This window comes from Mus caroli, unplaced genomic scaffold (genome assembly GCF_978045245.1).
Source record: "Mus caroli unplaced genomic scaffold, Mus_caroli_1 scaffold_18, whole genome shotgun sequence".
Classification (NCBI taxonomy): domain Eukaryota; kingdom Metazoa; phylum Chordata; class Mammalia; order Rodentia; family Muridae; genus Mus; species Mus caroli.
Window position 1 is genome coordinate 7,944,673 of NW_028227273.1, and position 144,179 is coordinate 8,088,851.

A 144,179-nucleotide genomic window follows, 5' to 3' on the forward strand; every position below is an offset into this window, starting at 1 on the left:
CTAAAAGGTGACACTATATTTAATTGTCCTCTGGTTGTCCTTAATAGAGACCATGTTCAACGGATCAGTTCTGGGAGAGGCTGGCACTTTGAAGAACAGGGGTGAGCTTCGTCTGAAGAATTTTCCTCCTTTGAAATTTTCTTGAGGTCCCTCCCATAATTCGATCCAGTAGAGACCTTTGACAGAGAAGCCATTGAGGTATGTTTTCATTTGTGTCACAGATCCACCCCTGAATTTAGACCACATGCCCTGAGAGTGATGGTAAGGGAGAGATGTGACGAATCAGACTTCTCCCAGGGACTCTGTCACCTGTCCATCTTCAGTTGGCATTGGGCTGTGCCACGTGGGGCTGTGCTAAAGGTGTATCTCTCTGTATGTTATCTCTTGTTGTAAGAGAAACATTGCATCAAGTGCTTGTCCCAGGGAACGAATATGCTGCCCCCAGAGGAGAGACCGACTAGGTGTGAGGTGGATCTCCTCAGGGCTCTCTCTCAGGGTCATTTAGACTTGTGGGACTTGTGGCCTTAGTCACTGGCTTTTGGTGGAATTCCACAGTATCTCCAAGAATCACACAGTCCAAATCAATAGCAACAAAGGAAACCGTTTAAAACTCTCTAGTGAACATAATTTTCACAGTTTCTTCTGCCTCCACTTCAGGGGCAAGACCACTCTCTTCTCTTCATTCCCAGTCGCCGGGTCCAGCCATCTCTGAGGCCCCGAATGGCCTGCACAAAGAGCCTCCTATGGATTTGAAAAGGCCATTTTTAACCTCCTCACAGCCCTGCAGGGCCTCATGTTCTTCCATCTCTCCTATGCTTTCTTTGCCATACGGAGAAAACACAAACAGCAAGCTGAGGAGAGAGGCAGCTCTGGATCTTAATTTCACTGGAAACACTTCCTCATGTACTTTAATTCAATTTGGTGCCATTTTGGTCATCTTTCTTTGAATCGATTTTTGTTGATTTATATCTCTGTTAAAGTATGGTGCCCAGGGAGGGACATAATATGTAGGGGTAGCTACCCAGCTATCCATAATACTGTAGGGTTACCAATTCCTTTCACTCAGCCTATTTTTTTGTTAGTGGAGTGCAGGGGCACGCTATTGTTATCTTATTAAATAAATGAGCCCCACTCTCTTGATAGTGTTGGACTTCCCCCTCGTTAGATAGAAAGAGCCCATAACTACCCCAATACCCAATCCCTGTCCACAGTGGCTTCCTTCAGAATGACTGACCCTCAGACGGAAGCCAACCTGACAGATGCAGTCAGCACTCTGGGATTTAAGCATCGGGAATGAACACATATATATTTTGCATTCCCAACCCCCCTCCTGCCAGCTTACCCCAATCTGAGGCATCCCTACCACCCAGAGTTGAATGTTGGAGCCATGCCTTGGCCCTTCATGAAGCTCCCCAACTATTGTTAGTGTTCACGCTCAGCTTCCCTCGCCTCACCCAGGCTAATGAGGGTTGGGAAGCATCCTTTGTTTGGAGCCAACTGGGTCTCCTAGCTGCAACTGTCTCCTTCTTCTCTTTGTCCAATACTGGGCCCCCTCGTATGGGTTAAAAACCCAGATTGGACCAAAAGGGAGGGAGCTGCCCTGGCAACTCTTATACTTGCTTCTGGAAAGCAAAGTTAAACACATACAAACCCATGTGTTCAGAGTGTATGTGGATGGCTTGTGGGGAGTTCTCATAGATACTGAGGAACTGTCAGAAGTGCTCTCTCTCTCTCTCTCTCTCTCTCTCTCTCTCTCTCTCTCTCTCTCTCTCTCTCTCTCTCTCTCTCTCTCTCTCTCTCTCTCTCTCTGCCATGCTCCAGGAGAGGTCTGCCCCAGACTTGAGCTTCTGAGACGATCCAAAAAACGATCCTTGATGCTCCTCAAGTCTCTTTATCTCGGAAGTCAGGATAGACCAAGCCTGCCAGGCCACCAATCAGCACTCGGCCCTTGGACCCATGACCTGCACATCTGCTATCCCCTGCCGCTCCTCCCCACTCTCCAGATCTTTGCAGAGCATCCTTAGGGATCTCCACTGCTTCTGAATCAGGTCTCCTCCCCCTCCCCACTGATGGCCAGAGCTGCCAGCCCTGGCCTCCTGTCATGATCTGTATCTTCCCTGGTTCTTCTCTCTCTGAATAAGCTTCCTCCAGACCTTCTCCGTTTATTTCAATCACTTCTGAAACTTCAGATCTTGCTCTATCTTAAAGTTTACACCTTGTAAAAATCCCCCTCCTATCGTGGTGGTGGTGTTGTATGTACGCTTGTAAATTCTCACAATCATCATAGAGTATATGGAATAATTTCAGTTTTTCAAAGAGCTCTCGCATAGTGTCCCTTCCTATCCAAAGTGTCCCTTACCCTTATGCTCTGACAAAGATCTGTTCTCCACTTACGTTTTTGCCTTTTCAGAGTGTGATAGACATAGAACGAGGGAGGATGGGCTCTTCTGAGCCTGACTTCTGTGATCCCCATCCTGTTGCTTGGGTCCAGCATGCTCCTCTGGGTGCTCAGTGTGTCCATTCCATTGGACAGCTATACCAGAGCCACAGCGACCTGTGCTTCTGTGAAAGCCAGGTTGTTTTCATTTCTTGGTTACTATGAAAAATGGTGCTTAGACACTTGTGTGTACGTAGTACATACACTTGTGTGTAGAGCTCGTGTGGATGTAGTGCTTGTACTGCTTTAGAATACCTAGGCAATCTTATCACTGGCCCCGTGGTTAACCTGTGAGGTCCTCTTTCCTCTGACAACAGCGCTCTCTCTCTCTCTCTCTCTCTCTCTCTCTCTCTCTCTCTCTCTCTCTCTCTCTCCTCTTGGTTTTCTCTCTCTGATCATTAAGTGACTCAAGAATCATACAATTTCCTACCCCCACCCTTTGCTTTCATTGATGATCATCTCTTCATTATTTTTCTTTGCTCATTATACAACTTAGATTTCACAGTCCGTTGTAATGGATGCTCTTTCTGTTTTGTTTGAGGGCTTTTGATTTGGTTTGGTTTCCTTTGGTTTTGAGACAGAGTTTACTTATGTAGCCCTGGCTGTCCTGGAATTCACTCCATAGGCCAGACTGGCCTCAAGCACCCAGAAATCTGTCTGCCTCTGCCTCCCAAGTGCTGGGATTAAAGGCATTTGCCACCACGCCCGGCATAATGGACTTTTTTTATTGGAACATTCACTTTAAGGGTTATTTTTTTAATTGTTGTTGTTGTTGTTTTGTTTTTGTTTTTGTTTTTCTAGATAGGGTTTCTCTGTGTAGCCCTGGCTGTCCTGGAACTTACTCTGTAGACCAGGCTGGCCTCGAACTCAGAAATCCGCTTGCCTCTGCCTCCCAAGTGCTGGGATTAAAGGCGTGTGCCACCACCGCCTTGCTAAAGGTTATTTATTTGCTGGGTGTTGGAAAGACAGGGACGTGCATGCTGTGGTGCACGTGTGGAGGTCAGAGGACAACTTGCAGGACCTATTTTTCTCCCTTTACCACATGGGTCCCAAGGACAGGACTGGATCTCTAGGATAGGACTCAGGTTGTCAGGCTTGGCAAAATGTGCTTTCACCTGCTGAGGCCTCCCACAGACCCTGTTTGCAGCATTCACTGAAAATACAATGACTGTGATAACGGCCCATATAGGACTGTACCTCTCCATCACTCCTGACACTGATCCTCGACTCACACTTCCAGTATGACTGTGTCACACGGTGTGCCCTTAACTTCCCACAGCCCTACTCTCAGGCCAGGGTTTGCTCCCTGGGGATAGAAGCAGTCCAACTGGAGCTAGCTCAATACCTTCCCATCACTCATTCTCCCTGACTATGTCCCTGTTCCATCCTCTGCTGTCCCTGTCAGAATGTACAGCCGCCCTAGCCTCTATCCAGAGCTCCCCGCCCAATCCCATGGCTTCTCTCAGGACCCAGCCACCTTTCCTTCATCTTTGCTCTTGCAAATATTTCTTCTTCTTCTTCTTCTTCTTCTTCTTCTTCTTCTTCTTCTTCTTCTTCTTCTTCTTCTTCTTCTTCTTCTTCTTCTTCTTCTTTTTTTTGGTTTTTCGAGACAGGGTTTCTCTGTGTAGTCCTGGCTGTCCTGGAACTCAACTCTGTAGACCAGGCTGGCCTTGAATTCAGAAATCCACCTGCATCTGCCTCCCAGGTGCTGGGATTAAAGGCGTGCGCCACCACTGCCGGCTAAATATTTCTTCTCTCTTACACCTTTATCATGGGCTCCCTCCATCACCACTGTGTAAACACTTCCTAATACGTGACACCCCCTTGAAAAACCAGCACGTTTACAGTAGGGAGAGCTGACAAACATAAGCTCAGCCAAGGGACCAAGGTTCTCATCAGCCACGATAAGTTGTGATCATGTGTACTCTTGATATAAGGTGGTAAAAATGGCAGCTGGCCTTCAAGGTCTCCTGTCTGCTCCCATCACCTCTGCCTAGTCAGAAGACCAAGTGAGAGGTCTGAATTAAAGGATGTCCTCAGAGCATGTGTCCCAAAACTCAAGGTGAGCAAGACAAAGCAAATGATGTGCACTTGGGACTCAGGGGCAGGAGGATCTCTTTGAGTTCAAGGCCAACCTGTTCTACAGTGTGAGTTCCAGGACAGCCAGAGCTACACAGAGAAACCCTGTCTCAAAAAACCAAAACCATTCAAACAACCAAAACAAAAACAAAAAAGCAAACCCCCCACCCCACCCCCCAAAAGCCACACATACACACACACACACACACACACACACTAAAGTTTAAGACAGGCTTAAGGGCATAGTCTGGCTCAATGGGATGTGCTTTGGATAGATTGGATAAATTTTTTTTTTTTAAAGTGAAGGGCAAGAAAAAAATCAGGTTAAAAACTACAAATTTTACAGCCAATATTTTAAAAATTGTATTTACTTTATGTATATGGTGTTTTGCCTACATGTATGTAGATGTACCATATGCAAGCCTGGTCCCCATGGAGGCCAGAAGACATCAGGTCATCTGTGTCTGGAGTTATAGAGTTATGAGCCCATGTGGATGCTGGGAATTGAACCTAAACCCGCTGGAAGAGCAGGCAATGCTTATAACTACTTAGTCATCTCATGCTTTCTCCTACAGTACAAACTTTAAATAATGTACTGATGTTGACTCATTCACCCGGACATCTATACCATAGTAATGTTAACAAAGAGGGAGAGAGGCACGAGAAATTATCATTCTTGACTTCTCTATAGTGGAACCTGATTGTTTCTTGCCCTTCACTTTTTTTTTTTAAAATCTATCCAAAGTACATCATTCCATTGAGCAGAACTGTGTTCTTAAGCCTGTCTTAAACTTTCCTGTGTGGAGGTGAAGAAGCTGTAGGGGTTGGCTGAGAATTGGAAAGTACCCTTTATAGAGAACAGGAAGAGGTTGGAGACCTATAAGGCCATGCTGAGGAACAGTCAATGTGTGGGAGGTCCTGTCTCCTGGCCAAGAAATTGGTCCCTGTCACTATGATGCTGGCCTGGGTTCTGCTCCTAGCCATGCCTCTCCATCGCTGTCTGATAGGCAGGTCACTTAAAGACTTTGTTTCCCTGAGATTTGGTCTCCTTTGCTAAAATATCTAGAAGTTGAAAACTTAGAGTGGAGTAGGGTTCAACTTTCTCTCAGTATCTCCAGAGTTGACTTTGCTGATCTGGGAATATCCCTGCTTCAGGAGAAAAAGATCGGGTTAATCTCGTCATTCCATTATAGAGTATACATTCTTTTTCACAAAAGCAGAGGAGGAGCAGGCAAAGGGAAAAAAGGCAGGAGATGGTTGAAGCTTAGATGTCATAGAGGAGACACGGGTCTGCATCATATCTTCAGGTAAACCACAGCTCAGCATTTGACCAATCTGTCCTGCTTTGAGGGGATGGGGTTGGCCAAGCTCCATGGGGTGAGGAGCCCCTGGTGCTCCAACCTTGGTGTCTGAGTTCCCCTCCCAGAAAGCGTACTGACTTGGAGGCTACCATGTAACACTGAAGCTGAGATAGCATGCCCCACTGAGAGGAGACACCTACAGCCAGGAGAAGCTCAAGAGGCTCAACGGCTCTCACTTTCATGCGGGGAACTGATCCTGCTGCTGTGTGCACCACGTGCTGGAACATACCTGCTCCTAAACCACAATGTAAAATCAGGAGGAGATGAGCCAGTCTTTCCTGAACACCTTGATACAATAGTGAAGCAGCAGTGGCTGACGTGAGCACTGCGTCTTATGCTCACATACCCCAAAGAAGAGCAAATTCCTACCAACCCATCAGGAACAGTGGCATCTTATTTTTCCCCTTTGCTTGCTTGCTGAACTTTGAAGTCAGAGGCACTGACTACTGTGCCCACTCCACCAGGGCCTGGAGGGTCAACCAGAGCTTTAGGTATGGGGTTAAAGCCAAAGAACAGCATTAGAGGCCCCTCTGAAGTCACTGGGGACAAGGAGAGTGCTCCTCCAGGAGAAGTGTGCCATTCTCAGGGGAGCCGAGGAAGAGGAGAGCCCGGATGAAGGTGAGGGGGAGTTTGGCCGGGCCCAGACACTCCAACTCAAGGTCCAGAGATCAAGTCAGGAGGAAAAGAATAGAAGCAAGATACCCACAATGCCTAGAGTTAAACTAAGACTGACTGGAGTGTTCCTTTTAGATTTGTTATTTTATGTGGTATGTTTTGCTCACGTGCACATATGTATACAATGTGCAGACCTGGTGCCCATGAAGGCACTGAAAGTAGACATCAGAGCCACTGGGACTGGGTTATAGACAGTTGTGAGCCATTGTGTGGGCGTTAGAAATGAAACCCTGGTCTTGTACAAGGGCAAGTGCTCTTACTCGCTGAGCCGGCGGCTCTGCGCTCAGACAGGAATTTTCTATTTGAAAATGTAAACAGGCCCTAGCATAAGCCATAGCTCACAGCTAGCTCTGGGGCTTGAGCCATGTGACTGTGTGACATGTGGAAGTAAGTCACTGTGGGTCCTAGTCTCATCTACAAAATTATACGCATGGCATTGCTTAGGCCGATGGAGCTAACGAGGTCATTGTGAACCCAAGACATCAGGAGCACAAGGAATACTGGGACAGCTGATTATATGGAGGGCTGACTGACTGTAAGAGATGCTGCTGGCCTTCACCCTCCCCCTTGATCACCAGAAGAGTGGCTTCCACAGAAGCCACATCTGGAATAGGGACCCATCAGGTCCATGCCTAACAGTATGCTTCTGTTGTGTTCGGTCTCTGGCTGAAGACTTTTTCTTTTCTACCTACTATACTACCTAGGAAGACCTTGAGTCTACAGTGATGCCCTTGGCCCAAGGTGCCCTTCTCCTTGGACCGCAGTGCCTCGTGTGGGTCTCTGAAGCGAGAGCCCATGGTTTCTTCCCTTCTCTCCCAGCATGCAAGGAAAGGGCCTTGGCTAGACACACAGTCGCTACAAAAATGCTTAAGATAGCGACCAGCTCCTGGGCTCGGGCAACTGTCAGGCACAAACGCCTTCCTTCATCAGACTTCCTGTGGGGTGGTCTCAGGCTGGTCTACTTCAGCTCCAAAGTCCATTTCTGTGTGCTCTTGAGTAAGAACCTTATTTTTCCATCGGCACGGAAAACAAGAGGCATGGGCAGGATAGGATCAGAATACTTTAATAAGATATCAGTGTCAAAATACATTTCCTTATAAAGTTAAGCTCCCGTACAGTTATAATGTCGTCAGTAGGAATTTGACAATGCAGTAATGGTCATGAAGTTGTTACATGGACAGGAAAGGTTAATATGAAACTCGGAATATTTCTCAGAGTGTCTTTAGTAAAACTGCAAAAAACGGAAATGCCCTTAACGCTGAGGCAACAACACAGGAAATCAAACACCAGCATTTGCATGTCAATAACCCTTCAAGTTCCGTCGCCCCGCCTGCTTGTGTGTCAGGCCACACTGTGCACCAATGCGCAGCTTGGACAACACCATGCCTAGGTAATGTCAGGTAGACTGACCTTCAGAGTTAATTTTTGGTTTGAGCAGCAAGTCCCCTTAGGCTTACTGTACTCTTGCCTGATGGGCTTTGTGTGTGTTGAGAGTTTTATTGTACCCGAGTCAACAACACCTTATGTTGATTGGTATCACAAACCCAAAAGGTGCTTCCCCTCCCCCTCAGTGAGTTACAAAGTGCTCTTGGAACACGATTTTCAGTGCTTTCTACCTGTTCAGTGTCACACTTCATGTGACTGAGACCTCAGCTAGAGGCTGTCCTTGGAGGTCTGCCCGCTGCTCGCCAGCAGGGGGCGCTGCACCATGGCTTCGCAGGGCCATTTGCCCTGCTGTGATCTGTGGCAGGGTGTAGGGCTGGTCAGACCTGCTACCCTCCACCTGGCACCCTCTCCCAGTTTAGCTCCAAGGACTTGGGTCACTACATTTGTGAATCCTAACTTGCTTTATGAATTCCCATTAAAACCACTTCATGGTAGCTGTGGAAACACCCAAATGTGCCGCAGGAGAGAGATTGGCAGTCACGTAGCTCAGTGCGCTAGAAGGGCTAGCAACATCGCCTGAAAAAGAGTGAGAGCGCTTCCTTCCTCCTTCCAGCTCACCTGCAACCTGCCCTCGGTTCCTGCGAGCCCCGAGCCCTCATAGCGGCAACAGCACACACATACATAATACACTGAGAACACGAAAAGATAGCTTGCAATGTTCCCCCTTAATGACTTCACTCCTGGGACTGTTTGTCACACCGCTGCCATATCACAAAAGCAAAAAGTCACCAGAGAGAAAGAAAGAGAGATCCGTGGCGGTTAGTCAGGCCTGTGGGAGTACTGCACAGGTCTACAGTGTCCAGAACACTGAGAAAATAAAATTAACAGCCCTAAAAGATCTTAAAAGTGATTCTTGTGAGCAGGATCCCATTTCTAAGCTTTTAGATATTACAGAGTACCCATATATATGATAAACACTAAACCTGGATATAAATTCTTCTTAAAAAACAAAACAAAACAAAACTCAGTTTTGCTTTTGAATAATAGTTAAAAAAAAAATCCACTGGACCCGGGGAGAGATGGGGGCATCACCAAACAGCTTAGAACACCACCGCGTGGCTTCACAGGTAACCCTAGAGTTGATTCTTCACATTGCTTTTTTGCCCCATACTAAGTCGTATGAAAAAATCGGAGCAAAGAGTTGGCTTTAAAAACACAAAATTTTACAATATGGTGATTAGATATGTGTGTGTGTATATGTGTGTGTGTATATGTGTGTGTGTGTGTGTGTGTGTGTGTGCATACGTGCATGTGTGTATATGTGTGTAGGTGTGTGTGTGTATGTGTGTGTATATGGGGTGGGGGGAGAGGGAGAATCCACAGTGGGGCAAAATCCTTTTCTCTTTGGCAACAAGAACAAGAACACTTGAGTTGAATGACGCCAAAGCTTTCCTAGGGAGAGGCACCAGCCACCATGCTTGTTAGTATGGATATGAATGAGAGAGAGAAACCTTTGGGGAATATAAATTAGAAGTAATTCAAGGGAGGGAAGGAGGCAGGGAGGGAGGGGTAAATCTTATAAAATTTCAGAACACTTTCATCAACGGTAAAACATAGCAGGTACAACAACTATGTATTTTTAAAACATGGATAATAAAGTGAGCATGTCAGATAAAGGCCACTGCTTGGTGACCTGGCCAGTAGGCCAGGTTGAGTACATCTCGTAAGAAGTGTGCTGGTGTTAGAGATACCTAATTGCAACACAGATGGAAGTGAAGCTGGCAGGCCAAGACGGCGGGGCAGGCAGGGCCATGCCCGGCCAGAGGCCCTGGCTCAGGTGGCCTGGTCCAGAGCTCTGAGAAGGTCTCTCCCCTGCAGGAGTGTGGAGCTTCCAGGCACGGGCACGTTCACCTCACAGTCATATCTGGTCAGTTCCGGCAACAGGTAAGGCTCAAACGATGGCCCCAGCAGTCGACTGGCCACGCCTGAGAGGAGGGAGAGGAGGGAGAGGAGGGTGTTTCAGAGGACTGGCACACACCTGCTCCGCTGGCTGTAGATGACCAGGGGAAAGGGCATGCATGCAAACAACTGTATCTCCAGCTTCCGGCAACTTCCGATGCAGCAGCCCTCTGGCCCTGGGGCTCCATCCCCTGTTCAGAGGATGGAGCCAGAAGAGGACATGCCACAGCAGTGCTGAGATCCAAAGATGGCTGGAGCAACAACAGAGGTCTCTCAGTTTAGAGACAGAGCTGGATCCCAGTGTGCTCTCCCTTCCGGGGTCCACACTTCCCATTGCCTGCACTCCTACCAACAGATGCCCTGCCCTTCTTAAATTCACCTCTGCTTTCAGTCTATGGGCAGAAACGATCTATGTTGAAATTAGTTTTGCTTCGCTTTCAACAGCTGGGGAAACCTGTCGTTTGCTGACTACAGCTGCCCAGATGTGTATACCGGGGGTGAGTGATGTATGGTTCTCTCTTTAAACTTTAAACTTTCTCTTTTAAGTCTTCTGGCTTGCCAGCCCGCCTGCTGGTAAACAACAGAACTGAAATATCAGCCCAGGGCTTTTGGGGTTCTTCAGATGGAATTCTAAGAACACAACTATAAATTTTCCCCAACTCTGCTCCTGTAGACAAGGCTCTGGAATTTTCTTTCTCAAACCACAAATTGTTTGTGCCAAGCAAAGGCGTCTATGGGAACACTTGTGTGTTTCAGTGGCAATAGCTGAACTTACAGTGAGTCCCCTGTGCAACCTTTCAGAGAAAGCTTGTGGTATGTGTGTACACTTCAGGCAATGAGCAGCTGAGGAAAGACATAGACTCTTGGTCTTGTGGGGTGCCAACAGCCCGCGTGTGACCTGACTGATTACTGGAGGATCCCTTCCAGAGCCCATGCACAGTCTTCCAGCCCACCTTTCCAGGGCAGCAAGCTTGTCTTGCTCAGAAGTCCACCACAGCCCCAGGGCCCTTGCCATACCAAGCCGCTTCCTTCTACCGAAGCTTCCCTAGCCTGAGCTGGTGTTAGAGCTTTAGACCCACTTTCTGGGGAGCCTGCTTGGCCAGAAGTAACCGTGGCTCTGCCCTTTCTCAGGGACAACAGCCAAAGAGGCCTTTCTCACTTTCTCACACAATCTCAGCTCATCAATGAGGAGCCTGCACCCTCCTGGGCCTTCCTTGTTCTTTGAACAAGTCATTATCAAATCCTTTCTGGGCCTGGTACCATGCAGGCTCTGGAATAAAGAGGAGACTTGGTCCTGGCTAAACCATCTCATGCAGCTTGGCTGAGGAAGAGCCCTATGGACTGTAAGCAGTCGCATCAGACCTGAGCAGAGGCTCTGAAGGCAGTCTTGTCCAAATGTAGAGTTGCTTCCTGCAAGCGGTTGCCTCTCAGCTCTCTGGCCAGCCAGGCCACCTGTTTGCATCAGACCCTGGCTATGGTGGGAGTTCCAAAGCACTCACCTGACACCTTTTGAGCTCCTGGAGGACCGTAGTCCTGGAACTGGGAGGCATAGCACTGTGGCGGGAACCCAGTCTTGGCGTTCTCCCCTGAGCTCCTGGTAGATGGTGGCTGGGGAGGTGGCAGGTGTCTCAGTGGCTGGCCCAGGCCTCTCATAGATTTTTGGGTGAATTCATCTGGAGGATCCAAGCCAGAGAGTGAACTGTGGTGCTGTCATTAGGGCAGACAATAGTGCTCTCAGCCTGCTTTCTTTCTCAGAAGTCACGTAGAGACCTCTGAGCCGGGATCCTGCTCATGGCATGGATATAACCCATTCTAACAAGGCTCAGGGAATGTGCTCTGAGCCTTCAACCCTCCACCAGACCCCTGGGCCAGGCCTGCTTACCGGGGGCCATGTTCGCACTGATGGTCTTGTCAGGCATCAAAGGACAGGTCCCGCCCATGAGGCTCTTCATACGTTTCCACATCAAGTGTGAACTGCTGGTGCCTGGAGGGTCCCCCTGCAGAGATGACGTGTAGTTGGAGGAAGTGGGCCAGGGTGGAGTGGGGTGGGTACCGCACAGACCCAGCAGGCGCAGGTGCTCACTACCAGATCTAGCTGTCTGCATCTCTACCCTAGCCTCATCTCCTTCCTGTCCAGCAGGCTGTTCGTTCACAGGCATGGCTTACCCCGCTTGTGTCTTGGAAGGCTTGCTCCTCATACTCCAGCTGCCGCTTTAGCTTCAGCTTGTTGGACAGGGCGATCATGGCTGGGCTCATCATGTATGGACCTCGGGCCCCGAAGTCCTTTGCAGACCTGCCAATGCCAAGAGAAGACAGTGGTGGGTGTGAGGCATCTACAGCCTCCCGCTGCCTGGTGTCTTCATCAGAATCCATGACTCAGACGATCTATGGAGGGCAGAGTGCCAAAGGGCTTGAGTGGCGGCAGCTCAGCTCTTCCCTCTGTAAGATGCTCAAGAGTTCTGTCACCTGCGCCTCTCTCCACACACCTGTCCACCTCAGTCCTGCCCAGCTAGATGACAACAGTCTCTACGAGGATTTCTGCTGAATGCCTCCCTTCCAGAGGACCATCTGGGGTGCTCTATAAAGGGTACAGACTATAGACAAGACACATCAGCTTATGGGACTGCAGCCTACTGGGAAGACAGGAAAATGCTGGTGCCTGTGTGCACCCCACAGAGGCTCCGGACAGACAGACAGCACAGGACTATGGAGGAAATACAATAATACCTATCTGTGTCCAAAGGTAGGCAGACATCACTTAAAAAAGCCCCTTCTTCTATCTGCTGGGGTCTGGCTCTCACTTGTCAGAGGAGGACTAGGAAAAGTGCCAGCTGCCTACACATACAGTGAGGGGATACGGTCAGCGGGAAGCTGATGTGAACCTCTAGAGCCTCCATTAGTGGGTGTGTACATGTACTCGCCCTGCCCAGTATGTCCCCTCCAGCCAGACATCTATCACTGACCTCATCTTGAACATGGAGACGTGAGGCGGGGCGCTCGGAGGTTCCAACTGCGATGACCCCACCGGCAGGGCTCCTAGGGGTTCAGCACCCTGATCACCCACAGGCCACTTAGTAGGGCCGAAATGTAATGGTGGATCCGGGGGCCACTGCGTGTTGGATCTGCCCCCCATAGAAGAGAGAGGGGTGCTGGCCTGGCCACAGCATGGAGACAGGGACCCTTTGCTCCCAGCATCAAAGAAGATGGAAGACATGGGCCAGTGCTCCGACTCTGTCTTCCTGCTTTCCAACTGCTGCGGGTACTTATCGAGGAAGAAGGGGCCGTGGGTGGCCCCCGGGGTGAGCGGCTGGAAGATGCTGGTCATGGTACTGAAGCAGTGCTGGGGGGTGGGCTGGGGGCTCTCTGGCATGAGCGGCTCCTCTGGGCAGATGGGACTCAGCTGGAAGTCCTCGCCGTCCATAGGGATGTAGGGTGCCAAGGTCTCCAAGTCCAGTTCACTGAAGTCCGTCTGAGGAGACACAGAGCAAAGGGTGGATAGCGGCTGGCCCGGCCCTACCCTGCCTAGGCCTTTTGAAACTGTCAGTCCTCCATTCAAACACCTCTGCTGGAAATGCTCAGATTTGCCATTGAACGTACAAGGATTGCTGTTGGGATATAACCTTTTCCTTGCATCTCTCCCTTCGTCCTGTACAGGTTCAGTGAGCTTCCTCCACTTTTGACCTGCAGCCTTCTCTTTCTCTTTCAGCCAGGCCAACTTCTGGCCTCTGCTGCACGGGCTGCCCCTTTATCCTATTTGTAACAGCTAATCTTCATCTCCCCCACAGGGACTGCTGTTCTCACCAGTAGATACTCAGAGACACCCATGGTCACAACAGAACACTCATAAGCAAAGACACAAGCTTCAGCCGCGGTCAGACAATGACCCCCTCACTACGGATAGATCTCTGTACCCAAGACTGGTACTGAAGGAAGTGTGCCTGCTTGTGCTAAGAAGTGTCACAGGCACACACACACACACACACACACACACACACACACACAGGAAAAAGACATGCACAGAAACAACGAGAGGTTCTGCAGGATAGGATAAGGCCACCCACTAAAGAACAATGTGGAAGCTGGGGTGGAGAACTCAGTCTGAGACAATCAAAGGGAGGTGTGAGGATAGCCTCTGGAGATGCTCATCACCACCCTCGCCCACCTCCACCACCACCACTTACGCCATTTGTGCAAGACAGAGATGGGGTCAACAGTTAGACAGAAGTGTGGGGCTGAGCAGGGACACAGTAGGAAGGGAGCGGGCCACTCACAAGCTCCCTGACCTCGAAGCTTTGCGCAGCACACCGGGGGTCTCTGCAAAGGAGCCCTCATCACCCACGCGTGGGGCCCACCTGGGTACTGCACGGGTCCCTCGACTCCGTGTCCATGGCGAAAAGCTTCTCAATCACTTCGATCTTCAAGGGATTCTCCAGAGATGAATAGTAATCCTCAGGGCTGCTGGGCTGGAAACCAGGAAGGAGGAGACCACGTAAGAACACGGGGCCTGTCTCGCCAGGAGTCCAGTGAGAACAGACAAGCATGTTTCTGCACTCTGCCCCGGTCTACCAAGCATCTGTGAAGGGGACTACTATTTACAAGCGGTGTGAAGCAGCTCAGTTCATCAACCTCTCTGAACCTTAGTCTCCCTCTAAGGAGAGGCTTGGATCACTTCCTAGGTCAGTGGTCCTTGACTTCCCTTCAGTTCCTCATGCTGTGCTAACCCCCCAACCTCACTACTCCAAACAGTAATTTGGCTACAGTTATGAATTATAAAGTAAATTTCTGTGTTTTCTGATGATCTAGGTGACCCTGTGAAAGGCTTGTTCAATTTCTCCCGTCAAAGAGAGGGATTTGTATAACACGGGGTTGTGAACTACTGGTCCTGTGTGTCTTGATGTGCAAATGGATAGAGGCTGTGGCCAACAGGGCTCTGTGGTTGAAGCCTTTGGTTTGCAGAGACCAGCCTAGGTTCTTGCTGTGATTCCAGGTGTCGCTACATGGATAAGGGTGGAAGACAGATGCTAAGAGCCAGGGGCACTATAATACCCAAGGGAGGCAGTACTTCTCAGGGGGTCTGTCCAGTCATCTGGCAGTGGAGCTTGAGGGGCCCACGAGCCCTGTATGCTCTCCTGGAGGGTGGGGGCTCACCGTGGAGCAGCTACTGCTGCTTGAAGCGCTGGGTGTGGTGTTCCCTGGGGTGCCTGCCTGGGGCACAGTGAAGGCTGGCAGGCTCCCGGACTCACTCTGGGCACTGTGGCTCCTCAGCCCCGTGGCCCATGGCTGGCCTGGGGGAAGGATGGCTTTGCCATAGGCTGAGGGTTCATCGAAGTTCTGGCTTCCTGTAAAGACAAGGCTTGCTTGAGGAGCATTCGTGAGGTCTGGGCTCACCCCAGGGTGGATACGCCCAGAAAGTTCACAAAAGGTCCTAAAAGAGGGCCTGAGGTTGACACCCTCAGTACTGTGGAGCCTAGATAGGAGCAGAACTATGATTCAATCTGGGGACTTCCTATAAAGAGAACAATCTCCAGCAGTGTTTGGCTTTCAGAGACTGAGCTTACTAGAGAGAAGCAGTTGTTTCCTGCAGAGCCTTCCAGAACAGAGTTGAGGAAGTTATCAGAGGAGAATTGGGCCATTTGCCTTAGTACCATCATGGAGCTGGGGGGTTACAAGGTTATCTCGTGCAAGAGGGCTCATTGCCCTCTCTGGTTCTCTGAGGTGTCCATTTTCCTGTGGCCTCTCAAATACACATTATCAAAAGGGGATTGCAAAGGGGAGCAGTCAGAGCTGGGCTGGAGAGGGTGCAGACTAGAAGAGGCCTTTCCCTGGACAGTTCCGGGTGTCAGATGAGAGCTCAGTACTCTGGACCAAAAGGACTTCTCTTCCAGGAAGATGGGCAGACATTCTAACGCAAGCAGCCACCGAGGGCTTCATCCTCGCCCTCAGTCTCCTCTTGGCTACTGGTTCTGGCACTGTTCTGACTCAGCCTTTCACCTAAGTTAGAGGGCACTCCCTGAGACACATGACTCAACTCAGACTCTCAAGCCAGGTAGAGGATGGACCCCTCAAGAGGGAGCCCTCTCCTTGCCTACCTCTTTAGCCTTCATGAGGACATATAACTCAGTGGCCATAACTTTGTGCTTCTTCTCTACCTAGCAGAGCCTGACCACGTACAGTGATCAGCAAGGCCCGAGTGTGTCTGTGGTTTAGGGAAGCTGTGGCCAGGGAGACTTGTCATAGCAAGAACTGTCCGCGAGCCCATGAGGGTTCTGTGGGTTCAACCAGGGCTAGGAAGTACGCACCGAAATCGAGAGAAATAATGGCATCTCCCGGGGTGGGGGCCAACTGGGCCAGTTCCTCGGGCTCCTCCTTCAGTTTGGTGAACAGGTAGTTGCTCTTCTCAGTTACGGCCACATCATCACTGCTGTCAAAGATGCTGTTCATGGACATCAGGTGCGGCTTGAACAGGGATTCGGTCTGGTCCATGGAGAACACCACGTCGTTCTTCTCGATCTCACTGATGGGAAGAGAGAGCTGCTTAGAGTCTCTGCATCTTTTAGCAAAAGCCTTTGGCTCTCCCACCGCAGACACGTCAGAAGCCTGATAGATAAACCTCTCAGAGAAGTGTTAGGCGGAAGCACAAACAATCCAATTCTGTGAGCCACAGAAGCAGAGACGTTGAGGTTAGCCTCAACCTGTGGGCTGTTCGCTCGCTACCTGTGCTCAAGCTGTAGGCACACAAGAGTCCTGGATTCCTATGTTCGTTTCCTTCATATTATCAATGGCAGCCGCTCATAGTCTTTCCAGGGGTGGAGGGGAGAGGGTATAACATCCACATCTTCCCAAAACAGCTTACCCAGGAGAGCACTGTCTCCCATTCACACAACATCAAGCATTACTCTATGCCATCTTCTCCCCCTTAGCACAAGTCAGAGACATGATACCATAGCTGACAAATGGAAAAGAAACGCTCTAGAGCTCTGTTCCTAAGATCTCAATATAGAACCCTCCCAGTCAGAAGGATCCACACCACAGCCAGCATGTGGAGGTACTGCCCACGGCCCTGAGAGGCTGGCTGCTCCCTCCTCGACTCACCTCAGCACATAGTTGACACACATGATGCACTGAGGCTGCAGGTTGCGGGGGTTGTAGATGACCGTCCCCTGGGTCTCCAGCCACACATATCCTCCGTGTTTGGCTAGCATCCGGTACTGGCCAGATACCACCTGCCCCTTGGTGCACACTAGTGAAGAAAGGAGCCAGAGGTAAGAGAGGTGCAGGAGTGGTGTGCAGCACACACTCTAACCCCACAGGATGTGTCACCTGCCGGGGGAGGGGGATGGACAGAGCTGCCAGATGGACGCCAAGGCCAGGAAGAGTTGAGAGGGTTGGGGTATAGGGGGGAGATCATTTCAGCCAACTCTTCGTTTCAAAAAATAGGAATAGGAGTTCTGAAGGAAAGCAGATGTTTGCCTGCCCAGTGCAGGAGTGACTCCCAGTCAACCAAGGAGCAGCACACTACTGACTTCACCTCCTGAAGGTGGCAGACCACATCTGGAAGGTGGACCACAGGGCTGCAGCCCTGTCCCATTCCCTGACTGTGGAGGACAGAACAGGGCTGGGCAAGTGCTCTTCCACGGAGCTCCAGCCCCAGTCCTTTCTGCTATTTCTAGGCCGGCCTTAAACCATTCTTCTGCCTTAGCCTCCTGAATAACTGGGACTCAACTCAAGAGCTGTGTCACAAGACCCAGCTGAAGTTTGTTTTTTAAACTTTGTGTCCCTTGAACTTTCTGCTACCTTAGGAGCCAGAGACCATTTGAGAGAAACTACTGCTCTAATTTATCTGGAGTAGGGAGAGACCTGTACTGTTAATTCAGGACCTCAGCCACTGGAAGGTCTTTAAACTTGCCAACTACCCCGTGAGACTGCCAGCTTAGAGTTTCTTTCCTCTCCTAGGCTGTTCTAAGTAGTCAATTTCAGTCTAAAAAAAAACACCAAGGGGTGTCCCATACACTAGTTTGTCTTCTTCCCCATTTCCAAATGCATTTTTCATTTTTGTGAAAGAGCTCTCAAGAGCTCCTTTTCAGTCATGTCTGCTGACTTTAGAAATGTCTGCTAATGACTGTCCACTGACTTTCACCCCACCCTCCTCCTCACCCACCAAATGATTGTTCAGAGCTCCAGAGCTCCAGCCCAGAAGTGCCCAGGTCACAGAGAACTGGAGAGGGATGATGGGAGGCTCAGGAAGTCTTGCTGGCTTGGGGACTTTGGGGAAGCGACAATCCTGGTGTGGTTTCCTCTCATGTCCATCACTGTCATTTCTAACTGTCCAGAAGGGTACTGCTGTTTGTGCTGCAGATCAAATGGACTTGCCTGCCTCATCGGCTACACAAACACTGTTTAGGAATTTCTTCTTCCACAAGCTATCAATGCCTAGTGCTTAGGTACTGTACCAGTTATGTTACTGGGAATTGTTTAGGGCAATTGTCCTGGAGTTCTAGGAGAGAAGAGCTATGTTCCCTGTGGACAGTCTCTTCGGGTCTACCAGTCAGCTCGTGGGCCACCTCATCAGTCCTGCATGGTCGAGGGATGGCCTTGTTCATAGTCACGCCAGTCACAGTCCTTTTGCCTTGGCACATCTTACCCTCTTGGATATCTTAACACGCAGCAGCGAGGAGCAGGAATGATGGAGAATTACATGTGCGCATTGCTCAGCAGAGCCACCGCTGCCTTGTGAGATAAATTCAAGTCCCTGTGACTGTCATTACATCGTGCACCTGTGGAGTTCAGTGTCATGGCTGCCTTGCTTGGTGTGGGTTACCAGTGTGTGAAACTCCTGTTTCCCATCGACAGCGACTGCAGCCCTTGAAAGAGTCCTTTGGCTAAACATGCTTGCCAGCTTGCACAGTCTCAGGCTTGAGAGTCTAGATTAGACACTATTTTCCTCTCCACAACAAGCTTTATTGTATTTTAATTTACCTCCCATGGAAAGGTAACTATTTCACTCATACAGTGCAATGAGTTTTGACAAACGTCAACACCTAAGTAGCCATCACCACAGCAAAGGGACCAAAAACTTCATCTGAGCCTGCCCCACGGCCCATGTGCCTAACTACTCCTAGTTTTGACTTCTGATTCCAGATGATCACTGATCTTTCCCCAGCACCGTCTCCTGTCCCTTCTAGACGTCTATGGGAGTAGACTTTCTTGAGTTTGGCTTCATTATCCTTGAGCATCGTGTTCCTGAGGTTGTGGGTGTTTCTGTGGTTTGTGGGAGAGAAGTGTCTCATTGGGTGTACCATGGCCAGTTTATTCCTTCACCTGGATGTTTGAGTTTCCTGTTGTGAATAAAACTGCAATAGGCATCTGTGTCCAAATCCACAACCAAAAGAATGTGGCTTTCTTTTTCATGGGGGTGTAACAAGGTAAGAAACTTCTAGATTATCTGCTGAAGACCATGCTTTTATTATCAGCAGTAGTCAGATTGTTTTGCCACTTTGATTGTCTTACCTTCATCTAATCTTTTAAATGGACTCCTGTGCAGGAGGGAGGAGAGACAGCAAGCACCCTTTAACACAAGGAAACGCAGCCTAGGAAGGCTGTGTTTGCTTCACTTTGCACAGAATAACAGTAATAGTGTTTAGATCATCGGTCTTTTGATTCCAGGGGCCATGGATCCTCTCTAACTACATTATGTTGAGCCAGAAAGAAGTGAGAAGAAAAAAAATGGGCTAAGGCCACTTTGTTAACCATCATGGACTCCTTGGCCAGAGAAGGAACCTTTATCTTTTCTGCTGTCCCTTTCTGGGTGACATGGAGGCCACCTGGCTGTAGTGACGCAATTCTTGCATGGCATCAAGCCTGGAATTAGCTCATTTACATAGTTCTTATTGCTTGCCACATTCAGTGTTCTTAGTCTTTTTCACAAAGAAGTTCGCTGAGCAGAGGTTTGAACTGCACTTCTGTTAAGTGCAGGCGAGGGCCTGCTGTATCAATCACCTCTAAGTCACCCCACTCCCATTCCTCTCATTAATGCCAGCCTTGGTGAAGGGCCTGCCACTCCAGGAGAGAGAAAGGCTTTTTATGGCCTTTAATCTTGTTTTCCTAAGAGCACAACAAAGAGAAACCAGCCCAACCCTTCCCCTCTGAGAGTGACAGTGTATAGATTATTAGCCCATTTGGAAATATGACTTTCAATTATCTAAATCTGGCTGAGGACTGAGCTTCTCCAAGCGGTTTGATGGGAAACACACACAAGCTGTGACACACATGGTGGATCAGAGACCCCCCACACACCTTGGCAGGGGATCTAGAATGGAACTGTACTTGTAGGGGAATAGGGTGGAAAGACTTCTCTCACAGCTGATGGCTTTGTTTCCAGCCCGTGTAGATTTGACTTTGCTTGATGCAGGCCTCTTGGTTAAATATAGGCCTCTGTGCTCAGGGCAGCTTTTCCTAACTCTACTGGGGGAAAAAAAACAAAAACAAAACCCAGAAAAACAAGAGTCTGTACTTTCAATTTGGACTGTGAGTTATCCTTAGGTGTGCTAGGGGGTTAAATATATGGATTAAGTAAAAACAATATCCAACCAAAAAGCTTTTCCAACGTATTTCCCCCCAGGAGTCAACTGCAAACCAGTAGGACCAGCGTCCTTGCTATCCTATCCCTCTTTATAGATGAGGGAGCTCTAAACAGGGAGCGGGCTTCTTTCCACATGTCCACTGAGTTCTAACAGCCCTCCCCAGGAGACAAAGTATATATAACGCTGCCCTCCAAGAATTCCCAGGTACTTAAAATGAAGATATTTTCCCGGATGTGTTGACAGACCCCATTGGCTTAGAAGGCCAAGAAAAAAAAGGAAGCCAGACCCAGAGACACTAGCTGGTGAGCTAGGCCAGAGCTGAGCAGAATAAAGTTGTGCGTCTCTACCAATCGGCCTTGGGGATGGGGAACCCCTAGGGAGCACAAAAGCATTGGGGGCCCTCTAAGAGAAGGCTGACACAACACCTTGGAGTCTCTGGCTGGGTCAGAGAGAGCATCAGGGAGTATCCTGCCACCCCTGGGGTAGTCTATTTGGGTATTTTTGTTTTTATGCCAGAGAACACAGTAAGAGACTTGTCTGAGATGCCATGATGGTCCCTGCTGTGTTACTAGATCAGATGAAACCCAAAGCTCCCAGGGAGGAAACAGAGGGGTGACTTTGAATTCATTCATATATTCATATTCTCTCTCTCTCTCTCTCTCTCCCCCCCCCCCATGCTGTGCACAGCTTGTGGAGTTGCTGCACAGCTAGTGAAGCTGAGCTCGAGCTGTCCCGACTGTAGACAGAGGAGTGTCAGGCCGAATCAGACTAGGGACAGAAAGCTACACTTCTGTTTCCTACGTTGCCAGTATGGCTGCTAGGCGGCTTCTCAGGGTTTCCTATTTGAAGGCTCCTAGCCTATCCCCTCAGCAGCCCTGTCTGTACCAGCGTCCTGCTTGGACGATCTCTTTCCCAAATATAGTCTGTTTACGAGATTCTCATTCACCTGCTGTTTGTATTACCACGATGCTATGAGAGATGCTAAGGTTAAAGGTCACCCAGTTTCTGGGAGCTGGGCTCCTTTTTCTTCCAAAACAAAGACTCCTTAGGGTAGAGATCAAGTCTACCAATCCCTAGTCCTCAGAGGACCAAGTCCAGTTTCTTACATGTTGATGGGTTTTACGTATTCAAAATTACCCTGGAGCATCCACAAATGGAAAGACCGAACTGGAAACGTGGCCAAGGGAACACCACAGAGCCACTCGGTCCAATAAGGTAGCCATGTGCCACGAAAAGCTACTTAAATCACTTAACACTTAAAGACATTTCTCAATGCAGCAGACGCACTGCAAGCACTATCTAGGTCTTGTGTGGCCTAGGAAGGCACAGGATGTTTCTGTGATAGAGGCTCTACTGGACAGCTCTGTTCCCGAATTCCTTCGCTGGGCAGGCTGCTCTCCCGCATGCGTACAGTGTGCTGCTGCACAGGCAGCCCCCTCTCTTAACACCTCTTCCTCTGGTTAGCCCCGTCCTCTCTACCATGGAAACTGATTCAGTGCGAGCCAACTCTTGTTGGGACCTTCCCAGACCCTCTTCTATGCCGAGGTGCTTGCTGATCTAGTGCAGACCCAAGCTGGTTACACACCCACTTTTAGCTGCTCTTCAAGACTGCCCCTGAGGGTTGTGTAGCATGTTAACCATCTGCGAGGACTCAAGAGTCTTTTTAATTTGCATAAACGCCATTTAGGGGCTGGTGGCATGGGTGGGTCTCTGACCATCTTGAAGGTATCTACCTTATCTGCTACCCAAGGTGGTAACTCTGGGAGGAAGTAACCAAGGCCGTGTCTTGTCAATCATACCCTCAAGGGCAGATGGCAAGGACACAGGGTATCTAGGAACTCACAGTTCTGGTGACTTTTGGTCATGTTCTCCGAATCCAGGGCATGGTAGAACTCATAGGCAGAGCGGCCAAGTAGCTCCTCGGGGTGGTAACCAATCAGTTCCAAGATTCTGAATTAAAAAGGAAGCAGCAGGTGAGGACAAAAGACCAAACAGCCTTGGCACAGCACACGATCAGAGACTTCAGGATCTAAGGTGAATGGATCAAGTATCTACCCTCGTCACACCATTCCTTTACTCAAGAAAAACCCCATCAGGAGGGCATCGTCCTGAGTGAGGTAACACAATCACAAAAGAACTCACACAATATGTACTCACTGATAAGTGGATATTAGCCCAGAAATTTAGAATACCCAAGATATAAGATACAATTTGCTAAACACATGAAACTCAAGAAGAATGAAGACCAAATTGTGGACACTTTGCCCCTTCTTAGAATTGGGAACAAAACACCTATGGAAGGAGTTACAGAGACAAAGTTTGGAGCTGAGACAAAAGGATGGACCATCTAGAGACTGCCATATCTGAGGATCCATCCCATAATCAGCTTCCAAACACTGACACCATTGCATACACTAACAAGATTTTGCTGAAAGGACCCAGATATAGCTGTCTCTTGTGAGACTATGCTGGGGCCTAACAAACACAGAAGTGGATGCTCACAGTCAGCTATTGGATGGATCACAGGGCCCCCAATGGAGGAGCTAGAGAAAGTACCCAAGGAGTTAAAGGGAACTGCAACCCCATAGGTGGAACAACATGATGAACTAACCAGTACCCCCCAGAGCTCGTGTCTCTAGCTGCATATGAATCAGAAGATGGCCTAGTTGGCCATCAGTGGAAAGAGAGGCCCATTGGTCGTACAAACTTTATATGCCTCAGTATAGGGGAACTCTAGGGCCAAGAAGTGGGAGTGGGTGGGTTGGGGAGCGTGTGGGGGACTTTTGGGATAGCATTGGAAATGTAAATGAAATAAATACCTAATTAAAAAAAAAACCCACCAGACTCAGCTGCAACTGTGGATCTGCCCCCATCCCCCACTCTCCTGCCCTTCCTGAAGTTCTATCTCAGAGGACTCGACTGCCTAATATCTAAGAGGCCCTGGGGTCAGGCAGGGTCACATGGCTCCACCTCCCAGTTCATCTGCATAAGTGGAGATCTGAGAGAGGACAGAATTGGCTTGATGGCCACACAAGTGCCCAGATCAGACAGGAACAAGGGCTGAGGCTTCCTGGCTAGCATCTCAAGCTCATTCTAGTTGAAGCTGAGGAATGTTTAGATGGAAATCCTGTGTCCCAGAAGGGAAGGCGAGGAAGAGCCAGGGAGGGAGCTTTCTCTCCAGTGTCACCCCTGGATGCTGCTCAGCTGCCATCTATGACCCTAGATGTGTCTCCAGCAGCTTGTCCCTTCCCATCTCCATGAGGGAGAAGGACAGAGGCTGCTAAGGGGAAGCAACATAAAAATCAGTCCTCGCAGGTAAACAAGCAGCGAAGCCAGAAAATGGCGTGAGTGCACCGCATGTAGATGTGTTGCCTCTGGATGATCTAGTTTTGGTTGAGAACTGGACAGGAAAAAGCCAATATGGAGAGAGCCACGAAGACACATGGAAGCTTTCTGTGTGGAGACATTTAAGTGAACAAAAGCCTGCCCTAGAATCACTGCACCGGCCACCTTGTGAGTCACATGTCATTCTGCTGTGTGTCCCACGAGTCCTCCATCTTAGATGCTTCCCACTTTGCTCATCACAAGCCAGAGCTGACGGGAGCAGCTCGGTACGACCACCCTCCTTGAAGCACACTGCCTTGGGGCACAGCTGTGTTCTGTGCCCTCTGGACAGAGGCTAAGGACAAGGAGAATCAAAAGGCTCCACTTGCTCCAGTGACTGTCTCAGTATTCATTCCATCCAATTGTAATGGCATGTGCCTGTTAGACCCAGTCCTTCTCAAGCCAGCTACTCGTCTTAGGCCAGCTACTCTCTTGGCTGGGGCAAACTGCCCAGGTTCTAGATCTCCCCAGAATCCAGTCTTTGCTTGTAAGAAATCTGATTTTCAGCTAACTTGCAGGATGTCATATACTCTCCCCACCAGCCATCTGCCACCAGTTCCAGAGTCACCGCAGGCCTCTCCTTCTCCACCGAACCCCCTCCAATTCCTTCGTCCCTTGCCTAGGCCCTAGGCCCTAGGCCCTAGGAAGGATGCACTGGACTCTTACACCGTGGGCCTTCTCCTCCTGCCTCCCCACAGTGAGGGAAGTCATGCTGACAATCCAGCCCCACTTAGGAACCCGGGTCACGATCTACTTTCCTTAAGCATGATTAACCATCTCAGTGCACACGTGTTCACACGTGTTTACATGTATGTGCACATGTGTGTACCCACAGGAGCACCTCTAGCAGTTCATCGCAGTCTTCAGTCTGCCATTCCATTCTGTCTACTACCTGCTCTTACGTGAGCAGAGAAAAGGCAAGTTTTCTGACCAGACGCAATGCTGGAGGCTCAAGTCTTTGCCGAGCAAAGGTTAGGCCCACTGACAAAACCTCTAAGTATGGCTGATTCAGCCCTGTGAGGCTGGCAGAATACTAGTGCCAGCTGGCCATCTTTACCACAAGAGGATTTGTCCCCACTTGGTTTCTAGGTTTACTGGCCTCGCGCATGCCGTGGGTCGCCAGGACCCTGGAGCTGGTACCCAAAGGCACTTCCGCTGATATAAAGCTGGGGGAATGAGGAGTGGAGCAATGTCTGTACCTAGCCATACAGCATTCCCGAGACTGCACTTCAAACTCTGCCTGGGAACCAGAACCAGAACCAGGGACAGCAGAGCCACTCACAGGGTTGTTCACTTGCCAGCCAGACTGAGCCGATGCAAAATTTTCTACAAACTTTCCCCACTGAGCCCACGGGCCTTCTAGGAAGGATGTGATCGTCTTTCCTGAAGAAATCCCATTTCCTTTCACGATTAGGATCTTGCCATCAAAAGTCTTCGAGTAAATATTATAATCAACCTCATAATAAGATGCTTTTGCCTAATTACCGTATCATCCTTTCAAAGGCACACAATGGGCATGTTCTAGGAGACAAACAAACCCAGATTTCAGACTTGCCAGTTATCTTCCCGCTAGCAGCTTTCAGTTATCTTGTCAGCCAAAATAAATATTTAATGTTTCCCTCTTCATTCCTTTAAACAGACTACAGTAAAAACTGGGAAATGCGCACGGCCCGAACACAATCGCAGAGCATGCGGGTTCTCAAGACTTCACAAAGCCAGGAAGCCCCAAGTTAAAGCTAATGACCGTTTGCCCCCATCCGCAGGCACACCGACGCCATAGGGAGGTTAAGGAACCGAACTTGTTTATAGACTTGCTGTTATGGCCCCTGGGGCCTTCCCTGCTCATTTCCCTGGCTGCGGCAGATAAGAGTGCCGTCTGTGCTCTCCATCAGGGGAGAGGGACCACTTCGCTCTTCCTAATTAGAGATCCTTGACTCGCTGGAAGAAGAATCATTTGGGGTCACCCGTAAACTTAAAAGTCAACTCGAGACTGCACGAGAGGAGGGGGAAACGTAAAAAGATCTGTCGGATTTCAAAGCTGGGGACCGAGTGTATGCTTTAATAACAAGCAGATAAAGAAGTAGACCAAAGAGGAACGGAGCAGAGACTCCAAAGAGGATGGAGCAAGCCTATGAGGAGGCAGGAGAGGAAGAAAGAGAGGAAACAGACAATGAATGGTAGAAGGGTATCTTTGTTCTGAAGTCAGACCAGACTCTGGCTTTGGCCTTCAGAGTGAGACGTGCAGGTAAAATCTGAGGTGACTTATTCACTGTCCACAACTGCTCTTTGTTCTGAAGATAGTCTACAAGCAGGAGTGAGGAAATGGCTCAAAGTGCTCACTGTGCAAGCATGAAGATCTGAGTTCAGATCCCCAGCCTCAGTGTGAAAACCTGCTGCATGGCAAAAGATGTCTGTAAGCCCAGTGCTGGGGCCAGTGGGTGGGGCCAGTGGGTGGAGCCAGTGAATGGCAGTGGCATAACAGGCAGATCCTAAGAGCTTGCTGATCGGTTACTTTAGCCAAAACAGTAAGTTCTGGGCTCACTGCAAGAGCCTGTCTCAAAAAAGCAAAGTAAAGAATGGAAGAGGAAGACACCCAGTACTGATGTCTGACCTTCAGAAGCATGCAGGCAGACCAAGAGAGCCCATATACGCATATATATATACACACACATATACATATATACAAACACACACAGAATGAGGTGTGGCATGTTAAAAACACATGTAGGTGTGTTATATGGAATGGACCACCAGATGAAGGTCAGGAAGGAAATGGTCTTCTGCACGCTGTCCCCTCTAGAGATAGCAGAATCAGCCACATGCCATCCCTCCCAGGCTGCAGCCCCCTAGTGCCATTTCTTCTGCTGCTCCCTCCCTTCAGAGGCCAAGGGTTTGCTTAGTTAATCATGTAAACACGGTGACTAGGGAGTATCTGAACTCTGTGTGAAGATGCAAGTACTGAGTACTTCTTAGCCACCCACTTGCCTTCCCAAGAACGCTATCATTAATCAATGCGTACTCTCACTGGCTCTTTCTTTGTGTGCTTTAACGACCCCCAGACACTTGTTGTTTATTTTCTGTATATTTACAAGCACTGGCAGTGCATTTCTTTAATGATATCTAGATTCACTACTCAGATCTCAAGACCTAATCATTTTAATATATTTTTATCTGGACCATACTTGCTTCAAGCAACAGCCCTTAAGTCTTGCACACACCCCCGAATACTGCCCAATTATATGAAGTCTATACCCCAGCTCTGTGGTTAACAGTTCTCTATGGGATCTATGGTCTCTGTGAGATGTGCTGTTGGTAGGGTGAAGTTATACACCAGAAAGTAGCCTGGCCTCCATTCTGGACCAGTGCTATCCTGCATGCCACCAGCCATCTCTTCGTCGACAAAACCCCCACCAGTGAGAAGGACTGTGAGAAGTGACTAATTCATGGAAGGAACCCCGTCATGCAGTAAACTCTGATATAAACTACAGGGAGTCTGTAGAGCATTTCCAACAGACCAGGTGTCTCAGGATAACATGGGAGTAGTTGTTTTTACACATTCAAACATGGCTAGGGCTGATTCCAGAATACTGTCAGCTGAGCGGACATACGTGCAAAGTACGTTAGAGTCTAACGTCGGGATCTAAAGAAGCATTGGATAACCCCTAACGGAGATGTCTGGAGAAAGGCAATGTACAGGCCTGCTAAAGTACTTGGAATCAATTATATATGAGGCCAAAATACATTCACGGTGCTTGCAAAAGATCACCCTGAAATTAAGACGATACCACCCATTACAAAAAGCAGCAAAGTTTGTTAATCATCTCCAATGTGCAAAAGAGAACATATTATTTTACAACGAATTTGCTTAAAGCCAGTCTGCTTTACTCTTGGACTTGATACACCTCCTAGCTGTCTTCACACATGCCTGCCTCACACTTTATGGTTCTTTATAATTTCCTCTTTAAAACTGCATTTATTTGTGTGAGTGTACATGCCATAGTGTGCGTATGTGTGTGTGTTTGTGTATGTGTGTGTGTGGGGGGGGATTAGAGGACTACTTGTGAAATCAGCAAATCAGCTCTGTCCATACGGGTTCTGGGGTCAAACTCGGGGTCCCAGGCTTGGCAGCAAGTTCCTCTATTTGCTGAGCCATCTCAGCGCCCAGGTCTTCACGGACATTCTTCTCATGGCCCTCAAGCCTTCCCTCACGTAAGCTGTCTTCCTGTCCCTAAGTTCTTTGAGTGAAGCCACCATACATCTTTTCCCCCAAAGATTTAAGTATGTGTGCGTGATAACACGTGTGTGCATGCATGCATGCATATATGCGCACGTGTTTGTGCCCGTGTACGTGTGCCCTCAGAGGCCAGAGGCTCAAGTCCCTGTAAGCAGAGCTACAAGAAGCTGTAATTATGTGTATGGGGTGGGGTCTCTGCAGGAGCATTATACACAAGTCTTCCTAACTTACAAGCCTAACTCTTGGCTATGTCCTGTATTGTTTTGATGGAACATGGTGCTCTCAAATTCTTTTGGTGGTTCATTCTTTAAATGGTTTTATTCATTAGTTTTAAATGCTTACTATAATTTTCATACATCTTTCAAAGTTACAGGAAGACTCACAAAATCACATTGAGATTACATGTGCTTTTTCTAAGAAAACCTCATCTTGAGGAGTTGGCCTCCTTCACAGTTTTTCTATTTGACCACTAGATGGCATCTCACGTGAATTTAAAAACCCACCCCTTTTAAAGGATTTGAGAATGGCTTGGGTCTTCCTCCAGGATGAATGGCACGTTCTGTTCTGTACTACAAATTCCCTGTGGTTTCACTAAGCTGCTCGGATCTCAAGCTCAAACCCTCAGGCACCGGGACTTCTTTCCCCCGTGACACAACAGTTTATGACAGCTGTTCCCCAGTGACAGCTCATGGGTTAGTCCCTAAGAATGTTAGGAAACAGACACACTGCAACTTTTATGTTTGAGTGCACAGCAGAGGAGGATATTAATTATGCTGACAATAAAGACATCCTTAGCACTCAGGATGCTGGGGCAGGGGATTGCTGCAAATCATGGGCCAGCCTTGAGAGGGTGGGGGCTAGAGGAAGACGAGATTTTTCTTTTGCCTGACCAAGCAAGTGAAGACTCCTGTTGCCAGAGCCACAGCAGTCCACAGGCTGGGCACTCTTCATCTGAAAATCTGATAATCTGATGCCCAAAGTGTGCCTACATTACACTTAAAAGCTTCAGATCCTAGAGCATTTTGGATGTTGAATTTCTGGATTCACTTAAGGACAGTTCATGCAAAACTTCCCCCAAACTCGAAAATGAGAAACATGTTTAGTTCCAAGATTTTCAGATAAGCAATACTGTTTAAGCCATAACTGTGCCCTGTACATATATGAAAATGACAGACACTATTGGAGGGTTTAAAGTATTCACTGTCTCATAATTAATAATCATATATATATATATACATATACACATATACATACATATACATATATGTGATATATATATGTATATATATATATATGTATATGTATATATATATATATATAAACACATATCACACACACATATAAGCATAACCAAAGAAAGTATCAAACTCACTCAAATCTGATTGTGGATTCAAACTTCCTTTCTTCAGATTCTTTCCTGCTTTTGTTAGGGGACACAATCCCCTTTGTGTCAGATGTCCCCCTCCTATGTCAGATGTCACCAAACTAAATAATTCACTGAGTAAAATGGGGGAGCCCTGCTCTACACTGGCTCTCACATGTAGGCTCTGGGTTTAGAGCACATCTCTCAGAAGGTCATGTTAGTGTATGTATGTATACTCTCTCTCTCCCTCCCCCTCTTACACACACACACACACACACACACACACACACACACACACACACTGCTCCACATCTCAACACATGCAAACAGAATAAGCCTCTCCCCCAACCCAAAGCAATCGAGAAATAACACCAAGGGATTAAGCACTTAAAATAGCCCCTTCACTAACTGTCCTAACTGTACCCTGGTTAACTAATCTGCTAATCGGTTAAACGCTCCGTGGGGCACTCTGTGTTTGCATCCCTCTGCAGTCGGCTCCCTAGCAGAACAGAATTCACGTTGGGCCATGCAATCAGCTCCCTTGGAAGGCAAGAGTGTGCTGAAAATACTATGTGTCCTAAGCCACCCTAAGCGGCATCTCCTTGTGCACGACGAGCCACATCTCTAAATCCCAGGATCCTTCCTGTGAGTATCAAGTCCACCCACTGTACTGAGAGCCAAACTAAGGAAGTCACCGTGGTACCTCTGTGTGTGTGTACATGGCATCTTTGTCCCTTTAGGCTGCCATTTCTTGTGACTGTCCCCTTCTGCCCTTAACCCAAGGCTAGCCCTTTTACCTGAAACCCACTCAGACCACAATAATGAATGAAAATGAACAACAAATTAACCTTTCTGGGAGATAGTTCCCTCACCTGCCAGCTCCTTTCTACAATCCCTTTCCTGCTCTCTAGAGATGGCAGGTGAGGGTTTGGTTTCCCCTGCTTCAGAGCAACTCCCTCCTGTCACCCACATCCCTGACCACTCCTGGGTATCTGCACAAGCATCCCAAGTCCCACTGCACCTCAAAGCTGGTGTCATGGATCTGGCACCAGGACTTTCGAGGTCTCTCTGAAAACTGCAGAGGGCGTACCTCCGATCTATCTTCTGCTCAGAATATTCCTATAAACACCGGATTGGATGTGTTGAACACCAGTGGCCACCACCATAACAGCAACGGTAACACTAGGACGGCCATCAGTGCTGACTAATGAAGTTCAGGCTCCTCTCCCTATAAGCTTGTGGAATTTTTCCTAAGTACTTAAATACTCACTAACCCCCAGTGCCTTGCCGCCTAACTGTTGTGGTCAGAACTAGGACACAGGAATATGTCAAGGATCGTTTACATAACTTCTGAATGGGGCCATAAGTGACAGCCAACAGACCAGGTCCATCTAGACTCAGAGCGACGGGTCTAAACCTAACCTAGAAACCAGAAAGGTCTCCCTGTAAAAAATAGATGCCCCTAGATACCTAGCTGAGCAAGAGAGAAGCTGGGCCTGTAGGGGGCTGTCAGGAGCTTCTGCCTTGGGGTCTGCTATGGGGAAGACCAGGCTGTTTTGGGCTCATGTGGGTCGCAGACTTGCAGAGGCAAGCTTACTGCCTTGAGCTCAGGAGGAAGCTCTTGCGTTGGGGAAGCCAGGGATGGAAATGAGCTCAGACACAAAGCCTCCACAGGCTATGCCATTCTGCTTTTCCACGTGTGTTCACAACTGTGACCTCCTCGCAGAATGACCCTATGAAACACACCAGGAGCAAGTCACTCATTTCCGAGTGTCAGGCAGTACACGGTTGATGCGAGAGACATGGCAGAGCTGAGCTTACGCTGAGTGAAGTAGTCAGGCACAATGAGTGGTGCCATTCACTCAGGCGAGGCATGCACGCCCGGTGCGGCCTCTCACCTGGCTTCCCTCACCCTGGTGCAAGCCACTGCACATCACAACCCGTTCTCACTGTTGTCCTCCACATCTCCATCCCAGCAGCAGCAGCACAAGTGGATAGGAACTGTGGTCTATACAAACCTGCATGTAATGACAACCACACAGCATGCCTTCCTGTGCATCCTCTGTGGTCTCCCCTTTAATGAAGCTGAGAACAGCAGCCTACACTGACCACAGATGACTCTGCTAGGCTCTCTAGTCCAAGTCCACAGTCTTTATGGCTTCTGTGCCCCCCACTCCCAAGAGAACGTCCAGTTGCTTTGGAACTGAGGGTTAGAGTCTAACCTAGCTCTCTTCATTTTAAAGTCTTCACATGGAAGGAGGCTACCTTCTACAAACTTGCAGCCAGCAATCCCACACCATGTCCTAGTCCCGTCCCTTCGCTGTCACACTCTCACAGACGCACACCGGTAAGACCCGCCCTGTTCCAACACCCCACCTGTCGTCACAGTAGGTGAACTTCATGTCCATGCTGTGGCGGCTCAGGAAAGTCTTGCTGTCCAGGGGGATGTCCATGTGGGATGGGTGCTGGATTGGCTCACACATGATGATAAGGCAGGACAGCAGGGGCTCCTTGGAGCCACAGAGGCTACTGTGAGGGGGGCAGTTGTTGTAGACTCTCACTTGCCCGGTGCAGTGCAGGACCTGGGGTCAAAGCACAGAAGTAAGACAAGGCCGAGACGGCCAAGAAGAGGGAGAGGCCTCAGGCACCTCCTGCTCCTGGCTCTTTCTTGAGACTCCACGCATCCTACCTTCCAGGTGGCCGACTTGAGGTTGACAGTCCGGCCTCTGTTGGTGACCGTGCACTTCATCCTCATGAAGAAGTCACGCTCGGTGGACACGTCTTTGCTCTTCTTCCCAAAACCAGAACCTGAGTGGGGAAGGGTGTGGGAGCCAGTTAATTAATCCAAATTACAATGTTTCTGGGCAACTTGTATTTGTGTCTCCTAGTGGTTTGTAGTAGAGTGCTTGTAGCCTGCCATGGGCAGAGAGGCCCTCATGGCTTAAATACTAATGATGTCCCTTTGCTGCTGCGCCTTGAGCCTTGAGTCAAATTTGCTGGCTCAATTGTGGTCAGAACTAGAGGACAGAAATATGTCAAGGAAGGTTTTTTTACAAAACTTCTAGTGATGGCCAGTCCCACCCAGGGGCTACGAGCTAACATCAGGTCGGTGGAGACTCACAGTGGAGGGACTCCTGGGAGAGAGCTGCTCCCCTGCAAAAGTTAGATTTCTTGGAAGATGGCTGAGCTCCTATGTGACTGCATTCCCAGGAGCAGGAAGGCCTGGAAGGCAGGAGCTGTGCCATGTTTGCTACACACTGTACCTGTTTGTCACCTGAGAGCTGTGAGGCTACACCACAGTTTCAGATGTCTCTCCCCAGTCAGGCCTTGGGTCTCTAGCAGGAAACCTGAGAGTGACCATGGTTGCTCCATAAGACATAAGTCTGTCCAGTTAGAATTATCCTTGGACACTCCTCTCTGCTCTCGCTAGCCTGTCTCTCAGGAATGTGAGCAACCAATATCCTACCTGAATCCTCGAATGACTATGCTCTGGATAATGTGCCATTCATCAATTTCCTCCTAAGGTGACACACGTCAGGGAGGGGAGGGGAGGGGAATGAACACACACACACACACACACACACACACACACTCACACACTCACACATACACACACACACACCTTGTTTTTAACTGGAACTGGGTAGACAAGTCTATCTTAAAGATGTTCTTTAAACAAAGAACAATTAGATGACCTTTCATTCAGGATTAAGTAAATCACCGAGACAAGGAACATACAACTTCTTTCCTTTAGTACAAATCTCCAAAGCCTGCCCAGGTTTTCTGCTTCTTGTTATGCAGAACAGAAAACATGAGGCCAATGGTGTCTCAACTGTGGCTACACCGCTGCCATCTTCATCCTTGGCCTCCACAGGCCCAACATCACAGAGCAATTCAGAACTTTCCAACAAGTAGTCACACTGCTCTAAGAGAAGCTGCCAACCTCTGTACCCACACCTCCAAGGAACCTTGATTTGACCGACACAGTCTAAAACAGCTGTGTATCAAAAGAACTGGCATCCTTGAACTGAATTTAAACCTCTTCTGCAGAACCCATTAAGTGACAGCTTGAATGTTGTTCTGATAAACTGTCTCTCCTATAATTAGGCTTCTTATAATTTTAGTTGTTAGGTGGAGTTTGTATATGATAAGTTATAACTGTACTGAGAAAGCCCCCCCCCCCCGACTTAGGAATGAGGGAGCTCAATATTCATTTCTGATTAAGTCTGGGTTGTAATTGTGGGCTCCTAACTTGCTAATCATTGGAGTCTCCCCATTCTGACATCTGATAGTATCATCTCAGCTTAAACATCTTCAACAGTCTCTGACTGTTTGCAGGACCGAGTTTGAGGCTTTCCACTCACCATCAAAGCATTCCACAGCCCGTCTCCCAACCTTTTCTTCTTCCAGGAATCCACACGGACCCCTTGCTTTTAGACCATGAGTCTAAGCAGCCTGAAACCTTTCAGCAAGGACTTGCTGACTGGCTGAGTCTGCTTGATCTCAAATCCCCATTCATGAATCTAAAGACCTGAGTTTTCCTCAGATAAGTGGAGGACACTCAGCTGTGAGTCAGAGAAACATAAAAGCAAAAAGATCCTAGATTTGGCCTCATCTTTTGCCATCGATTTGAAAAGAAAGACTTTGAACAGCACAGGACTGAGATTCTTAGTTCAGTTCACAGATGCTCAGACAAAGGTTTTGGTCAGCAGTTGAGTTGAGACAAAGAACCCAGGGAGCAGTGTTCTCTAGAAGAGAAGCAACGAGAGACACCTATTTAGGAAGTGCTTCCGAAAGCCAAGTATGGTGGCGCAGGTCTGTGATCAATAGCCCCTTCACCACCAAGAACCAATCATTCTATATAGCCTAGGGTTTCTCGGCACCACAGGCAAGACAAATAAACTCCTGGTGGTCCCCAGCCTATGTACTCTGGAAGCCAGTTGACCAAGGTCTTTGGATAGAAAGCAGCAATGCAGATGAGAGGCTGGGGCAGCATTGGAAAGGGAGGTGGTTATAATTTTACAAAGCTTTGTAAGTCTGAGTGTGGATTACAGTACTCTGTACCAACAGGAGAGGTGAGCCAACAAAGCCTCCGCTTTTGCAGCACACATGGCAACGAGAACACCGCCTCGCAGGCGTGGCATCACTGCCTTTGCTATTCAGGTTGGATGAGCACACACCCCATTCTAGTGACAGGTGACAGATTTACAAGATGTTGATGTGGGCAGTCTGTCCAGACCGGTGATAGATTCTCAAGTTCAGAGAGGATCTCAGCAGTCATTGGAAGCCACTGCTGCCTACAGTGATGGCTCCTTTCGTATGGTTTGGAAAGATTTACTGAAGTTTGTACCTTTGTGTTTATGGGCATATTTGTGCAGATACCTGCAGAGGTTAGGGGAGGACCCTGGATCTCCCTGAAGCTGGAGTTGTGACCCACCACCAGTCAAAGAACCTGGGAGGTCAACTTAGGTCCCCAGAAGAATAACCAGTATTCTTAACCACGGAGCCGGCTCTCCAGCACCAAAGTTTTAGTTCTTCTGAAAATCTCCACATTCCCTTCATAGCTGCTCTCCAGTGGTAATTCTTACGGTCATGCCTCTTGACATGGACCTGAGACACAGGGCAAGCCTGAACCTTTCCCTCGCCAGCCGAACAGGGTTAGAAGTGGTAACATGCCTATTTCAGGACTAGGGCCTAGGATGGTCTGTGGGCTTCTGCAGCTGCACTCTACAGGGGAGAAGGAAGATACATGGCCTGAGCTGTCATCCAAGGCGGCTGCTCTGGAGTCTTCATATGAGGACGGCTACCGGGAGGCTCCATAGACTGAGAGCTGTGGTCACTGTCCCAGCAGCACACCAGGTGAGCCATTTTAATCACTTCAACCTAGTTTAGCCCCTGATGGCTGCAATCCAGCTGATGTCACATAGAGCTAGAGACCTGCCCACAGAATCCACAGAAATGTGGGAGATTGCTTAAGCCTGTGTGTGTTGGGTGGCTTGATACACGACAAAGGGCACCTGTAGCTCCCATAAATAATCAGGCATAGATGAAGCTATTGGTTTGGGTGGTGTCGCTTGGCGGAGATGATTGATCTCAGGTGATGATGAAATGGCACCCTGACCTCGTAGTGTGACATCAGGCACCATGGATGGCCATTAGGAGCTATTCTATGTGCTGGGCCTCATCTCAACAGCTGTATTCTCACCCAGGAGCTAGTCCAACTGTACCTATGGAACATAATCCATTTGGGCTATTTGTGCAGGCTTTGCGGGCAGGGGGTGGTCATGAGAAGAATGGGAACAAAGAATAACACTTTACCGGTTTTGAGAGTCAGGTTCTCACGGATTTCCTCATGGTCGCAAGGATGAGTGAAGTCAAAGATGCTATGTCCTGTTAGTTCTACCTGTTTCAAAAGCAAGGCCAGACACTGTTACTCCTAGCGACGAAGTCATTCAGACTCCAAGAGGAAGCTAGGATAATGTCTGCATTCAGAGACAGGCAGGGGGATGAACTGAGTGGTTATCAATAGTCTCCAGTCAATATTGGGTCTATGGACTTACAGACGTAACAGAGCAGTGTTGATGGCAACAAGGGCTTGATTCATACTTTTGCCAAGTTAATCTAGCTAGAAGAGACCTGTCAGGGCAGCCGCAAGGAATGTCAAGCCCCATGACATTGGGAAGTCCTAAGGACTGTCATCATCATATGGGAATGCATAAGGAAAAGTCAAGTAAGACTGTGCCTAGGACCTCCCGTTAGTGTCTATCCCCCAAATAAAGACATGTTTTTCCTACTGAACGAGGCAGAGGGTGTCACCTGGGTAAGTCCCATGAACTTGCTGATGTTTTCCGACAGAAAGATCATGTCACCATCTTGGGTCACCACCGCAATGAAACCCTCCAAGGCTTTCAGGTACAAGTTATCCATTTGCTGGTCGGCCTCCGCTTCGGATTCATTTTCAGAGCAGACTGGAGAGAGAGTGGAATGAACAAGAGGGGCACGAGTGTTAAAACAGACATGACTGAGGGGACAGGCATGGCTCCAGGGCACAGGGAAAGGCACACTGCCAACCATCTAAGCATTTGCCACATGCCTGGTGGAACACCCAAGCCACATTGACAATGACTGTGGGACAGCATGGTTTCTGTGGCAGCAGAATTTGCTGTACCAATAGGAAGGATGGGGGTAGAGTCTACAGATAGAACGCTAGACCTCACAGCAGCAGCAGCAGCAGCAGCAGCAGTTATTTTAGCTGCTAACATAAGTGGAATATTAACCACAGACAGACCCGGCATTAAACACTCTACATAGGCTTTTCAATAACTCACGAGGCATGTACCATTTGCAGTCTCATTTTATAGTGCAAGACTTCTGAGTTAAGCCATTTTTCCAAAGGCTATGATGTCTAGAATGTTTGGAAGCCCCAGGAGCTAAGTGCAGGGCCACGTTCAACCACCTCACAAGCTTTGGAGTCAAATATTGTATCTATTCCTACATCTGCTTCTCACTTGCTTATGACTTTGTTTGAACACCGGAGTCCTCCACCAGCAAACCAGGATAGCGATTCCCATCTTCATGAATTGTAAGGTTAAGTAAATTAACTGCTTAAAATGGTACCAACGTCTGCAAGCTCTACCTCATCTGCTCCCTCCTCTAAGACACCATTACTATCTCAAATCAGAGCCAAGGTGGCGAATTCGTGGCTCACAACCTCACAAAGCTAAATAAGCCCTCATGCACATTACCATGGGGTACCAAAGAAGGGGTGCAGAGAGCATAAGCTCCAGCAGTCAGAGGAGAGATGACTCTAAAAGAGAAGACGTAGGATGGAGAGGAAACATGAAATATCTCCCATGCTCATGGATTGGCAGGATTAAGATAGCGAGAATGGCCATCTTGCCGAAAGCATTCTACAGAGTCAACGCAATCCCCAGCAAAATTCCAGCTCCATTCTTCATAGAGTTAGAAAGAACAATTTGCAAATTCATCTGGAATGTGAGTTCACATGAGTATGGAAAGAGAGGTCTGTCAGGCAGCTGGACAGGATTGGGCCACCACTGCAGAACACACAGACAGGCTTCCTCCCAGGACAGAGAAGAGTCCAGCTAGAGGCAGAAGATCATGGGCCAATAAGGGAGGCCAGTGTCCCAAAGCTCCTCTTCCAGTCAAGGGGCAGAGAGGTGGCTTCTCAGAGCATGATTTTGGGGACATAAGTCTGGGGATAGATAGCACATAGAATAGTCGAAAGAGAATGGAACTTAGAGGCACAAAGCCGTGAGGGACAAGAGGCAGACACTAGGGGGCGTTGTGGGGGAAATCTACCCCCAACCATGCACTCTGTGTGTCCTGGACTACCAAGTCCACCTCTGCAATCTAAGCTCAGCTCTTGTTCCGGCTCCTGGCTGTTATCCTCAGACCACAGGCTATGCCCTCTTCTTGTTCATTATTTAATGTCAAATATGTGTGTGCTTTAGAAATCTGGATTTAACCAGGTGTGTTAGAGCAGGTCTTTAATCCCAGCTATCAGGAGGCAGAGGCAGGTGGATCTCTGTGAATTCCAGGCCATCTTGGTCTACATAGTGAGTTCAAGTCTAGCCAAGGCTACGTAATGTGTAGAAACAACGCGACCACAGTCTGTATTCATCTAGCGTAAGCAACAGTCCAAGAACGCCTGGCTTGATTTACAGAACAAGAGGCTTAGAGAATAGGTTTAGACTTAAGAGAGTTAATATCCACTGATGCAAAAAGAGCCTTTCAAATGGAGACTCCCCTGGGGAGTGTAAAATACAATTAGATAGATATCACTTAGGCTATTTAGTCAACATCAAAGGCCCTTGAAGAAGCAAGGACCATGCGTATATTTAATTCTCCTGTCTTACTGCCTGTGAACCCATAAATGTGAGAAGAACAGACCCAAATGTGTAGCTGTTCCTATAAAGTTGCTTTATTGGGACTGCTGGGGAACCTGCTACGTTTCAGGGCACAGAACCAGAGACCATGTCTGAATCCCAGATCTTGTCATTTCTGCAGAAGAAGAGAGTGAGACTATTTATTCTCCTGGTAATGTTCCTTTAGTTCCCCCGAAGGGATGGGAGGGACACAGTGAGAGCAATGCCTTCTCTCCATACCTAGTTCCAGCAGCTAAAGCTTCTACCACCTGTGCTGCACCCGATAGATACCATCCTAGGGTCCCTGTCTGATGCTCTCCGGGAGCTGAGCATCTTCCAGACGGATGAGGATGAGCACACGATAGAGGAGCAAGTGAAGCCGGGGCGAATGTGATCACTTCCAGGGAGCATCCACCTTCCCCTGGCTTGGAGGACAGAAGGCAGGCAGAGAGGGTGGGCCAGGACCTCCTGGCAGGCCCAGGACTGCTATGCAACTTAGGGGGTTTGTGCAAAGTAAAAAACGTGGAACCCTCTGCTGAAAATTTAAGCTGAGCCCAGAGCTCAAGACCTGGCTAGTATGAGGAGGCCGCACCCCACCCAGGGTGGTGCTGGAAGGTTCCACCTCCTCCCAGGCTTCCTTCCTAATTCAGGGAAGCTGAAAAAGTGCCTTTTCTTCCTTTAAAAACAACAACAACATCAACAAAAAATGTTCAGAGGGTGTCAAAGCTGTCGCTCCAGGGACCACGTGCTGAAGACTATCCCCCACGTCAGGAAAACCAGCCAGTCTGGGCAAAGGGTGCCTGACCCCGGAAATGAGCTAGAAGGTTTCAGCTGCATTTGGGTTACAGGGCGAGGTGGCTACTTTCTCCAGACAGACAGAGGCTAGCGCTGAGGCCTACTGAGAATTTATTTTCACTTCAGCTTCTTTGATCTCAGTGGCAACACTGACTTCAAAATCTGGAGTAATCCCAAGACAACCTATTTGGGTTAACTAGACCCAGAGAAAATAGTTCTGCTTAAAGTTTCCTGTTTTTAACAGGCCCGGCACAGCCAAGCGGCCTTTCTGAACTGTCCAGTACGCTTACTTCCAGGAGGTGGCGAAATTGGCTACAGTGGCAGGTGGACTGCCCTTTAGAGAGGAGGGAGAAGGGTGTCTGGGGCCACAGACATGGAACATCTTGAGACTGAAGTCACAATGGCCAATAGCACCCTCCCCCCTTCCCTGCGACCCTGGAGCAGCCCGGCTTGGGTGTGGCCCCTTCCTTCAGTGGAACTATTTGCTCTTTTAGCACCTGCTTGTCCTCCTGGGAGTCTCTGAAGGAACTTGGCCAGGTCACTCCCAGCCAAGAGGGAGGCAGACATCCCCCTGCTGCACCCAGAGCCCTGAGCCTCCTGTCACAACTCTGCTAAAAACTGCTATGCCTGGCGGCTGCGCACACCAGACCTCCCTCCCTCACTGCAGTTACTAAGGCTTTTCCTCCATGGCTTCCCTGGCTCACAGCGGCACTCATTACACACTCAGTCCTGTCTCAGGGAGAGCTGGGGATACTGCAAGGAGGGGTGAAATCCCATCCTTCAGGAACCAACAAACTGCCAGGAAGACATCTGTTGAAGAGCCTAAGCCCCTCCTGGGGATGCTTATAACGGAGAGCAAACCATTGGTACAAAATAAAGTAGGTGCTTGCTAAGGAACTGGGCTGGGTCGTCTAAATAGCTCAGGTTCTACATCCTGGCCATTTGCTTCCCAGAATCTGTCAGGGTTCGAATCTCAAAGAACTGGTATAGACGAACTGTCTCCTTTGAGAAGGACCACGAGATTCTTTAATGCTAAAAATAGCCCCAGTAAACAGGCTTTGATGGCTCCCACAGCCAGGATATGTGCCGCTGAGAAGGCTGTGGAGCACCTTTTCCGGAGCACCGCTCATTTCCTTTAGGCAGCACCGCCCATGTTGGGTGGCACACCAGTATGGCAGAGCCACTTGCCTTGCGTGAACTAGCAGGTGGCAGAGCAGGTGGCTTCTGACTGGGTCTTTGAGGCCTGACTGTGCCAGCCGTGAGGCTGCTTTCTTACTTCACCTGGATGATCCTTCTAGATGTTTCCATCTTCAGGAAACTCTAGAACTGCTACATTGTTCCTAACAAGCTCCGATACAGGTTTTCTACTTCCCTGGTGTTTGCTACTTAGTTATCTCCGCAGGGTCATTCCTTTCAAAGGTTGTGCCTATCAGTGCCTCCCCTCCCAGCGACACAGTGCACACGTCTTCCCCGCACACTGACGGCCAACATAAAGAGTGTGGGCCACTTACTGTATCTTCGGCTGTGCCTTATGCCGCACTGTGAGCCGGCTTGGGCTATCTCACACTTTCTGCAGAGTGATAGATCTCACCTGGCCTTGCTGCTGCTCTCCTGGTGTGCCCCACAAGTCCAGCATTGGAGATTTTTATTTTGTTCTTTCCACACCTGCTCCCCCACCCTTGCTTGCTGCGCTAGCCTTCATAAAATGCTATGGGGCCCTACAGTCAGTGACTATCGCTGACTGGTCAGACTCTTTGCTTTAAGAGAATGCTATAAGCAAGTTAGACTTTCTTGAAGGGACCGCTGGCTGCTCTCAGCCAGTAACATCCTGGCATGAATCATCTTACTGGCCTCCTTCCAAACAGGACAGAAAAGGCCTTGATTTTGAATATAGGTGGGGCCGGGGGAGGTGGGACAGTAAAACAATTGGGCTGAAAACCAGGGAAAACAGGTCTTACCACAAGGCATAGGAGGGCACAGAAGCCACATCTGCTGCTGTAATTCTGTCCCCTTTGTCCCACTTTTCCTGAGAAGTCATGGTGAAAACTTTAAAACCATGTCCTGGATTTTAACGTCTCAGGGATGGGAGAATCATATCCTGAGCAGACTGTGTGACTTCACTAGGCAAATGCCAGGAATAAAACATAAACACATTCAAATCAAAATAATCAAAAATAAACTTGACATTTATGTCTAGAAACCTGGCTTTGTGCTGATCTCCAACTCTGCAGTAATGAGAATTTGATTTTTTACATATGAGTCTGGGAAGCCTCAAATCAGAATTGGGGCGAATGCACATTCTATACATTTACCGAGATCTAAAGCTCTTGGGACTCAGAAGCGACTCCACTTCAGCCCCAGAGCACAGGGTTCATCTGGATTTAAGACAATCAAGTGATATTTCCACTCATGTTCCCGCCACAGTGTGTTCTGTCCTCCTGGGCCAGTGTAGAAGCAAGTATCGTAAAGCTATTGTTTCGGTTTGTTTCCTGTGATATGAATCTCAACTGTGGCCCGACTCAGCCTGGAGTTCTCAGCGCGGAGGCTTCCTCCCCAACATTCCCACACACAGCAGCCTACTGTGAAAATCAAAGGAAGTGTGTTGCTAAGTAAAGAAGAAACTGGCCCTAATGCTAAGCCTGGTATTTTTTAGGCGTTTGAACTCTGAGGTATACAGAACTCTGCTTGCCTAAGTAATGAGTCTGTAGTTTGTTTTGAGTTGGGAAAGTGTATGTTGTAACACTGTAACACATAACTGCTAAAAGGTGGGTCCAAAGACATTAGTGTTCACTCTGGCTTTTCTCTTACATCGTTTCTTTTGTTAGACTTACTTCAAAGCTATAACTTGTACAGCAGGCTAGACTTTCATATCATCCAACAATGTTTCATGGGCTCTGCGGTCCAATGAGATAAAGCTGTGTACAATGTTTCTAAGAGAGATGGCAGCCACACCAATAAGCAAAGTGCAGGAGGATATCTGGTCAAAGATCCTCTAAACTTTTTGTCACATAAAACAAACAAACAAACAAACAAACACAGCACTTGCGAGGCAGAGACAGGCAGATTTCTGAGTTCGAGGCCAGCCTGGTCTACAGAGTGAGTTCCAGGACAGCCAGGGTTATACAGAGAAACCCTGTCTCAAAAAACAAACAAACAAACAAACAAAAATAAACCACCAACCAACCAACTAACCAACAAAAACAAAACATAAAGACCTATGGTTCAGGGTTGAGAAGATGGCTTAGCAGGTAAAAAAGGCCTTCTCTTCAGGCCTGACAACATGGTTGGAACCCTATCCATGGTGGGGAGGGAGAATCAACTCCCAAAAGTTGTCCTTTCCTCCCTCCACAAACACATGCAAATAATAGGTGAAATTTTAAAACAATTAGCCACTTGGGTGGCTAAGTGCATAAGAGCCCAGGCTGCCCAGGCATGAAGATGTGAGTTTGAGTCCTCAGCATTGACAGGTTGGCTGTGTGTGCCCGGAACCCCGATGTTGACCTGCACAGTCAGGATCCTCTGAGTTTGCCAGCCAGCCAACCTAGCTAAAATCGTGAGCTTCGAGTCGAACGAGAGGTCCTGTCTAAAAGAAGGAAGGTAAAAGTCTTCAAGCAAGACCTCGACGCTCTTCCCTAACCTCTCCAGAGCACGCATGCACACACTAAAACAAAGGGTGGGTGGGGAGGAAAAGGCTTATTTTACATTCCATTTCTGGAAATAACCAGTCCCGAGAGTGCCTGGTAGGAGCCTCGAGAAATGGCAGAAAAGGAGAACTAAGCCACATCTCCTTCCGTGGCTGGACTCAGGAGCACTTCTTTAAGGTCACCAGGACCAGATGATCAAAACTTATCAATCTCTAACTTTTCTTTCTTCAGGACTGGGAACCCCATAGCTGACGTGCCAAGGGTTCTGGTCTGTCTGTGCTTGTGCTGTCTAGAGAGTAGGCAGTCCTTGTTCTCAAGGCTCAGAGCTCCTGAGCTGGGACATGTGATGTCTGCTCATGTATCTGTGGCTTTATGTAGTACGTGGAGTGTGGGAGGGGTTGCACCAGGACACATGAGGGCAGATAAGCTCGGAAGATCCAACCCTAGCCAAGCCCTCTGCAAATCAACCTCGACCCATCGAGGAAGACACACAGGCTTCTGTGTGGGCGAGCACAGACAATGTGTCCCTGCTACGGCAGCAAGACACAGCTCTCAGAACCTCCTGTCCACCCACTGCTCCTGGCTAGTCCTGGTCAGGCTCCAGCTGCTTCACTTGGACATTGGCTCCCTGCCCCTTATCTACATTTCTTTTTTTGCCTGACAGGCTTTGCAAAATCCTACAAATCACTGAACTGTCGTCCTCATTTCTCCAAGAGGACAAACCTCTGTAAAAGGAAGGCATGCATGGGGCATGGGTGAGACTCCTCCGAGTCTGCCTTTTTATTTAGCAGTCCAGGCTTTGCAAGGCCTTAGCCTGAGCGTCCCTCAACCAGTTTCACCGTCTAAATCTGAGTAATTGCTGTTGCCCTGCTGTGTGTGCAGCAGCTCCACCCTTGCTTTCTCCACTCTCTGCTCATTTCTGTAACAGCACGGTCACCTCAGCCTTGCAGCGCGGGCTTAGCCTCCAGCCTGGGGGTTAGGGGAGGACGATGGGATGAGCAGCCATTCTAACCTCCAAAGGTCTTTCCCATATATCCTTCCTGTGCACAGGGCCCAGAATAGCACAGGCTAGTCTGGCGTCCCCGCCTCATGCTGGATCCCCTCTGTGCAGGGGGCTCTTTCCCAGAATAGCCATGTTGTTACAGGATGGCAGAAAGAGTCATCTCCAGAGTGACACACTCACTTAGGAAAACTGAAAATGAGCCATGGGATCTCTTTCCCCCTTGACTGCCTGCCTCCCTTGCTCATGCCTCAGACACTGCCCTGCTGTAGTGCCAGCCTGGCAGCTATATGCTGCCCAGTTTCCTTACAGAACTGATAAATCTGACAAGACTGCACATAGGATCTGAAAGTGGAAACCCCAGGCTGCCTCTTCCTGGTGAGGTCTAACAGGAAATGATTTTTGAGGAATGGAACTCTGAGAAAGGAAAGAAAACATTTGTTATGAACTGTTGGTAAAGAGATATGAGGGAAAGAAGAACAGATCAGCTGAGCAGTGAGAGGTGCCCGAGGCTGTCCTCTATGGCGGGGGCTATCCCAGCAAGAACGAATACAGCTGAGCCGCTGTCTCCACTCATTCCTATAGTGCCCCAATATTCCCCCCGTTTTCTACCCCTGTCTTCCCAGGCAGTATGCCTGGCTAATTCCAGTTTGTAGGCAAGGAAACCAAGGTTCCGAGAGATAGATTTCTGATGTCCTAGAGATGTAGCTGGAAGACAAGAATAAAAGGCTTCCTGCAGAGTCAACACAGTGTGGAGTGGGACTCTCGCCAGAGGTCCAGAGGTACTGGAGCTGGGCTTCCAGTAGAAGCTGCTCTCGGCTCTCCAACCTCTGGGAGCACCTCACACTCTCACTTGAGCCTGTCTTTGGTCTCTTCCCTGGGTGAACTCATGAGAAGATCATTGCCAGAGGGGAGATGCTAAAATGAAGGAACAGGGCCAGCTAGAGGGTCCAGTGGCTAGAGGCATTTGCTGCTAAGCCTGAGAACCCAAGTTCAAGTCCCAGATCCCAGATCCCAGATGATGGAAGAAGAGAACAGAATGGTCTCCCAAAGGTTGTCCTCTGACCCACATGTATACACTCACACGCAAATAAATAAATATAACACTAAAGGCCATGTGTCATCTTCTGTGAGTGGATATCTGTAGATGTGTCTTGGAGCAAGGCCTAGGTAGATGCCAGCTTGGGGCAGGACCTGTCAAGCCTTACCTGAGGACAGGAGCTTATGTGTCCGAAGGAAGCTGATGGCCAGGCGCATGATGGAGGCTTTGTCTAGATGGGAGCTCACACTGTGAGGCAGGGGCAACTCATGAGCCAACTCATAGAAGACCTCCGTCTCCTTGCTGCGCCGGCACCTCGCGGCATCTCGGGATTTCTCCTTCCTCAGCTCGGAGCTGCTCCTACATAAAGAAACGAGGGGTTAGTCCTGGAATGTGGCCGTCATCCATTCACACTCGCGGTCGTGACCCACTCACCCCCACAGTCACCGTGAAGTTGATTCTCCCACTGAACCCATCTGGCTCAGCCCAGGGGAGCTATGAGCGAGCGCCGCCTTTTGGTATTGACTCTGCTTTTGCGCACTGGTGTCTTCTCAAATAGCTTTCTTCTGTATTCCTGCAGGAGCCAGAACTGGGCTTCACGTGGGTGGTGTTAGCAAAGATTTAATTAAACTAATGAACAAAGTTTGAGGACAGGGTCAAAGGGCACCAATGGAAAGAGAAGGGCGAAGAAGCTACAGTCAGACCAGCCCTGGCTTACCTAAGACCCTGTTTCTGATCTGAGAGACGGCAGGTTAGAGTCTGGAAACATCAGTAAAGGCCAAGAGAACATGAGGCAGACAACACACCTCCATTTGCAATCCAGAATCATAGACCTCCAAGGGTGGTAGCTGCAGTGGGTACCAACCTCATCACTGAGGCTGACACTCACCTAAGAGAGATGAACAACATCTAACTGTACCTGCTAAACCTCACAGCTTGCTGTAGGAGAAGATGTGTTAAGACAGAGTTAAAGCCGGGCGTGGTGGCGCACGCCTTTAATCCCAGCACTTGGGAGGCAGAGGCAGGCGGATTTTTGAGTTCGAGGCCAGCCTGGTCTACAAAGTGAGTGCCAGGACAGCCAGGGCTATACAGAGAAACCCTGTCAGAGTATCTGCCTGCTAACTCGTCAGATTCTACCATGAAGCTGCCTAAGTGTCTCATCAGTAACCAGTAACTGTGAGGACTTACTGTGACCATTTATTTATGTGAAGCCTTTAGCACCGGGCACATTCCACTATAAGCAAACGTTAGCAACAATCTGTCCATGAAAAGACAACCTATCAGCAACACAGGGCAATCATGTCCTCAAAAAACTGTACAGGTCCCACATAGCACTTCCTGTGTGCTACACAGGGAATGCAGTTAAGTAGCAAACATTTTTACAATGGTCACAGCGTCATGATGACAGGTTTTTTTTATTATAGTTCAGCTACTCTTTCAGCTTTCAGACAGTACAGTGTTAGCATCTTTAAATTTCACAACTTGCTGTGAGGGTAGCTGCTATTAGCATCTCTAATATACAGATAAGAAAACAGGCCCACGGAGGCTAAGTAACTCACCCGTGCCTGCCAGCTGGTAAGTGAACTCTGCCCCTGGCAGGGCAACCCCAGAGTCTAGGCCATTAGTAGGAGTTGCTGAGTAACGGGGTTAGTTAGAGAGCTCGCCCTCCCTGGCCTACCAAGTGATTAGCGATATTTTCCTGTGTTTTCTATAAATAACATATATTGCTTGTTTAATAAAGAAACTAACTTGGTATTTGCTTCTGTAGATGTCCAGTTGCTTTGTGGCTTTCAAGGCCTTCTTCTAGTCAGCTCCAGGCTGGCTCATGCCACCTTACCCTCTGAGGTAGCCAGACCTAGGGGTTGCTCTCCTTTCTGCCTGTCTTTGAGCATGTCGTTATCTGGACAGAACATCACTCCTTGGGGCTTCCTGGAATGCTGGCATGCCTCTCATCCCCGTGCAGATTTGAGGCAGAAGCCCTGTTTCGACGTCAGAGCACACTTCATTTGCAGGCCATCTAGGCCCCCAGATGGATTAGCCATTGGATACCAGACTGCAGGAAGAGCCACATAACATGGATGGTCAGGCAGAACCTTGTGAGAAGTTGTGAAAGAGGGAAATGGGTTTTCTTGTCCCCTCACTCCTTGGCTTTCCTTGTCTCCCTTTCTCCCCCTTCCCTGCCTTTCAGCTCTCAGAAATCCCACACCTCTCTATTTCTATCCCACCCTTCGCACCCCTCAGAACCTGACCTCTGGGAGAATTTGCATCTTCTACCAGACTTTAAGGGCCATTATTGGTCCCTGGATTTTGTATCTCAATCCTGAGCTCCTTAGGGTGGGATACCTTAAGGGCTCACAGGAGGAATGGCTGCACTGGAGTACCACAGCTCTGGCTCCTGAGGTCCAGGTAGGAGATCCTGAATTGCCCTCCTCAGTACCAGCCCTCACGCTTCCGGACAGCAGCAGGATCAGCGCCTGATCCTGTTGTTGTTAACATCCAGAGCAGCTATGCCGTGAAGCAGTCACCACAGGCCGTGTATTAACAACGATACCAAGAACAAGCTCTCCCGTCTGCGCCCTCTACCCCCGTGGCTGAGTTGTGGGGAACAGGCTAGCTAGAGTCTGGGTTCTCTTTGGCATAAGTCTGGGTTTGGCTAAGCTCCTTCAGCTACATAAACACTTACTGATACAGACATGTTCAGTCACTGCACCGACAACTACATATCACCCCATTACATCTTCTTACTGACACGGCTCGGTAGACATTGTGCAATTTACAGATAGGAAAACTGAGGCCCAGAACATACCATGCCATTTTTCCAAGGTCTTACAACCAGGAGCTACGTAGGCCCTTCCTGTCAGGGAGCAGACAGGCTGACTAATTTTATCCTTGCAACCATTGTCTCCATTTCAGAGACTTGGAAACTGAGACCCAATTTAGTTAAGTTCTGTGCTTAGAGCAATTATCTAATTAGTGGCAGAGCTGGTGATAGAACATTACCCCCCCCCCCCATAAGGGGCAGAACCTTTCCTTAGCCGGAAAGAGGCAACTTCAACATTTTAACATTTAGATGGCTGAGACCCTGAGGCAGGTCCCTGGTTTAAAAAGTTGTGCACTCCCTTTAGCTACCTTTTTTTTTTCCAGTTTCACTGTAGAACTAGCTTGATTTTAATTAGATTGCCTAGTTAATCTTGACATAGTCCAGAGATGTCTAATGTTGACTCTTGGAAAAATAGACAAAAATCTGTAACACTGAAATCATTTAATTAGCAACCCTGAAAAAGAATAATTAACATGAAGGCACAGATAACAGAAGCCCGAGCTTGTACGAAGCCACAGTGCTATCTGCCCATCTCGATCTGGAGAAGAAAACACGTTCTCTGGGCTCTGGTTCCTGCATCTGTAAAGTAGGAAGACGACTCCATGTCTTATCAGGATAAAATGGGTGCAGAATCCCTAGAAGGTTCTCTGGCAATCAGAACTATCGGGACAGATTGAAGATCCATTGTCTGGCTACCCTGGGCATCCATGCCCTGAGAATCAGCTGCATCTGGACTCTGGCATGGCACCTGTCCGTCCTCGATAAGCAGGCTGTCTGAGGGGACCAGGCTATGGCACACGGGCTGATCTTGACTGGCTCTGCATATTATATCTGGGCATCTTCCTAAGCCGACAATGTGTTTCATTTCCTGGAACACTTTTCTTCCAAGATGGGTCCTACAATGACCACATTTTGCTTATCCTTATTGAATGTGTCCCACAATTTACATATTAGAATCCATTGGCTTCTCTTAAAAAGATATCCTATCCTAAGTACTTGATTCGGAGAGACTTGGTACTTCCTTACTCCACGTTGGTTTTCTTTCCTAAGTTCCTTTCCCATCCTTGGTTCCCATCCCTCTCCTGTTCCCACGAGATGGCCTGTATCATATGTGGTGTTCCAAACACACCACCTAAATGTGGTTCTGGCTGCCTGTCCTTACACACACCAGAGTTGGCCTGCGGGGACCATGCTGGCCCCTGTGGTCACAGCACAAGTCTCCTTCTCTAGAAGTAAGTAGTCAGTTAGGGATCGCCTACACCTGCAGTCCTTAGCTAGAGGATCAGAGACAAACCTGCTAATAGCAAAGGCAGTGAGGCAGGATTCTGCTAACTGGGAGTGATAACAATGTTGCCCTTATAACGCTTAGGGGTTTGCAAGACATTTTCTAAAAGGAATATATGTTACTGCAGTTGAGTTTCATAATAACTCTTTGAGACAGGAGCTACAGAGACTAAATCACTTGTCTCAGTCCTAGCTTCTCTGGGTCCCAACACCCCAATTTTTCCCCATGCAGCAAGGAAACCATTGAACCGTTCTGACATGTCCAGTGTTATTACAGACCTTCCTAACCACTCAGATCCCCATCCACACTATGGGAAAGGGAGGAGGGTTGAGACTTAGAAAGAAAGACACAGTGCAAAGCAGTCCTTGGGGCTTGGACAGCTCTGTCTTTGGATAAGCACCCAATAACCTTAGGGACATCCTAGGACCCAGGGAGTAAGGCCAGTATTGGAGTTCAGACTGGGAGGAGCAGGAAGGCAGGACGCACACAGCCCCCGTTGCTGTAGAGCTGACTTACAGTGAGGTGTTATTTGATCAAGCCCAACATCAAGTAGCCTTGCACGCTCCCTACCACACTGCACAGTCCTTCCTACCACACTGCAGCTAGGGGTGGGAGATTTCCTTTTCCACATTCATTTACAGTAGCTCTCCCTGAGGGGAAGCAAACATGGTTCTGAAAGATTTAATCCCAGGTAAAGGAAGTTAGCTCTTCTAAGCAGCATGCTAAAGGTAAAACAGAGCTGACTGTCCAGAAGCGTCAATCCAGGGGTAACTGCTCCTCTCTCAGCTACGATTGGCTACCCCTCAAAGACAAAGTCAAAGATGCTCCAGTCCTCAAGGGGTAGTGTTTGTGTGGAACCTGCACACATCTGCATGTATACTTTAAACCACTTGATTACTTACAATGCGTCCTAGAATGTGAGCACTATAGTAGCTATTATGCTGTATTATTTAGGGGCTGATAATAAGAAAAAAGACTGTATATATTCACCACATACATGATTTCTTTCCAAATACTTTAGATCTAATTAGTAGAATCAAAGGATCCAGAAGCCTAGACTATGAGGTGCTGACAGTAAAACGCATCCAGGCAAAATGTGGCCAGAGCACGGGATACTGTAAGTGTGGCAGTGGGTCCCGATGCACTCATTCACAGTGACCTACTCTTGGCCCAATCCTTGTTTCTCATCTGCGAGGGTCCAAGCCTAGCTGTCTCCAACAGACTCAACTTTTACTGTGACTGCAGTCATCAGGTATCTAAGTCATATGTCTGCTACCGTATAAGGTTAAGTGGCTGAGAGGTCAAGCGAGGCTCACTAAACCAGCTTGGACCAATCTGTTGGTTGGATCTTAAACGTATGCTAAATCACAGGGCACTGTGAAGGCAAGCAGGAAGGAGGTGGGCTCTTCAGTGAGCTTGTGGAGCTGTCAGACAACAGCTGCCTGGTGAAAGATCTAGCAGCTTCAGGTTAGAGATGGCTCAGTGGTTAAGAGCACACACTGTTCTTCCAAACCTGGGGTTCAATTCCCAGTACCCACATGGTGGCTCACAACTGTCTGTAACTCCAGTCCTAAGGGATCTGATATCTTCTTCCTTTGAGGGTGCTGCGTGGACATGGTACATGGTCACAGAGGCCAGCGAAACATCCAACACAAAATCCAACATAAAAATATATAAATATTTTAAAAAGAAAAATTACTCAGGGCCCCAGAGAAAATCAAGAGTCCCTGGACCCCCCAAACTTAGCAGTTGTTTGCGTCACTGATGAAATCACAGCAGAACCCATGTCTCTGCAGAGTTCTTGGTCTTGGTTGTTCACTGGAAAAGCCTTAAAAGTAGATGCTGGGGCCGGGCAGTGGTGGCACATGCCTTTAATCGCAGCACTTGGGACGCAGAGGAAGGTGAATTTCTGAGTTCAAGGCCAGCCTGGTCTACAGAGTGAGTTCCAGGACAGCCAGGGCTACACAGAGAAACCCTGTCTCAACCCCCCACCCCCAAAAAAATGGATCCTGGGGTCCCGGCTCGGATTGACCTTAGATTTGATTTATCTGAGGACACCATGACTCCTGCCCAATTCTGTTCTTATGTGCCCAGGGCTAACCATTGTTACACAGCTGTCAATTTTTTTTTTTTCTTTCTGAGACAGAGTTTCTCTGTAATATAGTCCTGGCCATCCTGGAACTTGCTTTGTAGACCAGGCTAGCCTCAAAATCAGAGATCCACCTGGCTTTGCCTCCGAGCTAGAATTAAAGGTCTGTGTGCCACCACACCTGGACAAAGCTGTCTGATTTTGTTGATTTTTGGGGTGTACTATGTATGTAATCTGGAATTAAGGATGTGTTGGAAATACAAGTACCCCTTTTCTCAAACACTCAGGAATAAAGAAAACCTGTGTTTATGGAGCTTGGGGCGCAGGGCTTTTCCTCAGTGAGTGGTTTTGGGTTTTGGCCCATGTTTACATTGGGATTATTGTTATTGATGTCATTTTAGCAAAACAGCCATTTTCAATGTTGGCTCATATCAAAATCACTTGCGTTCTTATTGATACAGACATGAGGACCCGTTATTATACATCACAAAAAGCAGGAAGTCCTCGGATACTTCTGAGATCTGACCATGCTCTTCCCCTCTCCCTCACACGGTGTCATGGCCATCATGTCAAGCAGATTTAAAGTCACTATCATAGGCTGAACAGATACTGTTAGGGCTGGTGGGGCCATTGCTCTACAGATGCTAGAGCTACAGGGAGGGACCCAAACAATGGCATAGAGATTCGCACCGAGTATCACAAAGAGGTGATGGCCACTACAAGAGTCACTTCAGGAGAAGGCCGAGGCTTATCCTGCTGAGGCGGCTGCTACTCTAATATTTTGGAAGGTGATTTAGGAATTAATGTTGGAACCACAAAAGAATACCAGTTACAACATTTAATGGCAATGACATCATTCCAACTGACTATGTTCCCCAACTTACCCACCCTTTTAGTCACTAGACCAGGCTATGGACAGCTCATAGTTCTTGGAAAGAATAAAATGTGCTCTCAACTGATATTTTTTTTTTTTTTTTTGCCACAACTGGAGTCACTCAAAGGAACAAGACAACTCACAAGAGTTTCTCAGAGGGTAATTTCTAAAGGCTAGCGAGAACGTGGTCTATGGAGACAATGTTCTGATGAGCCACTTTCTGGAAGCATTCTGATCCAAGGCAATAGTGGTCAGTCAGGGGCATGCAAAACAAAGGGAAGGAAAAGCTGTCAGTCAAAATGGAAGATCCGGAGTTAAGAACTCAGGAAGAACTGAGACCTGGACTAGGCAGAGAGGCAGCAGTGCACTCAGACAAACAGACAGTTTATGAAGAGTGTAGTCTCTGTCCTGGAAGGGGAGGCCAGCAACAGAGTAGCAGAGGGGGGAGTGGCTGAAATGAGGGCTAGGCTCTCATGCCCCATCTTAAGGAGAAGTCCTTATAATGGCCTTTCAGCCCAGCCGTCCTTCATGGGGAGTTTAGCCCCCAGCTGCTGACCCTCTCTGAGGGTCAGTATCCCGAGAGCAGCAGGCCTGGACTACGTTCAGAGCTGACAGTAAGTAGTGTCTGGGGCTCACTCCACTTGCCCCTTTAATGGTCAATTCTGCACAGGGGCGACTGGAGATGCTTATCGGTCGAGCCTCCTGCCCCAGGCAGCCTCACAGAAGACAGTAACAGATTTAATTACCGAGCAGCCCATCTGGGAACCCAGATCCTTCTATCACCTTAGGACATGTGGAGTCCCCAGCCTGCTAGAAAAGCTGGCCATGCACAGGAGTAGCTGTGACAAACTGTCCTTGGGCTAGCCTCATTCTAGCAAGGGCCCAGGTCTGAGTTTTATGTCTCTAAAGTTAATGTTGAAATCCTTGCCTCCAAAGTGAGGGTGGAGCCCTCTCTCTGGGTAAGATAAGGCCCAGTTGGATCCCTGGCACCTTCTGCGAGCCCCACTGTGTGAAGCAGAATGTGGATCCTCAATAAACAAAACAGATCAGGCTCAAACCTTGATCTCTGCTGCCCAGACTTCAAACACACACAGCAATGAATCCCTGCTGTTTGAAAGTTTCCCCGCCTATGGCTTTTGCTTCAGCATTCTGAATGGCCCGTGGCAATAGGTAAACACTAACATATTAGTGAATACTACTTTACATTTGAGTCCCACACAACACCTTATAAGGCACTGTAAGAGTAAGTAAATCTCACATCACAGCAAGAAGGGACAGCTGCTGCCAGGTTTTCCATTTTAGAGACGAGGAAAACTGAGGCTTAGAAAATAGGGATAGGTGGAAGTAGATGGAACTCCTCGGATGCATTTTCAAGGACTCGTGAGGAGTCTGCTGGCAAGCAGCTCTAGGCTTGGAAGGAGGCCTTTCACCATGCAACCTAGAATAAGCCCAAATCCTACTCGGCAAGGGTAGTCTGGGAAATACACAGATGCTTACAGAAGGGGCTCTCACTGAATGCATGGCTTTTCCCCTTGACTTTCTTACTTAACATTACGTACAATGCTCAGATTTCTTTCTTAATATTCCTAAAAGCCAGTCAGGGCGTACTGTGTGAACGGAGACGCCAATGCATTTGGCGATCCCCGTATGTTGCTCAGTTAGGGTCCCCAACGCTTAGCTGTTGTGAACAGTGCCATGATGTAGGCCTATGCACTGCATACTGCTTTGTAACATGCATCCAACTCCCTGCCATCTCTACATCCCGCCTCACCTGAGTGGCAACATCCGTAGCCTCACTCCTGAGGCAGGGGAGTCGGCAGAAGGGAGGAAAACCAACCACTCATGTTCTGCCCTGGTCCTGGGCTCCACATGCCCCGCCCCCAGGCTTCCTTTCTCTCAGCCTTCCCCTTTTCCTTAGATCTTTTTTGAAGCATCTGAAGAGGCTGCCTTTGGCTCTAAGCCAGGGCCGGGATGATGGCCATCTTGCAGGTCAACAATTCCTCTTCCCTCACTCTAAGCTAGCTCTCTCTCCACTGTCCCTCTTCTCACACATTGAGGTCTAGAGAAGACTTGTACACGTTTACCCGTAATGAAGGGCCAACAAGCAGCAGTGGCCATTTGTCTGTCTAAGTGTTGTTCTTTGCTGGCCTCCGATGTTCTTTGCTGCCTGACCTCTGCCAATGTGCAGACTCTAGCTAAGGGGTTAATTGGTATCAGCAAACTGAAATGCTGCTGCTGCTGCTGCTGCTGCAACCAGCAAATAACCACGGGCAGTGCTTTGCATTTAACAAGGATCACTTATCCATCCCTACTGCCTGACTTAATCCTCAAAGCTCATGGAAAGAGTATGGCGACAGGTCATGTGCCCTGAGGAAGCAGACCCCAGAGATGGAAGTTGGCATGCTTAGCTCTCACATCCGTGTCAACGCAGCCCACATGCCACACTGGGTTGTAGTTGGGCAATTTTCTCCAAATGCCAATAAACAGGCCCCTCTTGCAGCTCAGAAGGCTTTGCTCAACTGGGCACACGGAGGGTCTAGCCCTCTAAGAATACTGAATTTGAAGCCATTGAAAACACTCTCTTGATCAAGGAAGTGGCAAGAGAGGGGACAGCAGGATCACCTTCTACTCTAGGCCATTGCTTCAAGGGGCAAACTTGCCAGAGGGAAGGGGGAGATCGTCTTTGTTTGGAGATCTAAAGACAAGAAGTTAAAGGGGGAAAAAAAAGAAAGGAGGGAGGGAGGGATGGAGAAAGGGCTGATGGAGAGAATCACAGGGGTTGAGCAGAGATAGAGTGACTCTGGGACAGCATGCTTACTGTGGTTGGCAGGTGTAACGGATGTCTCCGGTGAGCGCGTCTTTCTCCCTGGTCCGTTTCTTTCGGGCCTTCCCCCTGGGTCTGGGCGTAAGCCCCATGCCTAAGCTGTTGTCTGAAGGCCTCTGGGGCTTCTCCTTAGGGCTCCTGTATCCTCTCAGACACCTTTTGGATCCCACAAACACCCAACAACACAATCTGTGATTTGCCTCAAGCCACAGCACATGTACAAGCCGTCCCTACAGCACTTCTTTTTCAGCAGAGAGAGCTAACAAAATGGCACAGCAGAAAAAAGGAAGAAGAGGCTGATCGATGTGTGACATGAACTCCCTAGCATGAAGCAAGGCTCCGAGGTGTGGAGAACAGCTGACCAGTCCCACGTAGCCTGGAAGATTTAGCTCTAGGCACTGACACTCCCCACGGCCTTCCAGAATGTTCCTCTTTACCATCTTAGTCTATCTCTGTTCTACAGCTCCTCTGTTCACCTCCAGAGGTGTCCATTTTCTCTGGGAAGGCCCTGCCTGTTCTGACCTCTTCACATTGCTCCAGAGATTCCACGCTGCAGAGTCAGCCTCATGCTGTTCTCCCTTTCATTTCACCCCATGCAGATATGTTCTTCTGGGAAGGCCCCCACCCTTGGTTCCCTCAGAGTCCTTCCTCTGAGGCACAAGCAGTACCAGAGGAAGGCATTAAAAACCACCTCAGTGACTTCTGTGGCGCAAATTCCTCAATGTTGCTCACTGTTTGAAATCTTTCCTAAGAATTCTAACCCAGCACGTGATTAGAACAAGAAGTTTCTACCCGGGAACAGTTCTTAGTACAGTGACACTCATAGGTAAAAGTGTGTGTATGTGTGTTTGCTCCCATGTGCACACATGCATGTGATCCATCCCTCTGAATAAACACTGGGATATCATCTAGTCTATGACATCACCTACACTGTTCTGAGTGCACAGAACATTAGGGAACTTGATCCAGTGTACTTTTAAGTTCAGGGCTGGGCCGGGGCACGAGGGCCTACATTTCTAGCACCATCCTAGATGCTGATACTGATGCTGCTGGTCTGTGACCTCACACACTTTCAACAGAAAGAATTCCAGGACCTTTAAGATCTTGAAGCCAAAGACAGTGTGGAGTGTGTCCACTACCCAAGGCCATGCTTGATCAAGTGTACTTACTACGTAACAGATCAGACCACTTCCTCTGCCAGGAAGAATCACTTTCACTTGTACATTTCTTGCCATGCTTGGTCTCGGCTCCCTCTGGCACTTCTGCCCACATTACTAACGCCATTATTCATTATTAGAGAGTGTCCCCATCTTACCGGCTTTCCTGTGTGATGTGACTGTGGCAGCAGAGATAGTGTATTCTCTGCTTTTGCAGGTTCTCCTCAGGGCCTCAGCTCTGGACAAACTGAAAAATATCTGCTAATTGATGTAAGGCAATTCAAATGCGCCCTTCACTTTCTTCCTTCCCACCTCCCCAGGAAGGAGAGAAAGTGATCCCAGCTGTGCTGGCTCCAGCCTCAGCCCCCAGCCACACTGCTCCCCACCCCACCCCTGTACCCCTCTCCCAGGGAACTGCAGCTGTGCCTCTTGGGTTTTCTTTTGCTCTCTCTCTCTCTCTCTCTCTCTCTCTCTCTCTCTCTCTCTCTCTCTCTCTCTCTCTCTCTCTCTCTCTTTCTCTCTCTCTCTCTCTCTCTCTCTGTAGCTCCTCTTCCCTGCAGGGAAGAGTTAAGGCATTGGGAAGGCTGCTTCCCACGTGGAAATCTCCATTTCCTCCTGCAGCTTGAACAAGAGAACTCTATGGACAGAAGCTGAGTGGGCCAACTGCGCAGGGAGTGAACTCGGTCTGAATGAGGCTGTTCTAAGCCCGCCAAGTCAAGTCATTAAGATGCCAGCCCTGAGGTGCAGCCCCCGAAGGACGTCACCTCTGGAGAGCGGTACCCTCAACCCCAGGCCCAGCAGTGGATGAATGGCTAGCACAGAGCCAGGGAAGCAAGCAAGCTCTTTTATGAGTAGGCATGGGGAAACGCATCCCTTTTGGGGTGGGCATAGGATGCTGCAGTGGGGCGAAAGGAGAAGGCCCTCTCTCCTTGCCTCGTCTTCACCACTGAACTAAAATTAACCCTCTGATTTTGTGCGGAATTGCCAAAAACTGAGTGCTCCTCAGAAGGCACCCAGAAGGGTGGAGGAGGCAATAATAACATTAGAGAAAATATGCGCAGTGCCAAAAATAATCACTGCATCATGAGAAAACAGAGCTGGGCTGCCTCTGCGGCCAGCACTGGGTATACGCAGGAAGAAGGGGACAGAAAGTCCTCTACAAGGGTTACACATTAGGATGTAGAAAAGGAAGAGGAGGAAGAGGACAAGGAGGAAAGGTGTGGGGAGCCGTCCTAAGCGGACGGGTGTTGGGCGAGGGAAACTTCTCATAATTATAAGGGCCGAGCCTCTCTCTACTTCAGACACTTTAATTTTAAGAAGAAACAGGAAGTGTTTTGGTCTTTTCATCAAGACTGGCGCTTGGTCACAAGTTACGATGAAGAACCTTAGGATCTGCTCTTCTAATCCAATTCAGGGTCAGAGCTGTGGCACGGGTTTGGGAACGCGTACAGACAAGGGGGAAGCCCTGCGGGATTTCTGGGAGGAGGCAGCTCGCCTTGGTAAGAATGCTCACCTAATGTACAAGCCCCAGAGGAGTGCCCTGCAGCAGCCATGCGTGGGGACGCAGGCCTGTAATCCCTGCAACCCAGCAGGATGATCAGGAGCCCAAGGCCACCCGCAGTTATATTAGCAAATCCAAGGCTAGCCTGGGCAGCATGAGACCCTGTTTTTAGAAAAGGAACCAACTGAAAGAGAGAATCTTGCTGGTTCTACTGCGAGAACGCTGATATGTGCCCTGTTTACATGGTCACATGTCTGGCTTTCTGGGTCTGATTCACGGCCAGAGGGCAGGCTCTTGTTTTCTCCCAAATTTGTCCCTTCTTCATCCCTGTGAGAATTGAGTATCTGTGCATATTTAGGAAGCTTTACTCCATTCCTTTGCAAAGAAGTCATCCGAAGCCACGGGAAATGCCAAAGGCTTCCTCTCAGATGGTAACCCTGAGCAACCTAGGACATCAGGCTGTCTTCCCTAGCAGGGGGTTACTCGCTGCACTCATTGCACAGACATGATTCCCTTCTCACATGCGTGGTCTTCCAGCAAGAGTGACAAGTGGAGACGGCTCCTCTGACATCAGGGAGCCTGCAGAGAAGTTCTGTTCTGGAGGGCTGGCTTACTCCCCAGTCAACACCAGAGTGAGAAAGGAGAAAGTCAGAAAGACCTGGACAGGGAATTGGAAGGGATAGTGGATGGAGAGAAGGAAGCAGGAAGCCAGGACACAAATACCTCTGAGGGAAGGACAGGGGCCAGTGATCAGGAGACAAGCAAAGTGCAGGAGAAAGGCGGCAAGGCAGAGTGGGGTGACTAAGTGTGCACACTGCCCCACAAGTGATCGGAGGCTGGGTGGTAGGCAGCACAGCAGCCAGCTAGATTCTGCCCATGCTTTGTTGGATGTTGGCCATGGACAGTACATATGAGAATCTCTCTTTTGACCCCATAGGCAAGAGAAATGAATGTCTTTGTTAAAAGCTCCAAGTACAGCCGTAACGGCTGGGCTGCTTGGGCCGTATTCCGGCTGGGTCCTCAGAGACCTTGTCAAGGCTTTCTTGCTGAAGCACAGGTCACACGTTACCCACAGGATGAAAACAATTCCTTAACCAGGCTATACCCCTTGGCAGACTGCATGGGTAGTTCATTTATTTCCAGATGTTTGCCCTTGTCTTCCAGCTGTGTCCCTTTGCCCCGCACCCCACCCCCATACATGTAGATCATGGATCAAGAGCAATGTAATTGCCATCAGACCTCAGAGAACAGCCTAGGAGCCCGGTGCCCTTTCTCCCAAGCCACTTCACACTGCAAGTGGCTCAGGACTGCTCTCATGGGGAACACACGCACTATGCCCTTTGAGGTCTCCTAGCTCCAGCATTGTTCTCTAGACTTGGATTGCCTCATCTGAGACCCAGTGCCTGTATCAGCCATTCTCTAGTACCTCTCCAGATGCCACATCCTGCCGGCCATCCAGCGAGGGCCTAGTAGTTTTGCTTTAGTGAAGAGGCTCTTCTTCCTTCTGACCTTCCAAGCTTTAAGGTCCAGCATAACCAGCCACCCTGCAGAGGCTCCTTCAGCCACTCTCCCCAGTCCATGTGGATGCCTCCTTCCCAGCCCAGGCCTGAGCACTGAGACTTGATTGTGCTACTCAGCTGTGAGGTACTGGCCTTTTAGTTATTCCTTATCTTGGGGGTCTCCTCTGAGGGACAGGCGAAAGGCAAGCTTATGAATTACACACACCCACACACACACACACACACACAGAGGCAACAACAGCATCAGGTAGCTCTTTCAGATGTGACGTGGCCAGCTGCTGAGAGGGTTAGACAAGCCACACTCCTCCAGCCTCAGGAGTAGGAAGCCAGAGTCCTAATGCTTTAGTGCTTTCTGGCAAAGAAAAAAAAAATTGGTAAAGAGAAATAACGGTGACTGTATCCAGGTTATTTAACATCCAAGGATTCAACTAACTTATCCACATATCCTGAAGATATTCTCACACAGACGTGGGTACCTGTGCCTGCTTCCTACATTCAGGTGTTTTAGGGAGCCAGCTGCCAGTCAGCCCCCACTAGGGGAACAGGTCCAGACAGAAGCCACTCTCTCCCCACCTGCGGAAGTTCCTGTCTTGATTCCAACTCCTTGACATAATCGAACAATCTACCACTCACTGCAGGCCCATAGACTGTATGCCACAGATGTAGCTGCCCTCTTTAGTCACTTGGCAGGGACGGTGCTAGGGCCTGGCCAGGGCTCCCACCTCCTTTGGTGAGGTAACATGGAGGTAAGAAACTAGGACAAGCCACACACCCCATAAGCACGCCCCCACCCCTTAAGACAAAAAAAATACCACCAAAACAAACATGTATACAACTGAAACCACAACCTTAAAATCGAGAAGTAGATTTATGGGATGGCCAACCTTAAGACAAACTCTCTCCATCACCCGATTCTCCTTTAAAAATCCACACTCCACCCCCAACCTTCAGTTCATACCAGACCTAGACACACGTGCCACGCCAGGAGCTGGTGAAGCCGGCTGTTTCTCTTATCTGTTTACCTGCTAATGCAAGTCTCTGCTACTGGGGTTGTCAACGATCTCTGCAAATCACGTTTATTAGGGATAATGTCGTTTTTACATCATTACCCAGCCCAGCAGTCGAAAAGAAAACAAGTTGGTACTTTTTTTCTGTGCAACATTCTTTGTGCCTATTAATGGTGACAGGTGACAGGTGACAGGACACTGGCTCTCCATGAGATCCTGGTGAAAGGCTCAATGCTCCATCTGTCCCCTGGCCAAGCAGTTGGAGCACCCAGAACCTCCTTCCAGAGCTACCGAAGCAGGGGCAGATTTCTAGGTCTGTAAAAGTCCCTGCCTTGACCATCAGGAAGAGATAGTAGCAACTCAGCTCTGCCTCAGACACAGTTGTGTAGCCTTCAGGCCGGATCTCTCGTTCTACTGTGTGGAGAGCCGCAGAGAAAGGCTGCCAAGGCCCACTCAGACCCTACAGCCCCAGAGGCTTGCATGCTGCGTTCTACCAGCATGGGGAGACCTGAGTGGAGGGGCTGTGTGTGACCCTGGAGGCTTGCCTGAGTTGTCAGTTAGTCTTGGATATCCCAGCCCTGCTGATGGCTGGAGAGCAGACAGACAACCTCTTTGGAACCGCCTGGGACAGACTTCAGTTGCTCTCTTTCCTTAATTATTTTTAAGATGTCAGTTGCAGCTTCAGCTTCATGGAAATCGCTTCTAAAGGCCGCCAGTATTCTGACAAACACACTATCCTTTCCCCTGTGGCAGTCTGCCAAATCTCACAGCTCTAACTATGCTACCTAGAGAAAAACCGTTCCAAAGCATCTGGAGTCATAGAGCATCCCTCGGCAGGTGAAGGCACCTGCTGCCAATCTGAAGCTGTGAGGGGTTTGATCCCAGGGACCCAGAGGATGGAAGGAGAAGACTGGCTCCCTTGGCTTATCTTCTGGCTTCCATGCATGCACTGTGGTGTACTCTCTCTCCATCTCTCTCCACAGAGTTAAAAAGAAAATCAACAACAACAGATAAGCATCACCCTTACGTTGCTAAAATAAAACGTCAGTGGTCCTGTGCATTTATGTAACTTTGTATGCTGCACAGCTCTTTGGAATTTAAATCCCATCAGGTGTTTGTGAGCCATAAGCTTTCACTTACTGAATAGGTACTTACTACAAGTGCGGACCTACTAGGTGGGAACAATGCCTCTGTGAGGAAGCCAGTGTGGGAGCCAGACAAGCAGGCAGCCTGGGCCTGAGGGCCTGGGCACTTGCATGCTCTGATCTAGGACAACCTACTTTAGTTTTCATTACAGGTCTCTGTTCCACGGAGCACTTGGAAAGAAGAAACGCTTGTAACATGCTCAGAACTGTGTCTGATGCCTACCGAGCACTCAAGTGTTGGAGCCAAATGTTGCTACTGCAGAAGTCAGTGGTAGTGGGGACAAAAGGAGGTACCTATCTCAGAGTGGAAAGGGAGGAGGTTACTGGAGGGTTTTGTCTTTTGAGTTTCAAACAATAAACAGGAGGTGTTAGCCAGAACGCAGGGCAGTGCCAGGCCTGGGGAGGCTCAGGCTGTGGGTGTAGGCTCCTCCATAAGCCCACACCTTATGAATCAGCTGACCTTCAGGGTGACGGTTTGATGGGATTGAACCTGAGGTGTCCCAAGGTGCCCTCAGTCAGGAGCAGAGAAGCTCACTGGGCCACGGGCAGCCCTGTTGTGGGATTCCTTCTGTTTTTGCGTTCCTATTGCTTCAACAATAAAATGATTGTGCACCCATTACAAGAGGAGATTATCTCCATGGGCACTGAGCCACGTTAGTGCAAAGACCTAGCCTTGCCAGCACCGAGATTCCTGAGGTCACAGCTAAGCTGCCAAGTCTAGAAAACTCTCCGTCAAACCTTAAAGCCACCAGAGAAAATGTCCTTTGTGGGATGACTGTATTTACAGGCTAAGTGTACTGAGCAGGTGCTGGGCTGGAGGTAGGCTGGGTATACATGGGGGCCCATCCATCCAGTAAAGAAATCTGTGCAGGCCTAGGAAGGAAAATTGAGGAAAAACAGCCCATGCCGTGAAGTGGTACCTCCAGCTCAGCCAAGGTCCTCTGTGTTTCTAGATCTCTGGTCCCTAGGAGGAGCCCACCGGTGATGCTCAGGCCCTCAAGAGTGGTAGGGATGAGACACGGAGCTCATTTGACTTAGGCATGAGGAAGAGCACTACAATGAAAGCAAGATGGACGAGTTTAAAGAAAGGGGAATGGTTAGTTACTGCTACAGGGCATAGAAGTTTGGAGACCTTATCAGGATTTTCGAGAGCTGTCCTTATACAGCCTTAGTCAGGTTCAGGTCACCCTAGGGATGATTTGTGCCAATGGCTGGAAGTAAATTTCTTATCTGGGGGAGGAGGTTGGGGAAACTCAGATGTGAAGAGTCCATACAAACAGCCAGAGGTGACCCAGACTGAAAGCCTGTCTTTCAGAAAATGATTTCTGTTATTTGAAGCAGCAATGTCCCCGGGAAAATAAGCTTGTCTCAGCGGGACAGTTCCTGAGTGTTACTCCCCTTTAGCTGTCGGCCTCCTATAAACATCCTCTTGTTTCTTCCTAGGTCTCAGACTCCCCACAGGGACCATCAAAAAAAGGTTCTGAGTCCTTGGAAAGAAAGAACATTCTAGAAACAGGGCCTCCTACCCAATTGTTGCCTAGCACCCAGATAATAATCCCTAATCCAGTAACCAATCCTGGGTCTCTACTATCAGGCATGGCCCAATTATCCAGGGCAGAGTTCTGGAACCGTCCTTATTAAGGCAAAGAAATGTAATACATAACCCAGCTTAAAAACCCAGGAAGCTCTAACGCTCTATCAAGTTCCTACGACTTTTTCTTTTCCCCATAATCCTTGGCTGAGTTCAAAGGTGAGCACTTTCCCAGAGGCTCATTAGAACTAACGTTTATTTCATATATTTTGGAATTGCTTATTTGGAAGAAAATAACTTTTTTATGAACGAAAAGGGGAGGGGACAGGGATGAGAGGAGGGTTTGGGAAAGAAGCGCTTACTGCGGCCTCCTGGAAGGCAGACAGACATCTGTCCCCAACACGGGGCTTCAGCATTCAGTCACACTCCATCTGGCCTGCCTACTGCTTTGGTGCCTGTGTGAACGGGTATTCTCATGGCAAGTGTGACATGTCCTTGTACCTTTACACAAGGTAAAATGGGCCACATGTCACCAGGATTTCTGTGGTCTGTAACAGGAAGGAGTCTCAGCAGCAAGCTGTAATCTGCTGATCGGAAGCTAGGCTGTCATGAACCACCCTATCGAGCCAGGCCATCACTGACTGCTCAAGAGATGATGGGAAATTATCAGTGTCTGGGCGAGGGCAGAGAGTTCACGCACATCATCTCTCATTTCCTGTCTGGAAATAAAGAACCACATCCAAATGCACTGACTACCTGCGATGTGGGGTGTGTGTGTGTGTGTGTGTGTGTGTGTGTGTGAAAGAATGTGTGTGCAAGAGTCTGTCTGAGAAAGAGTGTGTATGTGTGAAAGAATGTGTGTGCAAGAGTGTGTATGAGAAAGAGTATGTGTGTGTGTGAAAGAATGTGTGTGTAAAAGAGTGTGTGTGAGAAAGAGAGTGTGTGTGTGAAAGAATGTGTGTGTAAAAGAGTGTGTGTAGAGAGTATGTGTGTATGAATGTGTGTGCAAAAGAGTGTGTGTGAAAGAATGTGTGTGTAAAAGAGTGTGTGTGTGAAAGAATGTGTGTGTAAAAGAGTGTGTGTGTGAAAGAATGTGTGTGTAAAAGAGTGTGTGTGAGAAAGATAGTGTGTGTGTAAGAGTATGTAAAAGAGTGTGTGTGAGAAAGAGTTTGTGTGTGTGAAAGAATGTGTGTAAAAGAGTGTGTGAGAAAGAGTGTGTGTGTGAAAGAATGTGTGTGTAAAAGAGTGTGTGTGAGAAAGAGAGTGTGTGTGTAAGAGTGTGTAAAAGAGTGTGTGTGAGAAAGAGAGTGTGTGTGTAAGAGTGTGTAAAAGAGTGTGTGTGAGAAAGTGTGTGTGAAAGAATGTGTGTGTAAGAGTGTGTGTGAGAAAGAATGTGTGTGAAAGAATGTGTGTAAAAGTGTGTGAGAAAGAATGTGTGTGTGAAAGAATGTGTGTGTAAGAGTGTGTGTGAGAAAGAGTGTGTGTGTGAAAGAATGTGTGTAAAAGAGTGTGTGAGAAAGAGTGTGTGTGTGTAAGAATGTGTGTGTAAAAGAGTGTGTGTGTAAGTGTGTGTAAGAGTGTGTGTGTGGAAGAATGTATGTGTAAAAGAGTGTGTGTGAAAGTGTGTGTAAGAGTGTGTGTGGAAGAATGTATGTGTAAAAGAGTGTTGTGAGAAAGAGTGTGTGTGTGTGTGTGTGTGAAAGAGTGTGTAAGTGTGTGTGTGAAAGAATGTATGTGTAAAAGAGTGTGTGTGAGAAAGTGTGTGTGAAAGAATGTGTGTGTAAGAGTGTGTGTGAGAAAGAGTGTGTGTGTGAAAGAATGTGTGTAAAAGAGTGTGTGAGAAAGAGTGTGTGTGTGTAAAAGAGTGTGTAAGTGTGTGTGTGAAAGAATGTATGTGTAAAAGAGTGTGTGTGAGAAAGAGTGTGTGTGTAAGTGTGTGTAAGAGTGTGTGTGTGGAAGAATGTATGTGTAAAAGAGTGTTGTGAGAAAGAGTGTGTGTGTGTGTGTGTGTGTGAAAGAGTGTGTAAGTGTGTGTGTGTGTGAAAGAATGTATGTGTAAACGAGTGTGTGTGAGAAAGAGTGTGTATGTGTGTGTGAGAGAGAGAGAGGGTGTATATGTGAGGAAGAGTGAGATAGTGTGTGTGAGAGAGGAGAGAAAGAAAGTGTGTATGTGTGTGTGTGCGTGTGTGTGTGCATGTGTGCATTGGGAGAGGTGGCATGGAAACTGGTAGGTAGCTGAGGCCTTACCCATCTTATCTCCCAAAATGGCCTCTTCTTACTCTTCAAGACCTGCGTAAGCTCCTTCCCAGCTCTATCACTGAGATGACCTGAACTCCACTACTTTGGCCATTAGGAATATTCCCTTGTTGCCTGGATCAGCCAATTTGCATGAGGAACTATGGTTTGGTTACTATGAAACACCTTTGAAGGGGTTGCTAAGTTTCCTCCAAATGTAGATGCAGACACTTCAGGAGTGTGTATCTATATTACCCTCCCACAACGTTGTAAAAGTGTAGGCACTGGAAGAATCTGGCTCAGGAAGCATAAGGCCACTCAAAGCTCTTCTCCAAGCTATAGTAGGTAAGATGGGTATTGTGTGATGGGCATTGCCTGTGCGCTGCCCTCTAGAGGCAGGGCTGAGAACACTACGTGCTGTTGAAGCTAACAATGCAGAGCCCTAGATCTTCTCAGCCTTTGGAAAGTGAATTCTCATGTGTGCCAGATACGTTGTTCTGATAGGATGAACATCCAAGAATATATGAGAAACCAGTTTGGACCTCATCATACTTTCAGTCTATACTCTTCTTATAAAATTTGGTCTAAGTCTCAAATAGGAGGCTGTTTTCTCCAGCTTCAGTATTAATACTAGTGTTTCTGGGATGTGACAAGGTGAATAGCTGCTGTCAAGTCTCCTTACTCTGGTCCACAGTGAAATTTCTTATTCCAATGTTCTTCAGATCCATGACTCAGCATTTGGGGTTTTTATTTATTTACTTTTGACTTCTGTATAGATCTTTTGTTTGCATATATATATATATATATATATATATATATATATATATATATATGCATCACATGCCTAACTGGTGCTCCTGGAGACCACAAAAGGGCACCAGATTCCTTGAAATTGGAGTTACAGGCAACTGTGACCAGCCATGTGGGTGCTGGGAATTAAATGCCTGTCCTCTGAAAGAGCAGCCAAGTGCCTTTGACAGATGAACCATCTATCCAGCCAAAATGCTCCAAGTTTTCAATTTCTAATTTTTTTTTGTTGTTTTTTGTTTTGTTTTGTTTTGTTTTTGTTTTTCGAGACAGGGTTCCTCTGTGTAGCCCTGGCTGTCCTGGAACTCACTCTGTAGACCACACTGGCCTCGAACTCAGAAATCCACCTGCCTCTGCCTCCCGAGTGCTGGGATTAAAGGCATGTGTCACCACGCCTGGCTTCTAATGTTCTTTAATTTGTGAATTGATTTGTGAGTTAAATGTTCTCCTGTGTATTAGTGAACATTCCCCAGTAAGACAAGATCTTAAGGACAAAGAGATCCCTATTCACACATGCCCTGTACGTACTGGAACATGCAGCAGACACTTAATAGTTATTCAACCATGGAATCATATCATTTAGAATACACAGAACCTTAGCACTAATCTGCTTTAGTCTCCTTACTGTACAGATGAAGAAATGGAGACCTGAAGAGTGGTAAGTCAAAAACCCAAGGTTAGTTCAGCCCTTCCTCTAGTGTCTTGGAACTAGGACCAACCTTCATGATGACTAAGCCCTACCCTCTGATTCAATACTACAGTGATTTCCATCTTGTACTTTAAGCACATAGGTACAGAGGGTTGAAAGTACTTTATCAAGATACCTCAGCTAAGAGGTAGATCCACAACTTGAACCTGCAAGCCTACCACTCTGCTCTGCGACTACCTACTCTGCAGATGCTCTAAAACCATTTCTCCCCATTCTGCCATTGATGGTCTCCCACCTTGTCTTGTCTCTACCCACCCTCCCCTTCTCCATAGCTGCCACAGGAAGGAAAAGGATGCCTATCTTCTTTAATCTTCCGAGGTCTTCAGTCCATGAGTTCTTAGCAAACAAAAGGCCACTGACAGCTGAAGAAGCGATCACCGTCCTCCAGTGCTGTACAGATGGATCTCCTGACAGTTGTTTTTCCCCCATGGAGGAGATAGGAATCTGTTAGGAGTGAAACCGCCTTTGCCAAGACCTCTCCACCCTGGCCAAACGTTGCCCAATTCTTGCACAACCATGAAGTCACGTGAGTGCTCATCCCCCAGGCAGGTGATGCAGCCGCTCCTTCCTGAACCCATTCATCACCCTGCAGACTCATCTCAGCCCTCACACTCAAGGGAAGCCGTTCCAGGAAGCCGAGGCACACTTGAGAATACACACCTGGACTGGAAACCAAAAGGAAAGGCGTTATGCTTACGTCTCCAGCTGCTCTCTGTAGTAAGAAGTTGATTCCCTACTGGTGGACCACAAAGATTTCAGAGGGTCCCAAATCCACCCCGGGGCAGGAGACTGCTCTCTGTAGGGGGATTGCCTGGAGGGCCTAGCCCAGTGTAAGATCATTTCCTTCTCATCCTGGTCATCCCTCAGGTCTTGAACATCTCGAATAGCACCCACCTTAAGCCAACCTGTCCCTAGCAAAAAATAATCAGTTCCTCTTATTGGGATATTATCTTTTTAGGATTTAAATAATGTGCAGGAGGTAGCTTTCGAGAACCTTATACACTGGTATAAGGTTCTGTCTCGATCTAGTGTGAGTTCTGAAAGTCCATGGCAATAGAATTTCAGTCTCTTTCCACTGAAATGCTCATGTGTGACGGCCATGGGTGGACATAACACTCACTTGAAGTGAGATTGCACAGCCCAGTGGCTGGGGTTTTGTAAACCTTGGAGGTACAGAGGAACTGGCTTGTGGACCTCATCCTCCAGCATGGGCCTCAGCATGGGCCTGGCATCATCAGTGCCCAGAGCACAGTTTTGCTGCTGACCAATGGAAAGCCTGACCAGGCCAGATAGGTCACCTCTACCCATCTGACTTGCTGGGCTCTGCTGAACTAAGAGGAAGACAGCACAAAATGATTCATGCCCTCCTGCACCTACCTACAGGACAGTCTTAAACAGAGGCTAGTAGGGCTTTTACAAACATGAAGGAAGCACACCCTTGGTGCCCCTCCCAGTCCCTTGGCCCCAAGCAAACACCCACATCAGCAGAAATTTTTGCTTTATGTTCCTCCTCCCATCTTCAATGAATGGCAAAATAGGTTCCCTTCCTAAGGGAATGACATAAAACCTTCCAAAGGATATGAGTATTGTGATGTAACGCGGGAATTGGTGTCCACAACCCTTATCTCTAAGATTCTGACTTAAGCATATAGAACAGAGAGCTCTAAGCAGTGAACCCTGAGTCCATAGGGTGTCAGGACATCTTGTGTGTGTGTGGGGGGGGGGGGGTGTCAATTGTAAGTAAGAAGGAGGCTCTTACAAAGATCTGACTAGAGAAAATCTTCCTGCTCCTTCAGGAAAGTTCAGCCCACCCCACACCCCATTTCCTTTATTTAACATACCTATTTCCTGAACATACCTATTAGGGACCCTCTCTGCTTAATCCAACACTATGCCCAAGGCCTGTAGCCAAGCTACATGAGGCAGAGTGAGACCGGGGAAGGCCCTGAGCCTGGCTCTAACCTAACCCATTTGCAGCAAAAGCAGAAATATTAACCAGTTCTATGTTTCTGTATTCTTGACATTTAACAAAACAACTCCGAATCACGGACTCTGCCCTTCTTGTCAAGTCTGTTACAAGCTGTGGGCAGACACCCACTTATGTAGTAGTTTTTAGAATATGACTTTAAAAGCTAGTGTCGCCGGGTGTGGTGGCGCACGCCTTTAATCCCAGCACTCAGGAGGCAGAGGCAAGCGGATTTCTGAGTTCGAGGCCAGCCTGGTCTAAAAAGTGAGTTCCAGGACAGCCAGGGCTACACAGAGAAACCCTGTCTCGAAAAACCAAAAAAAAAAAAAAAAAAAAAAAAAGCGAGTGTCATGGATGTGGTCAGTGGAAGAAGCCTTGCTTACTAAATGTGAGGCCTTGCACACTATATGTGAGGCCTTGCACTGGATCCCCAGCATTAAAGACAATTTTACCTATAAGATCAAATGTGATGTGGAAAACCCATGCACCTGGGAGTTGCCCAAGGATGTCCATTTTTCATTCTCACCCCAGTCTTCTCTGCCACAGGGTGTGTCGCAGCCAAAGTAGGGCATCTGTGCTCCTGACGGTGTCTGTTTTGTCTGCAACAGCCTATTTAGAGCCACCTCTCCTCTTCAAGGGACCTGGAAGCTTTATCTCTTCATAGATTAAATTTGCATTTACAGATAACATTTAATATGGTGAATATTTACATGTAATATTTACTATACACATGCCATATTATACACATAATGGAGAGAGAGAAACACACACACACACAGTAACACCCACCACCTCCACCACCACAAACATCTTGCTTGCCCTTGCCCCTTTCACTCTGATCCTATGCTAAGGATCAAACTCAGGGCCTTGGGTAAGCTAAAGAACACTTTACCATTGAGCTATGTATACCTCCTAATCCCACCCTTGCTTTTAAGTTGCTTATAAATAGTTACTGAGATGAGATCATCCCGTATACACAACAGACACAGACTAAATATTCATTATTGGGGGTAATGAGGAATAGGAATCATGTGGGTTGGCAAAGCCACTGGAGAGATGGCATTGGGTTACTTCTAAAGCCAGAAGAATTACAGCTATTGGTCAGGAGGCTCCAGACGCACACAAAACCCTGCTTTGGCTTCCATTCCCTCTTTGTGGAAGACATCCTGGGGAACAGAACAGTAGCAGTAGCCACTATAATTTTTGCATTTTTAAAATTTTCTTTTAAGACTTATTTTAATTGTGTCTGTGCATTTTGTTTTTAAAGGACATTGAAAATGTGACTTTAAGAGCCAATGTGTTGTGTGAATCCCAGGTGTTACCTGTCCTTCCGTCTTGATCATCCCTCCCGCTCTTGGGCTGAGCGGTTCAGCATATTTGGACACAGATGCCTTTGGCATACTTTTCTTAGCAAGTATTTACTGACCACCATCTTAATATCCGTCACTACACCTAGCGCCATGGAATGGAATGTTTGGAACACGAGTTAAGGAGAAAAAGTATGAAAATGTAAAAAAGCAAGCCAACCAAACAAACCTCTCTAGTAATGCTATCTGTCTTAAACTTCTTTGTTTTTGCTTTTTTTTGTTTGTTTGTTTGTTTTGAGACAGGGTTTCTCTGTGTATCCTTGGCTGTCCTGGAGCTCACTCTGTAGACCAGGCTGGCCTCAAACTCAGAAATCTGCCTGCCTCTGCCTCCCGAGTGCTGGGATTAAAGGCGAGTGCTGGGATTAAAGGCGTGCACCACCATGCCCGGCTTGTCTTAAACTTCCTAAGTACCCTGGGTTGCCTGAGAGCTGAACAAAGACTCCAGCTGTGATGATCTGTTTTGGCCTAGAACAACTGGAGATGCCACCCACATCCCTTACAAATCCAAGCCACAAACCACTTCTCTCCTAGGCAGCCTAGACTAATGCCCGGATAAAGCCTTGTTTTGTTTTAGCAGCACTGGAGGGTTTGTTGGTACTGTCTCTGTTGTAGGTTAGCACGGGGGTAACCAACTCCAATGCGCAGAGAAGGCTTCCGAGGCCACCTCTGAACTTGACTGTGACAGGTTAATATACCGTGTACCCTTGGGATGGTAGAAAAGGATGCTCCAGCCACTGCACTTCTGCCATTGCTGATAAGACAGAGACAGCAGGTGCTTTAGGGGCCCTAGCCATGTTCAAGTTCAAGCTCCATCATCCCTAGTCATTAAGGTGCAAGACATTTGGCCTCTTTATGTCTTGTTCCCAATTTTCTCTGCATTAGTGTGAAGCAAAAAGTTCTCAACATGTGGACTGAGTACCGGTAACGTCCGCGTCTCCTGGGAACTTGCCAGAAAGGCAAAAATCCCCAGGCTTTGCTTTGGCAACAACACAGTGAGGAGATCCAGCACCCAGAGGTGTTTTGGCGAGCGCTATTTAAGGAATGCAGAGCTTCAGTGTGGGTTGAGGAGAGGCTCCTTGAGTGGGCCAGTGTGGGGTGATTATGTATTCTCACACATGTAAAGATGGCCGAAACCAGGAGGAGATGCCGTTAATTGATAGAGTGTCATCTAGCAGGCAGAAGCTCTGTGTTCAGTCCCTAATACCACATGAGCTAGGCAAAGTGGTTCACACCTATGACCCCAGCACCCTGGAGTTGGCAGCAGAAGGATCAGAGGTCCAGGGTCATCCTCAGAGATATATGTAGGGCATCTGAGGCCAGCCTGGGTTACGAGACCCTATGTCAACAAACAAACCAGAGACAAAAATAAACAACCCCTCTGAGAACCCAAATAACCACAATACAACCAACCAAACGGCTAAATATGCCAGACCTGTCAGCCACCATAACCCCTGCCCCATTACCACTAAGGAAAAAGAAAACACAATGTAGACTTCTTAAAGTGGCCCTAAGCTAAGCCCCTGCACAAAGTAACTGTATTGAATAAGGACCCTGAAGCCTCTTCACGCGCAAGCTGGAGCACAGGGCCAATGCCTACTCTCAAGGCAGGCTCCCTACTGTACTTTGGTTTGCCACACTTCAGGCACATGAAAAGAGACACTGAGCTGAAAATGGAGACTTGGCTGGGACTCTCCGGCTTCACCCAGTGGCTTCAAAATCTCCATCCTCCCTTCCATTAACGAGGGTTCACTTCAACCTTTCCATTAGCCCACAAACTACTATTAAAAAAAGCCATTTATCAAATTAACACGGAGCGCTGCTAAAGTCATCTGCAGGCTCCGTGCACTTTGCCACGTAGGAGTTACCATGCCAACAGCTGCCGTGCGTTCATTGTACAGACCTATCAATTTTAACAAAGTCCTGTTTCATAATTCTGACTGCCAATTCAGGTTTCTCGCCCTTTCCTGCTTCCCAAATGCACATGTGCGGCCAGAAACCCAGCAAAATCAGGTACTGACCCAGTAAAGAGCAATCGCAAAAGCCCCTGGCTAAATTAGTATGTTCTGAAGACTCTGAAAAGCAGACAAAGGTCATTGGTTCCTTTTTCACTCTTAGTTCCATCAGTCCTCAGGAATACAGCATCAAGGAATTTGATGTAATAACAGTCTGGCCAGTAAATCTAGACTAGGGAGTGCAGGCTGAATAAACTGAAGGGGAGACTGTAATTATGCAAATTATTCTAATAGATCGTTTGCAGGCAGCCATCATCAAAATCAGGTAAATCCTTACAGTCTCCTGGTGCCAAATTCTGTAGCAAGGTTTTGTTTTAAAAAAGATTCTTGAGCTTTAAAAAGAAAGGTATTCAAGCTGAGAGGTATTCTCTTGCTTTTTGACTTAAGTAAAAAGTTTAAGCCAGAGAGTTTAGGAAACAAACAACTTCTCTTTACTAAATAAAGTAAAACCTTATAAGCAATTCCCAATGGGAAGTGTTAAGTCCAGTCTCAAACAGAGAACTTCTGGATGGAGATATATAATATATAGACATATATTATATAAGTATACTGTATGTTATATATACTTATTTAACCAAGTTTCTGATATTTACACACACACACACACACACACACACACACACACACACACACATTGAGTAGAGGACGTTGCTCATTGGTAGAGCACTTTTCTAGCAATCTGTGAGGCCCTGGGTGCTATCTATCCCCAGTACCAATATGGAGGATGGTTAACCCAGTTTAAAGGAGAATCAAAGAAAACAGGCAGATGCTGTAGGCACTCAGATCCAACACAGCAGCACGCTGTGTGTTGTCTACTGCAGACTCTCAAGTTGTCAACTTTCAGCAGGTGGCCTGCAAACTCTCATGGCCACCCTGTAGAAAGTACAGTTTCCAGAGGTAAGTCAGAAACCCCGGATCTATGCATGGTTTTGTTTTGTTTTGTTTTCAATAATCAAACTGGAAGCAGGTCACGATGGACGTTTCCAAGTTCTCATGTCATGCTAACAAGGACAAGGACGAGGAAAGGTCACTTCCTTAAAGATACGGATAGTGTTACAAATTTTCAGAAGGGTGACAGCCAAGTAAAATTTAAATAGAGCCTCCCTGAAATCTTGAGCACTGGAAAGCCAAAGTTAAACTTGCTCTGCCAGCCAGTGGGCTCCTGGCTTAACTCACACACGGCCCTGTGGATAGATGGAGTTTTTTTTTTTTTTTTTTTCCCACAAAGTGAGACCAGGCCCAGCCCTCAGAGCTGTCATCTAAGCAGCCTCCTCCTGTGTAATCATGGGAATTACTCTAAGCCTACAGAAAGGCTCACACAGGCACATAGCCTTTTATTTTGCAGTTATTTCTGGGACTCCAGAGCATACTGGTCAGAACTTCACGGGTAACATTGCTTTTCAGGTTTGGAAATAATTGTTGGGCCAGTTACCACTTGCTTTTTGAGCCTGGACGGGTAGTGAATGGGAGTCTCATGAAGATGCATCAGTGAGCAGAACTTAATACAGCTAATATTGCCGATATCCCATAGCCGTGGGGATCAGCCTCTCTGACGTAAGGCGAAGCTATATACACTGTGTTAATGGAACTTATCTTTCAGTGATACAATTTTTTTGTTATTTATTTATTTATTTATTTTTTTACTTTTAGGCTTCTTATACAGTGACTTTATGGGAATAATTCATATTTTTATGACCAGAAGAAAACAATTTAACTACTTCAACAATTTTCCCGGGGAGATGATTCATGAATGTAAGAAGCCGGGGAGTATGTGCACTAGCGAGTGTGTGTATACAGTCTGCAGTGCCCTCTACCTCCCTTCTGGCTGAAGGCTTCCATCAAAAAGTTTGAGGGGCTCTGCCACCAGGACACGGAGCACCCACGGATTAGACCCAAATATCCCCCATCCTCCCTCCACATCCTACTCTCAATCCAGCAGAGCCAGCGAGCTGCCCCCGCACTGGGGCCAGCCATTCAAGAGGCAAGGAAATATTATGCAAGAACACAGGAAGTCAGAGGAGACAGGATTCTGGGCAGGCCTGGCAAGGAGTCTGTGTGAACTCCAGCGAACAAGCGGACTTTGCTCAGCGGGGCAAGAGCCAGCAGAGAGCCTTCCCAGGGCGGTAGAGCAGAGCCGTCCACATCATGTCGCTGGCCAGTGGGTGGCCATCCAGAACTTGATGTACCTGATAGAAGGCTGATAAACGAGTCCCAATATTTCTGCTTTTTTGGCTCAGATTCAAGGTGACTCCCCAACACTCTTGCACAGTGACTCACCTCTATCCTGCAGCACGGTCACCCCCGCCCCCCACCCTGTGCAGCATGACTTCATTCAACAACTTAAGGCCTCACTGGCTTCCTAGCTGACTTCTCCCTCGGTGCCTCAGGTTGTAGGACCGTATTTCCAGGCTGCTAGCGTCAATTGGTTCATGTCACTACCAGGTGTGAGCACGCCAGAAACATTCGTACACAGGGATCATAGCAGCAATGTGCCCTTCCTCTGTGGCAGTTTACATCTGTGCAGCCTTGTTCAATTGCAGGGCACAGAACAGTCACCTGCCAGACATGAAAGCAAAGGCCCAGACAGAGGCACTCAGTGTCTGACCCCTGTCCGGTGATGGCATCAGAACACCCGTTTCCTAATTTGGTGCTCTCACCCCAGAAGCCTGCATCAGGGAGATGGAGGCATGGCCTCTTTTTGGGAGCTTTCTACCATATCACAGATCAGACCTCAGCTGACTTTGGGGGGCGGTTGTTCATCCTGCTGCACTGACTTCAGTGGACTGAACCAGGCCCAATAGCAACTCCTGATGGGATGGAATATCTTTTTGGAGAGGAAGAGTTACAAAGAGATGGAAAGAGGTCCGCCAGCCCCTGCCAACAACTTCCAACTTCCCACTGCTCTTTCCAGAGTCAGCATCTGCAAGCAGGAGGCCAGACCCCTGGAAATTCCCTTCAGAGCGGAGCTAGAACCTGGAGAGTTTTGGGGTTACCTGGTCTGGTTCCCATCTACTGGTTCATTTTGGAGAGGGTAGAATAATTGAATAATTGAGGCCAGAGGTGGTCATCTAGCCAGCTAATGCCTACCTCTTCTCAGGAAATTCACGAAGCAGAGCACATTGCCCTGCAGAAGGTCCACACTTTCGATGTGAGTGGGAGAGCCAGGGCAAGGAGACATGCGGGGCTGCGGAGCTAGGACCCTTACCCCAGCGCCATGGAGAGGCAGAACCGGCAGTGTATGGCAGCACCCACCCTGCTTCTGCTCCTGGCTTGACAATTTCTAATTGTGGTAAGAACAGCAGGGGCCATTCCCCTGGGACTTGGCTGTGCATTCCCAGACGCTATCAGCACACAATGGCCCTACTTCTCTGGGGTAAACATTGCCAAATATGACAAACAATAACATCGCCACAACAGAAAACTATGGGGCCAAGAGAGGCAGCGTGGATCTTTGCAAATAGTCTGGGGCTGGGAACGTGTTCAGGTAGGTACTGCCAGACCCCTGGCATGGTCATTATACTCTAGTGTCTCAACTGCCTCATCCATATGCTAAAAAGTGACAATTCCTTGGTGTTAGCACCAAGAGCTTTGGAAAGAACAAGTATGGCGGCATTCATGTAAATCCTAGCCCCTGGGAAGCCAGCATAGGCTGCATAGCAAGACCCTACCGCAGAAAACAAACACAAAATCAACTTTAGGAAAACACTGGCCCACAATTGTAAACCATGGTAATGTAGAGCCCAGCAATATAGGAGCAATGAGTTCGCCGGACGCATCTATAAGAAGCAGCAGTGCATGCAGGCTCCATCCTAAAGGCTGAGCCCTCAGTGGTAAACAAGGCATGTGTGGAGTCCATACCTTCAGTTTCACCCTGGCAGGGGAGGGGCATGGTAGACATAAGCAAACATGTAAATTACATGAGGAAAATGTTTAGAAGAGAAATGGAACAGGATTAGAGGTCAAGGGAAGGACGTCAAGAAAGGCTTCCCCGAGGAGATGATATTTAAGCTGAGACAGACCGCTTGAAGTCAGCTGGCCAGTCTCCCGGTGTGGCTGAGGGAAGAGAGAGCTCAGAGGTAAGAAGTCCAGATGTGTTACAGTTGATGATAGGTCTGAGGCCAGAGCTGAGTGACCTGTCAAGTCTCCTGGTTAGTGTATAAGCACAGCCAGGCCTCTGCATTCAAGGAGACCAAGGTCTCTTTAGAGTATCATCTGTTTCTAAGTTGTCAATGCCTCTCTTTGGCATAAAATAGTGTAACGAGGAAACGGTGAGCAGCTATGGCCTGGGCAGCCCTGGTTCCTGTATGACACGGAAGGATGTGTCATCCTTAACGGGAGTGCTGGGCTGTGCCCTCTCCTGCTCCACAGGTGAGGGGAAACAAAGCAAGCAGAAGGGTGTTGGGATCTGGTGCTTATCAGGACTGTCTTCAGATTTCCTCAGTCTTGGGGTATCCACTAAATGCCACAACTGGCAAGAATCCACAGGTCCCAAAAGCCCAGGCGGAGGGACCCACCGGTAGGAGCCTGGAGACCAGAGTCTCCTGTTAGCCTCTCTCAAGGCTTCCTCCTGTCTGCAGGCGGTTCACTTTTAAGAGGTAATAACACACCTAATGAGTATATTGCTCTGCTCCTTAATGACAATGCCTAGAAGGTTTGCACTTTATACTTTTCAAAGTTCTTCCCATTAAGATAATACTCACAAAGTGTGCTTTTTAAATATACATTTCAAGCACGTGGTCTTACTAGAACATTCCCTGGTTGGTATTCAGAGAGCAGCAGACAGAGGTGACATCTCCAACCTAGGTCCGCACAAAGCAGAAAGCAAGCAAAAGCCATCTCCCAGACTCCCAAGATGCCTGAAAGCGGCTTTGAACTTCATGGGAAGGCCAGCTTTGCCAGGGACACAAAACAAGAGCCAGTGGCCCTGACGGCATTTAGAATCTGGCAAAACCCGAAAGCTAAGAAACACAGGAGACTTGTGGTCATTCTGACGCTATTTGGAGGCGAAGGAATTCAAGTGGGTGAAAGCTTGTCACTCCCCGAAATAAACAAGGGCCCCGGGGACCTAAGGCCAGGAAAATTAAGGTGAAGTCACCACCCTTGTCCCCATACAAGCAATGACAGGTAGCCAGAACTAAAATGCACCCACTGATTTAGAGAAAAGAATCTAATGTGCTTGAAAGATGGTTCAGGATGGAGAGTGCACTCACTAGGAGAGCGCTAGTCCTCTGGATCTCCCTATAGCCTGGAATGAGCTAGAGAACACGAGAACCACACTAGTTTGAGATATGCCTGGCCCTAGCACCACACTGACCAAGGCCAGGAAGAACCTGCTATGAGTTCAGGAGAAGCAAAGGCTTGTTTGTTTGTTTGTTCGTTGTTTTTTTTAAGGACCTTTTACTTTGGAAAAGAACATGAACACGGATGCTGGTGGGGTAGCATAGCAGCTAAGAGCACAGAGGGCCCAAGCCCAGTTCCAAGTACCCATGATCCATGGCTCACAACCACTTGTAATTCCAGCTTCAGGAGATCCAGCGCCCTCTTCTGGTCTCTGCAGGTACCTGAGACACGTGTTACATATACAAACACACGGGCATACACATACATCTTTTTCATCCTTAAGAAACACACTTGGGAAAGAAAACACAGATGCATAGACATGGAGCTAACTAGCATCCACAGGTTCGCCGGTGTTTAGTCACAGGCACACTTGGCTAAGGCATCTTCCTTTCCCCTTATTGACCTCTGTAAGAAGCTGTAGGAATGTAGATGCCACACTCGCATTTATAGTGTAGAGAGATCTGAGTATGTGTGGTCAGGTCTGGTCTTGGTTTCTGGCTTTTCTTAGAGCTTCCAGAAGGGATGGCTTGAGGTCTCAGTTAGCTCCTGGATAAGGGCCAGTCTGTACTGCGCTGCAAAGCTCCACTGTCCCCTGTCCCTATGTGGCTCTGACAGGCGGTTACGGCTCCTTGGCTCCAGAAGTCTCTTCTCTGGGCTCAGGCTTTAACCTGAGCAAACCACTGGCCTAGCCAGCCTGCCAGAACTGAGCAGTGACTCCTCCATTCTACAACCACCGGGGACAGAACTAACAGTTGAGACATGACAGTTGTCATTTGTGAGGTTAAAGTTTAACACAAAACCATCCAGGAGCCGTTAGCTCCCTTGAAGTACCACTGGGCAGGGCAAATGCCTGTAACTAGGGTCAGTTGCTGGCTTCTGCTGTCCCTGATGTGGGCTCTTGTCCAGGGTTTGGGATCTTTGACCAACTCCTGGCCCACTTTGACCAACCATGACCTTAGTGCTTCTAAATTCCTCCAGGGAAAAGGTTACACCTGCTGGTGGAGAGGAACGGGCTCGGACTGTCCTACCCAGGTGACTCCGAAAGATGATTCTTTTTTTCCCCCACTCTTCTGGCATGGTCGGACTCAGAACATCAACCAGATCTGGGTCTTAAAGAGAAGGTCACAGAACGGCTTGGCCGGAGTGCTCTGGGCTGGGTTTGGATGAAGAGCTACCAGTAGAGGCTAAAGATTTGACTCAGCCTTGGCTGTGTAACTCCCTCCACGTGCTAGGTGCCGAAAGATGTCTTATCCTTCTCTAAGGAGAAATGGCAAGAAAGGATATGACAAATGACCTTACCAAGTCCCCAAGGGGACAAAGGCTTTGCCATCCTAGTGAGAATATGGGGATGAAGGGCAAGGCCATTTTAGGGTAACAGCAAGCCGTCTCCCCTTCAGGTTCCCATTCTGAACTCTAGTACCTATCACTCCCAAGCAGTTGTGCAAGCCACAAAGAAATACATACCTGACTGAATGACAATGGGTTTCCTAAGATCTATGGGTTCGCCGGGTGGTGATGGCGCACACCTTTAATCCCAGCACTTGGGAGGCAGAGGCAGGTGGATTTCTGAGTTTGAGGCCAGTCTGGTCTATAGAGTGAGTTCCAGGACAGCCAAAGCTACACAGAGAAACCCTGTCTCAAAAAAAAAAAAAAAAGAAAGAAAAAGAAAGTCTATGGGTTCAGCACTTTGAGGTTATGGAGACCACCATGGCCTCTGCCAATCACTCCTAGGTGTGCACACTCTAGCTAGGTCTGTGGGAGAAGGACAATAAAATTGCTCTAAATAGCTTCTAATGTCCCCAAAGAGGCAGGCTGAGAATTCCATCAAACTGACTCGAAGAGGGCCTGTCCCTAGATTCTCCAGGCCAGGCCCAGGCTCCATCTCTGCTAATATAAGAGCTACTGATTCTGAGTTGAAAGAAAGGAGCACTCCCCCCACCCCCCACCCCCCCCCCCGCCCCCAGTCCTGTCCTGCGCACTCCGCTTCTTTCTGTCTTGCAGTCTGCACTGCCTTGCCCATCCCCAGCGTAGCCTGCAGTTGTTGCCTGTGCAAACCCAAATTCTAATCTTCAAGACCAAAGTCTTATTTAATGCTCTTCTCTCAAAGCTCTGGTCTTCTCCAGCCCAGTCCTTTTTAACTTTATACAACCCAGAGCTCTCGATTCCTATCCATTTTCTGCTCCTGGCTCTGTGCTGTATCTGGCCTAGTTTTTACTCCACAACAAGATGGCAACATCCTAAAGATGCAGCCAGGTGCCTTGGTGCCACACACTGCCACATACTGGTTTAAACAAGTCATTTGAAGAGACCAGAGACATCAAATGCCTCGTTGTGATCTCTCTGTGCAGCACAGTCCCCAAATCAGCAAATAACCTATAAGCACGTATACTCAAGGCCAGCACAAACCTCTTCTGACCTGCGTGGTGATTATCAAATAAGGATGGGGTAAGCTGATCTGAGGCAGTGTTTCTGCCTGTGTTTTCCATCTCTTTGAACTAAGGTCCCCACATTCCTGAATTCCATCTACAGACAACTACAGAACACCTAAAATGGAGATAGAAAGTAAGCTTTAAACTCATTATGCAAATTTAAAAATTCAGACAGAAGATCGGATGGATACAGGGCTACACAATGCCCTGCTGACTGAAGGAGGTCTGCTTTCCAGGGAGACCCTCTGGGACAGCTGTTATGGAGACATTTGCATAATTTCCCACCTGGAAAGCTGTTAACTCTGCAGTTAAGCTGCAGAATTTACTGGACTACCAAGCATTCTTGATGCACAGCATTGGCATACTACCTGCCTGATCCTTGCATCTGATGGCAAATAATGCTCACCTGGCCCATGCCTTGCCCCTCCCCCAGCCCCAATTATTTTCTTTTCTTGTTTCTTCACAGAAACAGGTGAAGGGAAGTCGTGTGGATGGAGACAGCTGAGTATGAGAAAGTGGGACATCAACAAACAAAGTCATTCAAAGCCGGGCGGTGGTGGCGCACGCCTTTAACCCCAGCACTCGGGAGGCAGAGGCAGGCGGATTTCTGAGTTGGAGGCCAGCCTGGTCTACAGAGTGAGTTCCAGGACAGCCAGGGCTACACAGAGAAACCCTGTCTCACAAAAACAAACAAACAAACAAAGTCATTCTGCATTTATTTTTCTAATGGGCCACGATTTCAGAGAAAAATGAAAAGCATCAGTGTTCTATTGGCCACATCAGAAAATCAGACATCCCTGCTCTGTACCATGTGTAAGAACGAATGTGGGAAGGCAAGAACAAATAAAATGTCTTTAGACAACAAGGAAGTATAAAACAGCAAATGGAGGGGAAGGCAGGGTGGGAAGGCTATGGGCAGAGAGCTTGGGCTCATTCATGATAAGACAAAGTGTGAGCTACTTGGGCAGAAAGAGGGAAAAAGCATTCAAGCATGGACTAAGAACCAGAGATGAGTACTGTGACAATACCTGTGTGGCAGAGGGACAGGCTTGTGGGGAGTTCAGGAGGCGCCGTAAGTGACTGAGTGGGGCAGATGGGAGAGCTGGAGTGTGGGGACCCTCATTTCCAGCAGTCACCTGCTTCGTAGCTTCCCTGTGGGAAGGCCCTTGAGTGAGGTTCCTAGATCTTTAGACTGAGTATTTAGTTAATCCTTGGGGGATCTTCAGAGAAACCCCCAAGTCCTCATGGAACCCTCTTGCCACAAAGAAAATTTGCTGTGCTTCCAAGACAACTTGAAGGCCTGAAACCAGGTAGTAATGGTACCATGTTAACGTTTTCTGAGAGCCTAGGAAAAGAGTGATGGTGCCGGGGTCTGCAAACTGGTTTCCATAGAACAGCAGATGACTCCAGAGTGGGGCCACAGAGTGCACTAGAATTCCCTCTGATTCCTTGACCACCACAAAGGCCTTCACCAAATGGGTGGGGCAAAACATTGGCTGAGCCAAGAAAGCATAGTAGCAATAATAAAGCCAGAAACAGAAACTGAGAAGGGCCTTGGCTTGTACACCACACCCACCATTAATTCCCTTAAGACCTGGCTATAGAGTAAAAGAGACTCCTGCTTGCTGCACGGTGATACAGTTACAATTATAGACGCTCCCTTGTCACCAGTGAAATGGGACCTTCCTATTTCCTTTATCTTAATATCTAGGTAAACATTTGTTGTGCAAGTACACAAATAAAGGTTCTAAAGGTGAAATGTAGTGTGTCTGGTAACACCACGCTGCTCTCAGCCCGGGACAAGAAAGCCTTTTTGGCCCCTGCACAGGCTTTCTCGCTCCCTTTACCCTAGACACCAAAATTAGCTCTATCAACCTCAGCCAGTGCTGGAGCGAAGGCTGCCATTCTAAAATAGCATCTGGGAACTGCTGGACACACCAGAGAGAAACACAGGGCACAGTGGCTCACAGGAGCAGACTGAGAAAGCCACTCACTGGACCGATTTTAAAAAAACAAACAAACAAACAAACAACAACAACAACAAACCCTAAATATATTACCAGGGCTTCTGGAACTCAGAGAATTGCCCACATGGTTTGTTTTATAGATCTTGATTTATTCTACTAGGTTTTTCTGTTTTCACTCAGAAGGCACTGTGAGGGGTCACAGTTTCATAAAACATTGTAGTGTTTTAAAAAGTATTTATGCAATGCCTATGATTTAACCTCAAGTTTTACTTTATAAACATGAATAGCCTTATTAATGCTCTAAAACCAGCAGTTGAGAATTGATTTTTAAACCTTGTTTTGAAAAGTAAGATTCTCAGTCTCTAGAAGGTGTAATTTTGTTATTCCCACATGGAATTCATAAACAAAACCAAGTGTGTGTGTGTGTGTGTGTGTGTGTGTGTGTGTGTGCTTAAAGGCACTCTTTTCCTACAACCATGTATGACGTATGTTCCAGAACAATCTTTCTCAACACTCCAAAGTGCTTCAGCAACAGGAAGTCATAAAGGTAGGAAAGAGACCTGTAAATATTTGCTGTAATTACTCATTAGTAATGAGCGGGGGTTAGTGCTGCAGCTAAGTTGCTCCTTTGAGTTCCTGGCTATGGCCCCTTGCAACCAAACAACACAACACAAGACCAGGAGCCCAAGATGGTGTTCTGGGCCCAGCCTCTCCACGCCTAGGTTTGGCTTCAGATGAAGAGGTTTGGTTCTTTAGCCCCTCCAGTTCCTGCCCCTCCAGGAGGCAGGCAGGTCAGGACAAACCTTACACGATGACGAGAGGCTGAGGGCTCTCAATCATGAGTAACGTGTGTGTGTGTGTTTGTTAACAGTGATATGCCATCCAAAGACACAGAACCCTTCATGGCTAGACACACAACATAGTGGTTTAAATTATTACCAGTTCCAAACCATATACTGTAGCTGGTGTATTTTAAAGGACTTATAAAGCATTCGTAACTTTCTTAGATGGAGCGTATGTATCCTCTTATTCTTAGCAAACTACTGACTTTCCAGTTAAGAGGCTAACTAACTGTGCACTTCAAACCAAGGGCAGACCAAAAGAGGCCACTAACACTACTCATTAACATCTAAAATTGCCAGTGGCTGTAGCCTGGCATTGGGGGGCGGGGGTAGCCAATATAGTAGCATGGATCAATCTCTAGACTATCATGGTCAATAGGGCAGCACAGTAGATCCGTGTGTGTGTGTGTGTGTGTGTATGTGTGTGTGTGTGTGTGTGTATGTGTGTGTATGTGTGTATGTGTGTGTATGTGTGTATGTGTGTGTGTATGTGTATATATGTGTGTGTGTGTGTGTGTGTGTATACATGTTTGGGTACATAGTCTAACCAGATGAAAAACATGAATCTTCTCATTCTTACCTATGACATCAGACGTTGCCACTAGAATGGTGAATGTAGTGAGCCACTGGGGCGATATAGGAAAGTTCTGAAGGTCTATTTCCATGATGTCGTGGAATTAAACATGTCAGATGTATACACGGATATACATACGTGTGTGTGTGTGTGTGTTATTTTTAAGTGTGTGACATGGGACTGCAGTGGATGTGGGAACTGGGCGTCAGATCCCCAGGAACTATACTGAGGGGTAGTTATAAGCACATGGGTGCTGGAGCCAAACCCAGGTCTTCTATAAGATCAGCAAGTGCTCTTAAGTGCAGAGCCATCACACACACACACACACACACACACACACACACACGTTGTCATGTGTTTGTTTTACTTACCAACAAGCCATTCATTCTGAAATCTCATTCTGTATGAGAAAGTATCTGCTTCCTAGGGTCTGGCATACTGACTACTCCTAACTTTAAAGAATCTTGTGCTTTTTGGTAGGCAACGCTCTTTATCCCAGGAGCCTGGAGGATGTACTGGTGGCCTCTGGAAACAGCCCAAGGCCATAAGCAAACCAGTATTTCTTGAGCTATTAGGGAAAGGCCACTCCGATGCACATAACACTCTGGTCACGGCCACGCTTAGCTCTGGTTCTGGGGATCTCAAAGGGCCTCCACATTTCTCTCAGCCTCAGACTTTCAGATTGGTTCTGTGTCTTTGAGTATCAGGACCAGAAAAATGTCAGTGAATTGCACATAGACTCTACTTGAAAAACTGTGTGTTGCTAGCTGCATATATTCATACATGCCCCACCCCACCCCACCCCACCCTACCCCACCCCGCCCCACCCCACACCCATACCACAACCCACAACTGTTCCAATACGTTCCAAAGCAATCAAGGTTTGAGGCGAGGAAACTCAAGAAGATCTCAAGGCTCTTGGTATATGGCCTGGGGTGCTCACCAGAGAAAGGACTCTATAAAAATATGATCACGACAATCATAAACTACTCTTTATCCCTCCCCCCATCCATCTTTTCCTTCCTCTGCTTGCAATTTCAAAAGATCAAAGGAGCCACAGAGGAAGAGCTCCTAACAGGTCCCTCTGCACAATGGAGTCTGAATTCTGAACAGCTCTTGAAGTCTTGCCACCAGCAAAGGGTGGGAAGAAAGCTTTGAACTTCCAGGGGCAGTGGAGAACTGTCCCCTGCTTTAGCTGAGGAAATATCTATTAAAAAAAAAAAAAAAAAGAAGAAGAAGTAATTCCAGGAATTCAGGAATAGCCGTTGTTGGGTCTTCAGTTCCTGCCTGTGTGTGTGAGGTTTGATACAAGGGATGAGTCAGGAGAAAAGTCATTATAATAATTATAAACACAGCAACAAAAGAAGTTATCATTTATAGAGTGCTTACCACATTCAGACATGGTATTAAATGCTTTATAGGCCTTTTAGGTAAGGCCAGGAGGCAAGGAACGGTGGGTGAGAGTGTGGACTCTGGAGAGTCTCAGCCCCGAGATATACTGCCTGTGACAACGGGCAGCAACCTTGCTGCACCTGAGTTCCCATCCGTGAACTGGGGATAATAACAGGGCTTATCTCACAGGGTTGTTACAGGGATTAACAAAGTTAATCCGGAAAGTTCTGAGGACAGCGCTGGCACAGGAAGATTGAGCGCTCAGCTTTCCATCTTGTCCTTCTGCCTATGTAGCTCATTTCTCCCAAGAGCACATCCATTTCTACGGTTCAAAAGAATCTCCAGATAGCAGGGGATAGTGGAAAACACATCTTATAGACACCCCCTAGGACAAGACAAGACGCTGGCATTGAAATGTAGGAGCAGGCAGCCTGTAGCCTAGAACTCAGGGAGGGGAGCTCTTGGCTGCTAGACAGACACACAGGAAGAAGGTATTTTCTCTTCCAGATCACACCACCTTTGAAAGGCGACTAGGAACTGAACAAAGGGTGGCGATCCAGCTCGGAGGTCGAGAATGCTATCCCAGCCCGTGCAAAGCTCCGGGTTCACTCTTCATGAAGAGGGGAGATTGAGATTAAAAAAAAAACAAAAACAAAAAAACATACACTCTATAGAATTTTAGAGATCTATTACTACCCTGGAAGCTCATTTACAAGGCTCCGGGAAAAGTACTCCCCTCCCTTCTCGGCCTTCAAGGGAGTCAGTCAAGGCCACTGTTGTTCTCAGTGGAAACAGAAACCTTTGGTTGTCACTGTGGAGGCCAGTAAGTGTCCTCCCTGCAAATTCTCCACCCAAAACAAGTGTGTACATCAAGCAGTTAAACTCGGTAGCCCAGCTGGTGAGATGGCTCGGCAGGTAAAGGGCACTGACTGCTCTTCCGTAGGTCCTGAGTTCAAATCCCAGCAACCACATGGTGGCTCACAACCACCCATAATGAGATCTGACACCGTCTTCTGGTGTGTCTGAAGTCATCTACAGTGAGCTTATGTATAGTAATAAATAAATCTTTAAAAAAAAAAAAACCACTTGGTAGTCATTTTGTCCATGTGTCAAAGTTCATGGTGAAGGACACCTGTGGGAACATCCGTATTTTTACGTACATCATCTCCAAGTCCTAACTTCTACCACCACACTCTCTCTGAGATCCAGTTTATGCTGGTGTCCAGCATCTACTGTTTATTATCTCAGGGACACAGAGCCAGCTTCCTCAATTACCAATGCATTTCAATAATGGTGTACAGTTACCAACTGAAATAGATACCATTCAGAATTTCTTTTCTTTAGCTTCAAATATTTGAACCCTACAAAAGAAAACACCCACGAGTGGCTGACACTCCAACGGTTTCTTGGGTGGTCCTGTCCCCCCACCCTGACCCCCATCAGACCAAGCAATTGGGAGTAATGGACAGATGCCCCATTTCTTAGTTTTCAGCACTGTTTTTCCAGACCAGCAGTACTAGTTGCCCACTGGTTAGCATCTTGGTATGGATGTCATCATGAGACTCACCAGCATGTTTCTGGAGTGTACAAAGCTGAATAATGAGGCCCTGGGAGAAAACAGTACTTACTCAGTAACATGGTTAAAAAGCTCGGTAGTTTGTGTACCACAAAACTTTCCTTAGGACTAAGGAAAGATTCATCAGGATAAAATGAAGGAGGAACCTATTATCTTGAGATAGGACAGAACCGTTTTTGCTTTGTTGTTGCAGTTTTTAAAGCAAGTAACCGCTGCACAGAAAAGATTTCCTCAAAGATGGAAACGGCTCAGCCTCGAAGGAGGCACTTTCAAACACAGTGGGCTGAAGCCCTACAGCATTAGGAATTAACTACTTGGTCCCTTCTATCTCTAAACTGGTAACAACATAGATTCCTAAAACCCTGGGCACGGCCATGTAAACACACACATGCACAGAGGCAGAGAAACAGCAGCAGAGAGGCTTTGTTGACAACGTAAACAAAGTAGCCTGTTTTCAGTTCAGGCTTTCATCCCTGCAAAATTGCCTAATCACACCAGGCAACAATCTAGTAGCTGTGGAATGTCCTCTACTTCACAAAGCAACTTGCTACATCCAGGAACCAGGAGGGTGCTTGCATTGGTTTTATTTTATACCTAGAGTAGTGGGGTTTGTTGGGGGTCTTTTGTTGTTGTTGGTTTTGTTTTTTTGTTTGTTTGATTTTTGTTTTCCCCTAACTGAAATAAAGGAAAGGTACTCAACCAATGGATTCAGATTCCCCAAAGTTTTTAACTACCGAGAGCAGCGCCACTGACTGGTTGACATCTCTCCTGCCTCAGCTCAGAACAAGGCTCTTGGAATTATCTAGGAAAGTAAATCTCTGTCTTGAAGGTTCAGGGGTCTGGTGGTGGTGGTGGTGGTGGTGGTGGTGGTGGTGGTGGTGGAGGTGGAGGTGGAGGTGTGGTGGTGGTGAGCTGCACTAATTCTTTGGAAATCCTCAGTGGTAAGAGGCATGCCATGGCGGTGGCAGGGGTGGGGGATGGGGTGGGGAGGCTCTGCTGTTCACATGCTAACTGACTATAATGAACCACCCTAACCCTAACCCTAACCCTGACTTTCTGATTCTTAACAGCACTAATTTTCCTTGTAGGGAGAGGAGTTATTTTACCTTTCTTGAGCCTTATCCAGAAAGAGAAAAATATGTTTATGGCTTTCATGCTTGTTTATAAAATAATCTTCAAGCCTCACAATAAAACTGAAAACAACAACAATAAAAACCACAACAACAACAAAAAACTGAAGACACCACATTTAAAAACAAAACAAAACAAAACAAAACAAAAACTCTAAGAAAGTCACCTGAAGCACAGTTTAAATGCCAGGCTGATAGTGTCATACAGCACTTCTCTACCAGGCTAGACTGTGGTCAAATGTTGAAGGAACGCTAGTTAGGAGATAGGATTCACTCAAGAAGCCCAGCCAGCATTGTTTCCTCGGCTGGGAAAACTGAGGGACCTTGGGTTCATTTTAACAGAGGAACAATTAAATCTGCTGCCATCAGAAGCCAGCCACAGTTAGAAAATTTGAAGGTCCAGCTATCTCCAATTCCTTGCCCATCTTTGCCCTGGCACCAAATACCAGAAGCACTCCTGAAAGGTACTTGAACCAGAGTCTAGCTTTGTGCCTGGACTCGGATTCCTGGCCACCCAAAGACCTCACTTCCATTTATCTTAATTGTTCTACAAATCCCCACTTGAGAGCATCCACACTTGGCTCTTCCTAGAATCAGGAATCCTGCTGGGTTGATGAGAACTCCAAGAGAGCTTGCTGTGGCTCCCCCAGTATGCTAACCAGCCAACAAATAAAAGACCGGCTCCTGACTATCATGAAGGAATATATCCACACACACAAGGATGTTTGGGACTAAAACAAGCCTTCTGGCCTCTGGAGGGGCTGTTTCCAGAAGGAACCATAAAATGTTCAGTTATACCCTGGAGAAGAACCGGCCCTTGAACCACTAGTGAGTGGTATCACCAATCTGGGAACCCTTGCTGCTCACATTGATTTCCTGAAGTGCTCTGGGAAGCTCTGGGCAGACATTTAAGGGACATTAACTTTCGAAGCCCTGCTTCACAATTTTTAACTACATATTGATGCCCCAAAAAGTCAGCCAACTCAACCAGAATCTCAAAACCATTATCCAAACAGGCTTTGGGGCCGACTGAACCGACTGAACACACTGCTTGCCCTGTATTTTTGGACACACACACACACACACACACACACCCTGCAGGCCTGGCTACCACTGGGGCACTGCACTACAGGCCGCAGATTCCTAGGAGGTTCACAGTCTGTGTCACACTGGTTCTTAAAGTGGCCGCTGTTGTGGATAATTTGTAGTGTCATTATGCAACGTTCTTCTAGGCTCTGACTATACTCCCTGCCAGCCCTCGGCAAAGAGTCTCTGCAAGCTGGGTATGGAAATAGCTTTCCCCACGGATCCCTGACTCTCCCAAGGATTGATAGACCTAAGAGCAAGATGACACTTGACACTGATTACTGTCAGGCCTCATCTCGGACAAATGCGACAGTCACCCATAGACAAGGCAGTAATAAAATGTTCAGTAAGTGCTCCGGGCTACTCTGCCGTCTAACTTCGCGGTTTTGATGTTTTGTGATTACACTCTGACTGGTTTTACAGTTTGAGCTAGAATCTTAGCCTTCTTTTTTTCTCTCTCTCTTGCTTCTCTTCTCTACCCTGAAAGGACACAGAACCTCAGGGTTGTTTGGTGGGCGATAATGGGGAATCTAGAACCGTACTCAATACCTTCCCCCTCTAGAGATCCGCCAGCGCAGGGCGCGGGCGCCGGGCCAGGACGGGTGCGATTCGCTGGAGTTTATCAACTCCTTATCGGTGCCCTGAGGTGGGAGCTGCAGCTTTCGACCAGAGGATACACAGTTCCTGGCTCATGTCCCTAAGTGGAAGCCCAAACAAAAAGCCCGGGGCTGGGTCCTCACTGCCGGTCTTTTCCAGCCTGGCCACGGATCTCCCGGACACCCCAGCTAAGTCGCCACGGAGCGCAGTGCTGGAAGCTCTAACCCACGGCACGCTCCGATCGAAACAGGAGCAAAGTGCCAGGCGACCAGCTATAAACTTTTGCAGGCGACGAGGATGTACCCAGGTCTGCGAGGGCTCACAGTGTGCTCCCACCTCAGCTCCTAGAGCTGGGTGTCAAGTCACCAGATGCGGGGCGGATTGAAGGAGGCTCGAGGGCAGCGCGAGTTGGCCCGCGTTGCCTCTCACCCAGTGCCGAAAGGTTCGCGAGGGCAAACCTTCGTGGCTGCCCTTCGTCTTACGAATCAGACACTCGGAGCCGCCGGGTGTCACGGTTCTCTCTCTGCACACTAGAACACCTGCCCCCGCAGGGCAATCCAGGTCACTCACTCCTCGCTCTGCCCGAGTCTAGGTGTAGGGTAAGGTTAAGGGGGTTGAACAAACTTGGGTGACGTCTGGAGCAGGACCCTTGACAGTGTTCCGGCTTCTCGGTCAGGGCGCACCCCCGAGTTGCGCTTTGCCCTCTGTTCCATGCTAGTTTGGGGCGCAAAGCCCGCGTAGGAACGCTCTCGAAAATACCTGGAGGGTCTTAGGAAAAGAAAGGCGTGTCTACTGCTCCAGCATGGAAACCCTAAGAGTCGAGGGCATCAGCCCAGAAGCATTTCAAAACACTAGCTTGGGAAGCTTGGTGCTCCAGGGACGACAGACTTTGGAAGGCGCCGCGGAAGCACCCCTGACCTCCAGGGCCATCTCTCCGTGTCTCAAGGTCTTGGAACTATCCGCTTTGCAACTCTACTGCGACACCGCAGCTCCTTGTCCCTAAAGGCATCACCGACTCGCTTACTCAAAACCCCTCAACAGCGGTCCTCCAGCCTCCGAGAATTCTCGCACCCCTCTCCCAACTGCCCCGGGTCGCGCCCGCCACGCGCAGTTCCGCCAATGCCTGGGACCAAGTCGGTCGCCAGCTTTGACTCCCGCTTACCTTTTCTTCTCCTTGTCAGCTGTCATTGTCGCCGTGGCCCTCCGAGACCCGGAGCACCTGGGTTCCTTAACCCCGTAGGGGCTGCAGCCGCTCTCTTTGCTGTGGCCCTCCGCAGCTCTCTGTCGCCCCGGCAGGTGTGAAAGGTCTTTAGTGCTCGCAGGTCCGAGAGTCCCGCTCAATCAGGTGGAAGTGAGTTTGCAGAGGGCTGGCTAGGTGCGGAGGAGGAGGAGGGAGGAGAGGGGTGACGGGGAGGAACCTGCAGGAGGAGGCGGGGCCGGGGAAAGGAGTGGGAGGAGGTTGTAAGACGCCAAAAGAGAGAGCAGCGACAAGGGACCTGGAGTTCCGTTTAGCCCCGAACAGGAGTCACTTTTCTGGGATCTGACAAAACAAAACCAACCAACCAAAAAAAAAAAAAAAAAAAAAAAAAAAAAGAAAGAAAGAAAATGGCTCGAAAAGAGCAAGTTGGAAAAAAAAAAAAAATCCGGGGGCAAGCGAGTGCGGCCGCTGAGATGACCATACAGTCTCAGGACACTGCCGAGGATTGTACGGCCGCCTCAGGAGAGCTGGAGCGGAGCGCTGCGGACTCCGGAGCTGTACACCGGCCGCTCTCGAATGTCCGGCCTCCTCGGCTGTCAGCCCACTTTAAAAACTCGGACGGCCCGCCCGCGGGAGGGCGCGAGGGGCGCGGGAGTGGGACAGCGGGCTGGGGGCGGGGCGGGGGCGGGGGCGGGGCTCCAGACAAGCCCCGCCCCGCACGCTGGCTGCCTGCCCCGACTTCCCACCGTGTCCCGGCCAATAGGGAGGCGCGGCCACAGCCTCTGCCCTGACCCTGTCCCTCCCCTTTCTCTGGAGCTGCGCTCCTCTGGCGCCCGCCTGTCCTTCCTCCTCCTTCCGCAGATCAGCGACTTGTTTTTGAGGTCGCTGGTGGCGACTAACTATATGGGACTCCGAATGGAAGCGCAGTTAGCGCAGGACTGAGTAATGGCGGGGATCTGCTACCCAAGTTCGGAGTATGCCTTTGCGCCAGCGTCCTTTCAGCCTCACTTTTCCCCTAAGAGCTAGGCTAGGGCAGGAGCGCTGGGTCGGAGATCGCGAGCGCAGCGAGCGCCCAGCCAACCACCCCCGCTTCCGGATGCTGCTATAGTCCCCTAAACCAGCCGCTTGGCTCCCTTGGCCAGCGGTAATGATCCCCAGGACCCTGTTGGCACTTGTTCGTGTCTGCCTTGGAGGTGCGCTCTTTTTGGCCAAACTGACCTTGACTTCTGAGTCCCGAGTGGCAGAAAGTTGTGGGAGAAACTGGGACAAAAATGATCTAGGGCTGCTCCTGCTTGTGTCTTTTCCTCAACCGGTTTATGGGTTTTGAGGTGCTCGTGGTAGACTGTTAGGTTTAAGTGTATGCCTGAGAGGAGGGCCTTGGGGCTCCCTCAGGCCTCTGCTCGCTCTCAATACCCCAGTATCACCGTGGGCTCCCCAGAGAGTTCCTGAGTGTGATGTTGGGGTGTGTTGATAGCGTGTTCCCAAATCACTGGATGTGCCCTTCCCGGGTTCGAAGGATACAGCAAACTGCGGGACGTGGTGTTATGGAGTCTCCTCTCCCCTAGGCAGTCAGAGAGTTCTTTGGCCTTTCCACCTGTGAGATGCCCACTCCTGCTTTGATCTTAGACACTTTCCCATTTCCTACTTAAGTGACCTGCAGGAAAATCTCCAGACGGAAGAAGGGCAGCCATGGATTTTTGAAGGCTAGGGAAAGAGCCAATGGGCTCCATAGTTGTGAATTGCGGAGAAAGCAAGTTCCCTCAAATTGGGCTGCCCTGGTATCGAAAGTCTGTGCTTCCCGAACTATTCTTAGACACAAGTTTCCTAGTAAAATTATAACCAGAGACTCTGTGTGTGTGTGTGTGTGTGTGTGTGTGTGTGTGTGTGTGTGTGTGTGTGTGTGTGTGTGTGTCTTGGGTGGGGGCGATTTTTAAGTTTGTTTAAGCACCAAGAAGGTGGATACTTTTTGAAAGTCTTGGGGAGGTATCTGAAAGAATGAGTGCTTGAGCACTTGGAAATCAGTTGACACACCTGAGGGTGATTTCAAAGACCAGACCTTTTTCACGCTTGGAGGCTGGTGGGTGATTTCCTATGACATTTCTACATCCAGACACCCTGGGTTTTAATAAGAAATTCAAATTGGTAGACACAGTAGTAATAAAATAAAAGCATATTTTGTTTGCTTTATTTTATATATTCTCTTGAGACTGGAATGGAGGGAGGGAGGGAAAAGACCAGACAATAAAAAAACCTTAAGCACTTTGGCAGCTTCAAGGCCCCAGACCTTGTTTTTCACCAGAGCTTCTGCTGTATTTGAGCTGTACTTGACAGGTGACAGAGCAATACCTTCAACCCGCAGGGAACATTTCAATAGCCTTGAGGTTATGAAATTTGTTTGAGAAGTTTTTGATTTTTAAGAGGAAAGATAAGGGCCCTGGATTCAATCCCTAAGTCACAGTTACTTCTAAACTAGGGGTTCTGGTCGGACATACTGGCTCACACCCTTAATCCCAGCATTCAAGAGGCAGAGGCAGGCAGACACCAGAGTTCCAGTCCTGAGGGAAAACAATTTTTGCATAACATCAAGACCGGAGATGCTTGACCACGCCAAGTCCTGACTGCAACCAGTTGTCCTGGCATGGAAATCAGCATCAGAATACACATAGCACAAGACCATCCCCCAACACGGGCCAGCCTGGATTACAGAAAAAGTACCTAGTCAGCCAGGGTTATACAGGGAAACCCAGTTTGGGGGAGATGGAGGGGAGAGGTGTAAGAGGTCACTCAAGAATACTTCAACTTTCCCTGATAGTTGCATACCCTCTTCCTAACCTACAAATTAAGTGCGCCTCGAAGATTCCCAGAAGGACTAGACACAGACTTGCATAGAGCAGAGCCAGGTGGCCTAAAGACCTCTTAAGATGTCTTCCAGAGATGACATGGTGTCAACAGTCTTTGTAAGGAGCTGAGCATGTAAGCCAGACATAGAATTCTTTGAGGTCTTGGCCTCCATGGAAAACTAAAGGGGGGCAGCTTCGAATAAAGATGGTATGGCTTGGGAGGGAGCTAAGCCCTTAGCTTTACAGGAGTGTCTCTGGAAGCCTCTGTGTTAGTCTCACAGAGCAGCAGAAGGCATCTTGGAGTAAAACTCATGCTGCTTAAAGCGGGGAAGGGGGTACACAGATCACGCATCTCCTACAAAGTCTCTTCACCCGTGTGTCTCAGCCCTCTGAGGTACTGCTTAGCGTCAAAGACTGTGATATCAAAGGAATGTTTGCCTAGTTATTTTACTAAGAGATGAGACTGGCCAGGCACTGCTGGCCCACACCTTTAATCCCAGAACCTGAGAGGCAGAGACAGGCAGATCTCTGTGAGTTCTAGGCCAGCCTGGTCTACAGAGAGGGGTTCAGAACAGCCAGAGCTACACAGTGATACCTAGTCTCAAAAAAGGGGAGGGGGAGGTGAGCCGGAGACTTTAGTGCCCCTCCCATCTTTGTAGTGTATCCCATTAGAAGGATGTGCTATTGGTAATGGGTGAACCTCCAGAGCTACAGAAAGCTGGCACTTGGGATGCAGCAGAAAGGTGGGAGAAGGGTGACTCAGTAGTCCCCATCAGAGTGACAGGCATGGCCCAGGATATGGTTTGTAATCAGACTAGAGTGAGTAGGGCTCAGCAGAATGAGCATGGAAGGCTGGGCTGTTAGTTTAGTGTTTGGTAAGCCTTCAGTTCTTTGTCACAATGGGATCAAGAAGAGGCAAGAGAGGGCCCCTAGAACTTAGAAATTGAAGGAGACACTCTAAATCATTAAAAACATGCACTTGCCACTGTTCAAGAGATATTCTATCTTACATAACACCACTCTGGTCTCCATCTGACCAGTTATTTGGTGTGGGACTGTCAGGAACATGAGAGGTAGCGGAGAGGAAAGGTTATTTGAGAAAAGCCATTGCTCCTCCTTTCTGAGTCACCCCCTCCCCACCTCCCCGAGAGTTAATCTGCATTATCAACTTGATTGGATTTAGTATCACTTTGGAAACGCAGCTCTGGGCTTGTCTCTGAGGGGGTTTCCAGACACAGGATCCCAGATTGAATGAAAAGGAGGGAGTGAGCTAAACACCTGTGTTCATCTCTGCTACCTCACTGCAGATGAACACAATGTAACAACCCGCTACTTGATTCTCCCAGTGTATCAACAGCCATTCACGCCATTACACTACCCACAGCAGGTGGCTTGTGCCCTCAAACTATGTCCAAGCAAACCCATCCTGTCTTAAGTTGCTTTATCTTGTTACAATAACTAGAAAAGGCACACACACACACACACACACACACACACACACACACCTCCATTCCAAATGGAAGCCAACCCATTCTGTAACTTTACAAAACCCGTCTTGGAACTTCACTCTCTCACCCTGAATTCTGGTACCAGAAAATCATACTCCTGTGTGTGGCTCCTGGCCAACATCCTGAGGTCATTTCATAAACACATGCTATATAGATGCTATTAAACATTATGACTTTTGGCTTATATAATCAAGATTTGTTATCGTTCTAAAGAGGGTCTGTGATTTTGAGAAAAGGTTCAAACAAAATTTTTTTTTTCTATTGGATTGTCTGACTCCTGATAGAGCCATTTGGTTACAACCAATCCTCCCTCCTCCACATCTGGATTGCCAGTGACTCAGAGGCTACTGGCTTCTGTTGCCAGATCTAGGTATAAGGTTGTAGCAACGAGAGGCTATGTTTCTCCCTGTGTCATTTAGCCAATGAAGGAGTCATTGATCCGCAGCCACTTGTTGTGCTACTCCAGGGAAAACATAATGCGTCAGTCAAGTCCCCTCCCTCCTGGAGGACCCAGCCCATTTGCACAACAGTACCTGTCTTAGATTATGAGTGCACATTTGCTTACCTGGTAAAACCTTGAAACCAGCAGACAGCTTTTAAGTGATAATGATACTCTTGGTTACTGCCAAATAGTTTTAAAATTGGTAAATAGATATGATTGTATTTCTTTAGTTAGTTTTGATTTGTTTTTAATCAACTTGATACAATCTAATTGTCTTAGTCAGGGTTTCTATTCCTGCACAAACATCATGACCAAGAAGCAAGTTGGGGAGGAAAGGGTTTATTCGGCTTACACTTCCACACTGCTGTTCATCACCAAGGAAGTTAGGACTGGAACTCAAGCAGGTCAGAAAGCAGGAGCTGATGCAGAGGACATGGAGGCCATGGAGGCCATGGAGGCCATGGAGGCCATGGAGGCCATGTTCTTTACTGGCTTGCTTCCTCTGGCTTGCTCAGCCTGCTCTCTTATAGAACCCAAGACTACCAGCCCAGAGATGGTCCCACCCACAAGGGGCCTTTCCCCCTTGATCACTAATTGAGAAAATGCCTTACAGTTGGATCTCATGGAGGCATTTCCTCAACTGAAGCTCCTTTCTCTGTGATAACTCCAGCTGTGTCAAGTTGACACAAAACTAGCCAGTACACTAATCATTTAGGATTTTCTCTACTGAGAAAATCCACTGGAGTCCCCTTTAGGCATGTCTGTAGGGGCATTTTCTTAATTAATAATATGGAAGAGCCCAGCCCACTGTGGGCAGTGTCATCCCTGAGTAAGTGGTCCTAGTGCAAAACAGTAAGATGAGTAATCTATGGAGAGCAAGCATGTAGACAGCATTCCAGCATGGTCTCTGCTCCACTGCCTGCCTCCAGGTTCCTGCCCTGACTGAACTCTTGCTTTAACTTTCTGCAGTGAAGGTCTGTGAGCTGGCTAATGTCTAATCCAAATAAACCCTTTCCTCCCCAAATTGCTTTTGATCATGGTGCTTTGTGTGTGTGTGGTGTGTGTGTGTGTGTGTGTGTGTGTGTGTGTGTGTGTGTGTGTGTCAATAGAGAGCAAAGTAGAACAATAATGAATGTACTCCTTAGATTTTCTTAAATATGAAAGTTGAGCACAGACTCATGCTCCGAGTCCCTGAACAATAGCTGTGTAAGAATTTGGTGGTGGGGAGTGGGTGGAGAGAGAATGAAAAGCAGACAAATCTAGAATCCCAGCCGCGTACCCCGCTAGGACCCAGAAAAGGCCAGCCTGGTCTGGCCAGGCAGCAGGCTAGTGTGTGTGACATCGGAGGTGGCCACTAGGGAAGAAGTGCGAGCCCTGCCTTGGAAAGAGCATGAGCAGGAATGAAACTGTTGTTGTCACTAAAAATGATGACACTGGGCCCAACTATATCCCAGCCCTGGAGCCTTGATGACCAAGAATGGCACAGGGTAGGGGTTAGAATGACCCCAGCCCCCCAGCCAGCTGGAATAGCCTTGACCTATATACCAAGATGTTAAAATGACCTCTTTCTATCTCTGTTGAAACAGAGGTCTCAAACAATGATGGGTCCCCACTACCCCATTTCCAAAATGCAGAATACAAGAAAGCTTTTGAGAATGGTTTTGTGTGTTTTCCCTAGCCCCTGTCCACCTCGGGGAGCCCAAGATTTTCCTTAAGGGAAACTCACAGTGAGATGACCTGGATGCAGTTGTCAGCATCATGGTCCAACCAAGGGAGAACACTCACTGTTCTCTCTAAGGCCAGTCTCTAGGACTCTGGGAGATCACATAGAATGCTCATGGATATCCCTATAACTCCAGGGTGCAGGGGGTTACAGAAAGTGCAGGAAGAAATGGCTCTATCCACATCCAAAAGTGACTGCCAGGTCCTTGCATCTCAGCAATGGAACGGGTAGAATTCCCTCGAATCTCATCTAAAATGAGAGTTCATGGGAGGCTTACTTAAGACATGCCCCTAGGTGAGACTTCAGTAACATAACAGAGGAATAAAACCAGACAGAGGGAGAAGTGTAGCTCTTAGGCAGCCTCAATAAAGGCCTCATCCAACTCTCTAGGGCAGTGGTTCTAGGCCTTCCTGACATTGTGGCTCTTCAGTACAGCGTCTCATGTCCAGGTAACCCCAATCTTAGCTATCTGCACTGCTACTTCATAACTGCAAGTTTGCTACTGTTATAAATCACAATGTAAATAACTGATATGTGACCCCTATGAAAGGGTCCTCAAACCCCTGAAAGGCTGAGAGGTGCTGCTCTCCAAAGCTGCTCTGAAGCGGGGTTGCTCCAACAGAGTTGGCAGGGCAGACCGGATGATGGTTCTGAAGTGCGTCAACTTGGAAACACCAATCTGGTTCTGGTATCTGAACCCTGCGAGCCCCAGGCCAGCTAAGCCCAACGTGCCCAGGGTCCTGTCCCAATGGGAGAAAAGCGAGACGTGGATGTCTCAAAGCCTTTAGATAACAGGGCATGCTCTGTGATTTTTAACTGCTGATTTTACAGCATAGATTAGCTTCTTTATTATTTCTTTTTTTTTATTAGATATCTTATTCATTTACATTTCAAATGCTATCCCAAAGTTCCCTATACCCTCCCCCCTGCCCTCCTCCCCTACTCAGTCACTCCCTCTTCTTGGCCCTGGCGTTTCCCTGTACTGGGGCATATAAAGTTTGCAATACCAAGGGGCCTCTCTTCCCAATGATGGCGGACTAGGCCATCTTCTGCTACATATGTAGCTAGAGACATGAACTCTGGGGGGTACTGGTTAGTTCATATTGTTGTTCCACCGATAGGGTTGCAGATCCCCTTCAGCTCCTTGGGTACTTTCTCTAGCTCCTCCATTGGGGGCCCTGTGATCCATCCTATAGAATCTCTTTATTCTTTCTATTTTGGCCGAATTGAAGTGGCTCCTTCTCAGATCGTCATTGATGGAGGTACGATTCCTTCTGGCCTAACAACACGCTAGAGACAATACTCTAAGCATTTAACTCCAGGATAGACAGTTCAGAGTTCAATGTATATCTATGTGCTACAGAGTGACATTCACATAGCAAGGCTTTAAAGAATAATGAGAGCCACAATTACAAAAACACTGGGGAAAAAACCATCCATGATTTGAGCTAATTTTACCTATTAAGAATTCACAGTTCATTCAGAAACTAATCAAACGATGGCGTGGACACAACACAGTATTCCTAATCTTCCCTTCAAATTTAAAGGTGTCAGTAAGTAAGGCATTCATTATTCTAGCTGACTGCATTTGTGTGAATCTTTGCTTAATTAATTTATCTCTTCTTTTCTTCTTTATATCTCCACCCCTAAGTGTTCAGCCCACGCTCATCACTGAGGCTGACACTCACCTAAGAGAGATGAACGACATCTAACTGTACCTGCTAAACCTCACAGTTTGCTGTAGGAGAAGATGTGTTAAGACAGAGTTAAAGCTGGGCGTGGTGGCGCACGCCTTTAATCCCAGCACTCTGGAGGCAGAGGCAGGCGGATTTCTGAGTTTGAGGCCAGCCTGGTCTACAGAGTGAGTTCCAGGACAGCCAGGGCTACACAGAGAAACCCTGTCTCAAAAACCAAAAAAAAAAAAAAAAAAAAAGACAGAGTTTAAAAGGCTGTTTTCTGAGGGCTCAGGATGGCACTTGCTGATCAGACATAGGAGAGGGAGAGAGAAGCCAGGCAAAGCCTTCAGAAAGGTGACATGTTGGCTGGACCTTGACAGGTGACAAGGAGTTTCCCAGTGAGAGAAGCTGAAGAAGAGTGTCCTGGGCAGAGGATGATACCTGAGTCTTTTCATTCAGACTCAAAGCTAAGGATCAGCCCTCTGGAAGCAAGACAAACCTTTGGCAGTGTGATATTGATTACCCTTCCCGAGCGCCAGCTTTTGCTGATCAGGACATTCAGGCCAGTGGCTACCAGAGCAAAGACAGTGATGTGTAGTTACACATGCTAAATGTGCATTGGACAAAACTCTTAGCTCTCTCCACCTGGATCTGTTCCTGATAGTTTCGTGGCCGCGGTGACACCTAAGTGAGCATTCCTTTGATTGACAGGTAGCAGCCAGAGTGCGGCTGGCCTCGGACCCGCGGCTCCTTTCTCAGCTAATCAGGAACTCAGCTCCATGGCCTTCAAGAGGAAAGTCTACCTTTCTTGTTCAGCACAGGTTTTACACACCAATTTCTATTCTCTTTCCCCTAGCGTTATACACACTAGGCATTCACACCAGAGGGACGTTCCCGTGGGTTCTAGACCCTCTGAAGGCCAAGCACTGTGAGCACAGCACCCGTTTCTGCCACCGAGTGCGCACTCCTGGCCCTGAGCTCAGGCACTTGGCTATGGCGTCTTAGGGGTGTTAAGTGGGTCAAAGGCAAATCCAAGTATCTCCAGAGTCCAACTCCTCAAGAGACTGTGTGCAGGGGTGGATGGCGAGGGCCGGGAGAAGAGACAGCAGGGGAATCCTGGCATGCTCTAAGGCTTTATCAGATGTCACACCTGGGGTACACACACCCTGATCTGCCTGCCCTCTCTATGAATAATTCCTTTCCCCCACCTCCTTTCCCCTCTTTGTGCTCTTTCCTTCTTCCTCCTTCCCAGTGAATATCTTTTGTATCTCCAGAAGTTTCTCCTGAGTTTAAAGGTGTCAGTAAGTAAGCACACCGTTTACAACTTTGCCGATCACACAGATAAGGAAGCATTGTCCAGGACTTTTTCCCCATGGGAGACAGCAGAGTTCACCAGGCTTCTGTGCACAAAGAACTGGGGCGGGAGAGACAGCTAGCTAGGTATTGTGTTCTCAGCCAGCTTTTGTGGTCTAAGTCCCAGGTTAGTACCGCTGACAAGGCTCCATGCTGGGCCTCCTGGTGGCACTAGGGTGGGCATGGAGTCAGGGACAGCCAGAGAAATGTGTAAGAGAAAGAGCTGGGAGAGAGAGTTCCCTCTCCCTGCTGTTCTGAAATCGCTGTTCCTGCTGAACCGAAAGGAAGTCAGTCAGCCTTGTACAGTGTGGAGGAAATGGTAAGGGCTGGAAAGACTGGAAAGTGCAAGCTTCGGCTGGGCAGATTCAAGCCTGGAAAGGCCCAAGCACTGAGTGACAGAGGCACCTTACACACCCATCTTCCCCCTTTGGCCTAGAAGTCCATGGAGCTTAGAGCTGGACGCCTGCAGCCCGCACTCTGCCTCCACTTCAGACTCAAGTTCTCACAACCATGTCCAAGTTCCAGCTTCCTTATCTAAAAGGAAACATCACAGACTCAGAGCACCAGTCCCACGGCACTTTGAAGTATAACACAAATGTGAGCATGTTGCTCCTCTGTCCTCAGGTTTCTCGCACCATAATTTGCTTTTCTGAGACAGACTCTTTATCCTGTCCTGTAGGCTGGTCTCAAACTCATGACAATCCTGGGTCTTCTTCCCTCACTTCTCCCGGTGGGATCATGTATTAAACTCCCATAACAAGTTTTCAAAGGCAGAGTCTCAAGAAGACAAAGGACTCTGGGAAGGAACCGAGGAAGTCTCTCTCTCTCTCTCTCTCTCTCTCTCTCTCTCTCTCTCTCTCTCTCGTCAGTCTCATATACCAAAGTTATGCTAGTTCAATAGATGTAAAGACTTAGCTGGTGGACCAGACATGGCTGTGAACACCTTTAATCACAGCACTTGGGAGGTAGTGGCAGATGGTTTTGTGTGAGTTCCAGTCCAGCCTAGCCTACATAGTGATTTTTTCAGGCCAACAAAGGCTACATACTAAAGACTTACCTGAAAACAAACAAACCAACAACCCAAGACAAACAAACAAACAAAAATAGAATCTTAGCGGAGGGGGCTCAGCATGTGGTTAGTTGGGAGAGCGATGGCCTAGAATCCCTGAGGCCTTCTGTGCAGTCTCCAGCACACTGTGACCCCTGGGGAGATGGTACACACTTGTGATTCCAACACAGGGAGGTGGAGGCAGGAGGATCCGAAGTACAAAGCCATAAAACTGTTTAGCAGTTTCAAGGCCAACCTGGGATACAAGAAACCATGACTCAGAAAAAAGAAACCCCAAACTTAGTATTTTTAAAAGATAATTTAATATCAGTTTTTTATTAAGGGTTATGTAAGTATTGAGAAGGGCCTCTTTCTGCTCTGTCATGGTAAGCCTCTGGTTATAATTTTAAGGTAGGGTTGACAGAGATGCTGACAGGGTGCCTTACCTGACAGGAACAGCAGGTTTTTCTGCTATCTCTCTCTCTCCTTCCCTCCCTGCCTGACTCCTAGTCACTTTGTCACCCCAGTGGAAGCGTCACCCCAGCCCCGCCATTAGAGAGTACTGTGCAGTATCGAACTCTATCCTCCTGTGGTTTTCCCTCTGCTACTAAGACCTCTCCTCACCTAGAAAGAAACCCCTTCTGCTGGCTAAGATGTCTTCTCCCAGGCCCTAGCCGGTTTCAGTCATTCTCTGAGCACCAGCTCTAGAGAAGAAATGGACCAGGGGGCTTGTGGTTTGAGCCTGAATCACCTGCACAGATCTGACCCACATGCTGGCTGTGTTGAGCATAGCCAGTGACCCTGGTCTCCACTTCTGCCAAGCTGCAGTGGGATCAGGAGCCAGGAGAGGAAGAGGTCAGGCCACCTCTTGGATGGAGGTGGTGGCTGAATCAATGGTACTGCCCATCTTCCCTCTATGCCTGGAAGCCCTGGGCTCTGACACCCTCAGTCTTTGGCCCTTCCTTTCCTCTGTGACCATCTGTCTCAGTCAGGGTTTCTATTCCTGCACAAACATCATGACCAAGAAGCAAGTTGGGGAGGAAAGGGCTTATTCACCTTACACTTCCATACTGCTGTTCATCACCAAGGAAGTCAAGACTGGAACTCAAGCAGGTCAGAAAGCAGGAGCTGATACAGAGGCCATGGAAGGATGTTCTTTACTGACTTGCCTCCCCTGGCTTGCTCAGCTTGCTCTCTTATAGAACCCAAGACTACCAGCCCAGGGATGGTCCCACCCACAAGGGGACCTCCCCCCTTGATCACTAATTGAGAAAATGCTTTACAGCTGAATATAATGTAGGCATTTCCTCAACTGAAGCTCCTTTCTCTGTGATAACTCCAGCCTGTGTCAAGTTGACACAAAACTAGCCAGTACGCCATTATTGCCTTCCATTTGGGCAGACAAGCCTGGGTCTCGCTCTTTTTTTTTTTTTAATTATTTATTTTATGTAAGTACACTGTAGCTGTCTTCAGACACCCCAGAAGGGGGCATCAGATCTCATTACGGATGGTTGTGAGCCACCATGTGGTTGCTGGGATTTGATCTCAGAACCTCTAGAAGAGCAGTCAGTGCTCTTAATCACTGAGCCATCTCTCCAGCCCCACTGGGTCTCACTCTTGAATCACTCTCATCCTGCTTGAATCACTCACACCGGCCTTCAATATTTGCAGACCGACTGCTCCTTTGTCTCCTCATGGGTCTAGAGTCGCAAATCAGCCCCTAGAGTGGAGTTTGTCCTCCATTTTCCCTGGCCTGAGAGGTTCCCAGGATGTAGGGAACACTGGCCTTCCTAAAAGAGAGGCGTGGCAGATACTTTAGGAAAACAATCGTGAAGACAGGGGGGTGGGGGGGTGGGGGGGGGTGGGGGGGATGGGGGGTGGGGTGGGATGGGGGGGCATCTTAGAATGAAGGCAACTTTGGCTGACTCCACCAACTTCTCTTAATATCAGTTTCCTTGTCTGTCAAATGAAGATGCAACTGCCCACTTCAGAAGGATGCTGTGAGAGTCTGCAGTGATTTGGCTCAAAAATAAACCGCACCCCTACCTGAAGCATGTTCTTCTGGCTTCTTACCAGAAGATGTATCGGGCTCCCTGCTTTGTAAATTTTACTTTATTGCAATGCCTCTCACACACAAGACAAGTTCTCTATCAGAGACCAGCGTCTTTAGGTTCGCGTCTGTTTTCTTGTTGTTATCATCATCATTATTATTGTTTTAATGTCTGGTTGTTTTGTATATTTAGATATATGTATATATGTTTAAACAAAAATCTCTTTACTTCATTCTGGCCTGCAGGGCAGAGGGTTGGGCACTGGTGACGTAGCTGGAGGAATACTAAGTACTGTGACCTTGCCTGACATGCTGCAGGCTTTATTTCTCAAGCCCCTGACAACTGGAACGGTTGTCCTTCAGCAAAACCAATAGCACCAGTAACATTTGAACACTTCCTGAGGGGCTTCTAATGTCCCTGTAACCCACCCCACCCCATCCAGTCCCCCACGAATTGCTTTCGAGAAGAGAGACAATGGGGTAGTTTGAAGCAAGTCTCTGGTGTCAGATATGGCCCTTGTTTCTTGTTCTAGGAGTGGCTGGCCTCCATGGTGAGGGACAAGAGAGAGAATTATCTTCATTTCTTCAGTGAGGTCACTGATGACCAATGACACCATATTCAAAGCCATCACTGGTCTCAGGACAGAGGAGAAGAACCTGACTGGCCTCATTACCCAAATCAGCTAAACAACCACAGTACAAGTGATGCCCTAGAAGCCACAATGTTCACAGTGGAAATTAACTCACACTATCTTCCAGATTGCAGTCAGCCAATTAGATTAGCAAGTGTCCAGTTCGTGGAGGAGGGCAGATAAACACAGCCTTTACTCTGGTGTGGTCCTTTGTTCTGCAAAAGTCACTTTTTAAACATCCTATCATGATCTATTCATGATCCCCACCATGCTTCTATGACAGAAATATTTCCAATGGCCATTTACAACTTGATAACCACACAGGTAGATTAGACTGAAAGTCTGAGCATCTCAGATCACAAAGCATACGTAGGAATCCTGGGCTCTTATCTCTTACAGCATTGTTTTCTTCTATTTGCTTCTCTCTCGTCAGGGCCACAGGCTATTCTCCATGGTGCAGCCAGAGTCATCGTCAGAGTCTCATGACCTCCTATGAGTGTGTGTCACTTCCCAGCTTGCTGCACCCAATGGCTTCCCACTGGAGATAGCCACAATCCCAGGGGCTTACCTGGCCCAGCCACCTGAATCTCTCCTGTTCTCTCTTTTAACAATTCCCTTCTCAGGCCTGCCTAGCCCAGGCTGCCCTTTCCCCTACTTATCCTTCAGCCTCTTCCGGCTTCTCCAGCCTGAGGCGTCCAGGCCAGTCTCTCTCACTGCCTGGCTTTTGCTTTCTGGAAGCATTTATTTGCTGAATGTTAGCTGCCTGTCTCTAACCAATGGATCATCAGCTCCTCATGGTCAGGGGGATTGTTTTGTTCACGCTGACTCCCCAAGGTCTAGGATAGGACCTGCAAAGAGAAGGACGAACAGGTGGCTTTTTGAATAAATGGATATCGCACTGTGTTGATCAGAGTAAGAGAGATGAAGTACTGGAATTAGCCTGACCCAAGCCAGAGATCTGGGACAAAGAGGCTGTTAGCAGCAGGAAGTGCTATGCTTAACATAAATTGGATGGGCTCTGTGAAAGACTTCACAGTGTTATTGGGTCAGCCCATCCCTGTCCAGTCTACAGTTCCTGAGTTTGGTCTCCTCCCTCCCTTCAGGTCTGACTAACAAACCAAACCTAACCATCACACCTAAAGCTGATTGTCTCTAACTCAACATCACCATAGGTTAGGTTGTTGGAATCAGCATCCTTTTGGACTTGACTTTACCTAATCATCTCCTCAGCTTGTTAATCTAATCTGAATGACCACCGTGCACCCCTAAGTATAGCTCCCTTTATTCAGGAGGCCAATAACAAACTAATAGCACCAGTAACATTTGAACACTTCCTGAGGGGCTTCTAATGTCCCTGTAACCCACCCCACCCCATCCAGTCCCCCACGAATTGCAAGAATGATCAGACCTAGCTCATCATGCTTTGCTCTAACTAGACCTCACCACGGGACCTGCCGTGGGAACTGATGTGGAATTGCTACCAAAAGAAAGACTGGAGACTATGAAAAGACTTTATAAATCACCTCATTTCTTGGGATAGTATTATAACTAATAAATGGCATATTTATTAGTTTATTTTCTGCTTGTTGGTTCTTTGACCCTTTGTCTTGTCTTCTTTTGAGTCAACTGAGTATTAGTATTTAATTTCTGTATTCATTTATTATTAAAGCTCTGTTCTTGAATCATTATGTGTATGTGTGTGTATCCTTAAATTATTATTTACCTTGAATCAACATACAAGAGCCTAAACAGGGACTAGAGAAATGGTTCAGTGGATAGGCATGTTTGCTACACAAACTTGAAGACTCATGTAAAGCACTGGGGAAGGCCATGTATGTACATGCCTGTAACCCCAAGGCTGTGTACGGTGGAGACAGGAAAGTATCTGGGACCTCCTGGCTGTCATACTAGCTCTAGGTCCACAAGAGACCATGCCTCAAAGAGACAAGGATGAGCACAGTAGAGCAGGACACACAATGTCCTCCTGTGGCCTCCATGTTCACATGGGCAAGAGTACATGTGCATGTGTGCACATGCCACACATACACAAGAACCTAAGCAATGTAATTCCCATTTACTGCTCCAGTCCTCTAGTCTACTGTTGAAAAATAGTCTACTGTTGCCAAATATGCCTTACATGCCTTTTATGAGTATAAACTCCATTATGTTCTTGTTATTGCTTAGAAAATTGTCTTCTAAAGTTATTAGGCCCTAAAATATAACACTTTATAAAACTTCTGTTGCTTCTTTCCTGTCCTTAAACTTTGAATTTTTTTTTTTTTTTTTTTTGAGACAGGGTTTCTCTGTGTAGCCCTGGCTGTCCTGGAACTCACTCTGTAGACCAGGCTGGCCTGGAACTCAGAAATCTGCCTGCCTCTGCCTCCTGAGTGCTGGGATTAAAGGCGTGTGCCACCATGCCTGGCTAAACTTTGAATTTTTATTTGCTTATTATAATGGGGCGTTCAATGAGTATGCGTGCACATACTGAGTGCATGTGTAGAGGTCAGAGGACAGCTTTCAGGAGTCAGGTTTTTTCCTTACACCATGGGACCTGGGAACCCAACTCAGGTTATTAGACTTCTACAATGAGCATTTTTGCTCGCTGGACAGTATTGCTGGCCGCTTCCTTCTTTTCTGTAAGTCAAGTTTCTATTCAGTCTTTGGTCAAGTTTTCCTCTGTGTTTGAAGAACTTCAATTCTTTTCATCTCGGTGGCCGCTGTAGCCTCCTGAAGCTGTCATTACCACCTACCACAAATCTATACCTTCCACCTGGTTTAAACTCCCTAGAGCCAGATCCAGAGAGAGCCATGAGGGAGGAGAAGACAGGGAACAATTGACCTCTCTTCTTCCTCCTTCTGATTCTGTCTCTCCCAGCCTCTCTGACTCTAGAAAGTGAGGAACAAGGGACTTCAGAGAGGTCAAGAGGCTTCCAGACTCATCAGAAGGCCCAACCCAATGAGATTATCAGTCCAGTCTCTCTCTCTCTCTCTCTCTCTCTCTCTCTCTCTCTCTCTCTCTCTCTCTCTCTCTCTCTCTCAGCAAGGATGAGTAGAACTTCGAGTAGGAATAAATGTGATTGGGTAAGAAAAGATGAACAAAGAACTCTGTAGAGTCTGGGCCTGACAGATGAGGCTGCCTCTGGCCATTTACAATGCAGTGCAGAAGTAACAAGGGAGCTCTCAAAGCATTGGGAGTATGTGTAGACAGCAAACCAAAGTTTGCACTACCCAGCGCCCACCACAGATTTGGAAAGGTTTTGGGCACACAGCTGGAGTCTCTGAAGGGCCACTGAAGGACAAGTGTGTAGGGAACTCATTCCTGAGCCCTGAGGCAATGAACAGAAAGATTCACAGCTGGCCACACACCAGACCGCTTCCTGGCTCCTGTGTCTCCAGCCCAATGCATTTTCTCCTCCTTTAAAAGTGTACCCAACCCCTCGGACAGTTGACCCTTAGTGGTCCTACCAAGCACACTCAGCTTCCACTATTAAGACTTCCAACGCTACTACTACTTACGTCTCCCTGCCCCTACCTGCCTATCTTCTTGTTTTTCTAATTAGGAGCTCTGGAATAAGTCATACTAAAGTTCAAATCCCAGCTAGACACTGGGGTCAGTTAGATGGCTTTAAGTCATTCACTTCCTGCATTGACTTGTGACTTCTTGGTCTATAAAAATGAATACTTTGCCTCCTCTTCCTCCTCCTCCTTTTTTCTGCTTCTTGTTCTTGTTCTTCTTCCTCCTCCTCTTTGAAAGATCTTTTTCATTTGGAAAATTCTTCAAGGGTAAATGTAATTGGGATAGGACTGGACACTTAAAATATACATAACAGAAGTCATCTAAAACAATGAGAATATTCTAAGACAAAAACAAATAGTTAGGGGCCTTTAATAGATAATTCCCAAAGATAAAGAATAAGTAATTGGGGAGGGGGAGCTGGAGAGATGGCTCAGTAGTTAAGAACACTGGGTGTTCTTCTAGAGGACCTGAGTTCGAGTCCTACCACCTACATGGTGGGTCCTAACCATATGCAACTCCAGTCTCAGGGGATCCAATACCCTCTTCATGCCTCCATGGGCAAATGCAAATGGTGCAGAGACATACATGCACACAAATATCCATAGATATAAATACATGCATATATATTATGATTATCTTTAAAAATTAAGCAACCACATTTCAAATATGCTTAGCAAAGGAGGTATGAAAATGAATAACAAACAAACAAAATAGCTTGAAGTATAACTGAGGGCTAGGGGTGTGGCTTATAGCTAGAGTATGTTGCTTGGCGTACATGAGGCCCTTGGCACCATTGGACAATTGGTGTCATCAGGAAACAAACGGCAAACAAGCACATTTGCTTATAAAATGCTAGAGAAGTATTTTCTGTTTGTTTGTTTGTTTGTTTGGCGGGTTGTTTTGTTTTGTTTTGTTTGTGTCAGGGCTTCTGTGTAGCCCTGGCTTTCCTAGAACTTATTCTGTAGACCAGGCTGGCCTCAAACTCACAAAGATCTGCCTGCCCCCTGCTTCTCAAATTCTGGGATTGAAGGCATGCACCTCCCCTAGCTACTAGACTAATTTTCAATCTTTAATAATTTGTATCAGACAGGGTCTGGCTCCATCGCTCCATCGTCCTTTGTTCAGGAATGTTTTCGAGAACAAAGTTTGGCAATGTGTACGAAGAGCTCTAACAATGCTCGTACACTTTGACCTAGTAATTTCGCTTTTAAGGATCTGTTTGAAGGATGTAATTGGAGATGAGGTCAAAGATTAATATTCACAGATGTTCAGATGCTCATCATGAACTTATTTATAGGAAAGATTTAGAAATGAAAATCTTGTCAGTCATGAGTAAAAGAATGCTTAGTTAATGGTGCTTAACTTAGAAGTACGTAGCTATTGATTTTTAGGGAAAATTAAGGATATAGTGACCATAATACAAATTTGAAGACAAATGAGATATGACATTATAAATAACAAAACCCCAATTTTATACAGCTATATTTTCATACTGATATCCAGATGACATAGAGAAGTGACTGAAGGGCTGGGGTGGGGATCAGCGAGACTGTTTGCTGTGCATAAAGACTCTCGTTTGAGACCCGGCTGTAAGGGGTGGTGACAAGGGACTAGCTAGGACCAGGTTAGCTCCAGGTGGGTTTCATGAGTGACCCTTTCTCAAAGGAGTAACGTGGACAGTGGTAAAGCAAGACATCCAACACTCTCTTCTGGTTTCTGCTCATGCTTGCAGGGGCACACACACGTACATACACTGTACTCACACAGAGGCACAGACAGGCTGACAGGCGCACACACAACAAAAGAAGGAGCAGGAACTGAAAAATACTCCCACCCCCAAACCATAATAATAATCTGAGAAAGGCTATGGGTTTTACCCTATTCATATTTTCTAAAGTTTTCCATAATAAACAAGCATTACTTTTAGAATTAGAAATGAAATTATTTAAAAATCAAATCTAGACTGACGTGATCCTGAAGTCAGAAACTTTGTAAAACAGTTCATGTTCATTGGCTTTCCCCGAGTTTCTTTAAGGATATGAAAGTTGGGCAATGCTCAAATCTGGCGAAGCATGTTTATTCCCACAAATATTTGTCACTTCTTTTTGATGACATCATTCAGAACCATTTCTTCTCAATTTTCTCATTTAATCTGAATAAGTAAGAGAAATATCCTCTCTGTCGTATCTGGCGGGTGAGAGCCTGGATGTGCGACAGCCTGGGGTTGGGGAGGACTGTGCCTGAGCCCTGACTGTGCTTGGGGAGGACTGGGCCTGAGCCCTGACTGTGCTTGGGAGGACTGTGCCTGAGCCCTGACTGTGCTTGGGGAGGACTGTGCCTGAGCCCTGACTGTGCTTGGGGAGGACTGGGCCTGAGCCCTGACTGTGCTTGGGGAGGACTGGGCCAGAGCCCTGACTGTGCTTGGGGAGGACTGTGCCTGAGCCCTGACTGTGCTTGGGGAGGACTGGGCCTGAGCCCTGACTGTGCTTGGGGAGGACTGGGCCTGAGCCCTGACTGTGCTTGGGGAGGACTGTGCCTGAGCCCTGACTGTGCTTGGGGAGGACTGTGCCTGAGCCCTGACTGTGCTTGGGGAGGACTGGGCCTGAGCCCTGACTGTGCTTGGGGTGGACTGGGCCTGAGCCCTGACTGTGCTTGGGGAGAACTGGGCCTGAGCCCTGACTGTGCTTGGGAGGACTGTGCCTGAGCCCTGACTGTGCTTGGGGAGGACTGTGCCTGAGCCCTGACTGTGCTTGGGGAGGACTGTGCCTGAGCCCTGACTGCTTGGGGAGGACTGTGCCTGAGCCCTGACTTGCTTGGGGAGGACTGTGCCTGAGCCCTGACTGTGCTTGGGGAGGACTGTGCCAGAGCCCTGACTGCTTGGGGAGGACTGTGCCTGAGCCCTGACTTGCTTGGGGAGGACTGTGCCTGGGCCCTGACTGTGCTTGGGAAGGACTGTGCCTGAGCCCTGACTGTGCTTGGGGAGGACTGGGCCTGAGCCCTGACTGTGCTTGGGGAGGACTGTGCCTGAGCCCTGACTGCTTGGGGAGGACTGTGCCTGAGCCCTAACTTGCTTGGGGAGGACTGTGCCTGAGCCCTGACTGCTTGGAGAGGACTGTGCTTGAGCCCTGACTTGCTTGGGGAGGACTGTGCCTGAGCCCTGACTGTGCTTGGGGAGGACTGTGCCTGAGCCCTGACTGTGCTTGGGGAGGACTGGGCCTGAGCCCTGACTGTGCTTGGGGAGGACTGGGCCAGAGCCCTGACTGTGCTTGGGGAGGACTGTGCCTGAGCCCTGACTGTGCTTGGGGAGGACTGGGCCTGAGCCCTGACTGTGCTTGGGGAGGACTGGGCCTGAGCCCTGACTGTGCTTGGGGAGGACTGTGCCTGAGCCCTGACTGTGCTTGGGGAGGACTGTGCCTGAGCCCTGACTGTGCTTGGGGAGGACTGTGCCTGAGCCCTGACTGTGCTTGGGGTGGACTGGGCCTGAGCCCTGACTGTGCTTGGGGAGGACTGGGCCTGAGCCCTGACTGTGCTTGGGAGGACTGTGCCTGAGCCCTGACTGTGCTTGGGGAGGACTGTGCCTGAGCCCTGACAGTGCTTGGGGAGGACTGTGCCTGAGCCCTGACTGCTTGGGGAGGACTGTGCCTGAGCCCTGACTTGCTTGGGGAGGACTGTGCTTGAGCCCTGACTGTGCTTGGGGAGGACTGGGCCTGAGCCCTGACTTTGCTTGGGGAGGTCTGTGCCTGAGCCCTGACTGTGCTTGGGGAGGACTGTGCCTGAGCCCTGACTGTGCTTGGGGAGGACTGTGCCTGAGCCCTGACTGTGCTTGGGGAGGACTGTGCCTGAGCCCTGACTGCTTGGGGAGGACTGGGCCTGAGCCCTGACTTGCTTGGGGGGACTGTGCCTGAGCCCTGACTGCTTGGGGAGGACTGTGCTTGAGCCCTGACTTGCTTGGGGAGGACTGTGCCTGAGCCCTGACTGTGCTTGGGGAGGACTGGGCCTGAGCCCTGACTTTGCTTGGGGAGGACTGTGCCTGAGCCCTGACTGTGCTTGGGGAAGACTGTGCCTGAGCCCTGACTGTGCTTGGGGAGGACTGTGCCTGAGCCCTGACTGTGCTTGGTGAGGACTGTGCCTGAGCCCTGACTGTGCTTGGGGAGGACTGGGCCTGAGCCCTGACTGTGCTTGGGGAGGACTGTGCCTGAGCCCTGACTGTGCTTGGGGAGGACTGTGCCTGAGCCTGACTGTGCTTGGGGAGGACTGTGCCTGAGCCCTGACTGTGCTTGGGGAGGACTGTGCCTGAGCCCTGACTGTGCTTGGGGAGGACTGGGCCTGAGCCCTGACTGTGCTTGGGGAGGACTGGGCCTGAGCCCTGACTGTTCTTGGGGAGGACTGTGCCTGAGCCTGACTGTGCTTGGGGAGGACTGTGCCTGAGCCCTGACTGTGCTTGGGGAGGACTGTGCCTGAGCCTTGACTGTGCTTGGGGAGGACTGTGCCTGAGCACTGACTGTGCTTGGTGAGGACTGTGCCTGAGCCCTGACTGTGCCTGGGGAGGACTGTGCCTGAGCCCTGACTGTGCTTGGGGAGGACTGGGCCTGAGCCCTGACTGTGCTTGGGGAGGACTGTGCCTGAGCCCTGACTGTGCTTGGGGAGGACTGTGCCTGAGCCCTGACTGTGCTTGGGGAGGACTGGGCCTGAGCCCTGACTGTGCTTGGGGAGGACTGTGCCTGAGCCCTGACTGTGCTTGGGGAGGACTGGGCCTGAGCCCTGACTGTGCTTGGGGAGGACTGGGCCTGAGCCCTGACTGTGCTTGGGGAGGACTGGGCCTGAGCCCTGACTGTGCTTGGGAGGACTGGGCCTGAGCCCTGACTGTGCTTGGGGAGGACTGGGCCTGAGCCCTGACTGTGCTTGGGGAGGACTGGGCCTGAGCCCTGACTGTGCTTGGGGAGGACTGGGCCTGAGCCCTCACTTTGCTTGGGGAGGACTGGGCCTGAGCCCTGACTTGCTTGGGGAGGACTGGGCCTGAGCCCTGACTGTGCTTGGGGAGGACTGGGCCTGAGCCCTGACTGTGCTTGGGGAGGACTGTGCCTGAGCCCTGACTGTGCTTGGGGAGGACTGTGACTGAGCCCTGACTGTGCTTGGGAGGACTGTGCCTGAGCCCTGACTGTGCTTGGAAAGGACTGTGCCTGAGCCCTGACTGTGCTTGGGGAGGACTGTGCCTGAGCCCTGACTGCTTGGGGAGGACTGTGCCTGAGACCTGACTTGCTTGGGGAGGACTGTGCCTGAGCCCTGACTGTGCTTGGGGAGGACTGGGCCTGAGCCCTGACTTTGCTTGGGGAGGTCTGTGCCTGAGCCCTGACTGTGCTTGGGGAGGACTGTGCCTGAGCCCTGACTGCTTGGGGAGGACTGTGCCTGAGCCCTGACTGTGCTTGGGGAGGACTGTGCCTGAGCCCTGACTGCTTGGGGAGGACTGGGCCTGAGCCCTGACTTGCTTGGGGAGGACTGTGCCTGGGCCCTGACTGTGCTTGGGAAGGACTGTGCCTGAGCCCTGACTGTGCTTGGGGAGGACTGTGCCTGAGCCCTGACTGCTTGGGGAGGACTGTGCCTGAGCCCTAACTTGCTTGGGGAGGACTGTGCCTGAGCCCTGACTGCTTGGGGAGGACTGTGCTTGAGCCCTGACTTGCTTGGGGAGGACTGTGCCTGAGCCCTGACTGTGCTTGGGGAGGACTGGGCCTGAGCCCTGACTTTGCTTGGGGAGGACTGTGCCTGAGCCCTGACTGTGCTTGGGGAAGACTGTGCCTGAGCCCTGACTGTGCTTGGGGAGGACTGTGCCTGAGCCCTGACTGTGCTTGGTGAGGACTGTGCCTGAGCCCTGACTGTGGTTGGGGAGGACTGGGCCTGAGCCCTGACTGTGCTTGGGGAGGACTGTTCCTGAGCCCTGACTGTGCTTGGGAGGACTGTGCCTGGGCCCTGACTGTGCTTGGGAAGGACTGTGCCTGAGCCCTGACTGTGCTTGGGGAGGACTGTGCCTGAGCCCTGACTGTGCTTGGGAAGGACTGTGCCTGAGCCCTGACTGTGCTTGGGGAGGACTGTGCCTGAGCCCTGACTGCTTGGGGAGGACTGTGCCTGAGCCCTAACTTGCTTGGGGAGGACTGTGCCTGAGCCCTGACTGCTTGGGGAGGACTGTGCTTGAGCCCTGACTGTGCTTGGTGAGGACTGTGCCTGAGCCCTGACTGTGGTTGGGGAGGACTGGGCCTGAGCCCTGACTGTGCTTGGGGAGGACTGTGCCTGAGCCCTGACTGCTTGGGGAGGACTGTGCCTGAGCCCTGACTGTGCTTGGGGAGGACTGGGCCTGAGCCCTGACTGTGCTTGGGGAGGACTGGGCCTGAGCCCTGACTGTTCTTGGGGAGGACTGTGCCTGAGCCTGACTGTGCTTGGGGAGGACTGTGCCTGAGCCCTGACTGTGCTTGGGGAGGACTGTGCCTGAGCCTTGACTGTGCTTGGGGAGGACTGTGCCTGAGCACTGACTGTGCTTGGTGAGGACTGTGCCTGAGCCCTGACTGTGCCTGGGGAGGACTGTGCCTGAGCCCTGACTGTGCTTGGGGAGGACTGGGCCTGAGCCCTGACTGTGCTTGGGGAGGACTGTGCCTGAGCCCTGACTGTGCTTGGGGAGGACTGTGCCTGAGCCCTGACTGTGCTTGGGGAGGACTGGGCCTGAGCCCTGACTGTGCTTGGGGAGGACTGTGCCTGAGCCCTGACTGTGCTTGGGGAGGACTGGGCCTGAGCCCTGACTGTGCTTGGGGAGGACTGGGCCTGAGCCCTGACTGTGCTTGGGGAGGACTGGGCCTGAGCCCTGACTGTGCTTGGGAGGACTGGGCCTGAGCCCTGACTGTGCTTGGGGAGGACTGGGCCTGAGCCCTGACTGTGCTTGGGGAGGACTGGGCCTGAGCCCTGACTGTGCTTGGGGAGGACTGGGCCTGAGCCCTCACTTTGCTTGGGGAGGACTGGGCCTGAGCCCTGACTTGCTTGGGGAGGACTGGGCCTGAGCCCTGACTGTGCTTGGGGAGGACTGGGCCTGAGCCCTGACTGTGCTTGGGGAGGACTGTGCCTGAGCCCTGACTGTGCTTGGGGAGGACTGTGACTGAGCCCTGACTGTGCTTGGGAGGACTGTGCCTGAGCCCTGACTGTGCTTGGAAAGGACTGTGCCTGAGCCCTGACTGTGCTTGGGGAGGACTGTGCCTGAGCCCTGACTGCTTGGGGAGGACTGTGCCTGAGACCTGACTTGCTTGGGGAGGACTGTGCCTGAGCCCTGACTGTGCTTGGGGAGGACTGGGCCTGAGCCCTGACTTTGCTTGGGGAGGTCTGTGCCTGAGCCCTGACTGTGCTTGGGGAGGACTGTGCCTGAGCCCTGACTGCTTGGGGAGGACTGTGCCTGAGCCCTGACTGTGCTTGGGGAGGACTGTGCCTGAGCCCTGACTGCTTGGGGAGGACTGGGCCTGAGCCCTGACTTGCTTGGGGAGGACTGTGCCTGGGCCCTGACTGTGCTTGGGAAGGACTGTGCCTGAGCCCTGACTGTGCTTGGGGAGGACTGTGCCTGAGCCCTGACTGCTTGGGGAGGACTGTGCCTGAGCCCTAACTTGCTTGGGGAGGACTGTGCCTGAGCCCTGACTGCTTGGGGAGGACTGTGCTTGAGCCCTGACTTGCTTGGGGAGGACTGTGCCTGAGCCCTGACTGTGCTTGGGGAGGACTGGGCCTGAGCCCTGACTTTGCTTGGGGAGGACTGTGCCTGAGCCCTGACTGTGCTTGGGGAAGACTGTGCCTGAGCCCTGACTGTGCTTGGGGAGGACTGTGCCTGAGCCCTGACTGTGCTTGGTGAGGACTGTGCCTGAGCCCTGACTGTGGTTGGGGAGGACTGGGCCTGAGCCCTGACTGTGCTTGGGGAGGACTGTTCCTGAGCCCTGACTGTGCTTGGGAGGACTGTGCCTGGGCCCTGACTGTGCTTGGGAAGGACTGTGCCTGAGCCCTGACTGTGCTTGGGGAGGACTGTGCCTGAGCCCTGACTGTGCTTGGGAAGGACTGTGCCTGAGCCCTGACTGTGCTTGGGGAGGACTGTGCCTGAGCCCTGACTGCTTGGGGAGGACTGTGCCTGAGCCCTAACTTGCTTGGGGAGGACTGTGCCTGAGCCCTGACTGCTTGGGGAGGACTGTGCTTGAGCCCTGACTGTGCTTGGTGAGGACTGTGCCTGAGCCCTGACTGTGGTTGGGGAGGACTGGGCCTGAGCCCTGACTGTGCTTGGGGAGGACTGTGCCTGAGCCCTGACTGCTTGGGGAGGACTGTGCCTGAGCCCTGACTTGCTTGGGGAGGACTGTGCCTGAGCCCTGACTGTGCTTGGGGAGGACTGGGCCTGAGCCCTGACTTTGCTTGGGGAGGTCTGTGCCTGAGCCCTGACTGTGCTTGGGGAGGACTGTGCCTGAGCCCTGACTGCTTGGGGAGGACTGTGCCTGAGCCCTGACTGTGCTTGGGGAGGACTGTGCCTGAGCCCTGACTGCTTGGGGAGGACTGGGCCTGAGCCCTGACTTGCTTGGGGAGGACTGTGCCTGGGCCCTGACTGTGCTTGGGAAGGACTGTGCCTGAGCCCTGACTGTGCTTGGGGAGGACTGTGCCTGAGCCCTGACTGCTTGGGGAGGACTGTGCCTGAGCCCTAACTTGCTTGGGGAGGACTGTGCCTGAGCCCTGACTGCTTGGGGAGGACTGTGCTTGAGCCCTGACTTGCTTGGGGAGGACTGTGCCTGAGCCCTGACTGTGCTTGGGGAGGACTGGGCCTGAGCCCTGACTTTGCTTGGGGAGGACTGTGCCTGAGCCCTGACTGTGCTTGGGGAAGACTGTGCCTGAGCCCTGACTGTGCTTGGGGAGGACTGTGCCTGAGCCCTGACTGTGCTTGGTGAGGACTGTGCCTGAGCCCTGACTGTGGTTGGGGAGGACTGGGCCTGAGCCCTGACTGTGCTTGGGGAGGACTGTTCCTGAGCCCTGACTGTGCTTGGGGAGGACTGTGCCTGAGCCTGACTGTGCTTGGGGAGGACTGGGCCTGAGCCCTGACCTTCTAACTTCAGATCTTCCTTTGCCTTTCAGAATCTGAATCATTTGACCTAGGAAGCCTTGAAACAGAAGGTTTTCAAATCATTTCTTCTTCTTCAGTTTTGTTTTTAAAAGTTTCATAAAAACACCCCATTCCTAAAAAAACAAAAGTTGTTAGTGCAATGATGTTAATTAAACAATATTATTTATCATTCGGAGAGGAGGAGAAACATTTTTCCAGAACCTGGAAAGTGGTTTGCAAAATGCTTGTATTTACAGGGAACAGTGGGAAGGCACAAAAGATGCTTTTTGTAAAATTTTTAATGGCATAAAAGTAGTCTTGCTATAAAGGCTACCAAGCAAGCAGAACATTCTACATACAGTCTGGCATTACATGTGCTTAAAATGAATGCCAAAACTTGGAATACACACACACACACACACACACACACGAGTGCTGGAGGGCTCCCGTGTTGTGCCGTGACCTTGGGGACTAGACTAGACCTGCTCTTTATTTCACACGTGCTTTCTATGATTTTCATGTCCCATACCTATAGTAAACGCTGACAACTTTATAGCCAGAACTGCGAAGATTTAAAAAAAAAATGAGGCAAGCTTCTGAGTTGGGGAATATTGCTAGTAGAATTGTCTCCCAGGATTCCTGGGACAATTAAATGAGGTAATAGATGGAGATGTGCCTAGCATGGTGGCCTGCACACAGCAGCTGCTCAAGAAATGCAGGTATATCCCTACCTCCTTTTCTGTTTGCCCCCCCCCCCCCCCAGCTACTGCTCATCCCTTCCCTCCCTCAGAGAGGGTGGCAGCAGAAGCCCTGGGAAGCCTTGTTAACCCAAGTGACAGCCGCAACCCTCCACCTGATAACTCACATCGAAGTTTTCTTCTCAGGATGGCAGTTCAGGAGGTGAGGTTTGCTTGACCTGAAAGAGTGAGTGGTTAAGGTTTGGTTTGGGAAAATGGTTTCTTTCTATTCTGTCTGTCCCCGAATCTGGAGTTGACAGGAATATCCAGAAGAAGGCAGAGAGATGACTCCGGAAATGGCTCCTGTACCAGCCATCCTTTCTCCATAACTGACATCCTCCTGTTAGGGTTTAATGGTGGTGATGAGCTTCCTTCCGGGCACCTTTACAATGTTGCCTTTCCTGAGAGCAAACACATGGATGCTCTGAGTTCTCAGGACGCACGTACAAGAAGCCTAATAGGAAGCAACACTGAGGGTCCGGATTCTCCCCCTTGTAAACCTATTCTCTGCCTCCTATCATGTACTCGGGACTTCTGTATCAGTGTGATGCGGGGTGAGGTCAGGCCTCACTCGCTTTATAGATGAAAGACTGAGATAAGTGCAGCAGCAAAGCCGCATCCTAGCGCTGCTGGGGCCGTCAATGCTATGAGGATGACTGGTTATTAAACCGCCGCTACAGTGGACAATCATGAGACACAAATGTGGGAGATGGTTGAACTTGAACTCTCTGAGCAGGCCAAGGATTGCCAGGACCAGACAGCTACAGGAGAGTGGGAAAGCCTTTGGATAGGAAAATCTCTCAGAACTGGTCCACTGCTGGGACAAGACTGGTGAAGGAGATCAGGGAGAAGTATATTCAGGGGAGTTAGAGTCAGTCTGCAGAGAACCTAAAATCCCAGGCCCCGGTGTATGAACCTTGCCCTTTGGGCAAACCCTTGCAGGTTTCTGAGTAAAAAGGTGACCTGGATAAAAGAAGCTTCAGAAATTTCACGCTAAGCTGTGAGTCAGAGACCTTCCATCCCATCCACGTGACATGACAGGGACATGGATCAGGACTGTGAGGACTGGAATCAGGAGACAGAGACAGAGTAAGGATCTTCAAGCACCCCCACTCCACTAACCTAGGGCAGCCCAGCACATGTTTATAAGAACTTGGCCTCTGTTGCAGAGGCGCCACAGCCCCAGGAGTGCTTGGGTCCCTAGGGGAGGGAGAGGAAGCCCATTGATGACTAGGGTTTCCAGGAGTTGTGTGATCAGCCCAGACTGGCACCCAGGGCAGGGGTGGAGTCAGGGAGAAGGGTGGCTGTTCCTATTCTCTTAGACACAATGCCTCTTGAGCCAGCCATTTTTCTATAATGAAAATGAGACTTTTCCTCCTATACCAGCCTCTTGCCTACAGGAAATCTGTATCCTAGAAGTCCGCAGCTGTGAATACAGTCTATTAAATAGCTAGAAGCATGGTGGAGGTTGCCCTTTGAAGGCTTCCAAAGCCTTCTCTGTGACCAGAGAGGTCACGTAAGTGCTGTTGATCACTCTGCATTTCATTATTGAGATCTAGTCTGCACCAGGTGCTGGCTACTGTGGACTCTTGAGGGGAATACAGCCAGTCACGGTCAATGGGACCTGAGAATGCATCAACTTAGAACTGTACTATGGCCAGACACTGGCTGGTGGATTTCTGCACCAGGTGTCATAGATGCAGTAGATGGAGTTAGTGTGGGCAGGGGAAAGTAGATAAAGGCTCCACCGAGAATGTGATGTGGTACAAACTCTCAGAGGAAGAGGAAATTATTGGGTGGACACATGGGAGGAACCTGGGTCTGAAGTCTGGACCTACTGAGCCCAGAGCCCTAGGTTAAGCTGCAGGCCCGGAAGGGGACCACAACTGGAGAGATCAATTGGATTCAAGTGATGTGGATGTCAGTAGACATCCCAAAATGGATATGATTTATTTATTTATTATATGTAAATACACTGTAGCTGTCTTCAGACACACCAGAAGAGGGCATCTGGTCTCATTACAGATAGTTGTTAGCTACCATGAGGTTGCTGGGATTTGAACTCAGGACCTCCGGAAGAGCAGTCAGTGTTCTTAACCACTGAGCCATCTCACCAGCCCAGCCCAAGTGGATACAATTTATCCTGGCAAATCATGGGCGCCACTGAAACACAGATATGGCTACTCCCCTATGACTGGGGTGGGGGCACAGTGCTAAGAGAGAAAAACCAGCAGAGAGTTCACCTTTGCCAGCCAGACATCCCAAGCTGGTCGCAGTCCTTCCTCTTTTGTTCACCTATAATGCTCTTCCCAGGGAGCTGTCTTCTCCTCTCTCCTTTTATCCATCTCCAGGCACCACTTATTCCTACTGTGTGTATGCTGCACTTACTATGTCTGCTGGTCTTTGTCAGTCAGAGCAAGGATGTTTGTGGTCCTCACTCCCAGCTCTCTGCTCCTTGCTCTGTCCCCAACAGGCAGATGACACTCAGCAATTGTTTGTGGATGGCGTGAGTGAATGGATGACTGACTGACTGAATAAATGATTGATTGAATGAATGAATGAATGCATGCATGTATTTTTTCTTCAACACAGAGCCCTAAGAAGATGCACAAGAAGTAAATACCTTCCTCACTGGTGGGAATCAAGGCAGGAAAGAATGCCCCCACCTCTGCTCTAAGCCTTCAAGGTCTGTTTTTGGTCCCAGCGTGGTGGCACAGTCCCCTCCCCATGCCCAGCAGGGCACTTGGCATAGCCCAGGGCGACGTGCCACTCCTCGGCAAGCACTTCCTCCCTCAGTGGGCCCCGCCCTGCCAGGCTGCCTGCTCTGTGCCTCCCGGAAATGCCTCCCTGCGAGGCCGGCTGGCTAGGTCCTCCCAGAGCGACAATGGCTTGCAGGAAGGGCCAAGCAGAGGAGGAAGCCTGGGCGGGGCTTTCTAGGAAGCGACCTTTGCAGGCCTCCTCTCAGCTTGGGGTCACCAGGGCCTTTGGTTGCTTTGTGCCAGTCACTATGCTCCCTGCCAAACCCATTTCCACAGCCACAGAAGACCCTCTGAATAGGGCCCATGACACTGAAAATATCCTGGTGTTCCTGTATTGATTCATAGCTTTAGATTTAATTTAGACTTAAGTGAAAAAGAGAAAGCCACAGCATTCTGTTAGGATTGTTACTGAGGCACTCTCACAACGGTGCTAATTCATCCGATTTTTTTTTTTTTTTTTTTTTTTGTAAAATAAAATGATCAGAGGCGGTGTGAAATCTTGGCTGAAATTTTAGCTAGTAAAAGTAGGAGTGCTCTTTATTAATTTTTTCCCCACTTTTCTGTAACCTTAAAAGTACTTCAAGCCCCAGGGTAAGTAGCACTCCCTTTTAATCCCAGCAGAGGCAGGAGGATATCTGTGAGTTCAAGGCCAGCCTGATCCAAAGAGAGTTCTAGGAGAACCAGGACTACATAGAGGAAACCATGTCTTGAAAAAAAAAAAAAAAAAAAAAAAAAAAAAAAAAAAAACCTAAATCCAAACCAAACAACAAAAAAAGGTACTTCCAATTAAACCTGAAGTAAAGGACTGGCAAGATGGCTCATCTGTGAAGAACATAGGTTGCCCTTGTAGACAAGCTGAGTCCAGTTCCCAGCACCCAATCTCCTGACACTCTAGCTCCCAGGGATCAGATGTGTCTGGCCTCTGTAGATAACAGCACTCACACAGGCACATACTCATGATTAAAAAGTCTTTTAAAAAGTGAAAGAAGCACGAAGAATAGGCAGATTTGAATTTTCTTTTCCATGATGACCTCTTGGAGGTTTCCTGACTTAATGTCCTAGATTTGACCTTTGGCAGTGGTCTTCAATCATCCTGGAGAGCAAGGTGCCATGGTATCCTCTGGAGGACAAAGGAACTTGCTTGCTTTCTCCTCCAACCTTTTCTTAAAATTTAGGATTAAAGATATGCACTACCACCTCTAGCAAGATTAGTTCTGTGCTCTTTGTGATTACATGTATGTGAGTGTGTGTACGTGGAGGTGCATGTACACAGGTGGGCACATGCACCCACAGAGGGTCCTCTGGACCTAGATTTACAAGCTTGGGTGCTGGGAACTGAATTTGGCTCCTCTGCAAGAATAGTCTCTGCTCTTCGCCTGTAAGCCCCTGAGTCATCACACCAGCCTCAAGAAGGAGCGTTCTAGAATCTCTGGAGTCTCCAGCAGCTGTACAGCTGTTTTGCTATGCAAAGGGCCAGCACTGGTTACTTGGCTTCCTGTAGGGTTTATTTCTGTCCTATCATCTGGACCTGTGGTGTCGGCCCATGAAGGAGACAGTGAAGAACAAACCTGAAAGGCACCAAATTTGTGTTTTCCTGAGACCTGAAAGGAAGGAGAAGAGCAGGGGCTGAGAAGATGCTGGGTCTCACTGGATCCTCTGGGTGAGGGGATGCTGTGTAAGGGGATGCTAGCTGAGAGGATGCTGGCTGAGGGGATGGATGCTGGCTGAGGGGATGCTGGGTCTCACTGGATCCTCTGGGTGAGGGGATGCTGTGTGAGGGGATGCTAGCTGACAGGATGCTGGCTGAGGGGATGGATGCTGGCTGAGGGGATGCTGGGTCTCACTGGATCCTCTGGGTGAGGGGATGCTGTGTGAGGGGATGCTAGCTGACAGGATGCTGGCTGAGGGGATGGATGCTGGCTGAGGGGATGCTGTGTCTCACCGGATCCTCTGGGTGAGGGGATGCTGGCTGAGGGGATGCTGGGTCTCACCGGATCCTCTGTGTTCATGAGAGTGTTCTTGAAGGCTCCATTAACTGATGATTGTAGTAAGAGAGACTTGAGTAACCCCGAGATGACACTAGGATATGTTCACATCTGTCTGTTCACATCTCTCTGTCCGTTCACATGCTGAGAGGACCTTTCTCCAGAATAAATGCCTAGGCTCTTCCAATAAGACCCTTCTCTCTCATTGGACATTTACATCTAATGAGAATGAAGATCCTAAGCATATTTTGATGTCTTCAGACATCTGAAATGGGTAGAGAGGGTGGAGCTCAGGTGGCAGAGTTCCTCTTAGCATCACACAGCCTCGACTGGTGCTCAGTGCGGCATGATAGAACATAGTCGTGCAAGCCCATAATCCTAGTATTGAGCAGTGGTGGTGTGACGAGCAGCTCAAGGCCATCTTTAACTGCACAGTGAGTCTGAGGCTACTTTGGAATATATGAAACCGTGGCTAGATAGAGAGATAGATAGAGCACTGAAATCATTATATATATTAGAGGAGAGTGAGAACCATATACATCATATATATGAAATGCACATGTGTGTGTATGTAAGAGAGGGGGGAGAGAGAGACAGAAACAGAGACAGAGACAGACGTAAATAAATCCTCTGGTACCTCAAGAATTGAGAATTGGTTGGGATTGTTTTGCTTAAAGAGCTGTTCTATAAAGATTGGTAAATGACCAAACTCCTGTCTAGGGAAATGACTGCTTATGGCCATCTAAGCCATAAAATCACTCTCAACTATGTACTTCCTGCTCAGCTGGGTCATAGAGTTTGTTGAAGATAGAGTGCCCTTCCAGACAATTTAGTCATAGGATCAGAAATCTTAAGCTTCCTTTACAGGAATAGCTATCCATGAAATCCATGAAAATCACCCTTGCTATCACCTGGGATCTGGAAAGCTGAGAGCCTGGGATATGGTTAAGTGGTACATAGTGGTCTAGTCTGTCCACCATGTATGTGCATGACCCCAAGCTTGATCCGCATATTCCCATTACCAAAGGGTAGGTAGATATGCTAAAAATTCTTCACAGCTGGCTCAAGAAGCCAGGCCTGGTGGTGTAAGCTTCCAGGAAATTGAGGCAGGTGGATTGCTATGAGTTTGAGCCAAGCTTGTGTGCTATAGAGTTAGATCCAGGGCATCCTGGGTTACAAAGTGAGCTCCTGTCTTAAAATGAACAAGAAATATATATATACGCATATATGTGTATGTATGCATATATGCGTATATATATATATTTCTTATATATATTAAAAGTTTAGCTTGATTCATACTCCTTCAGACACATCTTCGTGACATTCAGCTGTCCCTCCATTATGCAGAGCTTTAGCGGGTGGCCAGAGAGGCATCTCTCTGTGGATGTGCCGGGGTTAGTCAATCACAAAAGAATGTGCATGAAGGGCCTCCAGAGCATCCTTCTAAGAAACCCTTTGTCCTTAGTTACTCACCCAGAGCTAAGCCAGGTCCTGGGGGATCCTGCACACCCCCTGCTCGGCTTGTGCATCGTGGGCACAGGAAGCACACTTTTGCCACTTGCGGGTTTTCTTCTGGATCGCTGGCTGTCTCCTTTTGACCCTGGGCAGTTACACTGGGCCGTTCACAGTGGCAGGTCCACACTTTACAACTCCCAGGGCCCAGCTCCAGAGCCTTACATGTTCGGAAAGCCTTGAGGAGAGAGAGAGAGAGAGAGAGAGAGAGAGAGAGAGAGAGAGAGACAGAGACAGAGACAGAGACAGAGACAGAGACAGAGACAGAGAGACAGAGACAGAGAGACAGAGAGACAGAGAGAGAGAGACAGAGAGAGAGAGACAGAGAGAGAGAGAGAGAGAGAGAAAGAAACAGCCGGATGTAGAGACCTGGGTGGCTACTCTGTGAATCCTGGCTTTGGATCCTAGGAGCCCATCCTACCTACCATATAGCCTCTGGGTATAAGATAGTTCTTAAAATTGTTTCTCTAGTTTTTTCCTTGTCTATCAGGAAATGAATCAATAGACAGTCCATGGTTTCCCCTACCCACGTTTTGAAATACACAATCAACAAATGGAGTGAAAATCAGCTGTACTGTATGTAGACAGAGTCCCTGGTGACAAAGGTATCCTGCTGGTGTCCTGGAGAGCAGCAGCTGGCCCTTCAGCTGGGGAAGGTCCTTCACTGAGCCTAGTCAGAGTGTAAGCTGCTTGACACATCCCTTTGACCCTGCTCTGTGTTCTAAACCATTAGATCCCCCTCAGTTCACCTGGGTGAAAGAGGAAGAATGGGGAGCAGCCCGCCATGTAGGCAGGCACAGAAGACTTCCTCTTCATCCCACCAAAGGGAGGGAAGAGGACACCTTGTCTCTACAATTTATTTGGCAAATGGCATAGATTGAATTATGAAGTAGAGAACTGGGGTTAGGCACTGGCTGAGAAGAGCCGGAAAGCAGCCAGTCCATTAGCCTATCAAGGGTCTCTGACAGGCAGGGAGGAAGTTTTCAATTCAATTCCACGACACTCTTTCAGATCTCATCTGTGCAGGTGCCAAGATAATCTGGGAAACAGAAGAACTGAGAGATCCCTGCTTGACTTTCGCCACTGCAGAAGCTCACACTGTGCTGCCCCGAACGGACGAAGGAATGCACAGAGTGCACACAGAGGGGCGGAAGCGGTGTTTCTACAAGGAGACAGCTGAAGGAGAGTATTATAATACGGCCCTGACAAGTGACATTGTGTGCAAGAAAACAAACCTAAAGTGACCACCTACCTCCATGTCGTCCTGTCAGCAGCAGGGCCCTGTGTTGGATAGAACACATTTTCAAATCCCAGTCTATAAATGAGTCTGTATTTATAGCAGTAATCCCCCAGAAGAAAACAACAGTCCATCCCAGGTCCCTGAATCACTTGTTCTGCTCTGTCCAGGGATTCTGAAGGATTTGAGAGACACTGATACCCTCCGGTGTGCACTTTCACACTGAGGCTGTAGGTGGATGCAGCTGGTGTTCTTGCTGGGGGCTTGGGGGACTCAGATTGGCTTTTGGAGGAGTTAGGGTCCTCACAGCATGTGTGTGACACTGCTCTTCAGAAAAGGCCTTAGAGAAGTTTTTGACTTGTAGTCTCCCACTACTGTTAGACTCAGTTTTTCCTTTGGTTAACATGCACTTGAACCCTGAAGAAAGCATGAGCCTTTCCCAGCAGGAGTCCTTGGTCATAACAGTCCCACTTGTTTGCCTGACTATGGGACTGACCGGATGTCCCAGGTCCTCACAAATGGTTCCAGGCTACTGCTGCTACCATCACACCTAGACAAACCAAGGTGTTGGCTTCTGTCCCCAGAACAATTATGGCTAACCCTGCCAATCTATTCTCTCCACCAGCACTCACATGCCAGTTAAGCTCTGCCCTGATTTAATAATATAGTAATGTTCAACAATAACAAAGGATTAACTTCTGCAAACAGAGAAATCTGAGCCGGAACGCTCTGTGAGCTGACCTGACTTGTCTCATATGGGGCCACAGCCTGTTCTTTGGCAAGGCTGGGTCTTGGGAAGTCATGGTTAGTAAAGACTCTTGTCTTGGAGGGTGACTTCAAGGATATGTACATGTGACATGGGCAACAGTTGTTTACAAGGCGAGAGAACGACCTTGGCCATTTTCATCTGCCCAGGAACATATCCAGTTGAGTTAACCTAGAGTGGACTTAAGAAAGTGAAAGCCTGGGCCTGAGGTCTCTCTTCTCTGGGTCTGGTTTCTTACCAGGTCTAGTGGCAGGAAGACATCTCTCCAGGGAGGATGCTTTGGGCAGGGCCACTGAGGGTTTGACGTCCTTCGAGTCGTCTACGGTATTTAGAAGGGTACTCAGGGCTTAGAAGCTACTTAGCCAAATAAATATTTGTAGAACAAATGAATGAATTCATCTATTTCCTCCTAGCCAGAAACTCCCTATCCCCAAAGGGAAGCAAGTTTTGGGGGTGAGTCACAAGTATTCCGATTGTTATATCCAAGTCCATCCATTTTCGCATTGCCTGTAGCTCTAGAAGTTTGCTGAGAAAGCTCCACACAGCAGGACTTGGCTTTATGCGGGAACAATGCTCCTGAAAAGCTGGGTGAAGTCAGATTTTTATACAAACAGTTTAGCAGTTTAAATGCACAATGAAAGTGGGTTATTTTAAGAATGCTGTGAATTTGTGTAAAAAGAAAATAGCTTCGTAAACTAATAGAAGGCCAAATACAGTTAATCCTCAGAAATTATTCACACGCATGGATGTGGGTTCACCGCCCTCTCCGGCACCATTCTTTAACTGTTGCTAAGAAGCCAATTTTAAATGAAGATTGCCATATATGATTTAAAAAAGTAAATTGGGCTATTGTTATTGCTTCTCCCCAGCATGGGAGATTGAACCTAGGGGTTTCATGGATGCATACATCCCCAGACCCTATTTTATTTTCTGAGACAAGGTCTCCCTAATTTACCCAGGCACACCTTGAACTTTCAGTCCTCCTGCCTCATCTCTCTGATTAGCTGGGAGCTAGTGTGTGTGTGTGTGTGTGTGTGTGTGTGTGTGTGTGTGTGTGTACACGCGCGTGCGCGCGCACATACACACACACACACACACACACACATGCGTGTGTGCACGAGCACATGTTAGGTCTGTGTATGTGCAGGCACATGTGGAAGGCAGAGGTTGATGCTGGATATTTTCTTCTGTTGCCTCCCACTGAACCCATTGATTTGGCTAGACAGGCAAGCACAAGAAATCATCCTGTCTTTGTCTCCCTAACCACTGGGATTATCGTCACAGGCCACTGTGCCTGGCTCTCTTACATGGGGGCCGGGGATCTAAACTCAGGTCTCCAAGATCGTGCCACAAGCACTTTATCAATTGAGTCATCTCCCCAGCCTCTGCTGCTTCTTAAACATGCAAGCCATGGTGTTTTGCATATTTGAAAAGCATGGCAAGGCATGGTGGCTCTCAACAGCAATCTCAACATTCTGGAGCTGAGGTCAAAAGATCGCTGCAAATTGGAGGCCAGCCTGGGTTACATGAGACTTCAACATCACTGGGACCCTGTCTCACAAAAATGAAACAATATAACACAGTAAAACAAAGACAGGAGCAGCAGCACCTAACTACAAGCACTTTGGAGGCGGTATTAAGATCAGGATTCAAGGCCAGCCACAGTTACATACTAAGGCTAGCCTGGGCTACATGAATCCATGTCTCAAACAAACCAACAGCCCTCCCCCTCCCCCAAAAAGACAAAGAGCCAATCAACTAGGAATAAAACAACAAAATGCATATTTTTAAAGTGCCTGTAATGATAAGTGCTTTCCCATTTTCCAGGATTGCAGCTGCTGGTTCCCAGTAGGGGCAGAGGGGAAAGCATTCACCACCATCTGTAGCCGGCTTCTGGGAAGCCAGTGAGTCACGGGTCCAGTAGGCAGCCTGTATGGGTTCCTCGGGAGAAGAAGGGTCTGGATATTTCATGCAAGTGAGCAAATGCAGCCTGAAATGCCCAGAGCCAACAGGAGATAAACAGACTCCAGGGTACCTAGGAGACGTCTATGCCCAAGCAAACTTCTCCCAGGTTTTGCAATCTTACTTCCAGGAAGCAGAGGTTCTCTCAGTGGGACAGCCGTAGGTGTGTGTGTGTGTGTTGGGAGAAAGTGTCTGAGACCACCTGATTCACTCTCAGGTTTCACCTGCCTTCTGGGCACTGAGTGACGAGGGGTGGAGTCAGGGGTGGGGGTGGGGTCGTTGATGAGGGGCTGGGGGAGAGGGAGGCAGACTATCAGCTTTTACCGTTAACAGACAGCGCTCTGCCTACGGAAGGATCATATTGTCCTCTCTTGGTATTCAGGGACGACTGGCTCCAGGAAGCCCCTGGATTCGAAAGTCCAAGGGGTTATTGTATTTGTGATACATTCCTGGATTATTGATAGAACAGTGAGTGTCTTATACAGACTATCCATTATTTACATATAGATTGTTACCTTTCTTCCCCTATAACTCTCTTCCCCTTTATATTTAACGTGTGTGTGTGTGCATATATATATATATATATATATATATATATATGTATATATATATACATATATAATGTTATCTATAACTTCCTCCCTTCATTCATCTCTAATTTCTTAAAATGTAACACTGCCAGTAGTTATGACTCTATTTATCATCTGAAAAGAAATCTGCATAAGCGTAATGTAGATACAGCCCACCCTTCCACCCACCACCCTACCACCTACCACTTAAAACCCACCACCCATCACCTACAACCCACCACCCATCACCCACCACCCACCAACCACCCTATCACCCTACCACTGATCATTGCAATCTTGCTATTCCACATTTGGTTGAAACCCTGAAAATGGATCCAGGCATGTAAAAGTCCAATGAAACTCCTCCTTTATTTATATTTATTTATAAGTCATGCCTGGACATGTGACATGGTCTAGCCTCTGAGGTTTAAAAACTTTTGAAATATAGGGCCTGTGTACCACCACACGTACCCCTATCTATGAAGATGGGTTAAGTTGAAGCCCTGCAGGAAGAGCTCAGAGACCAGGAACACACACCCTCAGTCAGGCTGGTTCCTTAGCAGGCAGAGATGGCACAGAGAGAGAGGGATGGTGCATCTATCTCCCTGGTTACTCCCTGTCCTGAGTCTCCAAGCTTCGAAGACCTGAAGGAAGTCTTGTCTGGTCTCTGTGAGATTGAGATAGTTGTCAACAAAATGTGGCTACTAGCTTTCCCCAGTGAACAAACGCAAGTTTTCCTGTTCAGCACCCTGACCTTTCGCATTGTGTGTTGACCTCTATCTATGAATTGTGTATGATCTGATACCCAGCCTGGTGCTTTGCCTAGGGATCGGGGTATGACCCAGACCTGAATATTTCTTTGGAAAACATCTAATCTGTAAGAAGCTTGTCCACGTGAGAGAGACAGAGAAACTCTGCAGCTCATAAGAAGAGGGGAGGAGGTGAGAGACCCCTAACATGGGATGCTCCATCTTAATCATTTGCGGGGTACGGTTCAGTGCTACGAACAACCCCCCCACCATCCATTCAGAGCAACTAGGAAAATGCAGCCATCCTCCAGCTCCCCCACAAGCCCACAGCACTGATGGCACAAGCGCTTGCTTTACTCCTGGTTATTATGTGGGTCCTGGGAGTCTGACCTTGAATCCCATGCTCACACAGCGGATGCTGTTAGCCACTGAACCAGCCTCCCTCATTTATATATTCAATTACTTGTCTCTGTGTGTCCATCATAAGCAAAAACATAAACACATGGATGTAGTCACACAGCTTAGTATTATTCAGCCTCAAAAAAAAAAAAAAAAGAAAGAAAAAGAAAAAGAAAAAGAAAAAAGGGGAGGCAATTCTGACCACATGATGATGTGCATGGACCCAGAGCGGGAAGTAAGCAAGGCCCAGAAGAGAAATGACCTCACAATTCCATCTACATGAGGTAACCTGAGAAGACACACCTAGCTTGCCACATCCAACCCTGGGTCTAGCTGGATGGAGACCATTAAAGAAAACCACAGGAGGTGAAAATGCAGAGATCTTGTGGTGCCCACTCCCAACTGATAGATCTACAACACAATTCCTATACCCATGGCTTGGGGATTGGTTCAGACATAAGAGCCAGAGGTCCAGCAAGTGTGCTGAGCAATCGCATCTCTAAAAACATTAGAGAAGCAACACTAAGGTCTCATCAACATGGCTGCTGAAACAAGACCTGAACAATGACACCAGCAGTGGCCAGGCTAACACAGAAGAGGAAGCTCCCAGTCTCAGCCCTAGACAAGGAACTAGGAGCAACCAGGGAGTGCTGACAGCAGAGAACACAATCTTCTCTAGAAAAGATCCAACACCAAGTGGTCAGCACTGAGATTATGCAGACAGACAGCCCAAAGACACACACACACACACACACACACACACATACAAAGGAGGCCATGAATTTGAGCATGGGAAGGTTGGAGGGGGCAAAGAAAGTAGAAAATAATGTAATTATATAATAATTTTTAAAATTAAAAAGCATTATAAAAAGACACATTCACAAAGACAGACTACAGGTAACCATCAAGGAACAGAGAGTTACTGTTTCTTTCTTCCAGAGTGTATCTGGCTGATGAAAAATTCTAGAAATGGTTGCACAATGTTGCGAATGTGCTGTTACTGAATTATACAATTAAAAAAATTGAAAGGATCCGCCTGACACTGTGTGCCTTTTACCACAAACAGGCATGATGTCATGCTGATGCCTCGGAATCTAGCACAAAAGAGTTTGTTCTGGCCTCATCTCTTCTGGTAACTGTGCTTGTAACGTCTTCCTCTGATAGCAAGAGAGACTGGCTCTCCTTATCTACGTTAACTTACTGTGCAACCTAGGTATCCATTTTCAGGATTGCCAACACCTGTAACTGTTAGGCACAAACTCTTAGACAATGGTATTTGTACACAGCCTAATTCCTTCTAACCTCAAGATATTAATTCAGTGACCGCCTGCTTACTTTCCTCCCCGCCCCTTCAGTGGTGAAAGTGCCTTTTTATAATACAGTTCAGTTCATTTGTTACACTTTCTGTCCTGTTTTGAGTTTCTTCCCACATTCTATTTTTTTTTTAATTTACACCCTTTCCCATTTATTCTTTGTACGTAATTCTTTTGGTATTAACCAATACATAGAGCTTGCACCGGTCACCAGACATCAAGCAGAACTGTGTCTTCACTCCGAGATGCCCTTAGCTGCCTTTTGGTCATCAGCTCCCCCGTCTTTTGACACCCATCTCTTCCCAGCTCCTAGAGGCTTTGCTCTTCCAGAATGTCAGATGAACAGACACATACAATAGGGGGCCTCTGGGCTTCAGGCTGCCACACCTGTAAGATACATTTAGGCTTCCCTTGTGCTTACCCATGCTTTGTCGCTTTGTCTCCCCCTTCTTCTGGCTGGATAGCATCCCCGTCAATGTTTAATGGACGTGAATTTCTTCTAGTTTTAGCAATTATGAGTGAAACTACCATAAATATGCAGACATTGTCTCACTGTTTTAAAGATTTATTTTATTTTTGATTACAAGTTTTTGTGTGTGTCTGTGTGGTTTGGGTGCTGGTGCCTACGGAGCCCCGACAGGGGTGCTAAATCCCCTGGGGCTGGAATTATAGGTGGTCGTGAACCACCAAATCTGTGTGCTGGGACCAAACTCTAGTAGAGCAGATGTTCTGACCTGTTCCGATGACTGAGCCACCTCTCTAGCTCTCAGACACAGGACTGTGAATGTGAGTTTTTATTCTAGGAAAGATACCCGTCAGTGAGATCACTACATCATCTGGGGAGTGCATGATTGTGTGAGACCTCAGAACTAGAATTCCAAACTGCAGCAGGTGCATTTGTGCCCATGCAGACTATAATATCTTACTTCTTCAGAACACCCCATTAGGGTTATTTGCTGCTCCAGCTTAATCAGTGTACAGTGGTGTCTCACGGTGGCTCTAATATATTACCAGTGACTAATGATGTCTCAATGTTTCAAATTAATAACAAAATTGAGTAAATCCTTAAGTACCTCTGTCTCAATTGCGTAACCACACAACTACGGACACTTCAGAGGCCATTGCTGTAGGGGTGACTGGGGAAGAGCTTTGTCAGGGATAAAGGGGTCTAGAAGAGTGACCAGTTGCTGTGTGTAGGGTGGGAATGGTGTGGTGACCCCAGTTGTTTAGCATTGGGGAGAATCCAGACAAGAAGAATCCAGCCTGGCTCATTAGTTAGGACATGCTGAATCCCAGCTGCTGGGATCTTTGGTGGATGGGAAGTCCTTCTGATGAAAGAAAGAGATAAGTCCCCGGGGCAGAATGCTGTCATTCCTGTCTTCAGTGATCCTCAACCAGATACGATTACCTCTATAAGGTGCTTTGTACGTTGTGCACACATAACCACTATTCTGCTCTCAAAATACCCTTTGTACTGGCTGTTAAGATCACTCCCATTTTGCAGATGAGGACATGGCTGAGAGAGGCTAAGTAGCCTACCTGAGATGGCCCAGTAGTAGTCAGTTGCTCTAAGCAACAGAATTAGAACTCTGATCCAGGTCACATCTGGATCAGTGCTTTGAGCATCGTGTGTATGTGTGTGTGTGTGTGTGTGTGTGTGTGTGTGTGTGTGTGTGTATTGGGGGAAGGGGAAGGGACACTCTTGCCATCACAACAAAATGAGCCCTAAGTTTATTTTTATAGCTATGTCTACATGTTCTATAAAGGTTAATGATTCTCCACCAGTATAAGCAAGCCACTCCTGACCTATATGGGACTTCAAAGATGAAGATGAAGATGAATAAGATGTTGCTGACATAGACAGACTTAACATGCAAATAGCATAAATTTGATGACGCTCCAATTTATGCCCCAGATTACTTCCCCCAATTCCATACACAGACACAATGGCTCACCCAACACCTCTACATGGATGGCTAAGGGATTTCCAAATTCCAAACCCCTCAAGCCAGTCTTCTTTTCTTTCCTAACAGCGTTAGTCCTTCTCGTCTTCCCCCTGGCCGTGATGACCTGTCCCTAAGCCTTGGGGTCACTCTGGACTTCTTTCTTTCATTCCACATTCCCTTCATTAGCACGACCTGTGGGCTCGGAGTTGAGACACAGCAGAAGCCACCTTGTGTCACACCTATATACCCCCCAGGCACCCTGGATAACTGCTACCATTTCTCCTTCTACCCCATCCCTCAGAGTGAGCCATTTGATGAAAATGAACTCAAATCACGCCACCCCCCCCCCCCCACACAGTGAATATTGTGTCCATCTCATTTAAAAATAGAAGCCAGTAAAGTCAATGGCCTCTGAGGTCCTGAAGGTGGCCATTCTGATCTCCTCTCCCTCCACCCAGCCACATGGCCCCTTGGCTCTCCTGGGCCTTCTTGCTGTAGGGCTCTCCATTCACAGTCTCTGGTGTCTGGACCACTCTCTCTAAAACTTCACATCTTCTCAGGCAGCCTCTCCCCTCCTCACGCTCCCTGGAGTTAGTGTATTGCAGCATCTGATGTTCATTTGAGATAGAGTAAACTTTATTTCTTTATGTGCTAAAAACCCTGTGGGGCATTGTTCAATCTGCTTTGCTCTTTCTATCCATAATCCCTAAGCAGCACCCAGAGCACTCATCACAGACACCCAACAGGTCATTCTCGATTGAAGGAACACACGGGGGTGGGGAGCTTAAAATGGGTGCTTGGGAACTTCATCGAGAAGGGTCACACCCAAGGGAGTCTGAGAGGTCTTCGTCGGGGAGGTGCTGTCATGAAGGGAGAGGGGCTCCTTTAGGCATTCTGAGTGTTGGCTTCTGCACCTTGTATTGTTTTCCCCCATGTCTTTCAGACTCTTTCTTGTTTGAAGCATTTAGATTAGGATCAAGGCAGCCATTTCTGAAATGGTAACTGTTCTTAGCACATACATGCTCATGTGAAAACTCATTTTTGTTTGTTCGTTTGTTTTGAGCAAAGTGGCCATTTTTTTCAGTTGCCCTTCACCCTTCCCTCTCCTGTGAGTGTCCTCCCAGACACGGGAGTCCTGTCCCAGCTTCCTCCACGCCCAGGACTGCCAGCCCAGCACTACTTCCCTGCCACCTGTCCATTTCCTTGCCTCTTTGCTTGTTACTAGAAGTGCTTTGGGGGATATGGGAGTCTTGTGGACTTTTTCCTTTGTTTTAATTTCTATCTCAATTGCCTAACATGGTCCCTGGCCTTTTCTCAATATCTTGAACATCTGGGTTTCCAGAATGGAGACTACATGATGTGAGACATACAGATGTGTGTGCTAAGAACAGTTAACGTTTCAGAACGGCTGCTGTGATCATAATCTAAATGCTTCAAACTATCAGAGATGAGGGCCACTCATATAATATTGGTCAAGCTGAATCTAGTTAGGTAAAATCCTGTTCCCAATCAGAACACTGAACCCCTCCCGCCTACATCTTTCCTGCACCAAGGAAACATAAAAGAAGCCCAAAGAAGCCGGGAGGAGATAGTGCATGCTTTTAATCTCAGCACTTGGGAGGCAGAGGCAGGCAGATCTCTGAGTTTGAGGCCAGCCTCTACAGAGTGAGGTCCAGGACAGCCAGGGATACAGAGAGAAACCCTGTCTCCAAAAACTAAAAGCCAACAACAAAAAACCCCTAAAAAACAGAACCAAAAAACCCCCCAAAACATCATCACCATCAACAACAACGACAACAAAAACCCCTAAGACCCCAAAACAAAACAACATCAAAAACAAAAACAAAGAAGCAAACGAAGTCCTGAGTGGATGCAGGCCATGTTCAAGTTTTCATTCCACTTGCTGAAGCCAAGAATATAGTTTTAGAGACCCCTCTCATCAGGTGGCAAATGAAGTGTGGGCCTCCCGCTTCAGTGGCTCTTGGATCTCTGGTGGGGTTCAGGAGGGAAGAACACCGGTGCAAGCCAGGGATCCCCCAAGAGGTCCCCTTCAGTCTCTAACCCAGTCTTCCTGCTCACTTCTGGAGCCATCTTTCCCTTCAGAATGGCAGGCCTCACACTGGCCCTGCCATCTTCCCTCCCACTAGACCTTCTCACCAGGGACCCATCCGCAGCTCCAAGTCACTCACCAGTTATTCCACCAAAATCAGATCCAGGGAAGAGTGTCCTTCCCTGCTGTGGAGGCAGGGAATGACCATTGTCCTACCTACTTTCTTATCAACTTGACCAAAGCTAGTGTTATTTGGGAAGAGGCATTCCAATTGAGAGAATACCTGTAGGCAACTCGATAAGGCCTTTCATTGATTAATAATTGATGTGGGACCATGACTCAGGGGTAGTGCCCTGCCTCAGCAGACAATTCTGGGAGGTTTAAGAGAGCGGGCTGAGCAAGTTTTGGGGAGAAAGCCGGTCAGAAGACCTCCATTGTCTTTGTCTCTAGGTTTCTGCCTTGAGCTCCCTTCTTTTTTTTTTTTTTTTTTTTTTGGTTTTTCGAGACAAGGTTTCTCTGTATAGCCCTGGATGTCCTGGAACTCACTCTGTAGACCAGGCTGGCCTCGAACTCAGAAATCTGCCTGCCTCTGCCTTCCGAGTGCTGGGATTAAAGGCGTACACCACCACGCCCGGCTTGAGCTCCCTTCTTGATGGACCATCAACTGTAAGCTGAAACAAACCCAACCTTACCCAAGTTGCTTTCGACCATGGTGTTTATTATGGTGGCAATAGAAGCCAAACTAAGACACCCATCCTTTCTCTTGTGGAAGCTCAAGGTCCAGGTCTCAGCTGTGTAGGCTGTAGGACAAAACGTCTTTTCAGAAAGCCATTTTGAGAGCTCTGAGAACTGAGGGATGGCGTAAGGCAAAGTCTAGAACAAGGCAAACTGAATGTGATGAGTAACTGCAGACAGGTTAACAGCAGTCTTTCAGAATGGTTTTAAAGCTAATGTCTTCTTAAAAACGTAATGTCTAAGCCTCCTACATATAACACGCTCTCTCACCACAGCATCCTTGTAAAGTAGACATGGCGGAGGACAATTGCCTACAATTGATCGATGAGGCAGCTGAAGACTCTGTTGGGATCAGGACCTCACCCAGCCTTGGAGATTGAGTCACAGTTAAAGCCAGGACCAGAACTGAGGCTTTGTTCTTGACAAAGACATTATCCTATTTACAATGATGTCACGTGAGGTGTGTATGTATCTCCAAATTAGACTCATTTTGGCCAATTAGGTGTCACAACTTTCTGCAAGGATGGGAGATGTTCCTTTTGCCGTGGTCTGAAGAGATACTTGTATTTGATTGGCCAAGGTGATGAGTACCATGACTTAGCCACAAGTATTTCATAGGCTTCTGGGGCAAATATCATGTATCTATTTATTTATAGTTATTATGGTTGGCCACACATTGATGTGGTCAGGATTCCTACCACATGATGTGGATGCCTATTGTGAATGACATGTGACCTGGGAAACACCTTTCTCTGGAAAAAGCATAAAGGTGTCTGTACAGTCTGCATCCTGCCTGGTCAAGGCAGGGCTAAGATGAGGGGTAGTCCAGTCCTTAGGGACGGAGAAATGTGCTCATATTATTCAGATATGCTGGTTGGTTGGCTGCACAGATAACCCAGCCTACTCTGTTTGTTTCTGAGGGGTTCTGAGATTCCCCATATGGAGTTTGAAGTGAGAGAGAAAAAAAACCCAACAATCCTCTGGGTCAAGGCTTTCCTGGTTAGTTGGTCTCACACCCAGGGTTAGGAGGACCTAGGCAGGCACCCTGGGGACATGCAGGGAAGCACAGGGATCCTTTAAAGTAGACAGAATTGACACAGCAGCCCCAGAGGCCACCCTGTACAAAAGTGTGGGGTGTTGTGTGGCCTGGTCTGGTAGTTGTCTTCATAAACTTGAGAATTATGTGTCTAAGTGTAAGTTTTCCAACATTTAAATACCAAGTCAAAAAAAAATATTAAACACTACAAAATGTAGGTGCTGTATCTCCATGGCAAGGGGAAGCTTGCTTTTACTTTTCACGGTTTCACTGTGCTCAAACATTTCAAACCCAGGAAAGTTGGAAAAATAGTAGAGTGACCATCCCTGCCTCCTACACTACAGCCATCTGTGACTGGCAGTTCACACACACACACACACACACACACACACACACACACACACACACACACATACACACACATACACACATACCTACACACACACACACACATATACACACACATACACACCCTCCCCACATTCCCCAACACCCATAATTCCTTTTTGGTTAAATGGATTGAAACTATCAACACCATGCTAGGTGGTGGTGTGCATGCCTTCAATCCCAGCACTCGAGAGGCAGAAGCTGGTGGATCTCTGAGTTCAACGCCAGGCTGGTCATAAGTCACCAACCTTCTTTGCCTTTTAGGACATTTTAGAAGAGTCCTGGCCGGCTGTTTGAAGATGGAGTCTGCATTCTTCTTCAGATATTTTTGGCACAAACTCTGCAGAGATGATGTGGTGTCCTTCACAGTAGCACTGCCTCAGTAGGACCAATGGGTTCCATTTACTCGCTGGTGGGAGGCCAAGTCAAGGGGGTTCCCACTGGCAAGCTCTACAGTCAACCCTCTACAGTCACCCCAGTTCCCTTTGAAAGTAAGAAGTCATCTATGAAGTGATGTTTGCTGCTGTCACCTCTTGTTTATTTGGCACCCTCAAAGGTGTTTTGAGAATACAAAAAGTGACAATAATGTAAGAACAAGCAGGTGCCTTGGTCCCCAAGGCCAGGTGCCTATGCCTGCTGCTGGTCTCTGTGGGGGGGGGGGCACACTAGGATCTGTGTCCACTGGAAGTAAAGACTGCCTTTGCCACAGAAATAGAGAATTGTCCATCCAAAACATGCAGACACACACATTAGGCATTAACCTGAGTGCACCGGATTGCAGGTGTACAGGCTGGACACCTTGGATTATATTAGTACACTTCCAATGGGCGTGCAAAATGATACAAGAGCTCAAATACAGCTACAGTGGGAGGACCCCACTTCTCATCCTGGACCTCAGTTTTCTCATCTGTACAGTGGACCGATCTAAAGTTGTCTCCTAATGTCCATTTTAGCTGAACCATATTAAATAATCGAATACCTTAGACTTGCAGAGGCAGTGTTTACATTTTGTAATTTAAGTTATCAAAGCTCAGGTTTGCACAGGAAGAATCTTATGCTGAAGAGGTTTATGAACATTCCCACAACCACATGCCTATGAGTGCAGGTGATGTGTGTCAGGATGGGAGTCTCAAGGGTGGTACACTTCAAGCCCCCTGGGGGAGGGAGGGAGGGGGAGAGGAGGGGGGAGGGGGAGGGAGAGGGGGAGGGAGGGGGAGGGAGGGAGGGGAAGGGAGATTGAGTTTGATATGGCTACATCTAACTTATCAGACATTTTTTTTTTTTTTTTTGGTTTTTCGAGACAGGGTTTCTCTGTGTAGTCGTGGCTGTCCTGGAACTCACTCTGTAGCCCAGGCTGGCCTCGAACTCAGAAATCCACCTTCCTCTGCCTCCCGAGTGCTGGGATTAAAGGCGTGCGCCACCACGCCTGGCCTGACATATTGACATGCATTTTGAGAACACATAAATATTGAATATCACATCTAGATTTGCAAGCTTGGTCATAGTATTGCAGTCCTGGGAAGATATATAATTGTTCTGAGAAGTGAGTGGAAGATCATGGTGTCTTGATATTTTCAACCCATTTAACCAAAAAAAAAAAAAGTATGAATACACAGAAGGAGAAGAGAAGATGTATATGCGTAAATTAAATAAGAGATTTGTAAGTTCCACCACTGAAGGAGGGTAAAGTAAAGAGGGTAAGGGGATTCACCCGATTCTTTTTTTTCAGCCTTCTCTTTTTAATATTATTTATTTATTTTTATTTATATGAGTACACTGTCACTGTCTTCAGACACACCAGAAGAAAGCATTGGATCCCATTACAGGTGGTCGTGAGCCACCATGGGAATTGAACTCAGGGCCTCTGTAAGAGCAGTCAGTGCTCTTAACTGCTGAGCCATCTCTCTAGCCCCTTTTCCAGCCTTCTTAGGTTTGAAATTTCTGAACACAATAAAGTTGTGAAAAATAAAAATAAATTGTGTGTTGGCCATGGAAATGTAGCCCTCATGTATTAGAGTGGTAAATGTTTTTGAGCCAAGATTTAAAGGGCTGAGAGAAGGTCTGCTTTGCTTTGGGTGTCTCCCCAAATGGTTTCCAGGAAGTAATCAGACCCTGAGGGCTGTGACCTTGTCAGTGGGTTCCTCCCTCGATGCATTCTGTAATCATAATCGGGTGGCATTCCTAGGATGGAATGGAAAGCCTCAGAAGTGAGCCCTGGTTGAGGGTAGCATGGCCTGTGGGCGTGTCCCTGGGAATTTGACTTTGCTGTGGACTCTCCTCTGCTTTCCTCGAACTAGGAGGTGAGTTCTGCTCTACCTCACACTCTGCCTCTCTCTTCTAAGGCCCAGAGCAAGACATCTCTGAAATGAGTTCCAGGACAACCAGGGCTACACAGAGAAACCCTGCCAGCCAAATACACACACACACACACACACACACACACACACAGAGAGAGAGAGAGAGAGAGAGAGAGAGAGAGAGAGAGAGAGAGCTCTAAATCAAGGAGTCAAAATAAAATTTTCCGGTGTTTCTCCAAGGAATGTATTTCAGAATGGAAAAGTATTCCCAGCTCGAGGGGAGGATGGGATGGGGCCTGCAGCTTTGTGAGTAGGGTTCCTTCGAGAATTCAATGGCTGTGATCATTGTCTTAACCCAGTGACTGCACTAAATGTCACAAAGAACACATTGTAACATGATGAATTTTACATTGTATGAATTTTGCATTAATGCTTAAAAGCCTCAAAAGCAAGCAGACAAACAAAACCAAGCCCACCTTTCTTCGTGCTATGCCAACTTTATGGACGAACTAAATTATATTTACAAATATTAGATTTGTGGACAAATGTCAGCCTTATTATTTTTCATTTAAAAATAGAATCTTGGAAACGCCCTAAATATCCAATGATAGAAAATGAATTAGCTAAATTCTGAGCTAACAGATGAGAGACTGTTGTGGAACTGGTGCAACGCGTGTCTTAGAAGATCTATGATGGGTCGGGAAACATGGAGCTGTGATTCTGAGCACACATTGCTCTTCCAGAGGAGCTCAGCTCCGTTCCCAGGACCACGGCACATGCCTTACAACCATTCCAGGGAAATCTAACCCCCTCTTCTAGGTTCTGTGGGCACTCCACTCTTGTGTGCGAGAGCTTGTGAGTGCGCTCAGATATGTGCCCACACACACTTAAAAATAATAAATATAAATAATTCTAGCACCGAAGGGCCAGAGGCAGGCACATCTCTGTGAGTTCATGGCCAGCCTGGTAGATAGAGTTGCCAAGCATCCCGGGCTACAGAGAGGCTGTCTCTCAAAATAAAACCAAAACCAAATACACAAAACAACCAACTTCAAGTGCCATGGAGTGTGCTTATTGTACACTATGTGTGGAAAAGGCAGAGGATGTGTAGCATGGTGCACATTCATAGCAGGCACGTGTGCACACCAGGAGACTGACATGGGGACGTGGAGGCCCGCATCAGCTTAGTGGAAGCACAGACAGGTTTGTTTTCTTTTTTTTACGCTTTTCTTGTGTAGTTCAAGTTTTTTTCTCTAGCAAACACTTTCTGCTTTTATCATAAAAACGAGTACAGTAAAAGTTACTCAAACAAACTTCGCCTGGATTTCCCTGTACTGCCTCTGGCTCTGGGCATCCTTCCCAGGACCTCTTCTCCCCCCCTCTCCCCTCTCTTCACCCTGCCCAGATAAATAACAAGCAGATAAATGTTTCAAAGGTCCTCCTCTCAGATGCTGCCCAATCCCAGCAGCAAATTAAAGGGACACTCTGCCCTGCTCGGAAGCCCAGGACTTCTTGTGGCCCTGGATCTCTCCGTCTTTATGAGAGGGCCTTGTAGGAATCTGACCAGCGTTAAAGGAAACAGCTGGCTACCACGGGATGTGGGGTGCGGGGGAGGGACACACGGATGCAGAAGGCCCTTAGGTCCCTCCTGCTCAGTACTAGGGTGTCTCATTGTAAGGGTTATCAGTAATTTATACTTCAGAGAGCTTAGTGTGTATCTTTGCAGACAATGAACTGATAAGGTGAGAGGCAGTCACACTCCCAAGAGTGACAATCATTCCTTGGACTCTTGGATTCTGACTCTTGGGGAAATGACTTTTAATAGTACCCAAAGTTAGCAAGGCTCATTTTAGGGATTTTAGGGACACAGACTCTCTGAACACTACTGGAAAGAGCTGGGAAACTTTAACAAAATAGATTGATGCCCAACACCACCCTTAGAGATTTGGATATCATTGGCCTTGGGTTGAACCAGATAAAATATTTCTGAGACAATGTTTTATGTGGCCCAGGCTGGCCCAAACTTGCTATGTAACCAAGGATGCTGAATTTCTGAGCCTCCTGTTTCTACCTCCCAAGGACTGAGATTACAGGGGTATACCATACCCAGTTTATTCCATGCTGAAGATTAAACTCAGGGCTCTCTACACACTAGGCAAGAACTCTTCCTAATTAGTTGCACTCTTGATCCTCAACCAGATACTTTCTTCACATGCACATATGCCACTCCCAAGATTCCAGCCAGGGCTGAGAGGAACTGGATTTATGCCTTCCAACCACCTCTCTGCTGTTTTAAGAGTGATTTAACTGATTAACTAAAACAGGCAGTGGTGGCACATGGCTATAATCCCAGCATTCCAGAGGCAGAGGCAAGTAGATTCCTGAGTTCAACACCAGCTTGGACTACAAAGATATAGGAGTTCTAGGACAGCCAGGGATACCCAGAGAAACCCTGTCTCTAAACCCTAAAACCAAAACAATAACAAAAACCTGATTACCTGTCTGTGGGGGCGAAGGGGGAGGTGTCTGTGCCCTGTTGTGTGTGTAAATCAGAAGACAGCTTGCAGGCGTCAGTTCTCTGAGTCCCGGGGATTGAATTCAAGTACTTAGGCTTGGTGGCACGTACACTTTCTCCACTGAACCATCTCATAGCCTGGGTCAAGTGTAATTTAAAGAGTTCTCCTAATAAAAATATTCAGACACAATGAACAGTAAGAATTTTTAAAATTTATTCTGAGAACTGATTTAGTATTAAAAAAATTGTGCTTTACACGTGTGCGAAAGGAGAGGCCACAGCCAGGAACAGGCCTGAGGAAGTGAGCGTCGAGGTTATTTATAGCATCAAAGATTTGGAGACAACATTTTCATGTGTTGTTTTTGATTCTCTGAAACCTGGGAGAAGTTGAAATTGGTCAGGAAAGCAAGTAGGCAAAAAAATTTTAGACTTGGGCCCAAGGATGGAAGTCTCTCTGTGAGATTGGTACCTTCTGTTTGCAAACCAAAGAGGAGTTATTTGGGTTTACTCCAGAACGAGGTTTGTTTGTTTGGTTGGTTTTTTTTTAAAGGACACAGAGACATGAAGAACAGGAAACACCTCACACGCACTGACGTCCACATCTGGAGAGGCTGAGCTGCCAGCAAAAACTCTTTGTCTAGGAACGGTACACCTTTAGAGACAAGGTATTCACTCATCCCCTTAGCAATAGACACCTCGGTTGGTTCCTCTGTCCCTCTCAGCTATTAGGGAATCGGGTCGCTCTCCTCCTGCCGAGCTGCATCTACTGCTGTGGGTTCTGGAAGCTTGTGTTGTTTGTTCTAAGTAACCGGATTTTGTTTAGACCCCAAAGACATTGCATCAGGCCAGTGGGTCTCAGCCTTTGAGTTGAGACCCCTCTGAGAATTGAACAACCGTTTCACAGGGGTCACCTAAGGCCCTCAGAAGACACAGATATTCATAGTGTGACTCATAACGCTAGCAAAATTACAGTTACGAAGTAGCAACCAAAATTATTTTATGGTTGAGGGTCACCACAACATGTGTATTAAACACAACACCATAACAACCAAAGGGCCACAGCCTTAGGAAGGGTGAGAACCACTGCATTAGGCAGTTAGGGTATTTCCACTCTAACAAAGGAAGACGTCAGTCGCCAGTGACGGCAAAAGCTACCCATAGGTCAGATGGGAGGTGTGAGCACACACAGGAAGGCTGCTGTCAGGCTCCCAGTTACTGTAGACATCTATGCTGCAAACGTCTTCAATCCCTCTAAACTGGAGTTTCCTGCAGAGAGCCAGGCAAGCAGGTGACCCAGTACAAGGAAGGCATAGATTCTGAACATATCCAGGGAAAGAGACACAGTGGCCAGCATGGCCATGATGGGTAGACAAGTCTGGTTCTCTAGAAGATGTTCAAATCGCCAAGACTCTGTGCTGTGAGGGTGGTTTGTTTGCATTGTTTTGTTTTTGTGTCTGCCTGTTGATGTGAAAGGATATGCTACAATGAGAAGGCAGGAAAACTCTGAAATGGAAGGGGATAGAAACACAGAGGCCACTGGTCCAGTTCTGAACTTCAGGGCTTTGGGTGTGTTGTTTTTGTTTGAGGGCAAATATAGGGAAAATGACCCATAGGGGAAGAATGCAGAGTGCAGTGCTATTCAAACTTGCTGGAGAGGGGCGCTGTATGAGTTGAGAAAGTTACTGATGGAGCCGGGCGTGGTGGCGCACGCCTTTAATCCCAGCACTCGGGAGGCAGAGGCAGGCGGATTTCTGAGTTCGAGGCCAGCCTGGTCTACAAAGTGAGTGCCAGGACAGCCAGGGCTACACAGAGAAACCCTGTCTCGAAAAAACCAAAAAAAAAAAAAAAAAAAGAGAAAGTTACTGATGGATTACTGTGGGTGGTGGTGAATTAAAGGCCTTAATGATGACTACAAGAGACATTAAGAATGTCTACAGTCTTTGCCTTAAGTTACTGGAAAGGTTGCTAAAACGTAGAACTACTAGAGAGAACAGAACAGGGAATAAGTGGACATAAACACACACACACACACACATACACACACACGCATATATATGGTTGGAAATGCTATCCAAGTAGTGGACATTCCAAGCAAGACTTGAATTAAGAATAGCATTCAGGAGAAAGGCCTGGACTGATGCATACATTTTGGGATCAGCAGCCTCTACATAGCTAAACCTGGGACTGGATGTGGTCAACCAGACAGAGAGTGAGCATGGACAGAGAAGCTAAAGAGCTGAAGCTTAAACCCTGCCATCCTCCAATACTCAAAGACTGAGAAGTGGAAGCTCCAAAGGAGGCTGAGAGAGCAGCCAGTGATCCAGTACGCTACCCAAGCAGCGTCCCGAGGGCAGAGATCCTACATCTGCTCTCTTGCTAGCTTGGACTTGCTTTCCTGTCTGTGGCTGGGTTAAGTATCCCAGAGCACCGATGGGAAGCCCTAAGGAATGTCCCAGGGTTTGAGCACAGTAGCCACTTGGGCTTCACACAAGCTGTATGGCTGACCTAGGGTAATCTTTTCTATTGAGCAAACAGTACTTTGGTTTTCTCAAATCGGAGTCTCACTCGAAGTGTAGCTCATCCTGATCCTGAAATCGTGAACCTCCTGCATCGTCCTCTCAAATGACAAGTAGGCTAAATCCAAGAAAGACACCTCTTCTAAAACCTGTGCGTGCTCTGGAATCTCACAGCCGTCTCTTCACAGTCTCTGAGCAGCATCCACATAGGTCCTACTGTTTATTCCGCAGGGGCATTCATTCCATGCCCTTCCCAGCCCATTCAGATTTCGACTCTGCAGTGGACAGGAGGTGGGCACGGTTTTCATGATGTCCCTTATTTTAGAGTTGAGGTCACAGATGTTGGAAACCCAGCCAAAGGTAGACAGGAAGCTGGAATTAGGATACAGGTATCCAGACCCAAGACCTTTAATCACAATTACAGCAGACTACCTGGGTGGCCAGTAGGCTCTGAATCCTGAGTTACTATCAGAAGATATTTTGTCTACCCTGAGTTCAGGATGAAGTCATCCACATGTGGTATCCACATGGACACAAGGCAGAGCTTCTCGGAGAATCTCTCAGGAGAGCATCAACAGGACACTTTGACCAGGCAAGAAATCTACTGTAGGCTTCAAGGGGCTGAGAGAGTCACTGCAGTATATAAAGGACAGTCAAGATCTGGGAGCCGGGTAACACTCAGCCTAGTGTCTCGGGCCCAAGGCTTGTGATGTCTTTTTCTTTACTTGTTCTTCTCAGTGGTTTACTCTGGGTTTTCAACAGCGATGGCCATAGGACCAAGGCCATTCTCAGCTCTGTTAGTCTTGCCACCCTCTCAGATTCCAATCCCCTTAGGAAACTTTTCTCTTTCTCAGGGGCCCAGATGCAGCCCAGCCTAGGATTGCCTGTACCTCACCCTCTTTGCTAAACCTTTTGCCTTCCTATCCAGAGCCCCGAGGATTCCATCCCAGCAAAGAACAGTCAGGGAAAGACAGGATTCCCAAAGGAGTAGCTCAGAAGGGCACACTTCTAACAAGGGCATTTG

At 48.3% G+C, this 144,179-nt stretch overlaps 1 protein-coding gene across 1 annotated transcript; it reads right to left on the reverse strand.

The window, feature by feature from the left end:
• Positions 1-7,599: 7,599 nt before the first annotated feature.
• On the reverse strand, positions 7,600-90,395 carry Epas1 (endothelial PAS domain protein 1). Its single transcript, XM_021185964.3, has 16 exons — positions 89,770-90,395; positions 44,994-45,184; positions 36,275-36,426; positions 35,777-35,861; positions 32,148-32,266; positions 31,835-32,040; positions 22,321-22,427; positions 16,990-17,137; positions 16,197-16,411; positions 15,046-15,236; positions 14,250-14,360; positions 12,861-13,366; positions 12,064-12,190; positions 11,780-11,894; positions 11,397-11,570; positions 7,600-9,923 (listed from the first exon to the last, which is right to left on the reverse strand). The coding sequence occupies exons 1-16, from the start codon at positions 89,793-89,795 to the stop codon at positions 9,772-9,774; spliced, it is 2,625 nt and encodes an 874-aa protein (XP_021041623.1). The 5' UTR covers positions 89,796-90,395; the 3' UTR covers positions 7,600-9,771.
• Between the last annotated feature and the right edge of the window lie 53,784 nt (positions 90,396-144,179).

Bases quoted from the DNA above. Each gene is read 5' to 3' on its own strand.
- Epas1 (XM_021185964.3), bottom strand. From the start codon at position 89,795: ATGACAGCTGACAAGGAGAAGAAAAG. The intron at 35,862-36,274 runs GTGACACCCTCT...CTTTTGAAACAG, and splicing joins AGTTCATGGGACTTACCCAG to GTAGAACTAACAGGACATAG. The intron at 32,267-35,776 runs GTAAAGTGTTAT...TTCCCCACTCAG, and splicing joins GAACCTGACTCTCAAAACCG to GTTCTGGTTTTGGGAAGAAG.